This window comes from Pipra filicauda, unplaced genomic scaffold (genome assembly GCF_003945595.2).
Source record: "Pipra filicauda isolate LSUMZ 115617 unplaced genomic scaffold, ASM394559v2 scaffold764_size103947_pilon, whole genome shotgun sequence".
In the NCBI taxonomy this organism is placed as follows: domain Eukaryota; kingdom Metazoa; phylum Chordata; class Aves; order Passeriformes; family Pipridae; genus Pipra; species Pipra filicauda.
Window position 1 is genome coordinate 1 of NW_024104936.1, and position 103942 is coordinate 103942.

Here is a 103942-nt window from a genome sequence, read left to right on the forward strand (position 1 = left end):
TGGAAAAGCAGCCACTAATCTCCTGGAGAAGAGCTCGCTGGTGGCCACCTCTCTCAGTAAATCAGGGGCCGAGCTGTCGGTGTGCGACACCAGCACAGCAAAACAACCTCCCCCTGCTAAAGCACCAGGAAAACACCCGGCCTTGCCAGCATTCCCCAGCACTTGTGCAGGGAATCCTGAGGGCTCAGCACGGCCCAAAGCCCACGGCACTGCGGGACTGGGTCGGGAAAACGGGTTTTTTTCCTCACTGCCAGTGTTTGCCATAAGTGAGAGAGCGACGGGACGGGGAATGTGGAAGTGAGCAAGGGAAGAGGAGCCGTGTGTCGGTGTAGGAGCAGCTGAGCAAGAGCACCTGGAGGGATCAGGTGGTTTGTGGGCAGCAAGACACTTCAGCTTGAGCAGTTGAAGGAATGACACTTGAGAGAGGAGGAGGCTGAGAGCAAAAGCAGAGATGCCAGGACAGAGTGAAACCCACAGTGCAGCTCCGGGATTAACTCATGGGCTGCAGGGCTGGGGAGGGAAAGGGAGGTTGTGTTTATTGGTTTCCCTGTTCAGGGTTGTTTTCCTCAGTGGCTCCCATCCCTTTGGTAGAGATTTAACCATTTGTGGGTTTTGGTGACACGAGGAAGAGCTCGTCCCTTGTGTCCCGGACGTGGGATAATAACTCCCTTGTTCCCAGCTTGCAGAACAAATGACCTGGCAAGGAAACCTGAAAGGGCCTGAAAGTCAAAAAACCTGTTCCTGTGGGCTGAGCAGGGCAAAGTGTTCTTGGGTGAAGCCCCTGAAACCTGGTTCCTCCACCCAGCAGAGCTGGAAAACACAGAGTAGGGTTTGAAAATCACCAAAAAATACAAGTGAGGGGAGGAAAGACAAACAAAATGTACATCTTGGTTCAGCAAGGCATCTCCAGCCTTGCAAGCATAAGGAGGGTGGGGAGTAATTATTTATAGTGCCATCAGCAGAAATAATGGGATGAAATGAAGGGCTGAAAAGTTTTGCTGACTCTCAGGGAATGTGTCCTGGCAGGGATGGATATTTCCCGGGCCCAGCCCTTCGCGTCTCCAGCGCTCCCAAACGTGCAGCCTGGAGAGGCAGGGAAGGGACCCACAGGGAGCAGCTGGGCAGAGACACAGAGCTGAGCCCACCACGAGGATGGAGCTTAAATACCAGCTCCAACTTCCCCCCTGAGCCACCTCTGCTGCCCAAGCCTGGATTTATCTCCTGCTGGATTCCTGAGCTGGGACAGGAGCAGCCTCGGCGGTGGGGAAGGGCTGGGTGGCCAGGTTTGGCTTTTCCATTCTAATTCTGTGAATATTGAGATTAAAAAGGGAGGGAGGGAGTAATTTTTGAGCTCAGCAGTTAGTGGGATTGAGTGTTTTGTGCTCTGTAATTAAGCTCTGAGTCCTGAGTCTCAGTGACGCTCTTGAACCCGATGACAAAACGATTGGAAGGGTTGGCAGGCAGAGAATTGCTCACCTGGCATCACTCGCAGTAGAGGTGACCTGGGCAAGGTTTTCTTTTCTAAATTGAGGAAACTGAGTTTGGACTCTTCTTTGTGGCTTTGTGATGATGAAACGGCCTCTTTTTTTCCCTTTTTTTTTTTTTTTAACCTTCTTTCTTCACCTGGGAACGATGAGCAGTGTCAAGGCTGTCCCTCCCCGTCTGAGGGAGGTTCTGAGGTTGTTGCAGGGGAAAGGGTGGATTTGATCCCGGATCAAGTTGTGGGCCCTCAGCAGGTGTGGCAGACAGACACAAACATCCTTCCTAAAATCTCTGTGCCACAGGTTTTCCACAGTCCCAGAGCCCTTTCCTTCCCTCGGGCTCCTTGACAGCACCACAAGAGAGCAGTCCCCGGGTGGGCACAAAGATCTGAGCAAATGGTCCCACCAGGCCACTTGCTCCATCCTGCCTGTCCATCTCCAACCACCCAAGACTTTCCCACTGCAAACAAGAGCTGAATTTCTGAGGAACAAGCAGAAAAATTCTATTTTTATTGCAGGTAATAACCTTCCTTACTTCCTTTGCTCTGTACAGTGGAAAGAGCACAAGCACAAAAGGCATAACTCCGATTTTTGCTTTTTTCTTTGCCAGTCACCTTTAAACAACAGAAAACCTGGAGCAGGAAGAGACCAATAGGTATTTGATGAAGATAAAACTTAAATTTACTACTTCTAGCTGCTAGAAATGAATATATTCTCCTACTCAGAGCAAGGGATGTGTGTCAAGCTCGTTCTACATCTCTGGCAGAATACTGCAGTTTGAATTAGTGTGACAAATTAAAACCAGTCTACAGAAGTCCTAAATCATAGAAATGGATCGTGTGAATGAAGTGGCACAGTTATTAAGAGGAATGTTGGAGGTATAAACATCAGGGTGGAGGAATCAGAGCAGCCACAGCTAGGGAATTCAGCAGGATCCGGATATGGATCGGGAGAACCTGCAGGGCTGGATCATCTGATCATCTGTGCTGATGGGCTGGGGGGTTTGGCTGGACTCAGATGGCCTTTCAGAGCAGGTTAATCCACCTTAATGCCACAGCCATGTCTTCTTTGATGTTTTTACCTTTTCCCCCCATCTCCTTCAGGGTCTGTTATTCCCCTTTGAACATCAGCCACTCTCAGTGTATTATTTTAGCCCCCTGTTTCAGTGGAAGGAGGTAAAAGGCTGCCCAGACAATGCAAACCTGGCTTTCCACGGCCACCCAGAGACTGCCAAAAATCAATTGTCTGCTAGAGGCTGATCTTTAGATAAAGTTAAGCCACGTTGCTTCAGAAGCCCTGGGGATCCTTGAAAGCAGATTTTCAAGAAATTCCTGTGCAGATGTTGCCCAGTTTGATGGAGGTTTCACCCTTTAAATCCTTTCGTGCTGCGACCTGGGCTGCTCAGGAGCTGAATTCCTCTGAATTCCTCCCAGCTCCAGCCAAAGCAAGGGCTCCAGTTTGAGAACTGCTTTGGGAGCCCAAGGCACTGTTTCAAAGTGGATTAATAAACCCTCAGGAGCTGCTGATGCTTTGCTGGAAGCTGGCGGGGTGCCCCTGCTGGTTTTGGAAAGGTTCCTCTTGGAGGCTCCACTGCAGGAGCAAAGGCAGGAATGGTCTGGCACAGCCAGAGCTGTAAGTGAAACAGGAACACAGGAATCTTCTGAGAGGGTATTTTTATTTGTGCTCCCTCATAAATCCAGTGGGGAGAAACAACTCATGAAGCTGGGAAAGGATTAACTTGAGAAGAGCAAAGGTCTCCCAGGGTTTAAGAACAGGAAAGTTGCTGGTTCCTGAGAGCAAGGAGATGCTCCAGGACTGGTGGTGTCACAGAGGAGCCATCAAGCCTGGCTGCCCCTTGGACCTGCTGCTTGTGGTGATGTGACAGCACAGCACAGCTCCAGAGCTGCAGGAGGGGAAACCTGGAGGGTGTCACAGAATCCCAGGGTGGGTCAGGCTGGAAGGGACCCCAGTGGGTCACTGGTGCCACCTCCCTGCTCAGGCAGGGCCAGCCCAGAGCACAGGGCACAGGATTGTGTCCAGAGGGCTCTGGAATCTCCCCAGGGAGGAGACTCCAGCCCCTCCCTGGGCAGCCTGTTCAGAGCTGGGTCACTGCCCAGGGAAGAAGTTCTTCCTCCTGTCCAGCTGGAGCTTCCTGGGCATCAGTTCCTGCCCGTTCCTCCTGTGCCATTGCTGGGCCCCCCGAGCAGAGCCTGGGCCATCCTCTGCCCCCTCCCTGCAGCCCCTGACACACGGTGGGAGGGCCCCTCTCAGGCTCTGCTCTGGAGGCTGAACAGCCCCAGCTCCCTCAGCCTTTGCTGCTCAGGGAGATGCTCCAGTGCCCTCCTCATCCTCACAGCCTGCGCTGGCCCCGCTGCAGGAGCTCCCTGGCCCTGCTGTGCTGAGGAGCCAGAGCTGGGCCCAGGCTGCAGATGTGCCTGCCCAGGGCTGGGCAGAGGGGCAGGATCCCTCCCTGCCCTGCTGGCAAAGTGTCAGCCCGGGGGGGGGATCCGCTGCTGGCTGGTGGTTCCTGGGAAGGGTGAAGTTCTTCTGTCCTGGTGATGGAGATGATGTTGCTACAACGTGTGTTACACTTGTTACTGTGCTGTAATGTGTGAGCTGGGACGGTGCCAGGAAACTTCTGTAGGGTGGCATCGCCCCCTGGCACTGCACAGCCATCCATGCAGAGCTGTGGTATTTTTGTCAGTTCCTCTCAACGAGCTTCCATCCAAAAACCCATTTTCTGGAACAAAAGCTGCAGATCCAAGAGCTGTTGTAATGCTAATAACACCGGGGGGGATTAATCCCAACCAATCCTGGCCTCGGAGAACAATCCAGAGCAAAACCTGGTGGGGCAGGACCCCGAGCAGCTGAGGGTGTCAGACTCAGCCAGGAGCCTCTCTGCTCCCACCCAGCAGAGCCTGATCCCACAGCCAATTGTTTTCAGAGTTCCTGATGACTATAAAGAGTGGGAAAACAGATTCAGGCATTTTAGGTAATCCTCACCCATAAAAAACCCAGCTGGAAGGGTAGAGATGGGGTTTTTTCTCCCTCAGCTTGGCCCATGGACCGAAGGTGCAGTTTTGTCCTGTGACCTGATTGAAGCAGCACAATCTCACAGCGCTTCTCAGGATGTCTGATAAATATTTTATCCCCTCCTGAAATGTAAGTTGTAAAAGATGGGTTTCCTCCAGGGTACAAGGAGAAGATGGATCTGTGGAAAACGCTCTCAGTGCCCTTTAAACCCCAGCTGAACTGTGTGGCTGCAGGGAGAGGGTTTATGATGAGGTGATGTGGGCTCGCTCTGGGTTTGGCACAAAAGGCAGCAGGGGCTCCACCTCGGGTCTCATTTAAAGCTTGAGAAAAGCATCACAGCTCTGGAGGGGCTGGGAGCAGCCAGAGGCACCAGGAAACCTTGAACAGTCCTGCTGACCCCTTTGGCTGACCCTCTTTCTGCCCCATGGCAGCTGCTAAAAACCCAGCAGACCTTGTTGTGGGTAAGAGGGACACCCCAAACTGCTCAAGGGTGGGCCAGAGGCAGGGGCCAATTGTCACAATCACTGATGTGCTCTAGTGGTGGAACTAGATGGGTTTTAAGGTCCCTTCCAACCCAAACAATCCTGGGATTCTGGGATTCCATTACAAGCCTTGGCAGTCACAGGATGGTTTTCCAGAGGTGAATGTCCCAGGCAGGATGGCACGAGGGGAGCTGCTCTGTGTCCATGTATATCCACGAACAGGAGGGCACAGGAGTTTCTGGGACCTTGGAAGCACACATGGGGCTGCAGACCTCGGTCTCTGTGAGCATAAAATCACAGAATCACAGAATCCTGAGGGCTTGGAATGGAGCTTAAAGACCCTCTAGTCCCAACCACCCCCTGCCACGGGCAGGGACACCTCCCACCACACCAGGTTGCTCAAGGCCTTATCCAGCCTGACTTTGGGCACTGCCAGGGTTGGGGCATCCACAGCCTCCCCTGGGCAACCTGGGCCAGTGTCTCCCCACCCTCACAGTAAAGTGAAGGTGTCCCTCTGTGTCATCTCATGTGCTGCTGGAGAACAGATTTGAAGAAAATAAGGTTTGTTCATAAAAAAAGTGCTGGCAGTGTGTGGGAGGAAGCTGTGAAGGAAGGACAAAGCTGGAGACACACGCTGGTGTTTCCCTGCTGCTGAGATACATCCCCCAGGTGTGGAGAACAGAGTGCTGTGATGCAAAACACCTTTTCATCAGTGTGGGTACAGCACAGCAGGCTCTTGCTCTAAGACTCAGAGCCCAGGACTAATTCTGGGACCTGGAGGAAACCAGAGTTTGCCACCGTGGCTTCCCCCTTCCCCTCCCTGAAAGTTTCTTTAAAAAAAAACCCCATGAAAGTCCCTTAAAAAAAAAAAGATATTTATTTTTTCTGACGCTATTTCCCACGTCAGATTCACCATAAAGGATTTTAAAGAGCAGATTAGCTGACTTTAATAGCGTGAATTATGAGGAGAACCTGCTCTGTGCAAAGGACAGGGTCACGGGATGATTCACCAGGCTTTTTCTTGACCATTAGTTAAACACTTTCTGTCACAAATGCGATCTACATAAAATTGCTGGAGGATTTCTTCCAGCTCTCAGTGTCCAGAAGCTGCAGGAGGAAACATTTTCTTCCCTGCCAGTAGATAAGAAGCCACATGGACTCAGGGCAATGGTGTTGGAGCTCCTTTTCTCAGGACAAATTCCCCTCTCACCTGATCTCCTGGAGTGCAGTCCACACCTTCTCCTCCAACTTCCCAACTCCTCTCAATCCCTCCTGGAAAATTCCTGAGCTGAAGGCTGTGGCTGTCTCTGTTTCAATGCATTTTATTCCTCCTTGAACCTATTTCTGCTTTTGAGCACCTCCTGGAAAAACCCAACAATGTAACTGGGCCCTATCTGCAAAAACACTTCCTCTGCCACCTTCTCTTTATTTTATCTGCAAAAACCTTCCTCTGCCACCTTCTCTTTATTTTAAAAAGTTATTCCTTGGTAGTTTCTTCAGGTGCCTCTTAAGCCTGGAGCTGTGAGAAACAGCAAGTCCTTGTTTTCTATTCCCTTTCTCTGTGGACTTTCTCCCTTAAAACCCTTCTTTCAATAAGTGTCTCCTCCAGCCCTTTCAGCCCCCTCTTTGCCAGACTGAAGGGCCCTGAAGTGTCGATGTATTTTTGTGCACAAGCCACTCTCTGTCTCTGCCCAGGCTCGGTTCCCTCCCCTCCCCTTTCCTTGCTGTGTTATCTCCCTTCTGGAGTGCCCTGAGCAGGGCTTGATTCGCCCTGGGGCTGCAGGGTGGGTTCACACAACAGCAGAGTTTCAGTTTTGGTCTCTATTTCTCGCCCAGAAACATCTCATGTTACCTTTTCCCGTGGCTGTGCTGAATGTGGAGTGGATGTTTTCCAAGCAGCATCCAAGTTTCTCCCAGTAAATCCTCCCTGAACAGCAATTCCTAGTTCAGAGCTCTTCAGCTGGTAGGAGACCACGGGGTATTTTCCTCCTGTGCTTTTGGCACTGAAATTCAGCTCTTTGTTCTTCAGACGTTGGATTTTGTGAGGGGTTTTTTGGGGATTTTTTTTTGCAGCTCTTGCAACCAACTCAGGTTTTGCTCGTCCTGATTGGTTTTGCCTCATTAATAAACGTTGTCACCTCACTCCTCACTCCCCTCCCAGGGAATTCCTGACAAACCAGGGGGTATTTTACAGGGGTTGCAACAGGGAGTCACTTTCATTATGGAAAATTGTCCATCTTTGCTCCCTCTTTCCCCACCTCCTTCATCCTGAAAACAGTGCCAACCATCCCCTTCCCCTCCCACCAGGCCCTGTCTCTCCTCAGTGTGTTTTCCTTGGGGATCATTTTTCAGCCCCCCCAAACCTCCTTCCCCTGATATTTCTGATGAGATTCTGTTGTCACCTCTTACAGGTTGTCATTCCACCCCATTTTTGGCCTGTGCCACTGTTCCTCCCCGTGCGATTTGTCACATCCAGACATCTATTCCCTCTCTGAACACACTTGTGCTTTTTGAGTAATGCCTTTTAACTTTCCTGCTCTGCTGCACAACCCTTTTTTTGCCTTTTAACTCTGGTTGGTTTGGCAATCTATGATTATTCCAGGCTTGAAATAGAGAGCTTAAAGCAGTTATTTTAATCTTTTAACTTCTCCCTTTTTATTGCTTTTTTGAGCAGCTCCTTAATTTTTAATGCAGTTGTACAAAAATCGATGTATTATGTATTTATATGTTTAGATATATTTAGTGTAATATTTTTAATATATAAAGATGTGTGTATATATGGTGAATATATATATTTACAGTCATATGAGCACTGCAAATATCTTGAATTTCAGAGACAAACAGAGCTTGTTTTCTGCTTCCAGAGTCAATAATTTTGCATTCAGTAGTTATTTGTGGTCTCCAAAAACTGTTTCAGAGCTCATGCCTCGTGAGGTGTGGTAGATGGAGTCAACCCAGTGTGTGTCCTGGGTTCACAGAGCCCACCAGGAGCCTCTTCCCAACAAAGTCCCAGTGCCAGCTGTACGGACACCCACATGGGTGTCCCCAGGTTTTGATTTCCAGCAGCAAAAATCTTGAAGAGAACCCCTGTGAGCTGTGCTCCACCACCCTCCCTGCTCTGAGGGGGCTGATAAATCAAGTGTAGCTGGTTTCCACTTCTCAATTACAGCTGGAGATGGTGTCTCCAGTCACCGGCCAGGAGAACTCAGGGCCATGGTGGGAATCAGGATTGCAGCCCTTTGCATATGGATATGTGCCCTGGATACCACATCAACCCAAGGGACGCCCTCCCTGCCTAAGCCACATCTTCAGAAAGCAATGAAACTACTCCAGGTGGAATCCACCGTGTTGGAATCATGGAATCACAGGAGCATTTAGGCTGGAAAAGCCCTCTGAGATCATCGAGTCCAACCAGCCCCCCAAGGCCCCACTAATGATGTCCCCAAGTGCCACATCCATGTCTGTTAAACCCTCCAGGGATGGGGACTCCACCCCTGCCTGGGCAGCTGGGCCAGGGCTGGACAACCCTTTCCATGGAGAACTTTTCCCCACTATCCAACCTGACCCTCCCCTGGCACAGCTGGAGGCCGTTCCCTCTCCTCCTGTCCCTTGTTCCCTGGCAGCAGAGCCCGACCCCCCCGGCTCCCCCCTCCTGTCAGGGGGTTGCAGAGCCAGAAGGTCCCCCCTGAGCCTCCTTTTCTCCAGGCTGAGCCCCCCCAGCTCCCTCAGCTGCTCCTGCTGCTCCAGCCCCTTCCCAGCTCCGTTCCCTTCCCTGCACACCCTCCAGCCCCTCAGTGTCTCTCTTGTCAGGAGGAGCCCCAACCTGCCCCCAGGATTTGAGGTGGTGCCTCACCAGTGTGGAGTGGAGTCACAATATTGACATCAACACTCGGGCACTGATGAGAATTTAAAACCCCTTTCCCTTGGAAGACACTCCTGCGTCGCTGTGACAATGGTCAAATTAGAGGCAGCAGGGCTATTCAGGCAGGCCTAAATTAAGTAATAATTGAAATGTTTGAAGGAAAATGAGTGTGGCTGTTCAGGGTCAGCCTTAAATATGTTTTGCTAACAGCTTGCAGGAAAAAATTTTGATGAAAATTGCAGTGCTGTGCGAGAGAGGACTGGCTTTTATTTCAAAGCAAAGAAGAAGAGCAGGAGAGGAAGGAAGGGGGAGGACACACGAGAGCACAGTTAATAAGATGTATAATCAAATTAAAACTTTTGCACAGTTGAGGCAAAACTGCAGAGTTTAAATCCACAACATATTTTGTTTACCAAAGCCCCTGAATGTTTGAAAGCACATTTGACTAATACATACCTCCCGTGCTTTATGGGGTATTTATTTAACGTAGATAAGTCAGGGAAATGAAGCACCTTTTGCTAAGTAATGACTCAAATTGCTGCTGAAAAACAACAGAAGCAGAGAAAAAGTTGTTTTAGAGAACTCAGGAGCTGCCAGCCAGGCCCTGTTTGAGAATAATATGTAAATTCAAATGCAGCAACTTCACTTGATGGCCCATGAGGTGAGGGGAGTTGGGTGTTCTGAAAAATCCTCACTTTTGCTTTCCTGAGCCAGGAAAATCAGCTCCTGATTTCAACAGCAGCACCAGTTCCGTGCTGTAACAGCCCCAGCTCACTCAGGCTCACATGGCAGGAGGAATTTCTCCCTGGAAAGGGTGGTCAGGCACTGGAAGGGGCTGCCCAGGGAGGTTTGGAGTCCCCAGCCCTGGAGGTGTCCAAGGCAGGACTGGAGGTGGCACTCGGTGCTCTGGGCTGAGGGACAAGGGGAGGACTGTGACAACCAGTCACAGGTTGGATGATCTTGGAGGGTTTTTCCAACCTCAGATGATTCTATAAATGTGATTCTGTACCCTGGCACAGGTGACTTTCAGAGGAGCCCTATTTGAGATGCCAGGACAGGTGACAAGTTTTTAGATGTTCATCATCTGAATCCCAGTTCCCCCACGTTTCTGAATCCTGGGATCAAACCTCAGGGCACTCATTGCCCTCAGCATCCTCACCTGGGTCCCAGCCATGGCCAGGAGCCCATTTAAGCTCAGCCCTGGGCCCTCAGCCCCAGTTTGTGCTGTTTGTGCCCATTTCCCTGGGAGGACCTCGGAGCTATGTTGGAGATCCCTTTGCTCCCAGCCTGTCTCCTGGATGGACCTGCACTGTAGCTTTGTTTTCAGGCTCATCTGCTCCTGACTGAGCTTTTTGGGTGGAGCTTGCACTTAATGTCTCCCCTTTTCAGTGACTGTTGCCAGCACTCTCAGTTCGGACCCCGCAGGACTTCTTTGGGGGGGCCACCCTTGGCCCTGGTTCTGTTATTCCCACCAGGGAGCAGATCCATCTCTGTCACTCCCTGACACAGCTCTCCTTGACCTGCCCTTCCCTCTCGGAGCCTGTCCTGCTGAGGCAGTGCCAGCACAAGTGGCACTGACGGGGGTTGGGGTTGAGTTTGGCTTCACAGCCCCAACACCCAGGAGCTGATGGTGCCGAGGTCGGCAGGAGGATGTGGGAATGTGGTTGAAGAGGCCTCCTGAGCTGGACCAACGAGCACTGTGGGCTCCAACAACTGCTGAGCACCCTCCAGCTGAGCCTGGACACCCCTTAAATGCCCAGCTCTTGGGCTGTACCACCCCTGCTTGGCAGAGGCTGCAGCTCTGAGCTCCAGATCACTCTTTGCCATTGGACACTTGGCATTCCAGCCATCCCTATAAACACCTGCTGAAGCTCAGCTCAGACCCAGCCCGGCCAGATTTTCACCTAAACCCCATTTCTTTTCGGTTCCTTTGCTCTTGCTTTCACTCCTGGTCGGGTCTTTGAGGGCAGGAGCCTCTTGCTCCACCTGAGGTGCTTCCACCTTCTCCCAGCAGCACCTCTGGGGAATCCTCTGCAATTCCATGAAGGAAGTTGGGCGAAGGGGAGCAGCAATAATTTGCAAGTCCTGCCAACAAAAATCTCTTTCATTTTTGCTGTTGGTTTTTTTTCCTCCCCCTACCTTGGCAAGGCTCTTTCCTGTTTTTCTTTCATTACATGGCAAATGCACAATAGGAACAGGAGGTCAATTACTCCAAATTCACAATTCCTAATTTTTCTGACATTGCCAGTTGCTTTTTCTAAAGGCAGTGAACAATGTGTGAAGTCCTTGTTGGGTAACAGACATAATTAGACTCTTTCTGAATTTCCAAGAGCTTTTGGGTGCTCAGCACACTCCTTCCCTAATACCCTGTGGCTCTGTGTTTGTGCTAATAAACTGAGTTGTGTCCAACTGATCCTGCAGATTTTGGGAACAGTATTGGAAGGCAAAGAAGGAACAGCTGGAATGGGAGATTCTGTGCAAGAATCCCACGTATGGATTCAGAGAAAAATATTGTTTTTGTCAAAATTCTTCCAGGAAAGCTTTACAGGTCCAGGGTAAGGGATAAGAAAGGATTGTTACAGATCCATGAGGTCAGATAAACAGGGCTTGGTGGACGGGGAAAACATGAAATACTGCCTCTAAAAATAAAAATGAGTGAAATTTCAGCTGGGTGGGGACAAAAAGGCAACTGCAGGGAGGAAAAGTGAAAATCTCAGTCAAATTATGACCAAGCTGACAGCTCTTTCCCTCTGCCAAAGTGGTACCTCCTGGTTTTGGTCAGAGAGCAGTTTTGGGTCAACTGGAGCAATTTGAATGTGCTGGTTTCAGATTTAGAGGAATTAATAATTCCTTTCTAATTTAAAAAAAAAAAAATCACTGAATAATTTTCTTTCAGGGGATCGTTTTAGTTTGCACAGGAAGTTCTGAGTGGAGAGCTGAGTAACCCCCACCCCTGGGCTGGGGGCAAACAAGCCCCCAGGGAGTGCTGGAGCTGCCTGGATGGGCCACAGAGCCAGCAGCCTTCCCTCCTGTTCTCCTGCTGCTGCCTTGTGCTGTAGGAATAATTGGAACTGAATACTAAGAAAAAAACCAATTTACTGTCTGTTTATTCCTGGTGGGATGAGATATATGAGCTCTGCACTCTGTCCCAGGGAGTATTTAAGCATTTCTTGTAACAGGAGCCAAAGCAGCTCCTGATTTCTGACAGCCTGGAGTTTAGGCCTCGCTCTTTGCTGCTCCAGACCTGTCTGACTGGGCTCTCAGGCACTTGAGACATTAAAGCAGCATTTTGTACAGGCAAATCTTGGTAAAGAGCAGGTTGGTAAAGAGCAGGTTTGGTGCTTCCCAGTCCAGACTTTTATGCCCCATCCCAAAATCCACATTAATCCCAGGTGCCAGCTCTGCTCTCAGACACTCAGAGGTGATTAAACCTCCTCCTTGTCCCAGTGTTAAAACACCAGAAAAGGCTCCAAGGGGCACTGGGTGATCCAGGCAGGGGGATTATTTCCAAAAACCCTAAAAAACAAAAGCCACAAAATCCCACAAACAGATAAAAAAAACCCACCACCAAAAAGGCTCCGAAACAAACAACTCCCCCCTGAAAAAAAAATCAACTCCCATAACATAATAAGCAAAAATAAAACCAGTTAAAAAGGAGGTCACCTGCCTCCCAGTGGACACCAGTGGGGCTCAGAGATGAACCTCCTCCCTGCAGTGGTGTCTGGGGAGCTCGGCCTTGCTGGGCAGCCCTTCTTGGCTTTTATTCACTGCCAGAAAATGAGGTGCTTGTCACCGGCCACCACCCTTTGGCAGATTTGCTCTTTCTTCATTGGCTTAAAGCCACGGAGGAATTTGGGGTTGACTCAAGCTGAACTGCAGGTTCTGCTGAGATGAGCAGGAGAATGAGAAGTGTCACAGCCAGTGACCCTCAGGTGGGCTGGGGGTGCAAGGGGGGCTCTGCCTCCACCACTGCCCGACACAACTTAGGAGCTGCACGTCGTGCTTTAGGAACAGCCACGGACCTGTTCGTCTCCCCCACAGCCTCACCCATGACCAGGCTGTTTCCCAACCTGAATCCCTCCTGAAAATGCTGGCAGAGGGAATTTAAGACATTTCAGGAGTGCTCATGGTGGTGTATTTCTGTATTTCCATACTTCCATATTTCTGTATTTCCTTCTCCCCATCCCCACCAGGAGCAGGGCAGACTGAGCTACACCCAACCTTCCCACCCTCCCTCCAGGTGCATTTCTTCAGCCTGTTTTCCAGCTCAGAGGGCATTAAGAAAATTATCCTTCCATCCAAGTGCCTGTGAGGGATGTCAGAGATCCTGGATGTTCCTGAGTGCCCTGGGAAGGACAGTGCTTTGTGTACGGAGGGGATGATGCTGCACTGCCTCCCTCCCCTCCTGGCTGCACCCTCCCAGCCCTCTCTCACATCTCTGAGCCTCTCCACTCTGCCCTGCCTCCCCTAGAAAGAAAAACGAGATGTGAGAGGAAAAAAGCACCGAGGAAAATCTGGGAATCCAGATGTCTCAGCATCAGTCCAAGCCGTGTCCTTCCTGGCTTGTAACAGGGAGCTTTGGAGTGAAGGAAAGCCCTGACCCCCAGCCAGCCATTGTACCTGCTCTCACCCTCTTCTCCAAGAGGTGAAGTCTGGAGCAGCCGCTGGATTTCATTTTAAATCTTTGGGTTTGGGCTATTAATAAGCCTGGAAAATAACCACATGTTCTCTGAATTATGCAACAGATGTTAAATTCCCCAGGAGGAAGAGGTGTCAGCCTGATGGAAGAAGTGATGTGAGGACCTTTCTTTTCCCCTTTGGGCTGCGTTTCTCTTCTTATTAACAAAATTGATCATCTGCTGAGGGAGAGACAGAGATAACTCCGATCCCCCCACCAGCTCTGACCCAACCCCGCCGTCCCCCTTCGCTTTGAGCTCGTGTTTGTGCCCTTCTTGCCTCTCTCCAGCAGCAGATTTGGAAGACAAGTGTCATCCAGATCGAAGTCCCATTGAAAGAATGTGTTGTGATGAGGAGCTGCTGAGTGAGTCACTGCCCGTGCTGGCACCGAGCGCTGGGGACGGGCCAGATCCTGACGCTTGGCAGGAAGAGCGGGAGGCAAAGGAGGAAAGGAAACTCAGGGCCAGGAGCTCTGCAGAGCTCACCCAGCCAAGGGGGCTGGGCTGGGCTGCAAGTGCAATCCCAGTTAACCATTTCAGTGCCACTGCACCCAGGGAAGGGCTGGAGCTGTGTCAGGGCAGGCTCAGGTTGGATCTCAGCCAAAGGTTCTTCCCCCAGAGGCTGGTTGGGCACTGCCCAGGCTCCCCAGGGCAGTGGGCACAGCCCCAAGGCTGCCAGAGCTCAGGGAGGGTTTGGCTGATCCTCTGGGGCACAGGGGGTGACTCTTGGGGCTGGGCCTGTGCAGGGCTGAGGGTTGGACTCCAGGACCCTTGGGGGTCCCTCCCAGCTCAGCACATCCCATGATTCAGTGTTCCCAGCCTCACTGGGGCAGTGTGAGATGGGCTGGAGGGGAGGACAGAGGAGGTGTCTTAGGCAGGAGGTTAAAAAGGGTTTCCTTCTGTCTTCTTTTTGATGATTTATTTTTTTTAAGGTTGTTGTTCCTGATCTTCCTCTGTCCCAGAGTGAGCACTCCTGGCTCCACATGGGGAAAGGTCCTGAGCAGCTCAGGATGGTTTTAACCAGGATGACTCTTCCTTGGATCCCTGTCTTAGTCCCTTGCATGAAGATTGAGGGCACACCTTGAGTATGAGGATTGGAGGCTGCACCTCAGGTCCCAGTTCTGGGACCTTCATGACAAGAGAGACGTGGAGGGGCTGGAGCATGTGCAAGGAAGGGAACGGAGCTGGGAAGGGGCTGGAGCAGCAGGAGCAGCTGAGGGAGCTGGGGGGGCTCAGCCTGGAGAAAAGGAGGCTCAGGGGGGACCTTCTGGCTCTGCAACTCCCTGACAGGAGGGGGGAGCCAGGGGGGGTCGGGCTCTGCTCCCAGGGAACAAGGGACAGGAGGAGAGGGAACGGCCTCCAGCTGTGCCAGGGGAGGGTCAGGTTGGATATTGGGGAAAATTTCTTCCTGGAAAGGGGTGGTCAGGCACTGTCACAGCTTCTCAGGGTGGTGGTGGAGTCCCCATCCCTGGAGGTGGCACTCAGTGCTCTGGGCTGGGGGCAAGGTGGGGATGGGGCACAGGTTGGACTCGATGGGTGGGAGGGCTTTTCCATCTCGATAATTCCAGGATTCTGAGCTGGAGGGAGGCTGTCACCAGCTGTGTGGAACACAGCCGAGCAGCCCCTTGGGAGAGACGTTCATGAACATGGATTGAAGCCCCAGGGCCCAGGGGGACCACATTCCTGAGGCAGACTGACAGCTGAGCCTCTGCTCTGCCCGAGGTGTCCGTGCTCCTGCCGGTGACCCCTGGCTGCTCTCCTGAGGGGTGACTCTGCTCACAGGGTTGGTTCTGAGCTCTGCTGCACCATCTCCCGTTCCACACCCGCTGGCACCACGGCTGTGAGCCCTTCTTCCACCACAAGGGGCCCTTTCCTCCTGGGAATGCTGCTGGGAAAACATGGCTCAAGGCAGAACGAGCTGATGGGGGGAAAGTCCTCCTGGTGTTCCACCACCAACAACATTAATGTGACTGTAGGGAAGGGCCCTCCTGGATTCTTCCTTCTTTTTTCACATCCTGTAGTAGGAAGAGGAAGGAATTGAAGTGAGTTCTTGCTAAATGTGAAATCCAGCAGGACTTGGAATGTACTGGGAATCTTCTAAGTGCTGATATCTAATCTGGACACCTGTGACAAGTCTGGGTCCCCCATGCAAAGAATTGATTCTTGGCCACTTTAAGGTAATAAAAAAGAAACGTGGAGTCTGGTGGACCAGATTTTGAGTGTTTTCCCCATTTCTCAACAGTTCCCCTTTCTTTGTCCTTCAGGAGCAGTTGACAGCCTTGTACTCTGTGTTATTCACCGCTCACCACTGATTAATGGGCCCCTAATGCCATTACTTGTTTCATTATCCAATCTGGGAGATCAGTCATTATCTAGGAATAAAAAAAGGCCGTTTTTCACTGGCATTAAGTGGTTGGCTGGAGGGGTGAAGTGCAAGGTTCGCTTTTCAGAACAGGAGCAAGCCACTATTAGGGAGAAAAACTGCAGTGAAAGTCATCTGTGAGTTTGTATTGCCCAAGGAGTGGAGCTCAGCTATGGAGGAGGTGTTGCCAAACACAGAGATAAGGAAGAGAGTCCAAAAAAAATTAGGACTGTATCAAGAAGGTGCTCTCAGAGGGTTGAGAATAACAATAATAATTGGAATTAATAATAATAATACACCTTGGAGGTCAGAGCTCGGGCTGTGGGTGCTGTGCAATTACAGACAAAACAGCAAATAAATTGTTGCTTCGAGTTCTCCTCCTCTGTTGGGAGGAGAGGAGCCAGACGGCGGGTGACAGATGGCAGGGGCGGGGGGTGCCGGCAGCTGGCACGGCGAGGGCACGGCTGGGGCACCGGCAGGACCGCGGCTGGCACGGGGCTGGCACAGGAAGGATGACAAGGGGCATATGTGCATCACCTGGGGGCACCAGGGCCAGCACAGGGCAAGGGGGAAAGGGCCTGTTCAGAGTGTAAGGAGAGGCTGAGAGGGTTTGTTTGATGTTGCAGGGTGACTGAAGGCATAAAATCATGGAATGTGCTGAGCTGGGAGGGACCCCCAAGGATCCTGGAGTCCAACCCTCAGCCCTGCACAGGCCCAGCCCCAAGAGTCACCCCCTGTGCCCCAGAGGATCAGCCAAACCCTCCCTGAGCTCTGGCAGCCTTGGTGCTGTGCCCACTGCCCTGGGGAGCCTGGGCAGTGCCCAACCAGCCTCTGGGGGAAGAACCTTTGGCTGAGATCCAACCTGAGCCTGCCCTGACACAGCTCCAGCCATTCCCTGGCTGCTGTCCCTGGTCCCAAAAGGAATCAGGATGGTGGGTCAAACAGTCCAAGCCATGAAGGGTCCTGGCATGGGCACAGTGGCTTGTCCTGGATGCAGAAAAGAAGGAGAGGTGTGTCCCTGGTGGTGGGGAAGGAGTGCAGCCCGTGCTGGTGATGGACAGGAGCTCAGGGACATGGCACACAAGGTGTGGGTCAGACTCAGAGCTCTTGTGTGTCATGGCTGGAGAAGAGACACCTCCCTGGGGCCTTGGAGGCTGGGGGTACCTGTGGTGGGTGCCCTGCAGAGGGACCTGTGTGGCCCTGGCTCATTGTGCTGTGCCAGGTGGTGGCATCACATCCCTGGAGCACGGGAGCACTGGCTGGACCAGCTCCCTCCCAGGGCAGTGGGCACAGCCCCAAGGCTGCCAGAGCTCAGGGAGGGTTTGGCTGATCCTCTGGGGCACAGGGGGTGACTCTTGGGGCTGGGCCTGTGCAGGGCTCAGGGTTGGACTGTATGGTCCCTCCCAGCTCAGCACATCCCATGATTCAGTGTTCCCAGCCTCACTGGGGCAGCGTGAGATGGGCTGGAGGGGAGGACAGAGGAGGTGTCTTAGGCAGGAGGTTAAAAAGGGTTTCCTTCTGTCTTCTTTTTGATGATTTTTTTTTTTTGAGGTTGTTGTTCCTGATCTTCCTCTGTCCCAGAGTGAGCACTCCTGGCTCCACATGGGGAAAGGTCCTGAGCAGCTCAGGACGGTTTTAACCAGGATGGCTCTTCTTTGGATCCCTGTTTTGCTGCCTTGCACAAAGATTGAGGGCACACCTTGAGTATGAGGCTGCACCTCAGGTCCTGTGTCCAGTTCTGGGCCCCTCATGACAAGAAAGTCATTGAGGGGCTGGAGAGTGTCCAGGGAAGGGAACAGAGCTGGGAAGGGACTGGAGCACCAGGAGCAGCTGATGGAGCACTTGGCTGATCCTCTGGGGCACAGGGGGTGACTCTTGGGGCTGGGCCTGTGCAGGGCTGAGGGTTGGACTCCAGGATCCTTGGTTGTCCCTCCCAGCTCAGTAGATCCTGTGACCCAGATATCCCATGGGAGGGAGGTGGGCACACGCTGGGCAGGGGCTCTGTGCTGCCGTGCTCCAGGCTGGCACCGGTGGCACTGGGCTCACGGCATCACACGTGGATGTTTGGAGGTGCATTGCCAGCATCTTCCCAGCGCTCCTGAGCCAATCCCTGTGGATGCTGCAGGTCTGGGCTGCAGCTGGAGCCAGCCCTGGCTGCTCCACTTCATCTGTGCCAACCCTGCCCTGCAAAACACCCGAGCCAATCGCCCTTGCCCCCTGGCAGGAGCAGAGCTGTGTCCCAGAACGCAGCATTCCCATGGCATTTCCACATTCTCTGCAAAGCCAGCTTTTATTTCGAACTGAACATCTGTTCCAGATGTGGCTACGCTGCCATTGTTGTCCTGCTCCTCACTGAAAGGCTGCCATGAATTATTGAGAGATGGGCTCTAAATAAATGATAAAGCGGGACCGTGCCTGCGCTGAAGTTTTTTTCTGTCCACCCCTTCCAGAGTCACACTCCGGGCTTTGATGTCCCCATGATGAGCTCACCCAGCGCCCAGAACCTGCCAGCTCACCCTCCTGATGGGGCTGATCGAGGAGCGAGGAGAGGGGCAGCCCAAGCATGAAGGTGGCCGAGGGGACGAGTCTCCCGGGGAGAAGGAGAAGGAGGAGTCGCAGCAGAGGATGAGACAACCCGAGTTTCCCTCCTGGCAAGTGCTTTTCTCCTCTCAAATCCCCCCTCCCTGGCGGGGGTTGCCTGCACAGGGCTGGGAGGGGGGGTGCCAGCTCCCAGGGCTGGGTGGTGGGGATGGTGGTGGGGCTGGGAATGTGCTGGGGATCTCACAGCCAAAAGGATTTGGAGCTAAAATCCCGGAGCAAAACCTCACAGGGAGTGAACACAGACATCCCCACCCCATCCACGGGCACATGATACGAGGGCAAGGGCACTCTGGGGCTGAGGGTCCAAACCACCCTAAACCACTGTGGGTCCAAAGCAGCCCCTCCTTTTTTTGCTGGCTCTCCTCTGGGAAGTCCGAGTGGAATTTTGGAAGCCTGGTAGCCTTGGAAATTGATTTTATTTAAATTATTGTTTCTTTTTTTTCTTCACCATTTTGAAAAATGGCTTGACTCACAGTTGCATGAGGCTGTGGGGACTCGCAGCAGACCATCTGTTTCAGCTGTTAGCAGTCATTAATTTTTTCATATTTTTTGCTACTTTGGAGACACTTTGGGAGAAAAAAACCCCATGTTCTCGATGGCATTGGAGGACTTCAAAGTCACTAACGTTTTTTTTTCTCAGAGAGACAATATACAGGGAATGCATTTGTTATAAAAGAGTTCCATTTTTATTGGGCTTTCTAGATGGGGAATTTGTCTCCTGTGGACATGCAGGAGGACAGAGTGTTTATCTGCTTTTCTCCATGAACTTGGCTAAACCTGCACTGCAATGCATGTTCTGAGGAGTATTTTTCTGGGTTAAATCTAAGGCAGAAAGGCTTTTATTTAAACAAAAAAAAACAATACAGGGAGATTTTCTTTTAAGCCACTCCGTTTCTGGAACTAAGCACTTCCTGATTAAATCAGCCGTATTGTCTCCAGTTATTCTACCCAGAAACTGGAAAATTACTCAACTCCTTTGACAGGTGCTCCCAGCTGATGGCTCAGGTTTGTGGATCGAGTGCTGGGGCATCTGGCACGATAAATAACAGGACAAACTCCTCTTCTGACGCCGCCCACCCTCCAGCCTGGGCACGTTTGCCCTCGTGCCCGTCGGTCCCTGAGCCAGCTCCTCTCGAGGTGCTGCCTCTGAGCCACTGCTGGAGGGTTAGTTCAGCTCAGCAAAGCCCTGGAGGGCTGTTCCCACCAGGGCTTGGTGTGATGGGAGCCCACCAGGGCTGGACCTGCTTCCCCAGGGCTCGAGGGGCCCCGTCCCGCCGGGTCTGTCCCAGGGGTTCCCTCCTGCTTTCCCTGAGCTTCACGGGAGGTTTGAGGTGCAGCAAAACAACCTCCTTGATTTTAGCAGGGAGTGACAGGACAAGGAGAATGGTTTTAAACTGCCCACAGAGCAGGGTTAGGTGGGATATCAGGAAGGAATTCTTCCTGGGGAGGGTGGTGAGGCCCTGGCACAATTTGCCAGTGTGGCAGCTCGAACATCCCCCAGACTGCAGGTTCTTGGGACCTCGTCCCACCCGAGGAGAGATGGAAGAAGGACGTTCATCCCTCAGCCCAAGCAGCTTCACTCATTTCTACCCTGGGTTTGCCATCCTGAGAGAACTGCTGCTCCCAAAAACGGGATCACAGAACGGTTTGGGGGGGAAGGGACCTCAGAGATCAACCAGCCCAACTGGTGATTCAGCCATTCCCACAGGGAATGGCCTCCCACTGCCAGAGGGCAGGGTTAGATGGGATATTGGGAAGGAATTGTTCCCTGGGAGGGTGGGGAGGCCCTGGCACAGGTTGCCCAGAGAAGCTGTGGCTGCCCCATCCCTGGAAGTGTCCAAGGCCAGGTTGGAGCAACCTGGGCTAGTGGGAGGTGTCCCTGTGGCAGGGAGTGGGATGAGATGAGTTTTAACCCTTCCAACCCAAAGCATTCCATGATTCTGTGGATTATAAATCATGACACAAGATTTAAGGGGTGTTGGGAAATGGAAGAAGGTGCAATATCTTGCATGGAATTAAGTGGTGGGAGATGGTGGCAGCTCCTCCAGAGGATGCTGAGGCCTTTGTCCAGCCATGAAGCCCTGGGCTGGTACCGGGCAGAGCAGAGAGCTCTGCACTGGGCTCATGGTTGTGCTGGTTTGGGTTGTGCAGCCCTGAAAGGATGTAAAACATGACCCAGGAACCTCCCAACCTGCTCTTGAGGCTGATGATGGCGGGAGGAGGCAGCAGGATGGAAACAGAGTGGCTTGACCTGCCTGTGACACCTGGGAAGTGACAGCCAGAGAGCTGTGGAGCATTTCCAACCATCCATTAGGGCTGAGGCTTTCAGCAAAATTACAAATGTGTCCTGGAAAAGGCTCCTTGGAGCTGGCCAAGGAGCTGATCCTGGGGTTGGGAGTGGGAGCTGCTTCTTGGCAGCTGCTCCGGGGCTGCACCCAGTTTGTGCCAGTGCAGAGTGAACTGGCACCAAGGGACGTGTGGGGTGGTGGGTCCTCCTGTCCCAGTGGTAAACCCCAAATATCCCTGTAGGGCAAAGCAGAGTCCATAGGACATGCCCTGAGAGCTCAACATCAGCTCTGTGTGATCCCACATGAGTTTCCAAGTATGGATTGGATCCACCTCTTGTCCTTTTCCAGGACATGTCCCATCCCTGCTCTCCTTGGAGCTGGCCAAGGGACACAGGTGGGTCCTCCTGTCCCTCTGCCTGTGGCACAGGATGGTAAACCCTAGATATCTCTGTAGGGCAAAGCAAAGAGTCCATAGGACGTGCCCTGAGAGCTCAACATCAGCTCTGTGTGATCCCATATGAGTTTCCAGGTATGGGTTAGATCCACCTCTTGTCCTTTTCCAGGACATGTCCCATTCCTGTTCTCCTTGGAGCTAGCCAAGGAGCCATTCCCATGGCTGGGAGTGGGAGCTGCTTCTTGGCAGCTGCTGTGGGGCTGCACCCAGTTTGTGTCAGTGCAGAGTGAACTGGCACCGAGAGATGTGTGGGGTGGTGGGTCCTCCTGTCCCAGTGGTAAACCCCAGATATCCCTGTAGGGTAAAGCAGAGTCCATAGGACGTGTCCTGAGAGCTCAACATCAGCTCTGTGTGATCCCAAGTGCATTTCCAGGTATGGGCTGGATCCCCCTCTTGCCGTGTCCCACCCCTGTGTCTCCTGCTCTCATTTTGTGCCCCGGGTGAAGGGGCACAGCCAGTGCCCAGTGGTGCTGCCAGCAGAAGGTGGGAGGATGAAAGAATTCACATCTGGACGCTCAGAGATGTTTGGGGACTGCGTGGTTTTCATTTGAGGCCTTTCTGTTGTCGATTGAGTTAATTAGAATTAAAAAGAAGAGGAAAAAAAAGGAAAGAGAAGCAGGCAGGATGGCAGGACTGGGCTTTGGTTTGGCTTTTTTTTTTTTTTAATCAGAGGCCTGGCTTAGAGTGCTACAGAGCCAATTTTCATTTTGAAATTTCCTCTCATTTTCATTTTAAGGCTCCTCCAAAAGAATTTCGAGCTGCAAACTGGAAGGAGGAGGTGTTAGACTTCGTAAAGCAACCCTCCAAATCTGTGAATTGACTCGAAAAACACCTTCTGTTTTGTCCATTTTCTGAAAAGTCAATTTTCTGGACAGGCTTTCTGGGGCTTGGATTGAGGTTTGTAGGTTTGATGAAGAGGGAGGAAGGTGATTAGAGGTCCTGGGGGGTGCCTTATGTTCTTCATGCCCTGCTATATGTTGGCTTTTTGCTCAGGTGGCCCCTGAGACACCCCACTCACAGCACAGGGCACAGCCCGAAAACCCCCGCCCAGATCCCGAGTCAGAGGGAATAGTAGGAAAAAGAAAGAAATAGTAGGAGAAGAAAGAAATAGTAGGAAAAAAAAAAAGAAAGAAATAGTAGGGGAAGAAAGAAAATACCAGGAAATTTGCCCATTAACACCCCAGACACAAAAGTCTCAATGGAGCTTTTTCCCCCCTGAACCAGCTCGAACGTCTCTGCCTGATGGGAAGTCTAAAAATAAGCCCTGTTCTCCACAAACAGCTTAAAGATGTTGAAAATGAAAAGCAACAAAGGCTGGAGAACGTATGAGTCATTAAATTACAGGGCTATCTTTCGAAGAGCAAAACAAAACACACACCAAAAAAAGCCCCTCCTTCCCCCCCACCCCAAGCCCTCGCTGCTGCAATTTGTCGGGAGTTCTCTTGGCTTTGCTTTGGGGCTCCCTGCCCATGCAGACACTTCGGCTGCTTTTTGTGGGCTCAAAGGGCTGAAACCTTCTCCATTTTCATGGCCTGACGTGCCAGAGCTGCTCTGGAGGAATAAAAAGAGGAAAAGCAGGCTGCTTATGAGCAGGAGGGGCTTTTCTCCTGCACACGGGCGTTTCTGTTGAGGTTTTTTGGGGAATGAACCTCCCTGGATGGGGAGCCTTCTGGCAGGGAAGGGTGTCAGCTCACATTCCCCTTGACAGCATATCCTCTGGCCCCAGAGAAGCCACAAGTGTTTGGTCTCCCAGCTGGGAGCAAGCAGGTTTTTTTGGGTGTGATCACATTTGTCTACAGCTTGAGTTTCGTTGAGATAATGCAATTAAATGGAGTTCTGGGTTGGTTGAAGGGGTTTTTTTTTCCCCTTCCTGAAGGTCTCATTTCAATGAGCTCCACTAGGGTGGACTCTGTTGCAAAGCTGAAGCTTTTTTAGCATTTGCAGATGAGCTCAAATCAAACTCTTGGCGTTTGGGGATGGACTGGAGCCAAACCTGTGCCTACATCTGATGTTTGCAGCCAGCCCCAATCTCCCTAATAGGCTGAGCTGAAACCTTGGAGCCAAGCAGATGGTGGGGCTGGAGATGCAAATCTGCCAGTGCTGCTGCAGCCTAGACCTGCTGTTGGGGTGTGTGATACCCTCCCTGGGGTCTGGAGGATCCAGGAATGGGTTGGGTTGGAAGGGACCTTAAAGCTCATCCAGTCCCACCCCCTGCCATGGGCAGGGACACCTTCCACTAGCCCAGGTTGCTCCAACCTGGCCTTGGACACTTCCAGGGATCCAGGGGCAGCCACAGCTTCTCTGGGCAACCTGTGCCAGGGCCTCCCCACCCTCATCATCAGCACTTTCATCCCTCCTCTTCCTCGCTGTAGGGCAGGGAGGAAGGGCAGGATCTCTGGGAGACCCTGGCCTGTTTTCCCGAGTCCGTTGTGGTCCAAACTGGCTCGTTCCGAGCCCAAAAAACCCACTGATCAATAAATCAGTTGCCTGAGTTGGCAGGCCCAATAAAAGCTGTGCTCAGTGATCATAAATCCTGGAGCAGAGCTGGCTCAGCGGTGATTTAATCTCGATATTCCGTTCGGAAATGCGCTAATTAAACTCCAGGATAAAGCAGCCGGAGCGAAAAGGAGCCGGATAAAAGAAGTAAAAATAAAAGTTTCTCCTGGAATAATTAACCATCATTAAAACATGAAAACCTGGGCTAGGGAGCAATTGTGTGCCTTCCACAAAGCGTTTCATCAGAAATAATGGGCTGAAATGAAGCAATGCTAAAAATGAAGGCTGGAAGTTGAGAAACTTATCCCACTCGTGAGACCCATTAGACTGGGAAATGCTTCTGAACCCTCCCCAGGGAGTGGGGGAGTGGCTGTTTCTCAGGATATTTGAGATTGGACTGGACAGAGCCCCCTCCCCAGCACTGTGGGGGTGACTGCAGACCTCCTGCTTCAATGGACCTTCCCGAGGTTTCATTGCAGAGGGCAAAGCAAAGCCCTTTAAACCCAGTTGAGGACTTTCTTATCTGAGGGACCTCTAAGTTTGACCCCACCGGCCTCACATTTAGATACAAGGGATATTTTGAAGGCACCAGCCTCTTCTAAAACCATCCCCTGGCTTGCCCTGCCTCCCCTTGGACACCCAATTCATTGCTGCCGATTCACGGCGCGTTCGCTCCACATCCCAAAACGAAACCCTTGCCCTGCCTCTGTGGCTGTGGGTTTGCTGAGCAGCTCCCTGCGAGCTGGGAGGGACCCAAATTCCATCAGCCTGACTGGTGTGCAACGGCCTGATAGCAAATTACATCAAGGGCTAATCCACTTGTTATCAGAGTGACAGCTCAGCGCTGGCGGTGACAACTCCGGCCGGTCCCCACCAGCCACCAACCTGCCCTGCCTGGCGTAATTCTCTTGTGTGATGCTTTGGCACATTAGTATTATATTGTCTCTCACTGTATCATTTTCAGGAGGGTGATGTGAATCTCACAGGGCTCATTCCTGAGGCAGCTCTTTCCTTCCCTCTCCCACCGCCCCCCCCGGAGCTGCCGTGGCACCCAGGACGTCCTAAAAACAGAGGGGGTGACACCATCAGCTCTGTATCCTAACAAAACAGAGGGGGTGACACCATCAGAGCTGTATTTTAACAAAAAAACAACAAGAGAAAAGAGCCACGGGCTGCTCTTATTTATGTGGACACAAGTTTGGAGAGATCCTGGATCTATTTAGGGATTAATGAGGACTCGGTCGTTTAACGATTTTTAATAATAAATATATAAACTTAATGGATTTTCCAGCTACTGTTTTCAGCCATGAATGTTGGAACCTTTTTGGGTTAATGTTTTCCAGAGCTGGAGGAAAGGAAATTAGCTAAAGGCAGGGAATAATGCTCACAAATGAGGGGTTTGGCCCCCGCTTCACTCGCATGAACAGCTCAGATGGAGCTGAGGGAGTGGCAGGTGAAAGTTTCCTAATGGACCAAGATAAAAACAAAGAAATGAATAAGTAAAAGGATGAGAAGAGATTGATGTGAGTCTCATCCTGAAGAAACATTTGGTCCCATCATTCACCTTCCACTGCTGCTGTTGAGGGCCAGGTTGCTGGGCATAGAAATGAGAATAAATTAATAAAAATGGTTAAATTGCGGGTTTTAACCAGGCCTGAGGGTTCATAAGGGACTTGGACCATGGCTAAATTCCTGAATTTCCATCCAGGCCCAGGACCTGGGGAGCAGGGAGTGTCCAGGCACTGGGCAAGGGGCACCAGGATGCAGAAATGCCATCCTTGGGCAGGACAGCTGAGCTGGTGAAGCACAAAGAGTTTAATTCCAATGGGGATGGGATTTGTATTCACACAGGGAGCAGGGCAAGCAAAAATCCCTCTGCCCCTGGTTCCTGAGCTGGAGATCATGTTCCTTCTGATGGTAAAATCCCAGCGTGGGGAACACTGTGACCCACGAGGCTGAAAGGAGGGAAACGGGAAGGATTTTACATCAGAAAAGTACAACAGAGACAAGATGTGAATTAAACACCTTTGAGCCATAAAATCCACACTCTGAAGGCTTTGTTTGATGCCTTACACGACTGTGGGAGTGTTGCTGTCGGTGACGGGTGTCTCTCCAGGCTGTTTTCCAGATCCAATTGAGGCAATTTTAGATGTGTTGGGTTCCCATTAAGACTCTCCTGCAGTCAGCTGCTCTCCCAGCACAGCAGCTCGCCATGTTTTTAACCCAAATTGGCTGAATTGTCTGAATTTCCCCCCTCTGGTGCAGCTCTCCCCACGTTTGGAGGGTTCAGTGACCCGAGGAGTGTGTGCCTCAGGTGCATTCCCAAAGGGACTGCAGAGTCAAGCAAGATCCTCGGAGCTCTGGGAACACACTGAAGGTGACTGCAGCAGGGAAAGGCTGTGGTGGGAGTTCCAGCTCAGCTGAGAAGCCCAAGGAGGTGCTTAGCAAGCCAGGAGAGGTGCATTCCTTCAGGCACTTGTTCTTTCATGATGGAGAAGCCCAGGAGCCTCTGGACTTGTCAGAATCAGTGATTTGGATCTCCCTGCTCTGCTCCTCTGCCTTCAGCATCAAAGAGAGGGTCAGGCAGGCTGGGGGGGACACTGGGTTCAGGGAGACACACAGGACACACGTGCAGATGGGGTTTCTTCTCCTCCACTGCTGTTGGTCAAGAAGTCCAAGAGGTTGTGGCTCATATCAGCCCCAGTGTGGCCAACAGGACCAGGGCACTGAGGTCACTGTGCTGGCACTGCTGAGGCACCACCTCCAGTCCTGAGCTCAGTTTGGGGCCTTTCACTTCAAGGAAGGTCTTGAGGGGCTGAAGCGTGTGCAGGGAAGGGAACGGAGCTGGGAAGGGGCTGGAGCAGCAGGAGCAGCTGAGGGAGCTGGGGGGGCTCAGCCTGGAGAAAAGGAGGCTCAGGGGGGACCTTCTGGCTCTGCAGGGAGGAGGGACCTGGGGGTGGTCGGGCTCTGCTCCCAGGGAACAAGTGATGAGAAGAACCACCAGGAGAGGTTCAGGTTGGATATTAGGAAAAATTTCTTTATGGAAAGGATGATTGGGTCCTGGCACAGCTGCCCAGGGGAGTTATCATCCCTGGAAGTGTTCAAAAGATGTGTGGATATGGCACCTGGGGACATGGCTTAGTGGTGGGCTTGGCAGTGCTGGGTTAATCATTGGACTTAATGATCCTGGAGGTCTTTTCCAACCTTAATGATTCTGTGATTCTAAAAAAAGGATCTGGCAGCCGAACCCCCCTCCCTGCCAAGGAGAGACCTGGAGAGCCTTTGGAGAGCCAACTTCCCGAGGGGCTCAGCCCCACGGGAGCGATTCCTCCCCGGGGTTTAGCTCAAGGAGCGTTTGGACGATGCTCTGGGGCACAGGGTGTGACCCCGGCGATGGGCCCGTGCAGGGCTCAGGGCTGGACTCGCCGCTCCTTGCGGGTCCCCCCGGGCACGTTCTGTGCCCCCGCGATCCTTGGGGTCGTGCCTTTGCCCGGAGGGGCGGCCGGAGCAGGGCGGGCCGGACCCTCCCGGTGCGCGCAGCATCCCCGGGGGGGTTCGGGGCTGGAGGACGGGGAGGAGGGGGCGGCCGGCACCGAGGCAGCGGCGATGAAGGGGTTATGGAGGGGGGGCCCTGCCGCAAGGTTGGCCGCGGCGGAGGGTGGTCCCAGCCGGGCGCTGCGCCGCCGCCCTGGCCGGGGGTGCCGGGGGGAGCGCGGCGCGGCGCGGCGGGGCTCGGGCTGCGCTCGGGGGGCTGCGGGGGCCATGGGGCGCTGAGCCGGGGCTGCCGCGCCGCGCCGCACCCCTCCTCCTCCTCCGCCAGCACCCCCTCCTCGCCTTTCGTTTCTTCGCTTGTTTTCTTCGATTCCATCCGTTTTCGTGGGGGTTTTTTATATATACATATTTTTTTTCTCTCTCTCTCCGCCATCCTCGCCGCCCAGATCTCTCTCTCTGTGCCTCCTCCCTCCTTTGAATAAGTCGGCTAAAGGAGAGATCTGGAGTGGGGAGGGAAGGGGGGGATAGTGGAGCCGAGCAAACCTGTGGCGGAGGAGCCGGCGGGTGGAGAGGTGAGTCGAGGAGGTGGCGAAGGATGGGGAGCAGCGGGTGCCCCCCAGGCGGGGAGGGGAGGGTTGGGAGGGAGCCGGCTGTGCCAACGCAGTGCCCTCCCCTGCCCGGCTGGGGGGCTCCAGCGGGGACCGACCTGTTGGGGGGTTCATCCCACCCTCCCAGCGCGCTCAGACGGGGCGGGAGCTGCGCCGTCCCCCGCGGGGCACAGCGGGGTCCGCGGGCGGCCACGGGGGGTCTGCGGGTGTGGATGCTCGGGATGCTCATCCCCTCCAGGCGGGAACACTCGGTACCCCGTCCCCTGGCGCGTGCGGCTAATTCCCGGTTTTCCCTCCCCTCTCCTGGGCTGTGTGCGGCTGTGGGCGCACACACGGGTGTTTGTGGAGTTGCCATGGAGCAGCAGAACAGCACTTTTGCTGCCCAGAAAACCTTTTTTTCCTAATTTCTTGGCCCTCTCCCGGTTCGCGCCGTGGGTGATGTAATGAGAGCTCGGTGTCTATGCGGTGTCCTGCTCCTGTGGAGTTCCACAGGAATGGAGAGCCCAGAGCAGAGGGAGCAGCCGCCATCTGTTTGAATAGATGGGTCCTAATGAATCTGTCAAAACCAACAAACGTCCTCGACAGAGGAATTTGGCCCCAAACACCTCCTGATGCCGCTGTCGGCAACCAAAAGACTCCCGGAGCGAGTCCTGCCTGTCACCCAGCCCCTGCTCGGAGCTGTAATTTATTCAGCCCAGCCCGCTTTTATTTCAGCTCTAATTTCAAGCCCGGGTTTAACACCTGATTTGCAGCGATTGCCTCCTGATTTCCCCACCGAAGGGCTGCTCTGAGGGTGGCTGAGCTGCCGCTGTGTCCTGAGCGTGAGCTGTTCCTCCTGTTACTCACCAGCAGCTCAGACCTTTTCCACCCACCAAGTTTGAGTGTTTCCCGGGGAGCAGCCGCCTCCCCCCGAGCACCCGCCGCGCTGTGTCGCACTAATTCGCCGGGTGCCTCACAAGCTTTGTCTCTCAGTGGCTTTTGGAGAGTGTTGGAAGTCGTCAGGATCCAGATGGGCTCCGTCGGGAATGCTAGCGGGACGGGAGCGGCGCTGGGAGCGGCTCGCTGAGCTCTGGCCGGGCTGGGCTTGCCTGGAACTCCGCGGGAGGAGAGGTGTGTGATCCTGTGTGGCTTTGCCGGACTCCAAGAGGATCTGCTCGGTGCCTGGGAAATCGAATTCCCTCATTGTTCAGCTGTAAAATAGCTGCACCAGGCCGTGATTGGCAAAGGACTGGATGCCCAGGTTGCTTACATCACGTAGGCAGCTGCCACCGAAATGACACACTTGATTGAAGGCCAAAAGAACCATATACGTAACTGCCTGTGATTAAGCTCCATATGATGCCTCAGAGCAAGTAAAAACCCCTCCTTCATCTCAGCTTGCTTGTAACGAGACAGCCGTTGCAGGGATATCATTTGGGTCATGTTGTGGCTTTTGGGGGATTTTTTGGGGTTGTTTTGGGCTGGGTTTTTTTTGCTTCTGGTTGTAAACTTCCATGACCTGCACCAATCTGCTGTTGCACCCTTGCGTGATGCCCCATGAGAGCCTGGTGCTGTAGGTGTGCTGGTAGCTGGGAATACAGATTTTATCAGGTAAGAGCTCCCAATGCCATCTTTTTATCAAGGAATATTCCAGCTGGCTTCTTCTGGGGCGGGAGAGGGTCCTTGCATGTGCCCTGACCTGCGTGTGCGTGCGCTGGGACTTTATTTCTGGGAAGGGTTTGGTAGGGGAAGGTTCATCTTTGCAGTTTTGGGAGTCCTGGTGGGGGTTAACTGTTTCCTCAGAGGATGCACTGGACCTGTAGCCAAATCCTCTCTGCACTGCACCTGTAGATAAAGGCTCTGCTCTGGCTGCAGGGAGGTGGTCTGGGTGTCTCCGGGCAGAATCCGATCGGGAGGTGAGGGGTGGGGAAGGGTGGTGGATCCCGGCCAAATCCTGCTCCAGGTGAAGCTTCCAGCTGGTGTAAGGACTTCAGGGGTCTCTGCAGGGAGGGGTCTGCCCTGCAGGAGCTGGGCTCTGCTCCTGTGTCCTCAGTGGTGTGCAGAGCTCACCTGGTTCTCACAACACCTCCCTTAACTTTCCGGTGGGGCAGGATCAGGCCGGGGCTCGATCCCGCAAACGGATTTCAGCAGGGGACAAAAGCACTTTGCAAGCCCTGCTGTCGAATCCCAGGGCAAAACTTGGCTTGCAAAGAGGAGGGGTGGGGGGGGGAAGCAAAAACCCACTTGAAGGGAAATAGCTGGCCCAAATTTAACCAAAACCTCCTTCCTGCCCTGTCTTGGCAGGGTGGGGAGTCGGGGTCGTGCCTCCTCGCTCCGAACTCACACTCTTCATTGTCATGCAGGTTTTGTCCAATCATAATGTGCTGGAGGATTGTGCTGATGCAGCTTATTCCTACCAGATCATGATAGATAGATACATAAATGTAGATGGATTTCCAAACAACATTTTGGTGGCTGCTTGTCCAGGCTTTCCTTCCTCAGCCCAAAGCCCAGCCCAGTGTCGGGCTTTAAATGGCTGGTCCTGTGCGTCTCCCACAGCCTCCAGAAAACCTCCCCCTGTAAGTTCAACTGCAATGCAAGTCTTCTCATTGTGTTTTGCTTTAAAAGCCTGGCTTGACCCATAGCAAGATGATGGTGTTGTGCATGTTTTACCTTCCAGAGTTGTCGTGAACCGGACAAAAAGCCCACTGAGAAACTGCTGGGCTTAGAAATACCAGCAAACATCCTTTTAGCCCATTTGTGCACATGGAACTTTTATTGATCCGGCATGAAATATGGCAGGCAATCTGTTAGGAGATGGAAAACGGACCAGGCAGAGCCTTTTCAGCAAATGTTGGGGATGCTGAAAGGGTCTGAGAGCGCTCATTTTAACCAGGTGCCTTCTTAAGGTAAACTGAAAGGATTTTTTTATGAGTCAGTTTTATTCAGTTTTATACAGTCCCCAGCTAAGATACATTGGTTAATTCAGCACTTAACTGGGGGGATTGATCATATGGAGAAGCTCTGCAAGGCTGGGAGGGTTTCATTGGTTTTTTAACCTGTGAATGTGGTTAATGTTAAAAGTGTAAGCACAAAACTAAAGTAAATGCTGGGTATTATGCAATAGTTCTTGAGCTATCATGGAAAGAGGGCAATAGAAACAAACTGCTTTACAGGTCTGCTTTTAATTAAATGCAGCCTACTTTGATAAAAGCACTAAAATGTGAAAATGTTTCTTAGAATAAAGGCATTAAGCAGTGGCAATAAAAGCCACAGTCTGGATTTAGTTCTGTTGAACCTGAAGTCCACAGGCAGGACATGGAAAATGTGGACAAATTCAGTGGGTGGTTCTAAAACTGCCCTCTCATTCCTTGAACTTAATATCTGCTTGTGGAGGCTTGCTGGGCATGATTGCATATACATTTTTACAGCATGATAAAAGAAACCCTTAAACATCTGCACTGCATGTTGTCCTCAGGTCTGCTCACAGCTGAGGCTTCCAGGCAGCTCAGACCTCCCTTTCCCAGCCATTATTGAGCCATTTAACCTGGGTGGGGGGTTTGGACCCGTGCTGTTTGTTGCCTGTAACCTTCCCCTGCTCTGTTGGCATCTCAGCAGCTTCAGGGGGTGTCTCCTGAGGTTCAAAGTGGGGTGACAAGGGGCAGAAGCTGCCAGGTTTGTGTCTGAACCCCAGCAGTGAGCGATGCCCGGCGGCGCTGGGGGAGCTGCAGGTTCAGGGCTTTCTGAGCCAGCCCTTTTCCTTCCCCTCCTGTTTATTGAAGTCCTTCCCCTCCTGTTTATTGAAGTCCTTCTCCGTGGTCTCTGCAGAAGGGGGTTGGATATTTAGAAATGCCCCAAGCCCCCAAATGAGGCTGCTTTGCCTTTTAAATCGCTGCTGGGTTTGCCTGTGGTCACTCAGGTCCCGGAGGACCCTCGTGTGGGATGACACAGGTGCCAGTGCTGTGGGCATGTGTGTGCAGGGAGAGCTCCGTGTGCCAACAGTTTCCTTGGGATCTCTTTATCCTGGATGCTGGCACATTAAACATTAATGTGAGCGAGCCTGAGGAGCTGGAACATTGTCCAGTTGAGGGAACGGCCACCACTGACATCCTACACCAGCTCCACTTCGGCTTCGTTCCTTCCTAACCCAAATTCCCTGGGTTTGGGCTCCTCCCTGCCCAGGTCTGATCCTGCAAACAGGTCAGTAGGGCAGAGCCTCCCTGAAGACGAGGATCCTCTTTAATGAGCTCCTCTGCACCCTCCTCTGTTTGCAGGACCGGGGCTGTTTGCTCAGATCCCAGAAGGGTTTGAGGGGTCTCCTCACCCTACAAAGCCTCAAACAGCTGAGCACACAGCTCAGGGGAGCACTGCTGCCCCCACCCTGTCCCACTGCAGGTAACTGGAGTGGCTGTGGCTCCTGAGGGGGAAGAGTGTCCCATGGGCACGTGTTTAAAACCTGGGCGTGTTTGTGCTGCTGATTGGTACCTCCTCAAAGGGTTTGAGGACGGGTCCAGAGGCTCCCAGGGATGTCACAGTAATGTGTTCTTTGAGGTATATTTATATATTCAGCCTTGATCTTGGATACTCTGCTCTGACCCCTTTTAAAAAGTGGTAGTTGAAGAAAAATGGCCTCTCCACACTCTTTTTTTTCCCCCTGCATGTTGTTGACCTCTTCCAGGGCACCGATATCCCCCTGGCACATCAACTACTATGCAAATGAGATTCCAACTAGTTGATCAACCCTGCCAGGTATTAAGGTTGGGAACAGCCAGCCCCAAAAGCAAATCCCAGGAAAAAACAAGCAAAAGAAGTCTCCAGAACTGTTTCCAATTATTCAGCCTCGCTGCTTCTCCTTGTGTTTCAAGAAGAAACATGTAAATCTCTCCGGGTCGAGCTTGTTTACAGAGTGCTTGTGGGTTTAAAATCCAGCCAGCATCAGGTTTCTGTTGTACATTTCCTGCAAATAAATGCTGAAATAAAAATAAGGATGCTGTAATTTGTGCCACCCCAAGAGCTAAATATTGTGCTCCAGCAGGAAATGAGCGTTTGGATTTCTTGGAGCAGCTTTACTATTCCCAATCTTCCAAAGACCAGGAGCTTGCAAGGAAAGAAGCACAGACTTATATAGACTTGGGAATTAAGGCTGTGGATGATGAGGTGCTCCAGCATGTGCTCAGATCTGGCTGAATCCAAGTGCTTCCCAAATCTTATCCCTTGGAGAAGGTCCACTCCCAGTGGATGCTCATGTAGGGGGGTCACTGAGGTTTGGGGGTTAGTTACAAACTCTTGCCATAAACAGCTAAATAGTGCAGTGGTTGGTGTTAAACAGCTGCTCTGGATGGACAATGGATAGACAGGTGAATGGATTCATTCCCAGGTCACATTTGCCAGTAGTGCTGCAAGTCCTGTGTGTCCAGAGGCAGCTGATACTCCCAGTTTTCTGCAGGAGAGAAATCCTGAGCACAACAGTCTCTGAACCCGCTCTCACCACAGCCTGGTCCTGGTTTAGTGCTAGTTAATAACCAGCCTGGAAGTGGTTCTGGAAGCTTTTCGTTGGGACAGGTCTTTGTTTGGGTCAGCTGACCCTCTCCCAGCAAGAGAACTGGGATTCTCTTTGTGAATTTGGATCCTCTTTGTGTGAATCTGGGTCCTCTTTTCGTGAAACTGGATCCTCCCTGTGAATCCAGATCCTCACTGTACATCTGGATCCTCCTCTAAAGCTGGGCCACCCTATGTGCTTGAAGACACTTTTCCAAGGAAATTAATAGCCCTGAATGTTTGCAGTGGGGAAGTGCTTGGAGTGTGCCTTGGCTGGAATCTTACACTGAGATCCACCTCAATTTATATGAGAGTTATGGGTGCCCTCATCTCTTTAATTACCTTCTGCTCATTTATACGTGTTGGTGGCTCCAGTTCTCAGAGCTCCCAGGGAACTTTCTGCAGGAACCATCAGCTCTTGCTTTTAAAAACCCAACCCTCACCAGATGTCTGAAAGCCTATTTTATAGGAGAGGACTCCCATATTTACTGGGAGTAATTAATTGTCCCGTTAAAAACCCTAAATGTTTTGGCATTTCATTAATAATACGTAACCAAGAGGCTGTTTGGAGTGTGTTACTTTGTTAAATCCGCTGTAAAAATGGTCATTATTGATAGATTTCATGTTTATAATTACTCCTGGGTGACGCACTGGGCCTGTTATGAATAATCCATTGTATATTGTTTTCGGAACTCAGATGTTTGCTCAGCGTGCTGGGGGTGCCAGGAATCGCTGCTGCTGCTGTCTCCCTGCCTGATTTACGCCTGGGAAGGGAACTGGACACGAGTAAATGAGCAGAAGCTCAGAAAACTCCCCTCCAGACACACTCAATAAGCAAACAGCAGTTGTGAGCGGAGGAGAAAAGGAGAGCAGGGAGATGTGTGAAGGGGATGCACAAGAACATTTCCTCCCGGCCTGGCCGTGCTCTTCAGCTCAGCTAAAAGCTCAGGGAGGCTTTTTTTCCCTCCCTGCCAACAAAGAGCACCATCAGTTAGTTCTTTGCGATCTTCTCGTGTTCTGCTCAGAAAAACACGAGCCAAGTGTTGCAGAAAGAGAGAAAGCCGAGGTTTTTGTGTTTGAGCAGCCAGGACAGCAGGGGGGGTCGGTGTGACGGGCTGGGAGGTGTGGGGTGGGGGCACAAAGCCTCTCCTGCACCTCTGCCCTCAGCTGCTCGCTCATTTAAACCTCTCGGTGTTGACTTTGTCGTCCCCCCGTTCCCGGAGTGCTGGGGGAGCCGATCGCAGCCTCCCCAGGGGCAAAGGTTTCACTCCCAAACTGATTCTTTTCGTGTTTCCAGGTGAATTATGAGAAGGGGAAAAGAGAGGAAGGTTTGGAGGGTTTTGTTGTGTGGAAGGGAGGAAGGTTTGGAAATTTTCTGCCGGAGAGGAGACATGAGCACAACAGTCTCTGAACCCTCCCTCACCACAGCCTGGCCCTGGTTTAGTGCTAGTTAATAACCAGCCTGGTGGTTCTGGAAGCTTCTTGTTGGGACAGGTCTTTGGGTCAGTTGATCCTCTCCCTACAAGAGAACTGGGATCCTCTTTTTGTGGATCTGGATCCTCTTTTTGTGAATCTGGATCCTCTTTTTGTGGATTTGGACCCTCTTTTTGTGGATTTGGACCCTCTTTTTGTGGATTTGGATCCTCTTTTTGTGAATCTGGATCCTCTTTTTTGTGGATCTGGATCCTCTTTTTGTGTATCTGGATCCTCTCTGTGAATCTGGATCCTCTTTTTGTGGATCTGGATCCTCTTTTTGTGGATCTGGATCCTCTTTTTGTGGATTTGGATCCTCTTTTTGTGGATTTGGATCCTCTTTGTGAATCTGGATCCTCTTTTAAAACTGGGCTCTCCTGTGTGTCTGCTGCCAGGGAGCCCCTGGGTGGGCACAGGATGGGCATCACTCCTCTTGCAGTATTACCTGGACAATTTGGGCAGAGAAGATGAAATCCAGGTGAGGTGGAAGTGCTGAGGGAGCTGGAAGGTCCATGAGCTGCCCGTGTTCTGCTCTCAGCCCCTCAGCAGCTCCAGCTTCACAGACTCCTGGTTTTTAAGGCCCAGGAGGAATGTCAGAAACGTGGGAAACAATTGATCACAAGCTGTTCTCACCCTGTTAGCTCCAACACCTGCTTGTGCTTGGCTGAAGTGCATCTTCCACGAGGCATCAGGGCTTGTCTGGGACCAGACAGGACGTGTCACTCCCTCTGCTCGTTTGTTCCAGTGGTTAATCACCTTTGCCATTAAAAACTCGGCCTTAATTTCCAATTTGCAGCCTTCAGCTTCCCACCACAGGAGCCCTGCACTGGGACATTTTACAGCTGTTTTTTTTTAGCCTGTGTTGGTTTTCTCTCATCAACTCTTCCCTCCTGAAATGGTCTTTTTTTTGGAAGCCCCTGGGTGATGGACACCATGTTGGGGTGGACACCATGGGCCTGTTGTCTTGTGGAGGAACTGGACCCACAGGAGGGAACAGGACACACTGCAGCCTCCCCAGGGAGAAAAGTTTCATTTCCAAACTCATTTTTTCATGTCTCCAGGTGAATTATTAGAGAGAGGAAGAGAAGAAGGTTTGGAGATTTTTGTTGTCTGGAAGAGAGGAAGGTTTGGAGATTTTTGTTACCCCCTTTTTTTTGACTTTTTAATATCAGCTCAGAGGCTTCTTCCAAACCAACTGTGATTTATATGAAGATGTAATTTTGGACTAACCTTGGCTAAACACAGCTGGGGGCAGCAGCATCAGCAGCTGCATCTCAGTGACAGAAAGCGGGAGAGGGCAGCAAAAATCTTGTGATTTCTGGCTGCAAAAGTTGAGGATGAGTTTGGGAGCTAAGAGGAGCCTGGGGAAAAGGATGAAATGCTGGTGAGTGGGTTATGATGGTTCTTTAATTAGATTTAAGCCCGTCTGGGGAGGGAAAGGGGTCTTTATCCCTGGAGATGCAGAGCTATCAGGTCCTTGCAGCCCTTTCCTCCTGGCAGTTTAAGCTGAGGATGAGCCCAGGCCACGGTTAAAAACCCCAAACAACAGCTCTGGTTTAAAGCTGTCCCACTGTGTCCTCACATGTTCGGCTTGCAGAAGGAGATGTGTGTGTTTTATAGTTGACCTGGCATCCTCAGCTCTCCCTTCCTGCCAGGATTCAAAGGCAGATGTGAAGCATCACTTGTTTAATGACGTGATGTCTTTTAAAGTGACCTTCCTCTTCTTTTTCCTTCCGAATTTACTGCAGAAGGTGGGGGAAGGAGGGAGGGGAAAAAACCAGCACAAAATCTTCTGAAGCTCCTGTTGCTTTGTAGTCCTTGAACCTGGAAGTTGGTGGCTCCTGAAGTGCCTTACATTACATTAGACTTGTCACTCAGATCTTGTTTTCTGCGTTTCAGAAGGTGTTTTGTTTTGGTTTTTGTTTTTTCTCAGTTCCATCCTTGAATGCTGAAAACTGTTTGAAAAGCCTTTTTTACCCAGTGATCACTTCATTGCTGGTATGTGCCAGCAACAGCTCCAATTTCTTGGTCATTGCCTGAATCAGGGGAATATTTTCCTGGTCTTATGCCAATAAATAATCAGATCCAGCACAAATGCCACGGGCAGGAGGATGAGGGCACTGGGTCTGTGAAGGGTCAGGGCTGAAAGTGTCCCCAGGGGCCAATTTTAATCTGTACCTGCATCACCCCCAGCAGCTGAGCAGTGAATCTCACACGTGTGTGATCCCTGTAAAAGGGATGAAATGAATCTGGATGGATTAATTTGCTGAAAGCCCCGTGTGTGTCCGTGCTGGTTCCAGCTTCTGCCAGCCATCCATGCTCCCAGACAGTGGGAGCACTCCTGTTTTCCAGAAAAACTCTTGCAGAGGCAGCTTTAGGGCTCACCTGCACTCACAGCCCCACGACTCTGCATCACAGTCTGAGGAAATTTGGCCTCCAAAAGTGGCCCAGGGTTTTATTGCTCTGTGACCAGCTGGGAGCAGGGAGGCTCTTGCCTTTCTCTCCCTGCAATAGATCTGTTTATATACAGCCCAAATGTGCTTTTCCATGTTTTTTGGGGGGGTTTGATACCAATAAAGATTGATATCAACAGTCAGAAAATACAAACTTCCTCAAAGGTTTTCCTCCCTGGGAGGATCTATTTTAGGGCTTTCTTTTAAGGCTCTCTATGCACCAGATCTTATTTTCCCCCATCCCAAGGCACCTTCCAAGGTCCCCTTTTATTGGATTTGGAGCTGCAGATCAAACCATCTGCCTGAGCCCTCAGCCCTGTGTCTCTTTACACACCTGAGCTGACACTGATTAAAACAAGAGTCTGCATTTTATTGCAGCAGCTGAAACCTTCACACCTCCCAGAGCTCTGCATCCTCAGAGCTCCTCCCAGTGCCAAAAGGAGCCTCCTTGAGCCCTTCAGGCTTTTCCTGTGGCAGCTTGGGCTCAAGTTGCATTTGAGGTGCCAAGTTTGTGTACAAAATAAATTAAAAAGAATAAAAAATAAATCTTTAAAGCTATTGTTGGCAACAGGGAATGCAGGTGATAAGGGACAAAGTGACTTAGGGCTCTTCCTAGCAGAGGGATGTTGCCAAAGCCACGTGTCTGCAGTGAAGCACTTGAGTTGTCTTCCCTTAACTATATTGGCTGCAAACACGGATATTTAGTCCAGCTCAGTCTCTCCTAAGCCAGAGATTAATCCATGACCTTGGAGAGAGGGAAAGGACTAGTGCATGGACAGCAACAAATGGAAAATGGAGCAGGAATAGCGATGGGAAGCCGGTGGTGTCCCCTGGCTGGTGTGTCGTGCCCAGGGCAGGGAGGATCAAACAGCCCAGGAATTTCCCAGGTGATGCTCAGGGCTCTGTTTGCTCTGCCCTTCCCCTTGGATCCAGCTGGATATCACACAGAAGATAATGGCAGTGCTCCAGCCCCGGGGAAAAGGGGATCCTCTCCTCAGAAGTCACTGCTCTTCTTTGCTTTACATGTTGAAATGTTGCTGTGCCCAGGGAGAAGCATCTTTAACACCGGTACTTCATTTGATGAATTTTTAAAGGGTTTGAAAGTGAGCTGAGGGATTTTACAGCTCCTCTCTTCCAGCTTCCCAACCATCTGGTTGCTTCACAGATTTTCTGTGGATTCCTGTATTTCTTTCAGCCCCTTTCCCTGAGAAAACAAAGCTTTTGCTGTTGTGCTGCTCGTGTGTGTTTGTCCACCCATATCCCTGTGTTTCCCTGCACTTCCAGCTGGAACTTTCTGCCAGATTTGTGGGAGAGATGGAAATCTCAGTTTTACCCTCATCCCACGTTTCCATCATTTCTGTTTGACACCCTGTGGGGATGGTCAACATCCAGCCTGGGGAGCTGCTGGCCCAGGTTGTTACAACGTCCTGGGACCCCCAGAATTCCAGCTGAATAAAGGCAAATGCACGATACTGGCCAGGTGGGACCCAAACAGTTGTGTGTTATCTGCTTGGGGATGTTAAACCAAGAGGTTAAACCAGGATCAGCTCCTGGACATCATTTTGTGCTGCACTTAGGAGGGAGTTTAACAAGAAACCTTTTCCAAATTGGTAACTCCCAAGGGAGATCCAGGATAAATACAAATTAATCCTGATCCCATCTCATTGATGATACTTGAGCTAAACCTTCCAGTTGAATGTTCGTGTGGATTTTGGGTCGGGAAGCCTTTTTAGAAAGCTGGGGAAGGATGCAAACCATGAGGAGACATGTGAGCAGCGTGGAGATGTCTTTTTTTTTTTTATCCTGATGGCAAATTGCTTCTGAACACCACCTAAAACCTCCCAAATGTGGCTGTGCCGAGAGGCAGGAGCGGGGCTGGCAGAGCTGCCACCCGGCATTCCGGGGGATGGAACCTGCTGGGGAGCTTGGTAGGCACTGCAACCTTGGCAAGGTACCATGGTAACGTCTCCAGACACATGTTTATGGGTTCTTTGAGGCCTTTTTGGTTAAATGTCAATGTTTTCATGAGATTATTCGAGGAGATTTCACTGCTCCAGAATCCCACTCTGCCTTTCGGGTTGAGAGTTGCTCTGTGGAAAATCACAGAACCCCAGACTCACAGAATCCCAGGATGTGCTGAGCTGGGAGGGACCCCCAAGGATCACGGAGTCCAACCCTCAGCCCTGCACAGGCCCAGCCCCAAGAGTCACCCCCTGTGCCCCAGAGGATCAGCCAAACCCTCCCTGAGCTCTGGCAGCCTTGGGGCTGTGCCCACTGCCCTGGGGAGCCTGGGCAGTGCCCAACCAGCCTCTGGGGGAAGAACCTTTGCCTGAGATCCAACCTGAGCCTGCCCTGACACAGCTCCAGCCACTCCCTGGCTGCTCTCCCTGGTCCCCTCAGAGAAGATGTGTCTGTCCTGACTGCTCAGAGATGGAGAGCAAAGCTTAGGGTTCAGTTCCCTGCTTGTTGTACAGCTCTGGGAATGGGGCAGGAGCTGAGGGGCATCTACCCTAGTCCCATTCAGGACATCTGCCCAGCTCCCAGCCAGAGGAGAGGAAAATTGCTGCAAATTTAACCCATTGGAGAGGTAGAAACCCTTCGGCTCATTGCAGTCCAGCCCCGAGCCCTGGGCAGGGCATCACCCCAGTGTGGGCTGGATCCCATCAGCATCAGGTCACTCATGCTCTGAGCTTACCCAGGGCCTCACCACGTGAAGGTTTCTGTGTTTCCAACATGGACATTTTGGTGAAATTCAAAATGAGCCTTTCACAGAATCCCAGACTGGTTTGGGTTGGAAGGAACCTCACAGCTCATCCAGCTGCACCCCCTGCCATGGGCAGGGACACCTTCCCCTACACAGGGTTACTCCAAGGCCTTGAACACTTCCAGTGATGGGGGTTCCAGCCTGGACTGATCTGGCTGTGCTAGGACAGGTCTTTTTTTTCCAGGCAGGCATCAGGCACCCACATATTCCCTGAAGCTTTACACAGATTTCAACCCCGAGTGCTTTGCAAAACCTGGTGCTGTGTTTCACGAGCTCTCCCACAGCCCACCCTCCCTGTGCCCCTTTTTGCTGTTTTCTCCCCCCTTTCAGGCCTGTTTTTGGCCTCAGGCTCCTCTCTGCAGGTTGCTGAGCGTGCCTGAGGTGCAGCTGCACATCCTTGTTGGACACCCAGCACAGGAGCTGCTGCTGGTCCAGTTCTGAGCATCCCTGGTTCAAACTGGAGGCAGGTTGAGAGCTGTTGAATTCCAGCAGCTCTGCAGGTTTTCTGTGGAATAATATTAGATTTTTAAAAATACTAATACATACCTGGGTGGTAGAATTGAATCCTGGATTTCTCTCCCCAGGGTATCACGGGTCTCCTCCAGCACTAAAACACATTCCAGGTTCCCAGGGAGCTGATTTTAAACACTCCAGCCCGAAGGGGAGATGCATTGTCATTTTTTTTTTTTTTTTTTTTTACTGCTTGTAGAAGCAAAGGCAGGGAAAGTGATTTCAGAAATGCTTTAGTGAACTTAACTCCAGGGTTTGCTGCTGCTCCAGCACTGGGGGAGCTCAGGGAGGGAGCACAACCCCGGGCTGGGGCAGGGGGGTGCTGGGTCCATGCCCAGCCCCACGGGCTCAGCACACTCTGGGTTTGCAGTGCAAGCCCATCCCCGTGTTGGATTTAAACCCCTTTCATTCAACAGGGTTTTGAAAACCCTGTTGATGGATGCTGTGATTTTTGGGGTTGTCCTGTGCAGGGCTCGATGGTCCTTGGGGGTCCCTCCCAACTCGGAATATTTGGTGATTCCCTGGGGTGTTTTTCAAGAGAAAACAAGGATCTAGCATTCCCTGAATGCTTTGTGGTGGGCCTGGAAACTAAGAAAGGTAAAATTCCCACCTTAGTGCTGAGAAAAATATGTCAGAGCCAGCAAGAGATCCCAAGGAAACACATTAATTGGCAAGTGCTGGGAAATTACAGATGTGCTTAATGAAAAAGAAAACCTTGTTTACGGTTTCTAATGTGCTGCTGAAGGAACTGGCTCCCAAATAAAAATACTTAAAGTTACGATTAGGATTTATTTACATAATTACTGCCAGAGAAATTCCAGGGACGTGCTGAGCAGTGCAAGAGAAGCCTCGTGGCTTTTCCTCTTTGCTTCCCAGTGTCTCCAGGTTATTTTGCTCTTGGGGAGTCTCTTGAAGCTGTTCCTGACTCAGTGAGGCAAGGAGGCATTTGTTACAAAATTAATTCATATATATGTGGATATAGATTTGTTTTATTGACTGTGGTAGGAACATATGGCTGAGTAAGAGCCAGATCATCCTTGTAATTGGAGTGCTGGCTGGAGAAGGATGCAGGAGGTGGCACTTATGGCAAGGCAAGGATGTTCCATGGCTACAGCAAGGATGCCCTTGGAGTTTGTTTCCAAGGGGCTGTGACCCCCAGGGACGTGAGGGGGTTGTGCCAAAGCATAAATTGATATTAATGGTGGGTTTCAAACCGTGCCCAGGGTGTCCTGGCCACCTTCCAGCCCCTGCAGAGCCCCTGGGCCGGATCCCAGGGGATGTTGGTGTGGCTCTGCTGATTTATATCCACTGGAAACATGGAACAGAAAGGCCCACAATGGGTTTGTGCTGCCTGGATCCAGCCAAGGGGATGACAAATCTCCCTCTTAATATTTCAATTGACTTTGGCAAACTTGCCTCTTTCTTGTGTATCCTAAATCAATGTGTAAGTGCTGCTGACAGTAATTCCCACTTTTGTCTGTGCAGATGGCTGCCCTTCACTCTGCTGCCGTGTTTATACCTGCGAAGTTTGCAAACACTCTGCTGCTCCAGCCTCCTGTTGAGCAGTATCTTTCCTTCCCTGTCATAGTTGGGAGGTGAAAATGTTCTTTGTTGGGCCCTGCCCGAATGGGAATTTCCTTCTTTCTTCTTCTCACTGAAGTCTGGAGCCCAGGAACTGGTGGTGACGAGCACCTCGCTCAGGGAGGGTGCCCTGGGTGGGGGGTTAAACCACCTCAGGGGCCTGGAAGCTCCAGAACAGGGGCTGAGAGATGGTCTCCAGGCTCTTGCAGGGCTTTGAAAGTTGTGCTGCTGGATCTAGTTGGGGATGTTGCATTTCTGGGATTGTCCAAGGCCAGGTTGGACAGGGCTTGGAGCAGCCCCGTCTAGGGGAAGGTGTCCCTGCCCATGGCAGAGGGGTAGAACAAGATGAGCTTTAAGGTCTTTCCAACCCAAACCATTCTATAATTCCATGATCTAATGGAATCTTTTCAAATTTTTTAATTGCATGTCGATGCAGACCCCCGTGCACTATGAAACTATTACCGAGAAGCAAATCTGGAGGCTGAAAGCTGCCATACGAGTGCTAGAGAGTCCTCTTTTCCTGCTGCTCTGTCTCTGCTCACTCTTCTTCATCACCAGGAAGCAGCAGCTGCATTTTTGTTTGTTTAGCTCCTCTCTCAGACACTCAATCAAACCTGCAGCCCATCAGTCACGCGCCAACCTCGCCGGGGATGCTTCGGCCCAGCTACTCCCTCAAGGCACACACTGCTGTTGTACCATTCCAAGAAAACAGGGCCAAATCATTCCAACCAACCATTCTTTTCCCTTTCCTCTCGTTCCCAGGGAGAAGATGCCATTCCACCATGTGACAGCTGGCTTGTTGTACAAGGGCAACTACCTGAACCGCTCGCTCTCCGCCGGCAGCGACAGCGAACAGCTCGCCAACATCTCCGTGGAGGAGCTGGATGGTGAGCAAATCCGGGGGGTTTCCCAAGTTGCTTTTCCAAATTCACCTTTTCCACGGTGTTGTCACCGGGTGTTCTCCCCGTGGAGTGAGGAGGAAGGGATGGCTCAGCAGGTCGGGCGCAGAGAAAAGGTCCCCGAGCGTGGAGAGCCGGGGAGGGATTTTAGGCTCGGATTTTGTCCTTCTGAGAGGCAAGAAGGACAAAGTCAAGAAGTCAAGAAGGCAGCTTTTTGAGACAGGAAGGCTGCATTTTATGGGCAAAAGTGCAAGAGAAAATTTAGGCTAATGTGTATTGCAAAGATGCTTTTAGCTTTCCTGGAACCTGCAGAGCTGAGTCTGTCCCTTCCAAGTCGTCTCGTTTGCTTTGTGGCCTTTCAAAAGTGAGGTTTCTCTGTGTCTCAGTATAACAAGATGCATGGAGGCAGCTTGTGGCTTAAGAAGCTGGGAAGGGCTTTAAAATTCCCTTTCACAGGTCAGTGATTGGGAGCACAGACTGGCCTCAGCCTGGCAAAGGCCATCAGGAGGGTTATCCACATCTGCTGCCTGTAGGATCCCATCATTTTCTCCCTGGAAGCTGGTTGTTGCCCTGCAGACAGGATGTGTGGCCAGGTAGACTCCCAGTCTGGTTTGTGGTGGGAAGGTCTCCTTTGTAGATGATTTGTGGCTCCTCAGGGTCATTTCTAAGCAAAAGTTAATATTGTGGACAGCTGGGCTTTGAGTGCTGTGGAACAAACTGAAGCTCTTGGGTTGCTTCCCAGTGGACATTTGGTACAAGCCATGATCATAATGAGTGGCCTCGATGGAGAACTCCAGGAGGAAATGATCAGGGGAAGGGTGCAAGGGGGAAATGGCCCTTCCAGGGCAGGCTGGAGGCAGTTTGGCAAACATTTCTTCTCACCCTCCCCCTCTTCACGTGTGCTTTTGTAAATCAGAGCTCGGTTTACAAGCCTTTGGCTTTGGGTTTGTGAGCTTTGAATTAACTTATCTTTGGTACAAACAGGGTTTTCTCCTCCCTAGTGAGTGAGAAGGCAGCTCAGGGGAGAGATGCAACACGAGGAACCCCTTTCAGGGCAGCTCAGCTCAGACCTCAGGACTGCCCAGGGCCTGCCCTGGGCTCTTCTGGGGCACAGGAGCTTCTGGGGCAAGTTCAGCTGAACTGAGGTGACTCAGCTTCTCTGCGTCCTAGAGATGCCAAGCTGTGTTGCAGGTGAAGCTTTGCTGTTGTCCCTGTGACAGGAGGTGAGGTCAGGTCCTGCAGTTCATTCCAAACGCAGACAACGAGGGGGTTTTTGGTTATGCCAACCCTGGTCAGAGCACAGCTGCTGTAACTGGGATTTGCAGACAACTGTCAAGAGCTGATCCAAGGGGTGGTGTTTGGTCAAAGGTTGCACTCAATGATCTTGAAAGTCTTTTGCAACCTTAATAATTCCATGATTCCATGACTCTATGAAGTGCCATCAGGGCTGGGACACGCTGTCAGGGCTGGGACAAGCTGTCAGGGCTGGGACACGCTGTCAGGGCTGGGACACACTGTCAGGGCTGGGACACGCTGTCAGGGCTGGGACACACTGTCAGGACTGGGACACCTGTCAGGGCTGGACACACTGTCAGGGCTGGGACACACTGGGGCTACTCGTGCCTGGTTTGTCTCCCTGCTGTGTGCACAGAAATGACCTGTGGCTGGAGTGGGAAGGCAGCCCAGCTCATCTCCACCCTTCCCGTGCCCCCCTGACCCACGCTGGACTCTGCAGGCCCCGCAAACCCTCTGCCATCCCTTTGCCCTGCGGGGTGGGAGCAGCAGCTGCGGGAGAAGGGCCCCACCTTCCCCAGCACTCCAGAGGCTGCGGAGCGCGGCTCATCTCCCTTAATTAACGCAAATGAGGTGAGTTAGGTGTGAAGGAGCTGCCCGAGTCGCTGCTAATGCCAGTCCCGCTCCCATCCAGCGCGGCCGGTGCCCCATTAGCGCCGAGCTCCGAGCGGGAGGGTTCATTCAGCTCCGGGCACAAAGAGCATCCCCCTCGTTCTCCGGGAGATTTAACTAATCAGCCATTTATTTCCTGCCTGTTAAGCACGGGCTTCCTGCTAGAATTCAGCCCGGTTATTTCCCTGACAGCCCTGTGCTCCACAAACCCCTCTTTTCGAGGGCTTTGTGGCTCTGCCAGGAGGACGTGCCCCGGTTCTGAGGAGAGCTCAACCTCAGGCCGTTTTTTTCCACCTGCAAACACAGAAGTGACACCAAATTGATTCGTGTCTGCTAAAGGCAGAGCAGCATAAGAAGCTGCAGAGAGTTTTCTGTGTGCCAGCCAGCAGCACACAGCCTCTGGAATTTATGTTCAATATTAAGGCAGCATCTCTATCTTGCTGTGCTTTGTCACTAATACCAGATCAGTGCCTGGGTGTGCTGGTAACTGGGGAAGGTACCACTGTTCACTGCCCAGACTAAAACAGAATTAGTCTTTCTGCCTTCAAGCATAAACTGTCAGAGGGTGAGTAACAAAATGTTCTTCCTTGAGAAGTTAATGTCAGGGTATGGGAGCTTTGTGGATATATCAAGCTGTGATAGCTCGATGCCAATAACATATTTGCATTTAATCTTACAGGGTTGGGAAAGAGATGCCAAAATTCTCCTTGGTTTCTTTTTCAATGAGATTTTGCTCCTGAGGGAGTTCCAGCCTATTGAGAAATTCCAGTCACACATATTAAATTATGAAAGGTTTGAAGCTGGGGAAGTCAGTGGGAATTTTCTGTAATGTTCCCTCTGCGCTCAGGGCTCCAACAAGTGCCTGATCTGCTGGGGGTTTTCCAGCAGATTTTTTTTGTTTTCCATGTCTAGCATTGCCTGTCTCAGCACTTGGGGAAGGATTTCTGGAATTGTGGGCTCTGGGATGCTGCAGGATCTGTGCAGCCTGACTGGAATACAGGCTGGAACACAGCCTGTCTCCCTGCAGTGAATACTGAGTTCTCCCTGTTTGCAGCCTGAGGGTGATGGGTGAGGGATAATATGGAGATCAGGGAATGAAAAAATAGTTCTGGCTTCAAGTAATGTAAGAGAAAAGGAGTCCAGGTTTTGGGATGGACATCCAGTGTGCTTAAGGTGCTGCTCTGCCTCTTCTCTGACTGGTTTTTCTAAGAAATATTTCGAATCATGGAACAGGTCAGGTTGGAAGGGACCTTAAAACTCATCCAGTCCCACCACCTGCCAGGGACAGGGACACCTTCCACTAGCCCAGGTTGCTCCAAGCCCTGTCCAACCTGGCCTGGGACACTTCCAGGGATGGAGCAGCCACAGCTTCTCTTGGAATTCCACCCCAGCCCCCACCACCCTCACAGGCAAGAATTCCTTCCCAATATCCCATCTAACTCTGGCAGTGGGAAGCCATTCCCCCTTATCCTGTCCCTCCATCCCTTGTCCCAAGTCCCTCTCCAGCTCTCCTGGAGCCCCTTTAGGCCCTGGAAGGGGCTCTCAGGTCTCCCAGAGCTTTCTCTTCTCCGGGCTGAACAATCCCAATTTTCCCAGCCTGTCTCCATAGGTGAGGTCCTCTTACCAACTCCAGACTTGCTCCAACAATTCCATGTCCCTCCTTCGTTGGGGGCACCAGAACTGCCCACACTATTCCAGGTGGGATCCAACGAGAGCAGAGTAAGTTTTCCCCTCTGAAAACTTCCCAGACTTCCATCAGCCATCTGTCAACTTGAACTGGGCTCTGGTTTTTTTCCATCCTGCTTTAAACACAGTTCTGGCAGCCAGGGAAGAGGCTGGAGAGATAACAGGTCACTGCTGATGCCTCTTCTATTCCGAGCAGCCACGCTGCTATTTGTGGTTCTCTTTGTGGCTCTGTAGTAGTGTGAGGGTGTTTAGGAGCTGTCACCGTCACAGAAGGGGAATTAACTTGTACAAAGCCATATTAGGAGCTCCTTAACTTTGTTAGCAGCCACCAAATGACGAAGTTGGAAGTGGCAGCACATCCATAACCTGCCTCTGAGGGGCTGCAAAGCATGGCGGGGTTTTGGATCGGAGTTATCGCCGTGTGCTCAGAGGTTTCTGGGCATGAGATTATAAATCAAGGCTGGGAGGGGCTGGTTTTCTACATTAAGGCTGGGAGGGGCTGTTTTACATATAGATTTCCTGGCTGCTGTTGGGTGACATGGAACTGTGGCGTGGTTTGTGCCGACTCTGCGGTTTCCACGTCCCTCCTCAAACCACCTCCCGTCCTCACGGGAGGAGTATTTTTAATAAAAAAAGTGGTGGATGGAAATAATCATATCAAGCTTGAGTCATCCACCTCCATAGGCACTATCTAAAGGGTATTGTCAGGAGGCAAAAACATTCCCATAGCAGGAATGTGACAAATATCACCTGAAGGGAGGCACACGCATGAGAAGCAGGCTTTGCAAAAAGTGCCTGGGAGATGTGAACCAGTCAGTGCCTTGCAGAGAAACCCCAAAGCTGAACCACAGCAGCAGCTGTTTGTCCAGAAAGACATCGAGAGAAATCCTTACCTGCCCCAGATTCCTTTGAAATCAGCAGGAGAAAATGGTGCTGCAGGACAGCTCTTGGCATCTGGGGCTGCAGGTCACGCAGCTCCCGCCCCGGGAGGTGGGTCTGCGGTGTCTGTAAGGGTTTTTCTAGGCTGGGAGAGGTGTTTTTTGGCTTGAAGGTTGAGCTGCATCTCCAGTTTTGCCTGCCTGAACTGGAGATGTCAGCAGAGCAGCACGTGGAATGGGGCAGAGCTGCTGCCTGCAGGAGCTTGGGGTGCAGCAGCTCCAAGGCAGGAATGTGGAGATTCCTCAGCAAGAGGCTGTTCTGTCATTGTGGGTTTTACATCACCTTGCAGGATGTGCTTTACTTGGTTTCTGCTTCTTCCCAGCAAGCTCCCTTTTGTCACCCCCAGCAGCTCTTTCCTGGGCTCCTGTGTAGAAGAGAACCATGAGCAGCTCCAGAGTACCCTGGGAAACAGTTCTTGAAATAATTTAAAGGTCATGGTTAAATGCTGCCCCGCATGGAGTTTAGATTAGCAGTTCTCTCCTGCTTGCCAAGAACACAGGCAGTGCCAAGTGGCTCAAGGTGTGTGGGGGCTGCAGCAGGTTCTGGAGCCCCAGCAGCAGGGCCAGAAGGGCAGTCATGGGGCTGGTGACACTCTGGGTCCCTGCTGGGGACACACTCCAGGTGAAATGGCCCCACAGCAGTGCCATCCTAACCCTGCCTCTGGAAATAAGGCCAAAATCAGGGCTACACATCCGAGATGATGGTCCTTGGATGTTGTATGTCCTGGGAAGGGAGCCTGCCCCAGCTCCAGGAGGGTTTGGATGATCCTCTGGGGCACTGGGTGTGACTCCTGGGGCTGGGGCTGTGCAGGGCTGAGGGTTGGACTCCGTCATCCTTGGGGGTCCCTTCCAGCCCAGCACATTCTGTGACTCTGTGACTCTGGGATTCTGTCGTGCTGTGACTGTGATTTGATGATTCTGTGACTCTCTGATTTGATGATTCTGTGATTCTGCGACTGTGATTCTGTGGTTCTGTGATTTGGTGACTCTCTGATTCTGTGATTCCATGATTCTGTGATTCCATGATTCTGTGATTCCATGATTCTGTGATTCCATGATTCTGTGGTTCTGTGATTCTGTGGTTCCGTGATTTGGCGATTCTGGTTCTGTGACTCTGTAATTCTGTGATTTGGGGACTGATTCTGTGGTTCTCTGACTCAGTGATCCTGTGGTTCTGTCACTCTGTGATTCTATGACCTGGTGATTCTGTGGTTCTGTGATTCTGTGGTTCTGTGATTTGAGGACTGTGACTCTGTGGTTCTCTGATTCTGTGATTCTGTGACTGTGATTCTATGATTTGGTGACTCTGTGATCCCGTGACTCTGTGTTCCTGTGTTTCTGTGACTGTGGTTCTGTCACTCTGGGATCCTGCAGAGCTCTGTCCCCAGGCACTCTCATTTGGGGGTTGTTATTTAGCACAAACCTGTGAGCTGTGAGGATTGTGGCTCATCCAGACCCTTGTTCTCTCCCGTGTCACCAGGCAGGTTTGATCCCAGTCCCTTGCCCTGGAGAGCCGGGGCTGTTGTGCAGCTCCTCATCTCTCTCTCCGGGTGTTGATTTTTCTCCGGCTCTGTGTTTCCAGCAGGGATTTCAATCCTGCTGATGGCACAGCACGGAAGGGACAGGGACAGGCAGGTCCCCTCCAGCCTCCCCAGCCAGCTGGCTGTGCCCTGTGGGGACCAGAGTGATTATCTGTGCTGTCCCAGGTGAGATCAAGCCGTGTTTTGGAAAAGGAATGTGCTCCAGGAGGGAAACCCAGGGGAGAGGGGAATTAGTCACTTGACTGAGTCATGGAGCAGCAACAGGCTGAGTCTGCTCTGCTCTGCTTTGTGTCCGTGGGAAGGGGAAAAAATGCTTGGAAAAGGGGAAAGAGGAAGGAAGGCAGGCACGAAAGGAAGGGAAGGAAGGGAAAGAAGGAAGGAAGGGAAGGAAGGAAGGAGGGAGGAAGGAAGGAAAGAAAGGAAAGAAGGAAGGAAGGAAAGGAAGAAAAAGAGAAGGGAAGAAGGGAGGATATTTTCCTGGGCCAGCAGACATGCCAAGGTGGAGGAGCACTGGGATACAGCTCCCCTGGGATGCTCTGCACATGGAGTCCTGCACAGCTCTCCAGGTCCATGCTCAGTGTAAGGACTGCCTGTTAATGAAGTGGATGGAAGTGCATAAAGCTCATTTTCTCTTTTGCAGGAGTTTTTTTTTAAGGAGAGGTTTATCCAGTGTCGCTGCTGTGAGTGGCCATGGCTGGCAGTGGAATTATTTATGTCTTCTATTGGGCTTTGATAGTGTTTCGTGTCTCTGAATATAAAATTGCAGCATCACCGTGCAGAGTCTGGTGTGGACAGGAGCAGCTGTGCCTCTCACTTCTGCTCAGCTCTTTCTGCTGATTTTCCAGCTCCATATTTTAATTACAGTGTGGGTTTCCTTGGGACTTGGGAGTTTGAGGTATGGAACAGTAAAATGAGAAAATCTGGTGCAATATTAATATTCTTAGAGCCAGAGAATCCTGGAATGGTTTGGTTGGAAGGGACATTAAAGCTCATCTTGTTCCACTCCCTGCCATGGGCAGGGACACCTTCCACTAGCCCAGATTGCTCCAACCTGGCCTTGGACACTTCCAGGGATGGGGCAGCCACAGCTTCTCTGGGCAACCTGTGCCAGGGCCTCCCCACCCTCCCAATAAATTCTGCAGAGTATTATTTTATTCCAAGGCTCCCATTTGCTCCAGGCAATTCCTGTCCAGTGGAGTTGCTGATGGAGGGTGGGGGGTACCTGTCCCAGGCCATGTCTTCAGCCCTGCTGAGGTTTAAGGAATCCCCCAAGGCAGAGGTTTGTAGTTCTCATTCCCTGAGGTCTGTCCCAGCCTCAATGGAAGTTTCCAGATGTCAGGATTGCTGAGTGAAGCCCCTGCCCAGTGCAGCTGGGAGGGCTCTGTTCTCCTGAGCTCCCTTTGGGAATGTTTCCCCTGGGGCAGCGAGGTCCTAGGAGCCCCATCCATCCATCCATCCCTCCATCCATCCATCCATCTATCCATCTATCCATCCCTCCATCCCTCCATCCCTCCATCCATCCATCCATCCATCCATCCACCCACCATCCATCCATCCATCCATCCACCCACCATCCATCCATCCATCCATCTATCCATCCATCCATCCATCCATCCATCCATCCATCCTTCCATCCACCATCCATCCATCCATCCATCCATCCATCCATCCATCCCTCCATCCACCATCCATCCCTCCATCCATCCATCCATCCATCCACCATCCATCCATCCACCATCCATCCATCCACCATCCATCCACCATCCAGCCCCACCATCACCAACCTGCCACTCCCAGCCTCCAGGAAAGCTTTTTCTTCCCTGGAATCAGCATCACTTCCCACCCCAAACAGTGTTTGAACACCCAAGGTGTCTGAGCACAGGGAGCTCCGGCTCCTCCAGGTTTCATGGAGAGGAGGAACCATGTCAGGAGGGTCTGAGCTGCTGCAGGGACCACCAGGGTTTTAGGATGAGCTCTGGGGTTTCTCCAGCACTAGGGGTTTTCAGCAGGAAGGTGGCAGAAAACTGGATGGGGGGGAAACTCCAGAACTGAAAGTACCTCCACCCTCCAGTGCTTTGCATCAAGCCCCACACAAGGTGCCAATACTTCGATTACCCAGGGGGACAAACATTTTTTAGGGTTCAGCCTTGGGAAGGGCTTGCAGAGGCTCTGTTTCCACTTTTCCAACCCCCCTCTGCCAAGGAGAAACGTGTCACCTGGACTCCCTGCCCCCAAAATTCGAGAACAGGCATCAGCACCATCTCCAAGGAAAGAGTCCTTGCAGCAAGAGAGTATAAATAAAATGAGATTGGCTGCCAACAAATTAGAATTACAGGGACACCATCTGGACAACAATTAGAGAGATTGTTTGAACTCCAGCTCTGCTGACACAGTGATGGGAACGGGCTGGTGGATATTCAGACATCCCTGGGCAGGGCTTGTTGGAGTGGAGAAGGAGCCTCTTTGAGCTGGAAAAAGTTGGTTTGGGGGCCTTCATGCAGCTCCTTCCAGCTCTGCTGGGTTTGTCTCCCTCAGCAGAGACACTGCCGAGCCTTCGGTGCCCCGGAATTGTGCTGGGCTGAGGCTCCTCATTCTGGTGGGCTGAGCTGAGAACCTGCAGTGCCTCGGGCCATGGGAATGGAGCACATTCCCATCAAGAGCTAAACACGCTTTAAAAGGCACTTAAATCTCACTGTGACACTTTTATCCAAATTTTAATACGGATTTTTAATTTTTTATGCAAGCTGCTGGGCTGGGTCATTAATTTTACAAGTTCCTTCCATCCCTTGCCTCAAAACCTTTGGTTTTAGCAAGTGGCTGCTGCTCTAGGGAGTGTTTCTGGGTGGACTCAGGGGTCTCATCCCATTGCCCTGTGTGTGGGAGGAGGTGGGACGGGGCCATAAGGAATGACAGACACCCTGGGGTTGGAAGCAGAAGAGCCTGGATGCCTCTGGCTCCCTCGTTTTCCAGCTGGAGGCACAGGAAAGCTGTGGATCCAGCCAGGTGTTGGACTCTGGCTGCACACCCAGCATTGCTGAGAACATCATTCCTGCTCCCAGCAAGCTCCTTTGGAATGTCAGTCTGGCCAGAGCATCTTTCCTTGGAAAAGGGACACATCAAGTGCTGACCAAGCTTTGGGACTTCTGGGGCTGAGCAGGGCTGGCAGTGCCACAGGAACAGAGACTTTTGGGAAGTGTCCCAAAAGGGAGCTGATGGTGCTTCCTTTCTGAATCCCAGGACACTGGGAAAACTGAGGGCTGGACTCCATGATCCTTGTGGGTCCCTTCCAGCTCAGCATCTCCTGGGATCCTGGGAAAGCTCAGCACTGCAGAAGCCACAGCAGCTCTGGAGAGCCAAAATCCCTCTGCTGAGCCACTTCTTCTCCTTTAACTGCCCAGCCAGAGGCACAGGCCTGGACTCTGCCCTGGATTTTAGACATCCCTCGGTGGCCCTGAGTGCTGAGCAAACATCTCACCAGTTATTTCAGCTCTGGGGCCTCTTTAGCAGCTCTGGGCTCAGGGCTTGGAAAAGGGCTGGAGAAGCTGCCATTGGAGTATGTTGGAAGATGGATGGTGAATCCCAGACTCCCAGCACTGCAGCCCTGGGTGCCAAGCACGGGGGCAGGATGGAGCTGAGGGTCCTGTGGGTGCTGCCAGGTCTCTGTGTGGTCACACCCAGTGTCTCACTGTCAGCACTGGGCTGTGCAGCTCCAGCCTTTCATTTGATAGAAGTGAGGCTTTGGAGGTTGTTGTGATGCTCTGTCTGCTGTGAATGTGCCCTTTTCGGGATGCTGGACTGTCAGATGTCCCTCTGAGCTGTGGACACACATATTTTAGCCAGGCTGGGCAAGTTCACTGTGTCTTTCAGCACTTCAGCTTTAATCAACTCACAGCAAAGCTGAATCGATTCCCTTGGCTGTCGGAGCAGCCAACTCACCGAAGTGCAAACACCTGCAAAAAGCCTCTGTTCTGCACTGCATTCTACAGAGGGACAGTCAGAAAACAGGTTTTCTCCCTAAATAATGAGGTTTAGGTACTGGATCACAGGATATTCTGAGTTGGAAGGGACCCACAAAGATCATGGAGTCCATTCACTTCAGAGTTGGACTCAGAATATTCTGTGATCTAACACATAAAAGTCATTATTTAGGGGAAAGCCTGGTTCTGAATGTTCCTCTCTATGGAGAAGCAGGAGGCCAGATATCTATCTGTGATCCTTCCCTGGGATGTTTTGGGATCACTGATCCCTTTGTGCCTCAGTTTACCTGGGATCTGTTTGTGGGATGTTCTGGCCATCAGTGATCCTTTTGTGCCTCAGTTTATCTGGGATCTATCTGTGGGATGTTTTGGGGTCACTGACCCCTTTGTGCCTCAGTTTTCCTGGGATCTATTTATGGAGTGTTTTGGGTTCACTGATCCCTTTGTTCCTCCATTTCCCTGGAATCTATCTGTGGGATGTTTTGGGGTCACTGATCCCTTTGTTCCTCTGTTTCCCTGGAATCTATCTGTGGGATGTTTTGGGATCACTGATCTCTTTGTGCCTCAGTTTCCCTGGGATCTATTTATGGGATGTTTTGGGATCACTGATCTCTTTGTGCCTCAGTTTCCCTGGGATCTATTTATGGGATGTTTTGGGATCACTGATCCCTTTGTTCCTCAGTTTCCCTGGAATCTATATGTGAGATGTTTTGGGATCACTGATCCCTTTGTTCCTCTGTTTCCCTGGGATCTATTTATGGGATGTTTTGGGATCACTGATCCCTTTGTGCCTCAGTTTCCCTGGGATCCATTTGTGGGGTGTTTGGGGCTCACTGACCCCTTTGTGCCTGAATTTCCCTGGCAGCAGCAATGCTTGGGAATGGGAAGGAGAGCATTTGAGCCCCCCCAGCTTTGGGTGCTCTGGGTGAAGCATCACCTGAGCAGTGGCTTTCCCCCCTCCCCGTGTCCCCGTGCCCATGGTCACACCGTGCCTGTTGGTGCCCCAGGAGGGGCTGGCACACCAGGGCACTGCCCTGGCACGGGGCTGCTGCAGGAATGACAGGGAGGAAAACCCAGTGATCCGGGGAGGGTTTCACCTGCCTCTTTTGAAGGTATTTTTTCCAGTGCCACTGGAGCAGGGCTGTGTCAAGGTCAGTGCTCCCAGCCCTGGTTTGGCTGGCAGGGCACCTGCTCCAGGCAGGATCCTGCTGCTCTCCTGGGCAGTGCCCACCACCCACAGGGCCCTCTGTGCTCTGCTCTGCTCCCTGTCCTCTTGTCCCTGGGTATGAAAGTGCATTTAGTGCCCTGAGGACGAGGCCAGTGGCTTGGCAGAGTGAGAACTCACCTAGCAGGGTGTGAGTGCAGCTGAGGGAGGACAGGAATGCCAGGAATTAAACCAGCAGACCTGGCTGTCCTCTCCCTCCAGCTGGAAATCTCTGCTTCCCGCTTTCCCTGGCCCAGAAGTGGGTCCTGAGACCATCCCAGCCCCAGCTGAGATGAGAAATAAGTACAAAATCTGGGATTACTAAATGAGCTGTGGTCCCTCCCGGGGTTTGCACTGGGTGGTCTCCAAAAAAGTCAGAGCTGGGGAAGGCAGGAGGAGAGGAGGGGAGGGAGGTGGGGCTGTGCCCAGTGAGGCAGGGCAGGATGGGAGGGATGGCAGGATGGAGGGAACACTTTGGAGCTGCAGAGGAGGTGGGATGATGGGCAGCTGCCTCCAGAGCAGGATTTGCTGTTCCTGGAGCATAAATGACGGGCAGCTGGAGCCACGTGCAGCCACTGACTGGCATCTCAGGCCCCTGTGGCTGCAGCCACCAGAGGGGCACAGGGCAGGAGCCCAGCAGGGAAGTGCTGCTTTTCCAGCTCCACTGGCTTTGGTGACACCAAAGAGGATCAGAGTGAACCCTCTGAAGTCAGGCTGAGCTCCTGCCTGCCCGTGCACACACAGGGGTGCTGGGGGTGCTGTGCAGGGCTGCAGGGACCCCTCAGGGGTGGGGCTGCTCCTGAAAACACCAGGGAGGCACAGAGGGAGGTCACCCTTTGCTGTCCTGCTCTGCCTCCCCGCCAGGGCCGTGTCCAGGAGCACGGGGATGCAGCAGAGCTCCCGCAGGAGGCAGAGCTGTGGTTACCAAACACTCTGTGCCAGCCCTGCCACTGCAGCACGGGGTGCAGGGCTGATCTCACTGCAGTTCCTCAGCCTGATGCCAATCTGGCTCGGGTTGTGCACTCTCCAAATGAGATGAGTTAAAGCTGGGCTGGAGTTTGGCAGACTAAGGGCAGCCCAAGGTCCTGCTGGTCCCTCCTCACTGGGTGATGCTGCTCCAGGCAGGCAGGGGGGGCTCAGTCAGGGGCTCTCTGGGCACCCTGGGGTGGGTTTTGGAGGCTGAGCTGAGCCAAGACCTTGCTCTGTGCCTTGGTGTCCTCTTCATCTCCGCTCTGCACGGCCCTTGTGCCCTCATCCAGCCAGGAGGATAAAAGGGAGGGACTGTGGTGTGCTGGGACCAGCAGCAGGACCTGGGTGAGCATCACGACCCAAACTGAGCTGTGACAGGAGATCCTGGACCTCAGTGTCCTCAGGGACAACATTCCCAAAGTCCTGGCACCCTTCAACAGTGGGAAAAGCAGATGGGATCAAACATCCCTCTGGAATTGGAGTTGGACTGAGTTGCTCAGACCTGAGGTGTCACAGACGACACTGAGACCCATTGCAGCAACACCCACGAGATAAGTGAGAGCAAGAAAAAATAACTTCCAGAAATGTTTGGAATTTCCAATCTTCAGTATTGCACCAAGTCTTTCTTAAAATGTTTCCTCTTTTTTTGATAACAATTACGAAAAAAAAAGAAAGAAAACCCCAAAGCTCTGGTAGTGAAAGATATTTGTGTTTTGTTAGGATGTCTTTTAAGAGAAGTCTCCCTTTCTAAATAAGCCATTAGAACACGAGCCTGTTAGAAACATGTGGGATGAGGCAGTATTTTGTATTTTATGATTATTCTTTGGGGCAATTTCTGTTTAATTTGTTAGGAAACACAAATCTCATTACTTTTCTTTCAACCAAACCTAATCCAGGGCCTGAGATTCTGGGAATAGGTTTGGCTGGGGAGGGGGAAGAACTGTGGCCGTGGAACTGATTGTAATTGCTGTTACTTCCTGAAGGTAAAAAAGATTTTGAAGCATTTTTTTCCCCCCTCAGCAATTCTTCGTGTTTGCACATCAGGAGTAAATTGTGCTTTGAGGGGACACAGTAATTTCTGCCTTTGAAATGTGAAACTGTTTGCCAATGTGTCTGAGGGCTGAAATGTCCATCACAACGACTTAAATGCAGCTTGTCACCGCTTTGTAAATTTGATTCCAGTGTTGCAGAAGGGAAAATGAAAAAATACAGAGTTGGAGGGTATCACCAAAACCGTGTTCTGTCCTGCTTTGCTCCTCAGGGGAGGTGGAAGCGAGATGGGCTCAGGTTTCCCTCTCTAAAAGCACCAGGAGTAACAACATCCCTGGTTGCACAGGAGGGAAGAACCAAGTGTGTACCTCAGGGAGGGTTCACAACCAAGTCTGGACCTCAGGGAGGGTTCACAACCAAGTCTGGACCTCAGGGAGGGTTCACAACCAAGTCTGGACCTCAGGGAGGGTTCACAACCAAGTCTGGACCTCAGGGAGGGTTCACAGCCCCAGGACAGGCACTGCTCCCAGATTCAGGGATTTTTCAGTTCACTAGAGTTAAAAAACCCAATAAAAATAGGGGAAAAAACAAGTAGGGGGACCCATTTCAATTTAAGCCAAATCAGCACATTCGAATTTTTGCATTTTTCCGCCACGAATCAGAAGCTGGAGGGGGGGGGGGGGAAACCCCGAACATCTGTTCCAAAACAAAGTGTTTCATTTTGAGTTTGAGCTTTTTAACTTATCCCTGTTCTGAAGGTGTGGCAAATGTGTGGATTTTGGCTGGAAAAGTCAGACACTTCCACTGAAAGAGTCAAGCCCAACCATTTCCTTTCAGCAGCAGCCCGGCCGTGTGTCCCGTGCAGCTGCTGGAGCTGATGAGGTGTCTCAGAGAGGCTCCCTCTGTGTTTTTTGCTGAAAGCACTTCAGGAGACACATTGTCTCGTGGTGTTGGCCAAGCCGAGGAGGAGGGTTGGGCAGGGATCTCGTCCTGACCAAGTGGCAGAGGATCCCCGGGAGTGGAGGGGTCAGAGCTGAGTCACCGGGAGGTTTTGTGTCCTCGGGGTCTCGTTCCTGCACTGCCACCGTCCCCCGAGGGCTTTAATTGCTCTGGGGATGAGCTGAGCTGGGGCTGCTGGCAAAGCCACAGGGAACACAGGGACAGAACCCAGGGAACGGCTGGAGCTGTGTCAGGGCAGGCTCAGGTTGGATCTCAGGCAAAGGTTCTTCCCCCAGAGGGTGGTTGGGCACTGCCCAGGCTCCCCAGGGCAGTGGGCACAGCCCCAAGGCTGCCAGAGCTCAGGGAGGGTTTGGCTGATCCTCTGGGGCACAGGGGGTGACTCTTGGGGCTGGGCCTGTGCAGGGCTCAGGGTTGGACTCCAGGATCCTTGGGGGTCCCTCCCAGCTCAGCACATTCTGGGATTCCAGCCCAGCGCTGCTTCTGAGCAGTAAAAATATCCAAGGTTTGCTTTGGATGGAGATGCAGAAAAGACACTTCCCCCTGCCCACCCCACTCTGGGTCTGTTAAAGGGGTTAGGGCAGCTAATGGCTTCTTCAGGGTTCATTCCAGTTGCCTTCCAGGCTGGTTTCTCAATAGCTTTCCTTTGCTGTATTCCCCATCTTCTCTTTTGTCTCGCTCTCATTTTTCACAATAAAAAGGGAATATATGAGCCGAGGAGATGGAAGCAAAGCAAATAAAGAGGCTGCTTAAATACAGGGTTATGGAGGGACTTTCTGGCTTTTCCTCAGGCTTCCCTGCTGTCCTGCACTGAGGTCTGGTGGTTTTTTATGTTTCTGTTTTGATAAATAGCAAACAGGAGACGTGCTTTGATTCTTTTCGCTCAGGGTAAGACTCAGGTGTCCCTTTAGGGGGAGGAGGTCACAGCGAAAATGCACAAGGAGATTGGATTAGACAAGCAGCCTCACACTTAAAAAGCTGCTGATCATTACTTTTGGGGATTTAGAGAGGATTTTTTGGTTGTGTTCAGTTTGTTGCCTCACTGTAACAGTGCAGCAGGTCAAGGGATGGGTGACGTGATCCCTGAATTTCCTCATGCAGGGAGAAACCACCCATGGAGTGTTTCCTGGGAGGCAGAAGGGTCGGTGTCCTTCTCCTTGCTCAGCCCATGGAAGAGCTGCTTCCAGCTTGGAAAGGGACTTGTCTCCAAAACAAAACATGCTTTTTTTGCAAATGTGAAATTCTGAGCCCACTGCTACAAGGAACAAAATTCCCATGGACAGAGCTGGGCTTTCACCCTCTGATGCTGAAAGAATCCCATAACTGGGTAATCTCCATTTCTCTCTCTGGAGGAAGGGGTTTTAGGACCAATCCTAGAGGAAGTTTCATCCTCACAGCCTGAGTTTCAGCTTCCTTAGTGCTGGAACTCTGGACATCCCATCTCCTCATGGGGTGTTTTTTGGGGATGTAGCTGCCTGTGTCCACCTGAGCTAACACTGGCATCTCTTATCTGCTGCCTGAGAAGGACCTGCACACAACCAGTGCCATCCCAGTTTGCAAGGCTGAGCCTGCCTGTGTGAGTGGGCCAGCCCAAGGCTGGCAGGGGTGTTCAGACTGGGAATGAGGATGATGGAAAAGAGGCTCTTTTGAACCTCAGTCCTTTGGGTAATTACCAGGATGATAATTGATGTGGTTCATTAGCAATCAACTTTCTGCCTTCCTACTTGCCTTGTCCTGCACTTGCTCACGAGGCCTCTGAGGCTTCCATGGGATGAGAGCAACACAAATTCACAGAGGGGGCTAAAAAGTGGAACTCTGAGGCAGGAGGGCCATGGAATGTCTGGTTTAGCCCCAAAACAGAATAAACAAACAGGTTTGATGACCTTTTTTTGACATTTTCTTCCCACCCATGCAGGGGGACACTTTCTGCATCTCCATTGTGGCCTCAGCTTTGATGGAGTTTTCCCATGACCTTGGTGGGAGCAGGACCATTTCTGGCCACCCCAAGGGCTAACACAGACCTTACCCTCAAGGAAGGGAGAAACCCTGCTGTGGTTCATGCTGTGGGCACAGTTTTCCTCACCTGAAGAACTCATTGAGACTTCTCTAACCCCTGGTCTTCTGTTGTCCATGGAGACAGCTGGGAATTCTAAAGGATGACCCTTGGGAGCTCCAGGGAGTGAGTCAACCTGTGCAGCTCTTTCCAGAGGGACCCTGAGCCTCCACTGAAGTTATGTGGGATAATGCTGGACAGCTGTGCCAAGCCTTTATGGATGTCAGCACAGCCTGTGTAGGAATGTTGGAGCCATAAATACTTGGTGAGGGTTGCAGTGACTTTTTCATTTTAGTGGGAAAAGCAGAATGTGGCAGCCAGAAAAAAACACGGCCCAAAAATAGTAGGAGCCCTTTTGGGAAGAGGAAATGTTATTCCACTAAAAGAAGCCACCCCAATTAAATGGGAGCCTTTAAAGATGGGAATAGCTAATTACCTAGATAAGGACGAGGCAGACTCTTGCACATGGCAAACAGCTTTATTGGGGAACTCTTCGCTCTCTACATATGTCCAAGATGATTTATTTTCTTGCCACAAGCCCAAAATTGCCTGTGCTTTGTAAATATTGTGGTTGATGGCTGTAAAGATTTCCGATGAGATCAAGTTGGAAAGAGTCATCTGGTCAACCACAGTCACCAGGACTGGGGAATCTCATTAATGGGTTTGGGGGCACGGCCAGGCCTTGTTTTAAAACAACCACCAGCACTGGGAACCCCCCCTGGTGTGTGGTGACCCGGGGTGACTCTGCTGGAACAGAAGATTTTTAGAAGCAGGTTTGTTTTACAGCTCCTAATTGTGAGAGAAGGGGGATACATTGATTTTCCAAGTGGGAAGTGGCTCATGGCTTTGCTGGTGTCACGTGTTGAGGAGGATGGTGATGGTTTTGGCCGTGGTAACAAATGAGGAGATGGGAAGAAACGACCAGGGGAGGTTTAGGTTGGACATTCGGAAATATTTCTTCATGGAAAGGGTGGTCAGGCCCTGGCACAGCTGCCCAGGGGAGTCACCACCCCTGGAAGTGTTAAAAAACATGTGGATGTGGCACTTGGGAACATGGGTCAGTGGTGGCCTCGGCAGTGCTGGGAGAATGGTTGGACTGGATGATCTTGGAGGACTTTTCCAACCTTAGTGATTCTGAGATTCTGTCCTGCTCCATCTCAGAGCTCCCTGCACCCTCAGGGGGCCCTTCCCTGCTGTCACCTCCTCTAATACGAATTTCCATCACTTTTTCCTGTCTCCAAGTCACTTCTGGTTTGACATTAATAAGAATAGCAAAGAGTTCGGAGAAAGTAGTTTTGGCATCTACTGTATTTAATTTGCACCAACTTTCATGTGGAGTTTAATTTAGACTGATGAGAGAGGCAGCTTTATGAGTATAAAACTCCATTAATTACAGATCCTGTCTTAATTATAAATGGCTCTATTTTAAAGTGAGTTTTACAACCAAAATTAAGACTTGGAGCAGTTCAATCAATACAAACATCAATTAGACCTGACTTTGTACTCCAATTAATTTATAAAGCTTCCCAATGAAGTGTAAAAAGTGGGCCACTTTGTACTCCTCTTTCTGCCATTCCCGGGCATCAGGAGGTCTCTGTGGTTTCATTAGCAGCCTCCTCAGGATCAGTGTGGATGGAATAACAAACTTCCCAACGAGCTGCTTTCTCCCAAATAAACCGACAGAGATTTTAATGGCTAAAATGGTCTGACTTGGCATAAGCAGAAGGGAAACCAGAAACTCTTACTAGTGCTCAAATTACATGTGTCTTGTTCAGCTGGCTGTGGTCCAGCAAAGTCTGGGATCCCGAGGTGGAAAGCACTGTCCAACCAGACCATGGCTGCTCCAAGGGGCTCCAGGAGGCTCCAGGGTAGGACATGGTCACTTGTCACAAATATCACAGTCACAAAATGGTTTGGGTTGGAAGGGACCTTAAGGATCATCTCATCCCACCCCCTGCCATGGGCAGGGACACCTTCCACTAGCCCAGGTTGCTCCAAGCCCTGTCTGACCTGGCCTGGAACACATGTGGACCTGTTTAAGCCCTGTCCCTGTTCAGTGTTATCACCCAAACTTTACAGGACAGGCACAGATCCTTTCCCTGCTCCACCTTTTGAGCAGCTTTGCCCACTTGGAGCAGTTGATATTGCAGCTCCTGACTCTGGGGACCTGTGTCCTTTACAATCCTGGTCAGGAGCTGAGGATCCAGCCCAACCCAGGAGTCAAGATCTGCTCCTGGTGATGTCAAGTTGACCTGAATCCCTCCTGTCATCTCGACCCAGTGCCACAGATGGTGGTGAGCTCACCCAGACTGCACCAAACACGCTTTTTCTCTCCACCAGAGGTTGAGATGGAAGGACCTGAGGGCTCCCAAATATTAACAGAGGAATTAAAATATTTCTTTGCTTCTAAAATGAGTGCAGCTCATCTACAACCTGCTGGGAAACAGCACATCTTGATTCCCAGAGAGTCACCTGGGCCTTCAGCAGAAGGATTCGGGGAATCCCAGAATGGTTTGGGTTGGAAGGGATCTTAAAGACCATCTCATCCCACCCCCTGCCATGGGCAGGGACACCTCCCACTAGCCCAGGTCACTCCAAGACCTGTCCAACCTGGCCTTGGACACTCCCAGGGATGGGGCAACCACAGCTTCTCTGGGCAACACCCACCCAGGTGTGGATGCCCCATAAAAGGTCTCAGGAAGAGTGAAACCCTTAATGCAGGACTTGGGACCTCTCTGTGAGCTTTAGACTGGTCCCAGTTGACTTCTCCTCCCACACAGACAGAGACTCTCTGCCCATCCAGAGGTAGAGCTGCTCCCACGTGGGACCCCAAAAAAACCCAACAAGAAACTGTAATTTGACCCCACATAAGGCCATGTGGGAAGTGGGGAAGGTGGAGGTGGGTGTCAACACAGTTTTTATTGCCTTTCTGGTGAAACTGGGTGTTTTAGTGAAGCCAAGCTCTGGGCTGTGCAACTGTTTGAAGTTAGGAAGAGAAAAAGGCAGGCAAACAAAGCGAAAACCTGCTCTGCATTATCATAAGTTTTTTGTTTTGTTTTTTTTTTGTGTGTTTTAAATCTTTTCAGGCAGAGCCATTTGTACCGGAGCAAATTCTCCCGAGATATTTTTAGATGATACGAGCAGAAAAATATTACTCCACAGCAAGCTGTTTACAAATCTGCTCCCCTTGTTTAGTGCTAGTAAAGCTGCCGGGCTGGTGTGCTCAGAGCTCACTAATTGCTTGACAGGAATCATGCAATGATGCCTCTCCAAAGGTGATACCCACTGCTTGGCCCCGCAGCTGGGCTCGTGTGCAGCACTTCCTGTAATGAAGTGTGAGTGTTTCTGCAGCTTTTCCATTAAAACAGGGAGGGAGAGGCAGGAAAGAGCCAATTCCCAGCTGCTCCGTGTTCCTGTGATGGGGTTGTTCTGGAAATGGCCACTCTGGGCAGCAGCAGCTGGTTTGAGCAGCCTCAGAGGGGCTGCTGGTCGAGCTGCTGCTTCCACCTCCGTGGGAGGTTGGTGGGGATGGTTTGGTGGGTTCCTGCTGGGGATGGATGGATGCTGGTCCCTTGTGTGCATCTGGTTTAGGAGATGGGCCCTTGGCTGAGGGTCAGGTCTGCTCTGAGCTGTTGTCACCACTCACAGGACACAGCACTGCTGCTGGGACAGCAGAGATGTCACAGAGTCACAGGATGTGCTGAACTGGAAGGGACCCCCAAGGATCACGGAGTGCAACCCTGAGCCCTGCACAGGCCCAGCCCCAAGAGTCACCCCCTGTGCCCCAGAGGATCAGCCAAACCCTCCCTGAGCTCTGGCAGCCTTGGGGCTGTGCCCACTGCCCTGGGGAGCCTGGGCAGTGCCCAACCAGCCTCTGGGGGAAGAACCTTTGGCTGAGATCCAACCTGAGCCTGCCCTGACACAGCTCCAGCCATTCCCTGGCTGCTGTCCCTGGTCCCCCCAGAGCAGAGCTCAGTCCCTGCCCCTCCTCTGCCCCTGCCCAGGAAGGTGGAACTGCACTGAGGTCTCCCCTCAGTCTCCTCTGCTCCAGCTGAACACACCAAGTGCCCTCAGTGTCCTCACACGGCTCCAAATCAAGGCCCTTCCCCATCTTCAGAGCTGTCCCTTGGTCAGTTTGAACATTCCAGGTCCTCTTTGGTTCCCTTCCTTGAGAAGAGATCAACTCAGCTTGGCTTCAAATGGACAGAGAGTAGGTTTAGATTGGATATTAGAGAAAAGTTAGGAGTCCAGGCATTGGTCACTGTCCCTCCCTGGGCCCTGGCTGGCCATGAGGTGGAGATCCCAGCCATTCCCATCACTCCTGGGATCCGTGAGCACACGGAGCAGGGTGTACTCAGACATTGTGGGAATAGGACACCTGAATACACTGAAGATTGAGATGGATTCCTATGGATATGAGATCCCAACCTATCCCACAAAGCCTCACTGGCCTGTCCCTTATGTTGGGTATGGGGACGAAGCTTGGAGCCCATGTGACCTCTTCAGTGATCTTGGGGAAGCTCCTGCTCCCGTGGCAGCTGCTTCCAGTACTGGTGTCTGCAGGGAGGTGGGATTTCCACCTTGGATATTCAGGGGGTTGGTTTCGGGGGCCTGGATGTTTCTTTATTTTCTTTTACTGTCCCAGGCTGATGGTCCCATGAAGGGTTTGGTGGGAGCTCCGTGTTTCTGGGGGCCCTGAGTGCTCAGCAGTGGTTGGATGGGCCACGTTGGAAGGGCAGATGACACGAAGCAAGTTGTGGGATAGCTCAGAGATTTTTCAGCCTGAGCACAGCCAAGGATATGGTAAATCTACATCTCTAAAGTGGGTGAATGGTGTGGAGAATGAGAACAGGGAACAGTTGTTTGCTGTCTGTTCCAAAACAAGAGCTGCAAAATGTCAGATGGAAGTTGGAGGAGGTGTTTCGGGAGAGGAGAAAGTGGATCATCACACAGCGCATGGAGAAGCCATGGAACTCCTTCCTACAGGACAAACAGAAGTAAATGGGATTATAAAAGAAATGGAAAGATTTGTGGAGGTCTTGGAAGTGTTTGGGGCTGGGCCCTTGCTGAGGATCAGATCTGCTCTGACCTGTGGTCACCATTCCCAGGCACAGACACCCAAGTGCTGCCGGGAGCTGGAGAGGGGCCGGTGTCCCTGGCTCAGTTTGAGCCTTTCAGGTCCTCCTGAGAGCCCTTCCTGGGGAAGAGATGAGCTCAGCTTGGCTTCCCACTGACAGAGGGCAGGGTTAGATTGGATAGGAATAAGAAATTCTTCCCTGTGAGGGTGGGGAGGCCCTGGCACAGGTTGCCCAGAGAAGCTGTGGCTGCCCCATCCCTGGAAGTGTCCAAGGCCAGGTTGGAGCAACCTGGGCTAGTGGAAGGTGTCCCTGCCCATGGCAGGGAGTGGAACTGGATGAGCTTTAAGGTCCCTTCCAAGCCAAACCATTCCAGGATTCTATGACTCTAGGTGAGCTGCATCCAGGCTTTGGGGGAGCACAGGGAATATGTGACCTCTTGGGGACACTTCCAGCCCCTTGCTGGGATTTGTGTAGTCCTGCATATGTGATGGACCAGATGGGGAGGAATGGAAGAGGGAAAGCAGCTACAACAAGCTCGTGGTGTGATTCTTGGGGCTGTTCTGTGCAGGTCCAGCAGCTGGACTTTGATGATCCTTCCAGCTCAGGATATTCCCTGATTGTCTGTAACTGGCAGACCTGCTTGGAATTTTTCCTCCTTTTTTTACTTAAATACATTAGGAGAGAATATCAGATGGAAATGAAGGACAAGGAGCTGTTTTCACCATTCCCCCACCTCCTGGATCCCCTCGATCCCGTGTCCAGGATCCTCCAGTGGGCTCGTGCTGGGCACAGTCCCCTCCACAGGCAGCTGGCACATGGGATACAGGCTATGGAAGGAGCACAGCTGGGATTTCCCTCCTCCTTGTTATCCTTGGCCACTGTGAGATCCCCTGGAGCTGCTGGCAACCTGCAGGACTTGCAGCAGCTTCTCTAATAGCTCTGGGCTGTTGATCCAGTGGAGCAACATCTCCAAGATAACAGGCAGGTTCTGTCCAGCTCAGCTGGAGAGGGATGTGGGGACTGTCTGCAAGCAGGAGCTGCATCCCAGTCTGGGACACAAACCAGCTGGTTTCTGTTCTCAGAGAAGCTGCTTCCATGGGAGAGGGGTGGGAATATCACAGAAGCTTTGGGGTTTTCCACACACACTGACTCAGAAACTTTGCTCCCTCGCAGTGACTCCCTGCTCCTCTCTCTCCCGACGGGTGTCATAAAAACTTCGGAATTAGGTGCTGGAACAGGGGCCTGGAGCTGTCCCCTCCCAGGGGAGAGCAGTTGTGCCCCTCTGGAGCAGCAGGACACTGCTGCTTGTCCCTCACTCAGTTTAGGGAGTTGTGTGGTGTTTGTGTTGGGAAAGGGATTAGTACTGGATTCTTTCTCTGGATTCTTTCTCTTCCTGCCTTCTTCGTGCTGGGAATCCAGACTAGGGACTAGGTTTACTTTGAATTTAATTATGTATTTAATGGCAAGGCTGCCAAGAGCAGTCAGGTGGGGTTTTTTTTCTTTATTATATTTCTTATGAATCTAAATAGATTAATGTTTGCAAAAAATACTTCCAGAGCAATTTTATCAAACAACTTCACTATTGCCATGGGATATTCAATGCAATTTTAATCTGGGACCAGTTCCACTTTGCATTCCAGCTAGACTGTGAGGTTTAGAGGTAAGCACTGTCTGTGGCTGATGTTGTACATGGATATTGTGATGATAAATTGAGGCTGCTGCTGCTGCTGCCACGCTGTACATGCTGCCCAAGTGTCTGTACTGATGTCTTGTGTTTGCAGGTAATTAGTTAATAGTTGTTGATAATGAAGAAAAAACTCTCCTTGCTGTGTTAACACTTCTAAAAGCAAGACAGGCAGAGCAAAATGATGACAGCATAGAGCCATCATAAAATCATGGAATGGTCTGGGATGGAAGGGACATTAAACACTGTCCAGTCCCACCCCCTGCCATGGGCAGGGACACCTTCCACCAGCCCAGGTTGCTCCAAGCCCTGTCCAACCTGGCCTTGGACACTTCCAGGGATGGGGCAGCCACAGCTTCTCTGGGCAACCTGTGCCAGGGCCTCCCCACCTGAACAGCCAGGAATTCCTTCCCAATATCCCATCCAACCCTGCCCTCTGGCAGTGGGAAGCCATTGCCCCTTGGTCTGTCCCTCCATCCCTTGTCCCAAGTCCCTCTCCAGCTCTCCTGGAGCCCCTTTAGGCCCTGGAAGGGGCTCTCAGGTCTCCCTGGAGCCTTCTCTTCTCCAGGTGAACCCCCCCAGCTCTCCCAACCTTCCCTCCCAGCAGAGCTGCTCCATCCCTCTGGTGCCTCCTCTGGACTCTCTCCAGCAGCTCCATGTCCTGCCTGTGCTGTTCCCAGGGCTGGAGCAGCTCTGCAGGGGGGTCTCAGCTAAGGGGGCAGAGGGGCAGAATCCCCCCCTGCCCTCTGCCCACACTGGGGGATCAGCCCAGGGCACTGGGTTGGGTCATGTGCAGCCTCTCCCCCAGGTCCTTCTCCCAGGGCTGCTCCATCTGCTCATCCCCAGCCTGGATTGATCCTGGGATTGCCCTGATCCAGGTGCAGCAGCAGCACTTGGCCTTGTTAAACCTCAGGAGATTCCCAGGGGCCACTTCTGGAGCTTGTGCAGAGGGATGGTCCCATCCTCCAGGTGTGTCACTGCAGCCTCAGCTCACTGCACCCTTCACCTGTGTCATTAATGAAGATAATAAACTGCAGATAATGAGGAGCAGCACAGTGAGAGCTGCAGCTACATCGTTAAATAAACTTTATTCACTGTATTTATTTCACCCACGAGTTTCTCCCCCCCTCAGCAACCTGAGGCAGCACAGGAAGGATGCCCCTGGCAGCTCTCAGGGCCTGCTGGCAGATTGATTACTTCAAGTGCATTTGAAATCAAGTGCTGCACAGGCAGCTCGAGATCATTTCACAAGCATTTCTCATGTGCCAGTAAAGGAAAACCAGGGTGAATAATGCAGCAGGTTGGGAATGGGGAAGCTGCTCCTTCTTGTAAATCTAAAGGGGCCTCAGCATCTCCCCCCCCCTCGTGCCCTTGAGTGCAGTGTAATCATCATGACATAAATAACAACCACGGGGATAGAATGGAATTACATGAGAGGGAGTTGGAGAAATCAGGCTGGCAATGCTTGGAGGAGCTGAGATCAGGGTAGAGGTTGAATTGATTTCCTTTTCTTTTTATCTGGCTGGAGAGCAGGGAAAGAGAGGTCCTGCTATGTTTGTAAAAGCTTCAAGGAGTTGTCCCTGCCTGTTTGAGTGGTGCTGGAGTGGCAGGAACCCACCTCCAGCTGCTTCCAAGGCTTCTCCTTCCATCCCAAGGCTGCTGTGGTGCTCCATGAGCAATCACACAATCCCAGGACGTGCTGAGCTGGAAGGGACCCCCAAGGACCATCCAGTCCAACCCTGAGCCCTGCACAGGCCCAGCCCCAAGAGTCACCCCCTGTGCCCCAGAGGATCAGCCAAACCCTCCCTGAGCTCTGGCAGCCTTGGGGCTGTGCCCACTGCCCTGGGGAGCCTGGGCAGTGCCCAACCAGCCTCTGGGGGAAGAACCTTTGCCTGAGATCCAACCTGAGCCTGCCCTGACACAGCTCCAGCCATTCCCTGGCTGCTGTCCCTGGTCCCCCCAGAGCAGAGCTCAGTCCCTGCCCCTCCTCTGCCCCTGCCCAGGAAGGTGGAACTGCACTGAGGTCTCCCCTCAGTCTTCTCCAGCTGAACACACCAAGTGCCCTCAGTGTCCTCACACGGCTTCAAATCAAGGCTCTTCCCCATCTTTGTTGCCTCCTTTGGACACTCTCTGATGGCTTTAGATCATCCTTATATTGTGGTGCCCCAAACTGCCCCAGAATTCCATGTGAGTGCAGAGCTGGTCTGGAGCTCTGGATGCCCTGGGACAGCTCCTGGGAGCACCCAGGTCGTGCTCTCAGCCACCCCTGGCCTGGGCTGGGGCTGTGGGGGCAGATGTGGCTGTGGGGCAGCTGAAGGACACGGCACAGCTCACAGGGCTGCTCCTGCTCCCTTCAGTCCAGAGGGTCAGTTCCAGTGGTTTCAGGACAAGGAAAGGTGCTCCTTGCCCTCACTCCTCACTGGTCACCACCAGCCCGGGAGATTGAGCTGAGCTCAGCTGAGCACAGCCTGGTGCTCACAATGCCAAGGGTGTGGGGTCAGTCCCTGGAGGGGCCATTCCCTGAAGAGCTGGACTTGAAGATCCTTTTGGTCCCTCCCAGCTCGGAATATTGTGTGATTAATCTGCTCCGTGGTGCAGGCTGGTGGATCAGCTGTGGGATTCAGCTGGATCCCAGGCAGAGGAATGTACCTGGGTGTTTAAATCCCAAGCTGCTCCTTGTCTTCTGCTCCTCACCCTGCAGAGCCACAGCTCTGGTCCTGCTCCCACTGTGGGCAGGGAGGATGGGATTCCATCCAAGTCAAGCCCCCTCCAGGCTGAGTCCTGGGGGATATTGGGAAAGGGTGTGGCTCGGTCTTCAGGTGGAACCAGAGCTCTGCAGGGAGATAAACTAACATCAGACCATTCCCATCGATCTCCTGTGTCAGGAGTTGTGTTTCTGTTTTGTTTCTGAAGTTTTCTCTCTGTCTGTGAAAGAAAAAGGCCGGAATTGCTGGGTAGGCAGCCCAGGAGCTCCACCAGGACAGGAGACCCGGGGGAGGAGTGGCTCTGTGTCATCCCTTCTACATCCAAAGCGCTTTCATGCACTTCTCCAACAATGTAGTTTCCTTCAGAGGACCCTGAAGTGTCACTTATCCAAGGAAAGCTTACCAGGAGCATGAGCTTCTGGGCTGGGCTGCAAGAAGCAGCTGGGAATGTGGGAGTCAAAAGCCCTTTCCAGAACTCTTGTAGGCTTGGAGAAAGGGAGGCATCAAATGGCTCTTCCAGCATTGGGTGGAAGCACAGGAGGCAGGAAAAGGGAGGTTTTCTTTTCTCTCACCCCTGCCCACCACCTAAAGGCCACCACTTGAACCAAACCCAGATGGAAGGAAAAGTTCTTTCCACGCTTTTATATTGTTTTTTTTTCTTATCAGCTCTTGCTGCACTTTTTTCCCCCCCCCTACATTCAGCTTCTCATTCCTTATCTAGTTCCTTGCATGAGTAAGATATGGCACATATTTCCCTGACATGTCTCCCTCCTATAAATATCCCTCTGAGGAGAGAGAATATGGACTCTATGTGTGTCTATCTGCAACTAGAATCCTAAATGACATTTTTCCAATATTGTGTCTTTAATGGGAAGTCACTGATTAGGTGCATAAAAGGCTCCAGAACACGACAGTTTCCCTGGGCTCAGTTTTAATACAAAGAGTACTACGGTTGCTAAGAGACTGATACTTCAAGTTTGGAAATCTTCAGCCCCCCTAGATATATTATCTTGGCAAAATTGGACTTTTCTGAGTTGGCAGCGAACGGGAAAGAGTAACTTTTAAAAATAGAGATAATTTACGTGACGTCAAAGACATCTGGTGTCCTTTCCTAGCAATGAGAGACCGATTTATTTGGCTCGTGTGTATAAATCACCCTGCACCCAGTGCCTGATTTATTAATAAACCCCCTCGGTGCTGAAGACATTTAGCCAGGTTTATTTTAATTAAATTGGCTGTGTGTTTACAACACAGAGGGCCTGTCCACCACCCTGGGCATTTGGGAGCAGCTCAGCTTTGTGCCTCTTGTCCTGTCCAAAAAACCCCCACCAGGCTCTGCAGTGACTCAGAGGGGACAGTCACTCATTTACCACAGACCCTGCAGTGCATTCCCAGGGGGGCTGCACTTTATTCCCACCTTGCTAATGCCTCAGCCTAATTCCCACCTGGAATTGCTGGGGGCAGAGAAAAGGGGGAGGTGGCTCTGGGCTTAATCATCCCTCATCATCCCTCATCATTGTCGGGCTGGGAAGTGCTGCTGCTCCTGGATGGCAAAGGAGGCTTTGAGTGACAGCTGGGAACCAGGCAGGGAGCTGGGAATCAGGGACTCTCGTGGCCCTGGATGGCAAAGGAGGCTTTGAATGACAGGCAGGGAGCTGGGAATCAGGCAGGGAGCTGGGAATCAGGCAGGGAGCTGGGAATCAGGGACTCCCATGAAGTGCACATGGAGCAGCTGGAGCAGGAGCTGCAATGGGCAGCACGAGGCTGGTGTGAGAGAAGGGGAATAAATTAGGAGTGACTCAAAGGCTGGCCACGGGAGGAGATTCCACGAAAAACAAGCCATAACTCAGAACTGCTCATGGAATTCTGTCCATAAAAACCACTGGGTCGTAAAACACATCCCAGTAGGCAAAGGAGAGGCTGGATTTGCTGTTGAGTGGGTTTGTCTTGTGATCTTGCTCACTTTTGGGAGGGATGGTGGGGCTGTTTTTTTGAGGGAATGGGGAATGCCTGGATTACTTTCCTCCTGTGTTCCTGAATATCTGAAGTATTTCCCATCCAACACACAGGTTACCAAACCACCAGGCTGATTGGCTCTGATATTGCTCTTTATTTAGAGCACGTTTGGTCTATATAAATGTATACAAATTAGCTTTTTGATTGATATATATATATTTTAACTCAATAACCCGTGTTTTTCGGGTCCTGGTCAGGTTACCTGTCCAGGTCTCTGGGGGAGAAGGATTTCCCTTGTGTTTGGGCAGGAGAGGAGGGGAGAAAAGGCATCCCAGGGGGTGCACAGGTAGGGAGGACAAGCAAGAAGAGGTTCAAACATCTTCTGGAGGATTTTCCAGCCACAACCTGTGTTCTGGTGGCATTTTTCATAGGGATTCACCTGAAGTCACACAGAAGTCGTGGCTGCCTCTGTCAGCTCAGTGCTTGCAAGGTTGGGAAGGCTGTTCCCCACTTCAGGTGTTGCTCTGCTCCCCAGACAGAGATGGATGGTGGGATGTAAATTATTCCCTCCCAAGCAGAGCTTAAGCTGGACTCCTCCAGAGTTGGAAGGAGCACATTTGAATTTTAATATCAGCTCTGAACCACAACTGCAGCCTGTGCTGCTTGATTGTGTGCTCAGGTTATGAGGGTTGGTGTTATTTTTAGAAATGTTCATTTGTTCCAAGGACCAGCAGACACAGAAGTGGCCACTGAAATGTGAACATGTGATGTGGTTTTGAAGGCTCAAGTGAACATGGAGGGAAATGGTGATAAAGGCAGGTTACATGGCTTTTGCAAGCTTAGACAATGCTCTGTAATTGTATGTCAGGAGTCATTCAGGTTTGATATCACACCAGCTAATTAAACCATCCTCTCTGAAGAGGCTGCCTGTGCTTTCAGCTTTTGCTGTTTCCTCCTCAGGAACAAAAAAGCCTCTGAAGGCAGTTCTGTGTTCAGCACTAATGGATTTGGGTGGGAACAAACCCAAGGGAAATGGGAGCTGTGAGGAAATCCATGTTTGGTTTGACTGGGATAAAGCAGGTTCATTCCCAGCTCGAGTGGTGCCAGGAGAGGGGCTGTCTGTCTGTCCTGTCTGCTCTGGGCATCCTCTGTCCCCCACTGTTGGTGGCTGATCTCCACTCAGATCTGTTGTGACCTGTGCACCCTGACACAGGAACCCTGCTGTGGGTTTTGTTTCTTCTGAGTACCACAGAATCCCAGGGTGGGTCAGGCTGGAAGGGACCCCAGTGGGTCACTGGTGCCACCTCCCTGCTCAGGCAGGGCCAGCCCAGAGCACAGGGCACAGGATTGTGTCCAGAGGGCTCTGGAATCTCCCCAGGGAGGAGACTCCAGCCCCTCCCTGGGCAGCCTGTTCAGAGCTGGGTCACTGCCCAGGGAAGAAGTTCTTCCTCCTGTCCAGCTGGAGCTTCCTGGGCATCAGTTCCTGCCCGTTCCTCCTGTGCCATTGCTGGGCCCCCCCGAGCAGAGCCTGGGCCATCCTCTGCCCCCTCCCTGCAGCCCCTGACACACGGTGGGAGGGCCCCTCTCAGGCTCTGCTCTGGAGGCTGAACAGCCCCAGCTCCCTCAGCCTTTGCTGCTCAGGGAGATGCTCCAGTGCCCTCCTCATCCTCACAGCCTGCGCTGGCCCCGCTGCAGGAGCTCCCTGGCCCTGCTGTGCTGAGGAGCCCGAGCTGGGCCCAGGCTGCAGATGTGCCTGCCCAGGGCTGGGCAGAGGGGCAGGATCCCTCCCTGCCCTGCTGGAAATGCTCTTCCTGATGCTCCCCAGGATCCCACTGGCCTTTTGGCCCCCCAGGGCTCCCTTCTGGTCAGGGACAGTTTGTGGGGTGTCTCATCATGATGTTCCTTCCACGTGTGTCACAGGACATGGTCCTGAGTGGGGTGAAGGGGGGCAGTGCAGGCTCTTAGTGCTGAGGAGCCACCTCATGGCTTGAACAAGCTGCATCTCAGACAGGTAAGAGAGCAGCTCTTGTAGACTTCTCTTGCAGCTCTTCTTCTTCTCTTGCAGCTCTTCTTCTTTCAGAGAAGGAAGATCTTGTCTCTGCCCGTTACAAACATCTCATTCCTCCTTTTGGTGCTGTTTTTCCTGTGCCTTATTAAATGCCTGAAAGATTTAATTCATGATAAGGCAACACAATAATAACAGCCAGAAATGAGGAGCTGTGCTCCCCAGATCACTTCTGTTCCAGTGGGTGGTGTTCTGTGGGCTGGCTCAAGGCCACTGGTGGAAGAGGAGATCTCCAAGAGGAGATGGAGATGTCCCAAACCTCCAGGGCTTTCTTTGTGTGCAGGTTTAGTGCTCAGTGCACAGACTGAGTGTCCTAAAGAGGAGTGGGGTGAGCCACAAGTGCAGTGGTGTGAGAGTGGTTTTTCCACTTAAAGCTGGAAAATAAGGAGGCAAACCCTTACTGGGATGTTATTGCTTAGAGCAAACTGCCAACTGCACCATCCTGTGGGCACCAATGCCAGGGGTGGGGTGGGAGCTGGGCAGGCCTGGGAGCATCACTCTGGGGTCTGATGGGGAACTTCAGAGTGTTGTTCCTAAAGCTCATCCCTGGGGGGAGGGAATCGTAGAATTACACAATCATGAAGGTTGGAAAAGACCTCCAAGACCACGGAGTCCAACCTTTGACCAAACACCAACCTGTCCCCCAGCCCAGAGCACTGAGAGCCACCTCCAGTTCTTCCTTGGACACCTCCAGGGTGGGGACTCCACAACCTCCCTGGGCAGCCCCTGCCAGTGCCTGACCACCCTTTCCATGGAGAAATTCCTCCTGATGTCCAATCTGACCCTCCCCTGGCACAGCTGGAGGCCGTTCCCTCTCCTCCTGTCCCTTGTTCCCTGGGAGCAGAGCCCGACCCCCCCCCGGCTCCCCCCTCCTGTCAGGGGGTTGCAGAGCCAGAAGGTCCCCCCTGAGCCTCCTTTTCTCCAGGCTGAGCCCCCCCAGCTCCCTCAGCTGCTCCTGCTGCTCCAGCCCCTTCCCAGCTCCGTTCCCTTCCCTGCACACCCTCCAGCCCCTCAATGTCCTCTTGTTTTGAGGGACCCAGAGCTGGGCACAGGATTTGTGGCGTGGCCTCATCAGGGCCAGCACAGGGGGACAATCCCTGCCCTGGTCCTGCTGCCACACTATTTGTGACACAGCCCAGGGTGCCATTGGCCTTTTTGCCCATCTGGGCACCCTCTGGCTTCATCCTGAACCAGAGTCAGAAACCTTCAGGCTCCCCTTTCTCCTCCATTTGATGTGATAGAGGCACATCTTGGGCCACTGCCAGGATTTGGGCAGTGAAGAACCATAACCTGGGCAGGATTGAACATCCACCCACCCCACTGCAGATGGGTCCAGAGACTGGGAAACCTTGGAGAACCACAGCAAGGCTGTTCTGCCAACTGCTGCCCTCACCCAGACAGATCTGACGATCTGCAAGGAGCAAAATAATTAGATTGTCTTTTTTTGGTGTCCCAGTCCAAGCAGCAAAGGGCCCACTCTCATTTCTCTTCCTCATGCCAGCAATGCTTGTCTTCATTTCATCAGAGACAGAGCTGCCAAACTCCTTCATTTGGGATAGGACAGAAAAAAATTAAAAAGAGGAGGAAAAAAAAAAAAGAAAAAGAAAAAAGTGTTTCTGAAAGGCAGGAAATGAAAATAAATGAATTCTTCACCATTATTTAAAATCTCTTTAAAGCCTGAGAGTAAAGCAATCCCTTTTGAGCTGGATTGGCCGTGCTTGCCTCCAGCACACATTTTACAATGGAATTCTCAAGGACTGCTTTCATGTACGTAGGGAAAGAGCAGAGATTTATTCTTAGGAATGCTTTATTTTTATGTGCTTTTGATATGGAGAAGCTGCACTTTCATTCAAAGAACCGAACAGGAAAGAAATGCAAATATTCCAGTCGCTCTCCTGGAACATTTGGGAGGTACAAGGTTTGTAATACAGCTTTCTGCCTGTTTGCTGCAAAAGGCAAATCTAGGAAAAAGAAATCCGGGAAAGTTTCTGCCACTATTAATCACTTTACAAGTAGAAGCTTTCTCTGGGTTTGCAGGTGAAACCTTTCACATCCTGAGGGTCCTGAGCCGGTCTCTCCATATCCCAGTGACCAGACACGTTCCACTTAACCTCCTTTGGGAATATAAATCCCCAGATCACTTAATTCAGTTTGTTCCTATCACTGAGCAGCTTCCAGTGAGCCATTTGCACTTAAAAGGGGTGGATGTTGGGAACTGGATTTACAGCATCCCTCTCGGATTTCTTGGGTTGGAAAGCAGGCTCTGGGCACGGCTTGGGTCAGGAAAACCCTGGGAATGGTTGACCTTGAGCCAACACATCCCACTGGAGGCTCCTGTGGCTGCACCCCAGACTTGTTGAGGTTATAAACGTTGCTAAAATCCCTTTGATTTCCCTCCCAGTTGCAGCTCTCGGGCCAAAACCCTCCCCAGCGAAGCAGCACCTTGAGGATTTTGGAATGGATTTAGGAAGGAGATTTGCTGGAGTCTCACCCTGACCCTGGAGCAGCTCCTCTGGCTTTGCTCAGGGTTGCAAACCTGCTCAGGAGCAGATTTCCAGGAGTATCTTTGGGCAGCCTCCCCTTATGGCTTGTGTGTTGAACGTGGTGGATGGTTGGACTTGATCTTGGAGATCTTTTCCAGCCTTAAGGATTCTGTGATTCTATTCCATGATTCTCTGGGATGTCATGGTTTGAGATAGCCCCAACATCCAATTCCTTAGCTCCATTCCCCCTCCTACATCTCAACTTAATGTGAGATGGGTTTTTCCAGACAAAACACACCAGACTCAAAGTGGGGAAAGGGAATATATTACAATGACTGTACAAATAAATACCATATCACATTATACACATGATCACAAACTATTTCTACCATGACATATGTATTTACAATGGATCAGATCTCTTCTCCCCTCCAAATAAAAGTCCATGAGGGAAAGAAGGACAGATCCCTTCCAGTCCTTAAACAGCAGCATCTTCTGAGGCAGCAGGTTTCTTCTTCTCATGCATGCAGCAGCTGATAGCTGGCTTTCTGCCAGCGTCCACGAGGGAGGTATTCAAGCTCCCCCGGCCCCATCGCCTCACAACCGAGGGGTCTTCCGTGGTCTTCGTAACCCCAGACAAGGTCGTTTCACCACGTCATATCACGAAGACACAGGGGAGTCTTCGTGACGGTCTGGTATCTCCAGGAGATTCAAGCTCCTTGCAGGGCCTCTGTGCCCTGTCTCTCAGGCTGCCACCGTTGGCAGCAGTGCAAGGGGGGGAAGCCAAGGTCGCCCCCCCCACATTCCATCTGGCCGTCCCGGTCCAGCTGCGGGACGCTCCGAGCTTCTCAGCTCCTCTCTCTCTCCAGTGCTGCATGTCTAAAACTGCTCTCCAAAATAGGAGTACATGTCCCTCTTCTCCAAGAGGGATCTCAAGGGAGTTTTGGGGGAGTGTGGTACAGTCTTACCCCCAAGAACTCTGTAGCTCTCAGTTGCTGGCTCTCCTTTCCTCGGCTCTCCTTCCAGGAGTCTTTTCTCTGGTGCTGCATGTTGCTTCTCTGCTCCTTCAGTTCAGGTCTTATCTCTGGCTCTCTGCCACCGTTTCTCTGGTCAGCGTCGGCTGCTGCTCTGTGCCCATGGAGAAAACATCTCCCGGCATACTACAGGCACCTAGCCCAGCTTTATGCTGTTCCAGGTCCCTGCAGCCCCCAGCCAGGGGCTGGGAGGGGGCCAGAGGCCCCCAAGGGGCTCAGAGCCCCTACCTCGTGGCTCTACAACATGGCCACCTCTCCTACAACCAAAACTACAACTCTTCTTTTCCGGTCTGGTTGTGGTATGTTTACATTTCTGCAGGAGCGTCCATTGGGCAGAATTTCAAAACTTCCAGGGGTTTCCACCCCTTGGGGTCTACCACTTCTCTTAGCCTCTGGGGAAAACAAGGTTCAAACCACTACAACACTCCACCCCTCGCTCCTGCGAAATGTCAACATATCACAACAACTGAAAAAAAAACTCTAATCAACATGCAATCTTCAATAAACTAAAATATAATCAAAATCTCTCTACTACACATCAATATAGCATCATTACAAACTTAACTCTACTCTTAATACTTAACTTACATTACTATAGGCTTACTTACTCTACAATGGTACAGTCTGTGTTTTGTCTGGAAAACTCTTTCTGTTACCACAAGCATCATGGCTCTTATCTCTCTCCCTCGATGGTTCGCAACCATCCCTCTCGATGGTTCGCAACCATCCTCCTCGATGGTTCGCAACCATCCTCTGCTACCATTTATGTCATGGTTTGAGATAGCCCCAACATCCAATTCCCTAGCTCCATTCCCCCTCCCACATCTCAACCTAATGTGAGATGGGTTTTTCCAGACAAAACACACACCAGACTCAAAGTGGGGAAAGGGAATATATTACAATGACTGTACAAATAAATACCATATCACATTATACACATGATCACAACTATTCTACCATGACATATGTATTTACAATGGATCAGATCTCTTCTCCCCTCCAAATAAAAGTCCAGGAGGGAAAGAAGGACAGATCCCTTCCAGTCCTTAAACAGCAGCATCTTCTGAGGCAGCAGGTTTTTTCTTCTATGCATGCAGCAGTGATAGCTGGCTTCTGCCAGCGTCCACGAGGGAGGTATTCAAGCTCCCCCGGCCCCATCGCCTCACAACCGAGGGGTCTTCCGTGGTCTTCGTAACCCCAGAACAATGGTCGTTTCACCACGTAATCGAAGACACAGGGGGTCTTGTGACGGTCTGGTATATCTCCAGGAGATTGCTCCATGAGGGCCTCTGTGCCCTGTCTCTCAGGCTGCCACCGTGGCAGCAGTGCAAGGGGGGGACGCCAAGGTCGCCCCCCCCACATTCAATCTGGCCGTCCCGGTCCAGCTGCGGGACGCTCCGAGCTTCTCAGCTCCTCTCTCTCTCCGGTGCTGCATGTCTAAAACTGCTCTCCAAAATAGGAGTCCATGTCCCTCTTCTCCAAGAGGGGTCTCAAGGGAGTTTTGGGGGAGTGTGGTACAGTCTTACCCCCAGAACTCTGTCTCTTGGCTCTCCTTTCCTCGGCTCTCCTTCCAGGAGTCTTTTCTCTGGTGCTGCATGTTGCTTCTGCTGCTCCTTCAGTTCAGGTCTTATCTCTGGCTCTCTGCCACCGTTTCTCTGGTCAGCGTCGGCTGCTGCTCTGTGCCCATGGAGAAAACATCTCCCGGCATACTACAGGCACCTAGCCCAGCTTTATGCTGTTCCAGGTCCCTGCAGCCCCCAGCCAGGGGCTGGGAGGGGGCCAGAGGCCCCAAGGGGCTCAGAGCCCCTTCCTCGTGGCTCTACAACATGGCCACCTCTCCTACACAACCAAACTACAACTCTTCTTTTCCGGTCTGGTTGTGATATGTTTACATTTCTGCAGGAGCGCCCATTGGGCAGAACTTCAAAACTTCCAGGGGTTTCCACCCCTTGGGGTCTACCACTTCTCCCAGCCTCTGGGGAAAACAAGGTTCAAACCACTACACCTGGGAATCCTGGTGTGGGACAACAGCAGATCAACGAGACAACAGGTTGGGCTCAGCAGATGCAGGATAACTGAACACGTCCCACATTCCAGGACATGAGGCTGGAGGCTGCCTGGAGATAAAAACCACAGGAATTCCATTCCCCTCCTTACCATGGTCTCAGAATCACCTCAGGTGTTACAGAGGTACCTCCAGCCAGAGCGAATGAAGATCTCCGACAATGCAGCTCCAGGGCAAAATTCAGACTTTTTTAAAGTGATTTGTAATGAATTTTCTGCTCCCTGCACAAGGAAAGACTTTGGAATTGCTAAAAAAAAGCTGCTGGAGCTGTGACAGTTTTGCACAGGGGCTGAAAGTGTTGCTGAGGTGACTTTTGGTACTCCCTATCCCAAAACAATGATACTTTTCAGGCAGGGTGGGAAAAGCTTTCTCTAATTGCTTTAGACTTTGCAAAGCAATAAACTTGGCCCAAAAAACGTGGAGCAGGGAACTGGGGAGCTCAGCTGATTGTAATTCTTCCGGTGGAAACATTTTCCCTGCGAAAAATGCAGATTTGATTCCATTCCCTGTTGACAAAGGGCCTTTCAGCTGGAAATAATAGAAGGGCTCTGTTTGGTTAACGCTGCGAGGTTTTGTCCTGAATTTATGATTTCAGTTCTTATAATATTAAATAACAGGGTCATGAAATAGTGGGACTTCACTGCAGTGAAGCCTTTTCTGGAAAGCATTCCCGAGCTGGGATGATGGATGAGCTCGGGGTTGGTTACACTGCGAAGCCACGGGAAGGAAAGCAAACCAAAGGGGGGATTTGGTTCTGTGCTTTCCTCCCCTTTCATTCCGCTGGAATATTTGAATTTAACCCTCTTGGTCCATCATAGAAGAAGCTGTGAGCAGCCAAGCTGCCCAAAACCCAACGGAGCATGGGATTGGGATTTACCTCCCAGCAGAGCTCCAGCTCCGTGTCCCTCCTGCTGGATCCACCCCCAGCCTCATCCCTCCTCCTGCAGTGAGCTCCCACATCCACGTGTATCATGGAGAGCTGGCAGCCTTGGGTTTGATCTGCTCTTCAAAGCCATCTGTTTGATCTGATGGCAGCTCTGAGGCCGCTTGGGAATTCCCAGAGTAATTAATGGATGTTGACGGAGGGGCTGCAGGGTCCAGGTAATTAGGAGTGAGGAACAGTCCAGCTCTTCCTGGTTCCCCAGGGATTTGTGGACAGATGAAGATCACTTTGAGGAAAAAGTGTAGTGATCATCAGCCTGAGAAGATGAAGAGGCGCCCAATTTACTGTGCAACCAAAAGGGAAAATAAGGGAGGGAAAATGGCCCAAAGCAAAACTGAATTCACTGCATCAGAGTTTCTGTGCATAAATAGCAGGATTTGTCCCCGAGGCTCAGACTAATTCCGGTGGTGTTGAGAGCTTCCCAAAAGTTTTATTTCAAAATGGAGATAGCTCTGTGTTTTGCCTCCTTTGGAGCCAGGATTGTTGCTCATCTTCCTGAGCCTCCAAACGGTGAAGGAGGAGAGCTGGAGAGGATGTGGTGAAGTCAGACTTGTTTTGCTGAGCTCCTGATCACAAGATATGCTCCCAGGGAAGCATTTCTGTGTTATAAATCACTTGGGCTTTTCAGGAGAAAAACTGTCTTTTTCCAGGATGAAGTAGTTTCTGGGATTTGGGGAGCAGAAAATGCACAGGAATGGGCAACTTTGGACTGGAAAGAGTGAAATTATGGGCATGGTGAGGTCCTTCCAAGGGGAAGTCTCTCATCTTGGATGGTGATATTGAAGAAACAAGCACTGGGAATTAATCCAAGGGCCACAGAAGCTGTGGCTGCCCCATGCCTGGAAGTGTCCAAGGCCAGGACGGGGTTTGGAGCAACCTGGGCTAGTGGAAGTTGTCCCTGCCCATGGTGAGGATGAGTTTTAAGGTCACTTCCAACCCAAATAATTCCAAGACTCTGTGAAATCTGCTGAGGGGAAATGGATGAAGGGGATGCTGCAGTTGCTGCTCCCATCCCACCTGGAGGAGCTGGTGGAAGAGCAACATCTGCCTGCAGACCTGGAGCTGTGTGGGGGCTTCTTTAAGTCCTGAGCAGCCACTTCCAGGGTCTGAGGTGCTTCTCTGGTCCTTGTATATCTGTAGTAAGAACATTTTAAGTTGGGTTTCATATGCCATTGTGCTAATTAAAGGCAGAGAGACTGGGAAAGCAATGGAACTCCAGGAACACTCGCAGCAGGTACTGCCTGTCCTGCCTCGAGGGTCATTTTGCAATGGGAAGAAGGATGGTAACTTATCATCTCTGTCAGGACCAACTCTCTGGGTGTTTGAGTCTCTGCATCACCCTTTCAGGACATTATTCTCCGTGTCAGGTACTCACGTGGGAATACTGGGCAGTAAATTTCCAACAGAGCCTAATTAAGCCACCCCTGGGAAGTCTGGGGAAGGAGCTCCACGTGGTGGGACAGGTTATATGTCCTAAGCAGTTACTGCCAGGCAAGACTGCAACTCACTGTGGGAGGAGATGCAGGAAGCCTGTTCTGGCAGTAAATCAGCCCAGGATGCAAATTCCATCTATTAAATTCCCTTTGATATATGGAATGTGAAGAAGAAGAGATGGGCACCATTATCTCCTCCACGTTGACGGGATCCGGAATCAAATCCCGCTTGTTCTCCCCAGGCAGGGGCCTGGGCTCATTATCTATTTATGGCCAGCAAACGTTTCACTTGGGTTGATAAATTGAGTATTGGTGACAATAAAGTAAAGCAGCAGCTCCCCGACGTCGCAGGTTTATGGCTGAGCTCAAAATCAAAGCTTTAGCAATAAATGTTGGGAAGGGAGACCGTTCTCGGCCGCTCCCGGGAGAACATGGAATGTGTGCTGGAGCCCCCCGGGACGGAAGGGGGTTTGGGAGAACATGGAATGTGTGCTGGAGCCCCCCGGGATGGAAGGGGGTTTGGGAGAACATGGAATGTGTGCTGGAGCCCCCCGGGATGGAAGGGGGTTTGGGAGAACATGGAATGTGTGCTGGAGCCCCTCGGGATGGAAGGGGGTTTGGGAGAACATGGAATGTGTGCTGGAGCCCCCCAGGATGGAAGGGGCTTTGGAAGAACATGGAATGTGTGCTGGAGCCCCCCGGGATGGAAGGGAGTTTGGAATGTGTGCTGGAGCCCCCCGGGATGGAAGGGGGTTTGGAATGTGTGCTGGAGCCCCCCGGGATGGAAGGGGCTTTGGGAGAACATGGAATGTGTGCTGGAGGCCCCTGGGATGGCAGGGGGTTTGGGAGAACATGGAATGTGTGCCAGAGCCCCCCGGGCTGGCAGGGGGTTCGTGCCCCGCTGTGGGAGGGAGGAGGGAAGGGAGGGAGTGTTTGGTGCTGCCCGAGGCAGTGCCAGGAGATGGAGGTTCCCCCGTTGCAATCCCTGCTCTCATCCAGCCTTTCGGGAGCAGCTGCTGGAGCTGGAAAGGAAAGTCCTGACGTGCAGATCTATGGAGCTGCTTTTTCCACTTCCTTTTCCTTTTGTTTTCCTTTTCATTTTTCTTTTCCTTTTTCTTCCTCTTATTCTTATTTATATTTTTTCCTTTTCCTTTTTTAATTTTCTTTTTTCTTCCTCTTCCACTCATTTTTATTTCCTTTCCCTTTTTTCTTTTCCTTTTTCCTTTTATCTTTTTCTTTCTCTTTTCCTTTTCCTTTTTCTCTCTTTTGTCCTTATTTTTATTTTTTCCGCTTCCCTTTTTAATTTTTCTTTTCCTTTTTCTTTCTTATTTTTTCCTTTCTGTTTTTTATTTTCCTTTTTCTTTCTCTTCTTTTTCTTCTTATGTTTCTTTTTTCTTTCAGTTTTTAATTTTCTTTTTCCCTTTTCTTCCTCTTCTTCTTATTTTTACTTTTTCATTTTCCCCTTTTAATTTCCTTTTTCCTTTATCTATTTCTTGCTCTTCTTATTATTTTTATTTTTCCTTTCCCTTTTTTTTAATTTTATTTTCCTTTTTTCTCTTCCTCTTATTTTTATTTTCACTTTCTCCTTTTTATTTTCCTTTTTCTCTCTTTTCCTTGTTCTTATTTTTATTTTTCCCTTTTCCTTTTTTCTTTTTTTTTTTTACTTTCTTTTCTTTTTTTTTTTCCCCTTTCCTTTTCCTTTTCTCCCTCTTCTTTTTATTTTTTCCTTTTCCCTTTTTAATTTTTCCTTTCCCCTTTCTTCTTATTTTCCTTTTCCTTTTCCTTTTCCTTTTCCTTCCTCTTCTTTTTATTTTTCTTTTCCCCTTTTTTCCTGCATTCTTTTCTCCCTCTTCTTATTTTTTTCCTTTTCCTTTTCCCTTTTTACTTTTTCTTTTCCCCTTTTCTATTTCTTCTTAATTTCCTTTTGCTTTTCCTTTTCCCTTTTCACTTTTTTCCTCTTTTCTTTTCCTTTTCTTTTCCTTTTCCTGTTTCTCTTTCTTTTCCATCCTCTTCTTTTTTTCTCTTTTTTCCTCTTCCTCCCTCTAATTTTTATTTTTTCCCTTTCCTTTTCCCTTTTCTTCTTCTCCTTCCTTTTCTTTTTTCCTCAAGAACAAGTCATTAATTTTTACCCTTCCCTGACCATCCTGGGTTCCAGAACTTCCAGAAACTCTCCCAAAATTCCCGGCTCTGACTGCCCAGCTCAGCAACAGCCCCCCCATGAGACCAGAGCTGGGGAGAACCATAGGCCCAACCAAAGCCTGGCTTAAGCAGGGCAGAGATGACCTTCCCCCCCTGCCTGGAGGAGAACAGCTGTGGGCTCTGGGGCTGTTTCCATGGCCTGTTCCACCAGGACAATAATCCATGACAGGGAGCACAGGAGGAGACTCTGCGGGTCTGGTGGGATTCTCTGGCTTGGCATCTCTTGCCCCAGTCGGTGTGTTTGGAGGACCTGCCCCCCTCCTTTCCCTTCCCTGCCCAGTTCTGTGTGTGGAACGAGCCAAAGGAAGGGGCTCTCCTGGTGGTGCCCCAGCCAAGGTGCCCTCAGGGTCCCACAGCTCGTGCCAGGAGGCCAAAACCCCTCTGCAAGTGGTGTGAGGTGCTGCTGTGCCCACAGCAGGTGACAGGGACGTGCAGGGGAGTCCTGCCCGAAATGCTGAGACCTTCCAAAAGCCCATTTCCATCCAGAGAGCAGAGCTGAGACATTAGCCTGAGCAGCCACTGCCCCTCCTGCAGCTGCTCTTCGTGATTCTCTGCTGGTGGAGCCTCAAAAAAAGCCTCATGTTCCAACTCGTTTGGGGGAGACCCACAAAGCCAAGGAAGCAGCAACACCTCGGGAGGAGCAGAGATGGCAGCAAAGCTTCCAAGCTGATGGTGAACCTCATCATCCCTCATGGAGGAACCTCATCATCCCTCATGGAGGAACCTCATCATCTGTCATGGAGGAACCTCATCATCCCTCATGGAGGAACCTCATCATCCCTCATGGAGGAACCTCATCACCCCTCATGGAGGAACCTCATCCCTCATGGAGGAACCTCATCACTCATGGAGGAACCTCATCCCTAATGGAGGAACCTCATCGTCCTCCATGGAGGAATCTCATCACTCCTCATAGAGGAACCTCATCCTTCATAGAGGAACCTCATCATCCCTCATGGTGGAACCTCATCATCCCTCATGGAAGAACTGCCATGAAATCCCCGTGGGTTTGTGCTGCTGTGGTGGGCACTGAGACACCTGATACAGGACATCAAGACTGATATACCTGAAGTCAACATTCTCTTAGCATGGGCTGGAAGAGGTCCCTGAAGAGGTCCCTGAAGAGGTCCCTGAAGCTGCTGCTGCTGCAGGAGGTGCCCAGAATGGCTGCAGCCCCATGTCCAAGTGCTGCAGTCATCACTCACCTCTGAAACTTCTCACTCTCAGGCTAAATTTGCTCATCTCCATTTGCCCTTACACCAATATTGCTCTTCACCCGGAGTGGCTTTTCTCTGTCCCTGGGTTGTCCCCTTCATCCTCCTGCCCCACAAATCACCTCCCTGGGAGGGTGGGGAGGCCCTGGCACAGGTTGCCCAGAGAAGCTATGGCTGCCCTGTCCCTGGATCCCTGGAAGTGTCCAAGGCCAGGTTGGAGCAACCTGGGCTAGTGGAAGGTGTCCCTGCCCAGGGCAGGGGGTGGAACTGGATGAGCTTTAAGGTCCCTTCCAACCCAAACCATTCCATGATCAATGAGCCAAGTCCTGCCCTTCTCTCTCCTGGCAGCCCCTCCACTTGCATCCTCTCACACCCTCCTCACTTGTCACTCTGAGCTCATCCCTCACCGCTCAGGACCAACCTAAGGCACCAAAAACTTAATTAACCTGCATTATTTAATGGTTAATTAAACAATTAACGCAGCCTCTCCAGCCCCACACATCCTTCCTTTGGCACTGAAGGTGAGCCCTGCTGGTGTCCTGAATTTCTGCTTCCCTCCCACAGCAGAGAAATTTATAGGGAAGTTGCTATTTTGCCAAATTCTTCCGACAACAACGTCTCCGTGCGCCGGCGGGACTCGTGCATCCCGGGAGAAGGGACGGAGCCACAGCCAGGGAGTGAAGCCGCTGGAATGCTGCTGTCCGCGCCAGCCTGCCCTCCGGTTAACATCCTGAGCCATTCCCAATCCTGCTGCCAGCACTGAAAGCTTCTCCGAAGGAAGGATCCGGGAGCGCTGGCAGTCGTTATGTGGCGCATTTATATGGAAATGGGCTGTTCCCGCAGGTTTCGTGTTAAATGTGTTTGGGGACAGAACCACGGGAAGTGTCATTTCCACAAATCATTTTTTTTTTCCCGGGGAAGGGAGAAAAACATAAAAATCTGCCAAATTATGTCGAAAAAGGACAAACAAGGCGAGACGCTCGGTTTTGAGGCAGAGCTGCTGTGTCAGGTTGAGCAGCTTTGCCCATTTGACATCCCCGCGTCCCTCTGAGCTGCTGGAGCTCCGAGGCCACGATTAAATCCCCATTTACGCCCCGTTTTCAGCTGGTTTTGGTGCTGCCGGGAGGACTCGGAGCTGGAACTTTTCAGCCTCCAGGCTGCAGTGAGAGGGTTTGATCCGGGGATGCTGAACTGTTCTGCTGGGATCGCGAGGAACCGAGGGAAATATTTTGACACTCGCAACTGGAAGACGTTTGGGGGGGGGGGGGGGGTCGCTATTAGAAGCAAAACGTGGTTATTTTGACACTTCGTTGCAATTTGCAGCAAAAAGAAAAAAAAAAAAAGGAGGAAAAAACCAAGCGTAAAATAGCAGATGGAGGGATGGAAATTTCCATTTTTTGTAGACAGAGTAGTTACAAGACTCACCAGTTCACTCGAGGACGTGTTATTTGCAGCTCGGAGATCAGTCAGTTTGTACTTTGGTGCCCGAACCTGCAATTAAGGGAATGAGATGACTGGCAAGGTTTGGGGGGGTGGGATGGCCTCTCTTATCACGCTGCTGAAAACCACGTGGTGGGGATTACTCTGCACTCGGGGTGCGGGGGCTACACTGGGATTACAACCTTTAGTATGGGGGGATTTACACCCTGTGAGTGATGTGAAACCATCTGAGGGTGGTCAGGGCACAGGGACGGCTCTGGAGGGATCCATTTCCCAGGAAATCGTGATTCTTCCTCATCCAGGAAGCCAAATAAAAATAATGATGGTTGTCCAGGCAGAGGGAAATCACCTGGAAATAAAGCTGCTGTGAACGGGGAGAAGGGATGAGCTGGGAAGGGAGATGGGAGAGGTGTTGGGAAAGGAAGGGTTGGAGTGGGAGCAAAGGAGCTGAGGATGGTTTTTAGGATGCACATGGAGAATTTAGGACTTGCTGGGCTGGGTGGCAGCTCTGGCACCAGCCCTGTGTGTGCCCTTCACAAAGGTAATAAAAATAAAAAATCATCCTTTTCCCTGATTCTTCCCATCTTGCTTCCCAGAGGAGTGGCCAGGGCACAGGGGTGGCTCTGGATGGATTGATTTGCCAAGGAATCGTGATTCTTCCTCATCCAGGAAGCCAAATAAAAATAATGATGGTTGTGTCTAACAGAGGGAAATCACCTGGAAGTAAAGCTGCTGTGAACAGGGAGAAGGGACAAGCTGGGATGTAGGGAAGGGAAGGACTGGAGGGGGAGCAAAGTGGGTGAGGATGGTTTTTAGGATGCACATGGAGAATTTAGGACTTGCTGGGCTGGTGGCAGCTCTGGCACCAGCCCTGTGTGTGCCCTTCACAAAAGTAATTAAAGAAAAAAAAATCATCCCTTTCCCTGATTCTTCCCATCTTTCTTCCCAGAGGAGTGGGGGGGAACTGATGGGACAGTAATAGGGAAGCTGTGAAGTTCAGCTGAGAAATGTGAGGAAAGGGGGATGAATGAAAAGCAAACACACACAGACAAATCCCCCTTTCCCTACACAGCTCTGGAATGCTGGGATAACTCCGAGAGGTGAGTGCTGTGCTCTCAGCTCCCCTGGAACACAAATCCTCATCCAGGGAAAAGCATTCCTGGCTAAACTCTGCTGAGAAAGCAGCTTCAGGCCCAGCTCCCCAAGCTGCTGGCCCAGGATAGGGCCCTTCTGCCCCGAAATCTTGGTTGATTTGCTCCTTCCTCCTTGCTGGAATTTTTTCCCTGGCAATTCTTTCCGACCTTGTGTCCTTTGGGAATTAAATGAACGTTGCGGACACTCCCTCTGTGGGATCATTGGCCAAGATGTTTGTCAGGGTGACTGGATGGTTGGACAGGGCTTCGAGAAACCTGGGATTGCTGTGGAAAATTCCCTGCCCGTGGGTGGAACGAGATGGGCTTTAAGGTCCTTTCCAACCCAAACCATTCTGGGATTCTGGGATTCCATGGGTTTGGATGTTGATTCCTTCTCTCCCCTCGTTCACCTGCATGTTGTTCAGAGTCAAACATCGTGGATGTCCAGCTGACAGAGTCTCCTGGCAGCAGCAGCTGGTCCTGCTGCAATCAGAGATGGTTCAGTGCTGCTCACAGGGGGAACAGGTTTGTGTGGAGATCTCCCTGGTCCCAGGAGAGATCTGGGAGAACCTGAGCCATGGAGAAGAGCCCTCGAGGCCCAGCCTGGCCTCCTTGGGAAGAAATGTTTCCTGAGGTTCAGGCCAGTGCCATCACCACCAAAAAGGGCCATTTTCTCCTCTCTGACACTTCTAATTTCTCTTCGTTTCCCCTTTTACCCTCTAATGTATTTCTGTGTCAGCTGCTGATGTTTGGGAGTAAAAGAAGATGCTACACAGTGGAAAGGGGAATAAACATCAGCATTTCTGACACCCCAGGGGAGAGGGAATCCATGTGCTTGGTTTCCTTTTGCCATCCAGGCTGGGCAAGGGGAAAGGCAGCTCTTTGACACCCACCCCCCTTATTATCTTTACTCTTCCTTTGGAAGACAAAACAGGGCTCTGCTTCTCTTGAGCAGGGCGGAACCTCCAGGTTCCAGCTGGAATGGCAGAGGTCTCACAGCTTCTCCCGAGCCCCAGAACTGTCTTTGTTGAGAGATTTCCTCATGGACCACATCCACTCCCAGTTTGGAGCCGGGAGCATCAGTTGCCATGGAGACTTCTTTGGGAAAGTCATCTGGGGAAAGTGCTGACGCATTTTTAGCTTTGGGTAATGAAGTTGAACAGCTGGAGGTGAAGGTGAGGGCCAGCCAGGTGCCACAGGTTCATGGGCTGGTGGCTGAGACCCCACCAGTGCTGCTGGGCTGGGATTGGGAAGGATCCTCAGGGCTGTGGCTCCACCAGGACAACGGAGGAGAAAGAATCACCCCAAAGAAAAGCTGCTAAGGAGGTGTTGTTACATGGGAAGATAAAGAGGAGGCACTGGCTGAGGTCAGAGCTGCTCATGTACAGTGTGTTCAGCCTATAAATAGCTCCCAATCTACCTCTGCACCAGTGGTATTTTATTTATAGAGTGATGAGGGGACAAAAAGCTCCATTTGGTGTCAGGAGTTGATCTGGGAAGGTGGTTCAGGCTTGGTCAACAGTTTAGGTCTCTGAGAGGAGCAGAGCAGGACCCCAGATGTGTGGGGTTTTCTCCTCTGGCTGAGGCTCAAAGGCTGCAGTGCTGTTAATGCACCCTCTGGAATCAGGGAGGGCACTCCAGGTGCTGGCATTCAGGTATCCCACAGCAGATAGGATTTATCCATGGCCCTTGGATCAGCCTAACTCACATGGAAACCCAGATTTTACTCTCTAAGATACTCTCTGGGCTCCCCAAGATATATTTGGTTCTTTCGCCTTCAGCTGTCAAAAGTTGATTTGAAAATTAATTGGTTTTGGTGTAATATTTACTGCACTTTAGCTTTCAGCACAGCACAGGGGAATAGATCTCCCTACAGCTGGCAGTGTCTGATGGGATTTGTTCCTGCTCCAAAGGCTCTCCACGTTCTGTGCCAACCCTTCCAGCTTTGAGCAGCCCCATCACCTTTTCCTGCCCAGCTCCCACTGGCTTGGGAAGACAGAGGGAAGAATTTCACCTTAAAGAAGCCGCAGTTGGTGCAAAACTGAACCCAAAGTGGAGAGATTATAGATGTGGCCTGATATTCCTTGGAATTAAAAGGATCTTCCCTTTTTTTTTGTACCAGTGGGCTCTTTGGTTGGGTTAAAAATGGGTCATCTCTCCTTGAGATAACCCAGCTGGGGGGAGGGTTAAGCAGCAGGTCCTGGAAGTGCCCTGGCCCATCCCCAGGGAATTATTGCTGGCAGAATAATTCCACAGAGCAGGCTGGAGGTGTCAGGGGAGGTGGTGAACCTGGATGGGAGGTGATTTAGAAACAGCCTTTAAATAAATACCCTGTTAGCAAAGACATCAGCAGAACGTTTCCTGATGGGTTGTGATGCTCCTGACTTTCTCCCAGGAGGACTGAGGACTATCCAAAGCTTTCACTGCAGGGTCTGGTGTCCCCTGACCCCAGGGGAGGTGACATTCTGACAGGGAATGTTTCCTTGCCTGAGGCTTAAAGCCTGAACTACCCAGGGTGGGCCAAACATTTTCCATCCTCTCTTTCTTGAGAGAAAATAGAAAAATTATTAGTCAGGTTTCCCCTCCAAAAAAAAAAAATCTGCTGAGTTTTCCCTCCCACTTCAGTGAAATGCTTTCACCTGAAGATTAAACTCCTCTGAGCAGAGTTAGGTCCCAGTGTGCTGATGTTTCCTATAAAACATGATAAAGCATCCCATGATTTCCTCCCCAGGCATGGGGCAATCAGCACCTCTTTCCCTCCCCACTCCCAACCAAGGAACAGGCTCCCAGCTGCCTGGAAGGTTCAAGTTTGTCTGGCATTTGCAACAGTCAGATTTGGGCAGCTTTGGGGTTGGGGCTGCAAGTTGAGAGGTCTGTGAGGAGCAGGAAAGGTGCAGAGACCTCAAGGTGGTGGATTATGGAGTCAGAGAATATCCTGAGCTGGAAGGGAGCCATCCAGTCCAACTCCTGGCCCTGCACAGGACCCCCCAAAATCCCACCATGTCCTTGAGAGTGTTGTCCAAATGCTCCTTGAGCTCTGGCAGACCCCAATGAGTCTCCACTCCCAGGAGTGGAGAGGGACTATTAAAGGCTGGAGGGGGATTGAACACAATTAAAAAGCAAAACAAAGTCAGATGTCAGAAGCTGAGCCAGGCTGGGGACGTGGGATGGAAGTGATTCCTTTGGAGCTGTCGGATTTGGAGTCATCTGAGGCTGTTTATTGCTGTAAGACTGGTATAAATCAGAGCAAAGTGAGATGGGAATTGCTCAGGGGGACAAGGGACAGGACAAGAGGGAACGACCTCAAGCTGTGCCAGGGGAGGGGCAGGTTGGATATCAGGGAAAATTTCCTCACTGAAAGGGTGGTCAGGCCCTGGCCCAGCTGCCCAGGGCAGTGGTGGTGTCCCCACCCCTGGAGGGGTTTAACAGCTCTGTGGATGTGGCACTTGGGGACGTGGGTTAGGGGTGGTTTGATGGTTGGACTTGATGGTCTTGGAGGGCTTTTCCAAACTAAATGACTCAGTGGGTCTCTGCTGTCCCCTGTGCTCTCCGAGGTGCACCCAAGATGCACACACAGAGGTCTCTCTGTGTTAACAAACCACAATGACACTGCTCAAAACACCAAAATACACACCAGTAACGCCCTGAAAGGCAATCCAAGCTGCTGCTGTCCTCACCATTTGCTGACACACTGCCCAAGGACTCCTCCACCATAACAACTCCTCCCTTCTTCCTTGCCCTTCACAGAAATCCGGGAGGCTTTCCGAGTGCTGGACAGGGATGGGAATGGCTTCATCTCCAAGCAGGAGCTGGGCATGGCGATGCGCTCGCTGGGGTACATGCCCAGTGAGGTGGAGCTGGCCATCATCATGCAGCGCCTGGACATGGATGGTGAGTCCTCACCGGGGCCCTGCTCTGCTCCTGGGGGACGGGGGGGCTTTCCCAGTGCTCGTGGATTGGGCTCAAGTAATTTGTGGTCTCCAAGGAAGGGCTGGAGAGGAAGCTGGAGAACTTTTGCTTCCGCCACGGCCAACTCTGAGATGCCAACCTGCCTCTGAAGCAACCCATGGGAGGGAGCTGAAGCATCTTCATGTGACAGCTGGGACATCTGGGTGCAGACAGAGCAGGTCTTGCAACATTTCTCTGCAAAGTTCACGGATCCCCAACAATCCCAACAATCCCACCCTGTCCCCGAGAGCGTTGCCCAAACCCTCCCTGAGCTCTGGCAGCCTTGGGGCTGTGCCCACTGCCCTGGGGAGCCTGGGCAGTGCCCAACCAGCCTCTGGGGGAAGAACCTTTGCCTGAGATCCAACCTGAGCCTGCCCTGACACAGCTACAGCCCTTCCCTGGCTGCTGTCCCTGCCCACAGGGAGCAGAGGTCGGAGCTGCCCCTCGTGAAGAAGTTGCAGACCCCGATGAGTCCTCACTCACACGAGGGGCTCTTAAAGGCTGGAGGGGGATTTAACACAACTAAAAATCAACCCAAAGTCAGATGTCAGAAGCTGGGCCAGGCTGAGGATGATTGATGGAAGTAATTCCTTTGCTGCCATCACCCCCATGGAATATCCCACAGGGATCACTGAAGGCCAATTCCTGGCCCTGCCCAGGACACCCCGGGAATCCCAGTTGCAAACAGTCTTTTGCAAGGCTGTTGTCACCTTTCCCTTGCATTCCTGGGCATCTTCTGACCCGGGGAGATGATCTGAGTGCCCAAGCAGGCAGAGCTGCCCAGCCCTGTGGCCCCAAGTGAAAGATTCTGTGGGTGGGAGCTGCTCCCCGTGGTAATGAAGTGCTGATGGGCCTGAGGGAGAAGTTTTGAGGGGTGGAATAATTTGGAGCAAAGTCCTGCTGTGAGAGCTCATCAAACAATTACTGAGTGGTAATAAAAGAAACAGAACCCACCATTAACAGGGAGAGGGAAATGCAGCATCAGGATGCTGGAGCCAGGGAGGACTTTTTAACAATCAGAGCTGATCACAACGAGCAGAAAGTCTTTAAAATGTCCTTGGTCAGAGCAGGAAGGGAGACACAAAAGTGTGCAGGGACACTGGGATGCAGCTCCAAACTTCTCCCACCCTTCCAAAGGGGTGGAAACAGTGAAATGATGCCAAAGCAGAGCCCTGAAGGCAGCCCTGGTGTGGAGGGGGATCCTTGGAGAGCCAGTGAGACACCACAATCCTTGGGGAGAGTGTGGAGAGCAGAGAGCAGGGCAGGTGGGGGGATCCCTGGGATCCCTGGATACCCCTGAGCTGCACAGGAAAACCGTGTTCAGCAGGGCAGGGAAGCAGGGGAGGGGCTCTCAGCCTGTGCAGGGTGTTCAGCATCTCCCCTAGACAGGCACAGAAACCCTGGCAGAGAGAGAAGATCAGCCCTGGAAATGATCTCATTCCTAAAAGAACGGGGGAAGAAAGAATCCATCACTTTTAAAAGCATTTTCTCCCAAAGTTATTGATTGTCCCTCGCTCTGTGCTGGCCTTTCCTGGCAGAGCAGGGCACGTCTCCTCAGGTTTTGCAAAGCCCAGACTCAGCCTGGTGCCAATTCCTGGGGTCTTTTACCGAAACTCGGAGCGTTTTTGGAAAAAGAGCTCCAGGGCCTTGGCTCCCGGGTTTGATCCATCTCCAGTTATTCCCTGACTCTTGGTCTCCCGGACCTGAAGCTTTGGCACTGTTTTGTACACACTCCTGGCGTGCAGGGACCTGAAATGGGAGAGGTGGAGTCCAAACCTGCAGCAATGGAAGGTGTTCAATTCCTGCTGGAGACTTTTCAGGAAGTGTTTTCTGCAGAGATGGGGTTGATCCTCCACCTCCTCCAGCTCAGCAGTTCCAGCAGCTCCAATCTGGGTGTGCTGGGGGGGGTTATTGCTCTCCTGTCTCCTCTGCCTGTCGTGGCAGTGTCTGAGCAGAGGGTTTGGGGCTGCACTGATGTGAAGGTCAAGTGCATTAAAAAGAACCAGGGGAATGGGAAATTCCTGAGGCACTGAGCAAAGAGGGGAATATTCTGTGAAAGATTTACCTTGCCTGCAAATTGTATTATTGCTTTACAGCTTGAATTAATATTACATGGCTTATGGCTACTTTTGCTCTGATGGATTATCTTCATTTTTCTTCTGGGATTTAGCTTGAAATATGGAGTGAGAAGCAGGAATAGCTTCCTCCTCCCTCTCCCACTGTGATCAGCATCATTCAGTCGCAGGGCTTGATCCCAGTGAGCTCCCAGGGGTGTTGGTTGTGCCTGGCACTCCCAGGGACACCCTGCCCCTCCTTCCCAAACACTCCTGTTTGTTTTCTGTTGGGGTTTTCCTGTTGGGCTTGAGGGTTGTCAAACTTTTGCAGGGCTTTGGCTCAGCATCAGGTGGGTGGGAAGCTCAGATGGATGAAAGGTCACACTCAAGGAGGGTCAGGAAAGCTGGGGGGGTTCAATGAACCTCCCTCACCTCTCCTGGCACCTGCCATGAATTATGATGTGACAGAGGGTAACGTGGCCAGACATCCTTTCCCCCCCAGAACTGCTGCCAGGGTGTGCTAATAATGAGGTAATACAATTGGCAGGGCTTGAGATTTAATCTGAACCAGCCTGAGCAGACCCAGAACTTTCAGTGCAAACACAGAGTTTTCCTCAGCGAGTCCCTCAGGAGCGTGGGGGGTGCAGGATGGCAGAGGGGATGGATCTGCCACGGCTTGTTTGACTGGTGGGCTTCAAACTGAGCAGCCAGAGTTGCTCCGAGTTTGGTTTTCCTTGCAAACCTTATTTTCTGTGGGGATACAGAGGGAGGCTGAGCCCTGTGTGGGTGAGGCTGAGGAGATGTTGGTGCTGTGGGACTGACAGGTTGGACACAGAGTGTTTGAAGAGGAGCAAATGCTGGAGTGGGGCTGTGGCTGAGCATGAACTGGGCTGACAAGAGCATTTCACACCTGGGTGTCACCTCCTGCCACAAAGTGCCAACTCAGTGAAGAGACTGAGGGGAGACCTCACTGCAGTTCCAATTCCTGGGCAGGGGCAGAGGAGGGGCAGGGACTGAGCTCTGCTCTGGGGGGACCAGGGACAGCAGCCAGGGAATGGCTGGAGCTGTGTCAGGGCAGGCTCAGGTTGGATCTCAGGCAAAGGTTCTTCCCCCAGAGGCTGGTTGGGCACTGCCCAGGCTCCCCAGGGCAGTGGGCACAGCCCCAAGGCTGCCAGAGCTCAGGGAGGGTTTGGCTGATCCTCTGGGGCACAGGGGGTGACTCTTGGGGCTGGGCCTGTGCAGGGCTGAGGGTTGGACTCCGTGATCCTTGGGGGTCCCTCCCAGCTCAGCACATTCTGTCAGTCTGTGATAACACAGGATTGACTCTGGAGGTGCCACCGGGTGCTCAGTGACACCCTCAGAGCCTCCCCAGCAGAGCAGAAAGGAAGGGGCTTTCCATAATTCATCCCATTTGAAGGCAAAATGGAGTCAGTTAGAAAACACCGCTTGAAATAAAGCACAAATGGCCGTGGCACAGCTTGGATTTTGGCCAGGAGGTGTCAGATCACCTCTGATGCCTCCACAGCTCCCAGGGGCTGCCCCCAGCCCTCCCTCAGACAGGCCATGCCAGCAGCCCCTTGGTTTGCCTACAGAGAACTTCAGCCACTCTCTGGATTCTCTGCTTTGCTGAATGCTCTGATTTCCAGGGAGTATCTAATTCTTCCAAATCCTCAGCAAAGGCAGGGGAGCACCACTGCATTCCCTAAAAACACCTTCTCCGTCTTTCCTTCCAAGTCCCTTTGCTGGGAGTTCAAACAGCATTTGGACAACACTCCCAGGCACAGGGTGGGATTGTTGGGGTGTCTGTGCAGGGTCAGGAGTTGGACTGGATGGTCCTTGTGGGACCCTTCCCTCTCAGGATATTCCATGATTTGGCAAGGTGTGCTTCCCCCAGGGGAACAGGGGCACAGCTGCCACGGGGGGAAAGAACAGTTGGCATAAAAAGATGAATTAGGGAGAAAAATAAGAACCTCCTTGGAAGATTTCAAGGTCTCCAGGGAAATCTTATAAATCATCAGAATTCTTACAAATCATCAGAAACCCCCTTTGACGAACCACCGAGAGACGCCACGGTGGAAAATACCAAAATAGAACAGAAGGAAAAGGGATTTTCAGCACAAAAATGTTCCTTTTTTAGGAAGGGAAGTGAGGAATGGTGGTTCCATCACGTGCCAGGGCATGAGATTCCCATTAGGCCCAAGCTTTGCTTACATCTTGCTGGAAGTGGGGCGTGACTGGATCCCTGCAGAAGGTGGTTGGAGCCCCTGGGCATCTCTCCAGGGTGCTGGGCCTTGGAGGGACACTTTGTTTGCTTTTGGTCTGGAACCAGAGGTCAAATCTTACCTTTCTCTCCTTGATTTGCTTTATTCTTAGCCATAATTATGTATTGCATGAACATAAACATTGCAGGCTGGGAGAGGTGGGGATGTTTCTGTCTGCAATCTGGAGACTGACCTGGAATGTTCTGCCAGGAGGGGGGAATGTAAAATATTTAATCTATATTTCCGTGCTTGGAAAAAAAAAGGAATTATTTGTAAATTCTTCCAATTGGCAGTAATGCTAATAAAAATGCAGAGAAATGGCACATTAAATGTGTTGCCTTATCTGGGGTGCCTCCACTTTAAGCAGAGCTTTTGCAATAAAATAGATGAATGTGTGATTTAAGTGTCAAACTCGTTCGTTACAACATGAGACACTTTTATCTGAGGAATAAAATAAGCACTCCATGTACTAATTAGAGGAGCAGCTGCTTTTCAGAACCCTGGAAAAATAACTTCAGGCTTCAAGAGGGGGGAAAGAAAAAACACCCACCCCAGTGTATCAAATTATTGTAGTACAAATAGGAACTGCTTTGATCAAACCAAAGACGAGCTGGTTCTCTGGGAGAACAAGGGACTCACCTGGTGCCTTTGTCACCTTCGGGGATGTGGCAAAATTACAGTGGTGACACCCTGGAAAACCAGGAATTAAAAGCCAGTTTAAAAGCCTGGATGGAATCATTAAGGTTGGAAAAGACCTCTAAGGTCGTTGAGTCCAACCATGATCCACCACTGCCGAGGCCACCACTGAGCCATGTCCCCAAGTGCCACATCCCCAGGGCTGGTGAACCCCTCCAGCACTGGGGATTCCAACACTGCCCTTGGAAAAGGGCAGCCTTTTCCAAGCCTTGGCAACCCTTTCAGCAAAGGCATTTTTCCTAATATCCAACCTAGACCTCCCCTGGAACAACCTGAGGCTGTTTGCTCTTGTCCTGCCACCGAACTGGGCGTGTTCCCAAGCTGCTGTGCGAGGGAGCAGGGAATTGAGGGAGGGATGAGAACCCAGCAGGACGTTCATGGGGACCCTGGCAAAGGGGTTTGGAAGATGTGCAGCTCTCCCAGGTGGAGGTTTGGGCAGCTCCATGGTTGGAATGGGGTTCTGAAGGGTTATTGTCCTCTTTTGCTTTGCATGAGGAACTTTCTCACTCTCTGCAACAGGAGGGGGGACCCGGGGGGGGTCGGGCTCTGCTCCCAGGGAACAAGGGACAGGATGAGAGGGAACGGCCTCCAGCTGTGCCAGGGGAGGTTTAGGTTGGATATCGGGGAAAATTTCTTCATGGAGAGGCTTGTCCAGCCCTGACACAGCTGCCCAGGGCGGGGGTGGAGTCCCCATCCCTGGAAGTGTTCCAGGAACGAGCAGAGGTGGCACCCAGTGCTCTGGTTTAGTGGGCACGGGGCTGTTGGGTTGAAGGTTGGACTTGATGATTTCGGAGGTCTTTTCCAACCTTAATGGCTCTGTGATTCCATGATCCTCTCTGGAAAGGGCAAAAATGACAGTGACACGACTGCAGGGTGCCAGGGGCTGGTGACAGGACACTCCCAAGGTGTCACTGCTGGGTCGGGGTTTGTACAAAGACGTTGCTTTGCTTTGCCTGCACTTGCTTCCCAAAGAGAGGGAAGGGACATCAGAGCTGGGAGCTCCACTGGCAGTGTCACAGGGATGGGAGGATCAAAGGACATGCACTGGGACATCTGGAGAGAGAATGGGCCTCTCTTTTAAAAATTAGGTGCTGAGCTTTCCCCTGTGTCCAGCAGAAGGTGAGTTCCTTGCAGGCATTTCATGGCCAAACCATCAAATCACAGAATCATTAAGGTTGAAAAGACCTCCAGGATCCTCAAGTCCAACCTTTGACCAATAAAATGTTTGTTCTGTCCAGAAGATCAGCTTCCAGTGCCCTCTGTGGGACAGGCTGACATTCACAAGCTGAAAACATTTTATCTCTTCCTTTTGTGTCTCCCCCTCTTCTTATTTGGGTTTTCCTGGTTTTTTTTTCACTCCCATGAATGTTTCCTTGTGTTTCAACCCCTTAACGTGAAACTGTAGAAAACAGTGGAGGACCAGCAACCATTTCTGCGTTAAAATGCAGTTCATAGGAATCAGAGAATCCCAGAATGGTTTGGGGTGGAAGAGAACTTAAAGCTCATCTCTTCCCACCCCCTGCCATGGGCAGGGACACCTTCCACTAGCCCAGGTTGCTCCAAACCCCATCCAACCTGGCCTTGGACACTTCCAGGGATGGGGCAGGGAAAGCACAGACAGGTTGTTGCAGATGTTTGGTTTGTCCTCTGTGCTCAGAGCTCTCTGGTTATTCAGTGTGAGAACTGATGTCACAACACTTCAGGGGGTTGTCCTTTCGAGTGTGTTGCTGAGCTGAGAATCTTGGTCAGCGAGATGGATTTGATGAGACTTGTCTTTATTTATAGAGGCCACTTTCTTCCTGTCTGCTCTTATTTGGAAAATGGAGATTATCATATTATGTGTTCTCACTGAGGACAATGAAGAGTAATCACAGCTGCTGGTGAGGCTTGGCTGATGTGCAGCTCAGGACTGGGAAGAGGGGCATCAGGAATGTCAAATCCTGCCTTTGTTGAAGTGCCAGGATGGCTGAGGGCAGCTGTGCTGAATGGACAGGACAAAGGGAAACCCTGGGCTGCAATCCCCCCCCAAAGCCTGTCCATCCTGTGCTCCAGCAGGGCAGAGTCCTGTGCTCTGGGATCTACCTCGTGCCTTGTGGTTTGTTTGCACCCTTGTTTAATTTTATTTACTCTTTAAAACACAGTGCCCCTGGGATGATGATTTTGGCTTCACAGGACGTGTGTGCCACAGGGAACACGCCTTGTCTGTGTTTTAATGAGCCTGTGACTTGCTGGTTTTCTCAGAGCTGTCTGGTGGCTGCTATGATGCTCACTCAGCTCTCTGCTCTTCCCAGGGCCCAGGGAGCCACTTTAATTAAAGTCCTGGGTAGTCAGGTCGTGATTTTGCTCCTCTTGATCAAAGAGATCAACTGGTGACAAACTCTGCAAAGACCTGCAAAGGAACCCTCTCGGGTTTGGGTGCACAGGGAGAGGGTTTCAGGGATGTGGGAAGGCAATGAAATTGGGGAAGGGCCTTGAGAGGAAGGGGCTCAGGGCACTTGGTGTGTCCAGCTGGAGGAGACTGAGGGGAGACCTCACTGCAGTTCCAATTCCTGGGCAGGGGCAGAGGAGGGGCAGGGACTGAGCTCTGCTCTGGGGGGACCAGGGACAGCACCCAGGGAAGGGCTGGAGCTGTGCCAGGGCAGGGTCAGGTTGGATCTCAGGAAAAGGTTCTTCCCCCAGAGGCTGGTTGGGCACTGCCCAGGCTCCCCAGGGCAGTGGGCACAGCCCCAAGGCTGCCAGAGCTCAGGGAGGGTTTGGCTGATCCTCTGGGGCACAGGGGGTGACTCTTGGGGCTGGGCCTGTGCAGGGCTCAGGGTTGGACTCCAGGATCCTTGGGGGTCCCTTCCAGCTCAGCACATCCTGGGATTCTGTGGGTTGGGGGCAGTGGGGGCTCGGGGTGGCCGTGCTGGGGGCACATCACACTCAGCAGGCTCTGCAGGGCTCTTCCCTGCAGGACAATCTCATCCCAGGGCTGGGAATTGGGGCATCCTGCAGCTCCCCAGGGCTGGCAGAGCTGACGCTGCTGGGCAGGTGTCTGATGGATATTTATTTTTTCCTGCAGTCACTGTTTCCCTTGGACTCTTCCTCCACTCACAGCATCCTCCTTGTTGCAGTGGCTGTGCTGGAGCAGGGGACACGTCCCCCTGTGGAGGCAGAGCCCTTGTCCTCCTCCATCACTGTCTCCCAGGTCAGCTCCCAGACAGGCTCCCCTTGGGCAAACACGGGGAGTTAATAGATCTTTCTTTTTAATGGGAAGCAAACAAGTCCTGTGCAGCTGCTTCCTCTTCCCTGCCAGACAAGGCAAAGTGCTGTCAGAATAAGTAACTCTCAAGGTCCTCTGCTCAGTGTTGGATGGATAAACCTCCTCACACCCCCCCCAGCTCCATCTCTCTGGGCTCTGATGGAGCCTCCCAGCCCCCATGGAAATGTCCTCCTCCAGGAATGTGTGTCTGTACAGTTTGTGAAGCTTTTCTGTGGACTTGTCAGCAAAGCAGAGCAGCCAATTCCACACAGCCCCCCCCAAACCTGTGGGACTGGAGGGGTCCCTGAGAGTCCAGCTGGCTCATCCTTTCCTTCAGATCCAGTGAAGCTTTTCACAGAATTCCAGAATGGTTTGGGTTGGGAGGGACCTTAAAGACCATCTTATTCCATCCCCTGCCATGGGAAGGGACACCTTCCACTAGCCCAGGTTGCTCCAACCTGGCCTTGGACACTTCCAGGGATGGGGCAGCCACAGCTTCTCTGGGCAACCTGTGCCAGGGCCTCCCCACCCTCACAGGGAAGAATTTATTCCCAGTATCCCATCTATCCCTGCCCTCTGGCAGTGGGAAGCCATTGCCCCTTGTCCTGTCCCTCCATCCCTTGTCCCCAGTCCCTCTCCAGCTCTCCTGGAGCCCCTTTAGGCCCTGGAAGGGGCTCTCAGCTCTCCCTGGAGCCTTCTCTTCTCCAGGTGAACCCCCCCCAGCTCTCCCAGCCTGGCTTCAGAGCAGAGGGGCTCCAGCCCTTGGAGCATCTCCGTGGCCTCCTCTGGACTCATTCCAATGGATCCACACGTTTCTTGTGTTGGGGTTGTTGTTTTTGTTGGCTTTTTTCCCCTCTAAAGAGTCATTTTAGCTGTGGGACGTGTGGCAGAGCTGGTGGACAGTAAAAGGGTGAGACTATTCCCAAGGAGCAAGAAAAATGAGAAAGTCTATTTTTTTACAGCTGTGCCTGGTCAGGGAGTGTCAAAGACCCTCTGTGAGTGACTCTGGGAATTCCAAGGGAATTCCAGCAGGACTTTTGGGAGATGGATGCTCGTTGTCATCATTCTCCATCCTGGGCACTGATTGCCCATCCCTGTGTGGGCAGGAAGGGAGGTCTGGCAGCCTCCTTTGGGGACATCCAGGACACTCTGTGCCTCAGTTTCCCCTTTAAAAAAAAAAGCTGTGTCAGCACTGCAGTGGAGCTTCACCTCCTCATTTCAGCCCATTCCATGGGTGCCCATAATTCAAGCTGTTTTCCAAGTGGGAAGTTTCATGAAAGCCTTCCCGAGCTCGGAGCCGGAGTTATGGATTGTGGCTGTAATTAGGCAGAAAGTCTGTGGATGCTGCTGGGGGAAGGGGCAGGCTGTGGCTCTGACCCGAAAATCTTTGAAACCCAAACACTCGTCTGGGAAATATCCTGTGGCTGGAGCTTTTCCCTGCACATCCTCTGCATCACTGCAAGGCTCAGCAGCAAGAGCCCTTCCCAGACTACATTATCCCTGCCGGGGTTACGTGGGCACAGCAATGACACAGCCCGGGACAGAGAGGCACTGCAGGGAGCTATTAAGGGAATAAAAATAAACAGGAGTGTTGTGTGTGCCTGGGCCCCGAGCTGCAGCAGACTAGCTCATTAACTTTAAATATATCACCTACCTGCACTCTGGAGGTCAAACTGGAGCGAAAAAAGAGAGTGTGAATACTTAGGAGTCTCCACACAGCTCGGTTTGGGTGTGTGGTACCATGGCAGGGAGCTTGGAAAGAGGGACAACCTGAGCACCCTGAGAATGGCCAGGGAAAACATTTAATTAGGAAGCAATCAGGCCAGATTATACAGGCTCCCACTTTAATGCACAGGGCTCTGAAAGCCCAATCCGAGCCAGTTGTTCCCTTGGGTAGAGGCAGTGCAATCCATGCAGGTTTCCCCCCCTCTCCTTTTCTTCCCTCTCCTGCTGTGATCATCCCCGGAATGGCCAGGGGAAACACTTATTTAGGAAGCAATCAAGCCTGATTATTTTAATACACAAGGCTCTGAAAGCCCAGTCTAAGTTGTGCCCTTGGGTAGAGGCGAAGCAATCCATGCACGGTGCAATCCATGCAGGTTTTCCCCCTCTCCTTTTCTTTCCCTCTCCTGCTGTGATGATCCCTGGAATGGCCAGGAAAAACACTTATTTAGGAAGCAATCAGGCCTAATTTTAATACACCAGGCTCTGAAAGCCCAGTCTAAGTGTGTTGTGTCCTTGGGTGGAGATGCTGCAATCCACGCACGGTGCAATCCATGCACGTTTTCCCCCCTGTCTTTTCCCTTCCCTCTGCCTTTCTTCAGCCCAATGAATATTTCATTACATCCTCCAAGGGAGCCACTCCAACAGGAGATTTTTGGACAGGGATTGACTGAGGGCTGAGGGTTGGCTCTCCCATGGGGAGGGGGGTGAGGTGGGTTCACGCCACTGCTCCTCCAAGCATTTAATTATTCCTTCAAAGCACAAAGACAGGAGAGTTTGCAGGAGGCTGCTGCTCCCTGGGATGTGGGGATTTGCAGCCCTCTGCTGGGTCCTACTCCCCTGCCTGGCAGACTCTTGTGAGGGTGGATTCTGTGGGCTCAGGACAAGGCAGGACAGGGTTCAGGCTTGGTGTCAAAGTGCAGTTGGGGTTGTGGAGCTGGAGTCTCCTCCCTGGGGAGATTCCAGAGCCCTCTGGACACAATCCTGTGCCCTGTGCTCTGGGCTGGCCCAGCCTGAGCAGGGAGGTGGGAGCAGTGACCCACTGGGGTCCCTTCCAGCCTGACCCATCCTGGGATTCTGTGGGATATGGTGATGGCAGAGCTCTGCCTGTGTGTGTCCTTCCACACAGCCCCCAGCAAAGACAACCTTCCCTTCTTCCCATCAAAGGGGGCTGAGGGAAGATGAAATCCTTTGTCTGGAGCTGAAAACTCATCAGCTTAGAGGGAGGGTTGGGATTTTCTGCCCTCTGCTCTTACACACCAGTGGAGAACCAGCAAGAGCAGCTGATGGCACTTGGAACTTCTTTGTCCTGGGGATCTGGAATCACAACCCCAGTAGGAATGAACTGGTGTTTAGGAGAGTAAATGCCCTTTCAAAAGTGCTGGAAGCTCTTTTGTCTCCCTCTGACTTGTGTGTCCAACCCACAGTTGGCTTCATAGAAGGCAGTGGTACCTTTAAAGCTTTCTGTGGATGTTGAATCATTTGTGATTTTCTTTTTTCTGCATCCTTTTTCACCCTCGAAAACTCCCTGACAGGAGGGGGGAGCTGGGGAGGGTCGGGCTCTACTCCCAGGGAACAAGGGGCAGGATGAGCAGGAAGCGGCCTCAGGTTGTGCCAGAGGAAGTTTAGGTTGGGTATTAGGGAAAATTTCTTCCTAGAAAGGGTGGTGAGGCACTGGAAGGGGCTGCCCAGCGCAGTGGTGGAGTCCCCATTCCTGGAAGTGTTCAAAAACCATGGAAATGGGGCACCTGGGGACATGGTTTAGTGGTGAACACACCAGTGCTGGGTGAACTGTTGGGCTCCGTGATCTTGGAGGGCTTTTCCAACCTTAATGATTCTGTGATGCTGTGGGTTTACTTGGAAAACCTCATGGGCATTTTTCAGAGGAGCAGACACCCCTTCCTGGGGTGGGCAAGTACAAAGCAAATTTCTCTGGGCTGCAGGGTCTGGAAGAGCTGGAAAGTCCTGGGTTTCCCAGCTCCACACTGCTCTTCCTGCTGCTCCATCATCTTTGGTGCACCGAGAATCACAGAGTGCTTTGGGTTGGAAGGGACCTTAAAGATCATCCAATTCCAACCCCCTGCCATGCCCACACTTGGAATAAATGTGTTGGACATTCTGTGGGCCCAGCAATTCCCTGCTGTAACTCTGTGGAGCTCCATGGGAGCAGCCAAACTGGGCTCCCAGCACGGCAAACGCTCTGCAAGGTGGAATTGTCCCCAAGGCCTTTCTGCACCCCCTGAGCAAACAGTGCACAGGGTGACTTTGGCAGGTCCATGACCCCTTGCTGGCCAGTTTTTGGTCACTGAGAAGGTTCCCAGAGCCCCCAAAGATGTTGCTGGGTGCATTCAGCATCCTTTTTCCATGGTGGAACAATCAGGCTCCCACTATTGCTGTGGCTCGTTGTTATTCCTTCTCATTATCACCTTTGCCTGGTTTTTGTGACAACTGGGACAGTGGAGCCAACCTTTGTGGTAACTGGAAGCACAGGATGAGCCCAATATCCCCGTGCTGAGGGGCTGGGAGTGCTGAGCAGATCTGAGTTGTCTGTGCTGATGTGGCCAGAGATGTTCTGAGTCATCCTTTAGTCATGCCGTGATTGTCACCCTGCCTGGGACTCTTTGACATCAATGCCAGGAGTCAGAGGAAGCATTGCCAGGGAGAAAGATGTGAGGGCAGAACTGTCAGGAAATAAATAAGTGGTTTAGGTGGGTTAAAACCAGGGGTTAAGCTCAGCTCTGGTGCTTTGCTCAGTGCCCACACAGGCAGTGACCTGTCCCTCGGCCGATGGGCAGTAACTCATGTGCCATCCTGCCTGGAACCCCTCTGGTCCTCACCCCCCTTGCCATCTGCCAGTCTCCCCTGTCCCACTGGAGCCACCCCCTGTGCCTCAAGGTTTCTCTGCCCTCCCAGGTTGTAAGGAAGTTATTCCCATGTTTGAGTGACTTGGAATCATGGAATCATTAAGGCTGGGAAAGACCTCTAAGATCAACAAGTGCAACCACTAACCCAGTACTGCCAGGCCCACCCTAAACCACGTCCCTTCATCAGCCAGGGACTTCGGGGTGACTTGGGTTTGTAAACCTCATCTGCATTTGTACCTGGGAGCAGGGAGAGGAGAACAGAGACTGTCACTGGGCTGTCACTCCATCCTGGCTGGAGCTGTTCACCTGCTTGTGCCCCCTCTGTCCTCACCAGGTGTTTTCCTCTCCGTGTTTCCTTCAGTGTTCCTTGCTAAAGTCCTCAGTGTGGGTTTGGGGGCAGAAGGTGGGGGAGGATGAGAACACCACACTCATCACACATCCCGGGGGGGTAGCAGGGCCGGGGGGGGGGGGG

The 103942-nt window shown here is 51.7% G+C and overlaps 1 protein-coding gene across 1 annotated transcript; it reads left to right on the top strand.

The window, feature by feature from the left end:
- Positions 1 to 18346: 18346 nt before the first annotated feature.
- LOC113993675 (calcium-binding protein 8) lies at positions 18347 to 90575 on the top strand (the record flags this gene model as incomplete). The annotated part of the gene is made up of 3 exons (XM_039389754.1): positions 18347 to 18547; positions 42896 to 43020; positions 90432 to 90575. Coding segments are annotated over exons 1-3 (397 nt in total), but the record flags the coding sequence as incomplete, so codon positions are not given.
- Positions 90576 to 103942: the final 13367 nt, after the last annotated feature.